This window comes from Lissotriton vulgaris, chromosome 7, assembly GCF_964263255.1.
Source record: "Lissotriton vulgaris chromosome 7, aLisVul1.2, whole genome shotgun sequence".
NCBI classification, from domain to species: domain Eukaryota; kingdom Metazoa; phylum Chordata; class Amphibia; order Caudata; family Salamandridae; genus Lissotriton; species Lissotriton vulgaris.
The window spans coordinates 1392746941-1392891119 of NC_141695.1; the positions used below are offsets into that span (position 1 = coordinate 1392746941).

General features: G+C 45.8%; 1 protein-coding gene across 1 annotated transcript; it reads left to right on the forward strand.

Annotated features, from left to right (window-relative positions):
- The first annotated feature begins 11957 nt into the window (after positions 1 to 11957).
- Positions 11958 to 113006, forward strand: LOC147705699 (uncharacterized). Its single transcript, XM_086928972.1, has 8 exons — positions 11958 to 12030; positions 14133 to 14358; positions 63130 to 63397; positions 63710 to 63856; positions 64943 to 65013; positions 68698 to 68780; positions 111307 to 111871; positions 112658 to 113006. The coding sequence occupies exons 1-8, from the start codon at positions 11958 to 11960 to the stop codon at positions 113004 to 113006; spliced, it is 1782 nt and encodes a 593-aa protein (XP_086785098.1).
- The last annotated feature ends 31173 nt before the right edge of the window (positions 113007 to 144179 follow it).

Genomic DNA, 144179 nt, shown 5'->3' on the forward strand with positions numbered 1-144179 from the left:
GAATCTAAAGTACATCATAGAAAATGGAGAAGTGAGCAATGTGATGAGTCACACCAAGGTTTTCGAAATAAATACTTATTTCTTAATTAAATGTGTTCAGTTTTGTAACATGTTCACAACCAAATACGAGGGGTTGCACAGAAGCCACCAAAGATAATTAGATCTTGATTCTAAATAAACCTTAAGGGTACTTTGTAACGGGCTAAGCACTAAAAGGTTAACAAGAGAGATGAAACATGATTGATTATCGTCTTATCACAAATGGAAATAATCCATAGGTCAAAGAAACCTTTAAATATTGCAGAAACGCTTACTTACAGCGTGTAGAATTAATGCTGATATCTCTTAACTGATGCAGTGTGAAACATTGAAATTAATTATACACTAAACGGTCACAGCAATAGTGATGTTAAAAATAGATATCCACAAACCTGTTTTGTCAATGTCGATAGAGCTTCAAACGGGTCAACTTGATAAAAGATATCCATAAGTATCAATGTATATATTTAAAATTCTGAAAGAATATATAAAGAAGAACTAATTCAAAACCAGTTCAACATAAAAAATAATTAAGAAAATAAAAAGGAGGGCGGGAAGGGGATAAATTAAAAGGAAGGGGCAGGGAGAGGGTAACAGCGCCCAGACGGTACAGTGATTACCTTTAATTATGGAGCCGCCTTTTACTTCCAACGATATGTTTAAGAATATTCAACGCTCCTTCAGTGCCTTGCATCAATCTTTAACAAGCATTTACAATGCAATGGTTTCGCCTTTGGAAAAGTTAGAGCTATTGGCATTGCTCACACACAGAGCCCCACACACAAATACACACACACACACACACACACACACACACACACACAGAGCCAGACACACACACACACAGAGCCAGACACACACACAGAGCCAGACACACACACACACAGAGCCAGACACACACACACACAGAGCCAGACACACACACACAGAGCCAGACACACACACACAGAGCCAGACACACACACACACAGAGCCAGACACACACACACACAGCCAGACACCCCCACACACAGCCAGACACACACACACACACACACACACACACACACACAGCCAGACACACACACACACAGCCAGACACACACACACACACAGCCAGACACACACACACACACACACACACAGAGCCAGACGCAAACACACACACACAGAGCCAGACACACACACAGAGCCAGACACACACACACACAGAGCCAGACACACACACACACACAGAGCCAGAAACACACACAGAGCCAGACACACACAGCCAGACACACACACACACAGAGCCAGACACACACACACACACACACAGAGCCAGACACACACACACACACAGAGCCAGACACACACACAGAGCCAGACACACACACACAGAGCCAGACACACACACAGAGCCAGACACACACACACACACAGAGCCAGACACACACACAGAGCCAGACACACACACAGAGCCAGACACACACACACAGAGCCAGACACACACACACAGAGCCAGACACACACACACAGAGCCAGACACACACACACACAGAGCCAGACACACACACACACAGAACCAAACACACACACACACACAGCCAGACACACACACACACAGAGCCAGACACACACACACACACAGAGCCAGACACACACAGAGAGCCAGCCAGACACACACAGAGCCAGACACACACACACACAGAGCCAGACACACACACACACACACAGAGCCAGACACACACACACACAGAGCCAGACACACACACACACAGAGCCAGACACACACACACACACAGCCAGACACACACACACACACAGCCAGACACACACACAGCCAGACACACACACACAGAGCCAGACACACACACACAGAGCCAGACACACACACACACAGAGCCAGACACACACACACAGAGCCAGACACACACACACACACACACACAGAGCCAGACACACACACACACAGAGCCAGACACACACACAGAGCCAGACACACACAGAGAGCCAGCCAGACACACACAGAGCCAGACACACAGACAGAGCCAGACACACACACACAGAGCCAGACACCCATTCCTAAATATTATATTTCTACCATGAATAGTTTGCAGGTTTTGCTCTGAAGCATCTGCATGCGACATAACATATTTTTCGTGAAATTGTAAAATAAAGGTTGATCGGGTTGTGATGCGAGTTCTTCCCATTAATAGTGCTACCCATTCACAGCAGTCTAGCGGAGGAACAGGCGACCTTTCTGCAGCATCCGTCTGGGATTTAACTCCTGCCGCTCTGAAGCACAGCAAAAAGAAAACAAAGGGAGCGGGTGCGGCGTAACAACCAGAGCTGGCGACTTTATAACGGAGGAACCAGGTTGCAATCTCGGCGTGGGCTCAACATCCTGGGACTCTGGACAAATCACGTAATCTCCCCGTGCTTACAAAAATTAACGAGTCCTTGTGTAAGGTAACTGGTGCTCGTGTAAAGCGCTCCACTACTGTCGGGTCGAGTTCATGCTATTTAAAACAGCAACAACAAAAAACGAAAAAGCTGCCCAAGTATACAAACGAATGAACATTAATTAAAACTAGTGAGCTATTGAGGAGGGTGGGGGCAGTTGTAGCCGACACTGCATCAAACAACGAAGTTCGCCACGGATCTCCTCCACTCTGTGCCCGGCAAAGCGCTTTAATTGCCAAGTCGGGCTGAGCGGATTCTGTGGCCGACTGAAGGATCCGAGTTTTCAAGCAGGGAGGGTTGTCGTGCATAGCGAAAAGGTGTTACCAAGCTTTACTACCCAAAATCAAAGGTCCAGCATCTGAAGCACGTTTCACTAAAAGAAGGAAAACGTGCAGCAGTTAAAGATTCCCACACACACAGAAGTAACACATATAGCACTACTGCATGCTTTATTACACATGCAGAGTGCTGCAACTATGTAGGCGTCCCTAATACAAACACCACTGACACAGGCAGCAATGAATGATTTCGCACACGCATCGAACTGGAACAAGTGTAGACGCAGTGCCAACTTTACTCACACAAAGAATTGTTGTATCACAGACAGGAGCAGCAGCTTCCCAACAGCATTTTAAACAGGTGAAACGGAGCCAAGAGCAGTGCAAACTTGCTTGAAGATGTAGAGAGGGTGAGACGCGCTTTGAGCAATGGAGGGTGGACGCAGACATTTTGGAACCAACAGGGTTTGAGCGAAAGTAAAGTCAATGATAGAGATTATCCTCAAAAGTCATTGGGAAGTCAGTAGACCAACGTAAGACCTTGCACTTGTAGGATGGAGAGTATCATACAGTATATCAAACACCGGGTTTTACAACACGAAGAGAGTACGTGTTTATTGTATGCGTTTGATATTTCAGGCTTTTACTAAATGTGTGATGTTTCGTGGTTGGAACTTTAACATTTATTAGATTGAACATGCTTTGAACAAGTGGTTGAAATTCAATAAAGAATTACAGGGGAAAAAACAGTACACGCTTCTGTCTCACTTAAGGCGTCATCAGTGCAAGCATTACCGACAGAAAATAGGCTAGTATGCTGCAGTGTAATTAATACAGGTAAAAACACGCATCATAAGACAAAACAAACTTCTCTAATGTATCTTAATTACATGTATATAATAAATAGTTTTGCTTTTAATGGGTTCCACAAAACTTTAAAAGGAGGTGAACTCTACCTCTCTCTCTGTAATCTGAATAAAGGTCAAATGCATAAAGAGTGGAGACAGTGGTGTATGTGTTCCAAATGAGCAGGATTTTTTTCAGTTATTTTTGAGTTAAAACTCTTGAAGTAATGATAACTAGACACACAGACATTTGAGGAAAGTTTTCTTTCCCAGGACTGTTTCAGATGGTAGTTAGATCGGAGTGCAATCAATAATGAGAGTACTATATAGGGAAGGGATCTACCTGTAACAAAAAACAAGGGGCAAGCCTATCTCGTAGCAAGAGTATGGATATTACTGGGCAATCTCAAGAAGTGCTATCACAGAGAAATAAATGTAGCACAATCAAAGTTTCAGGGAAAAAATCGCTCAAGTCCCAATTGTTGAGCCAGTTGTTCTCAGCCATCTGTCCCTGAGGGAGAAGGGCTACCATCAGAACCGGTTTTGAGTGACCGCAGAGCAGGGGTTGCTCATTTCCTTGACCACACCTCCGCATAGGAGGACTGCACTGGGGTCAAAAGATTCTGCCATCGGAAGGGGGCCTGTGGGTCTCTAGTCGTGACCGGAAGTGACTATTTTGCGAAATCCTGCACAGTAATATCCTAGTAGTCAAGGGCATTTCTCGCTAAGAAAACTTTCTCGAGATACCTCTTGGTGGGTGTTTCAAAAAGAAACGGTCTCCGAGATATTTAGTGATAAAAGCAGTTTTAAGTGGGAAAATATCAAGCGATGTTTTGGACATTTCGTACATCTAAATATATTAGGGAATCGCGCAAAATGACACCTTATAATTGAAACTACGCAGAGGTCTACTCCTGTTTATAGCTTCGGCTAAGATCAGCATTAATATTGTACCACGGGAGAACGCCCCGAGCTGGGGGAGCTACCACGATATGCCAGGCCCTGAGGCCCTAGAATGTCGCTGGTCAAGGTACAGTCTAAGAACGAAGAGACCCGGTGCACCCCACCCGCATATTGGCGGGGCAGCACATCTGCAGCGTTTACAGGGCACGAAAAGGCGGCATGCAAGGAGGACGGCTGCCGATGGCGTGTACTGCGGGGAGACTCCCTTGGATGGGCCCTCCCCTAACTGCAGCAGCCTAGCTATAAATAGCTCTTAGCTCGTCTTTGCTTGCTACGCTTCCAGTTTACACAAGCGCTGAAGGGAAGGGGCTCTTTAGGGGGGCGCGGGACGGGCGACCACCCGTCCCCTGCGATCAAACGCCCTACATTTGCAGTGGGCAACAGCCCTCCCGCCAGAGAGGTTTGGTTGCACAACACGCATTTCATACATGTATTTGCCGAGCAGAGGTCATGTGGCTGAGATAACAGTCAGTGAACGGGACACAGGGTGACGAGGCACTTCTGCGGTTCAAGCAGCGCGTACAACCTGCATCCAGGAACGACCCTCACTGGCGCGACCACAATGAACGCCCCCGGTTTCCAGCAGATACCGCTGTGAAAAAATGACCCGGCGCCCTATATCGAAGCGAACGTTTGCGGACCGCCCTTGACCCCCACACCTTCTTCTGGCGTTGGACGTCAAGTGCCGACAAATGAATCGATTTAAAAGCGTGAATGAAAGCTGCGACCCCAGCCGGCATCCATTAGTAAGCGGCCTACCTGTTTCTACCAGATTCCAATGTAAGATTCTGAATAAAATAAAATAATTCCAATATTCAGGTGAATAGTCCTATGCAAGGGGCACAAAACAGGTTCCGATAGCCTAAGTCAGCATGCCGTAGATTCTAAACACTGGTCATATCAAGAAACGTTCGGCTATGAAAGCCTCCGCATATGCCAACTCGTACTATTTGCAGTGGGTTCAAAAGACTGCGACACACACGGAGGCGATGGGGTGTACCTAAGAGCTTTGAAAAGCCCCTCTCCCGAGTGTGCGGCGCAGACACCTCACGTCAGCAGACGGCGGCGGACAGCCTCCCTCAGAACCCCCCCTATGCAAATGAGGCTGGCGGTGGCCAATGGCTGCTGCCGAGCGGATCAGCTGTCATGGCTGGATCACCGAAGGGCGGAGCTCCCGCGCAACGAACACACCCAGAGAGCCAAATGAGACCTGCTCGGCACTGAAGAGGCAGACAAAACGCACACCAGGGCGGGGGACGGGGCAGAGACCGTGTGTCACGCATACCTCCAAGAGCCCAAGGGACCTGTGTCACGCTACCGCTAAGGGGGCCTGTTATTCCAGCGACAGGTACAGGCCCCACGTTTGCCATATATACGGGAGGGGGGACGGCGGGAGGAGGGACACGGAGGAAGGCAGGACAGCAGCAAGCACGGCCCGGCCGGACCAGATTCGGGGGCGTTCCCGGCTTTTGGCTGACGTAGCATGACGTAGCCAAAAGCCAAAAATTCTCGGGAACGCCCCCGAATCTGGTCCGGCTATGACGGACGCCTCTCTGTTCCAATGGCTAGCCTCCATTTATGGAGCTAGCCAATGAAACAGAGGGGCGTATTCAAGGCACCCATACTGGAAACTACAGATTTCTCTGGGGGCGGAGCTAAAAGCTCCGTTCCCCAGTCGAAACCTAAAAAGGAGTCTCCTCCAAGCAGGGGAACTGAAAGGAGGAAGCATAGGGAAACGATATAAGTATTGTAGGTATACTTAGATGACGGAAAGTTAAATAGACTAAACTATTAATGGACCGGTAAATATCGTATTAATGGCCGTAATCTAAGAGCCTTGAAGTCAGAGAACATTTCGATCGGCGCTTACCTTTAGAATAAGGAATGAAAGCAGGATGATGCTCTCACAACCCTGACTTGACGACGTGCATCCCCGCCACAAACCAAGGGGCGAAAAAATAATCAAGGTAATGGCAGTAAACCGGCAGTTTAAATACTGTCTCTATTGATGGATAATTATAAACACCCGATGTTCTCGCCAAACTAGAAACGGGACTAAGGGTTACATGTCTCTAAACTGATAGTATAGTCAATGACGGACAAGAATCCCCTGTAACGATAGATATAAAGAAGGGACAAACTAGTAATGCCCTCTAAGATTACAAAGGAAAACTCCAAAAATGAAAGTCCAAAATGAAAGGTTTTATATAACGGAAAACCAAAGGGTGCCTAAAAATGATCAAGTTTACAGGAGTAGACCAGCAGTTAAAATATTGTTTCTATAGATGGATGAATGTAAACGTCTATAGAGTTACACGTCTCTGAACTGGTGATAAAGTCAATGACGGACAAGAAACCCCTGTAGCGGTGGATATAAAGAAGGGACGAACTAGTAATGCCCTCTAGGACTACGAAGGAAAACTACAACTATGAAGGTCCAAAATGAAAAATATAATAACAGAGAACGAAAGAATGCTTGAAATTGTGAAAAAGGCGGGGGGATGAAAAAAAGAAAAGGACTAATATTAAATAGAGGGGAAGGCTGCCGTAATCAAATTTGGGACAAATACGAGAAGGAAAAAAGGAATGGATTAAATTTAACAATTACCAAAGACCCAATCTATAAAAATACAAGGAGCATGGTCTTGATGCAATAATATAGCTATTCGATACCAGATAGAACAATACAAGCCGGAGTCAAATGTCTTAACTATGTCTGTATATTACAAAAGTAGCCTATAGCTAATAGAGCCACATCAGCTAGGTCAAATAAATAGAAAAATATACGGAGGAATAGCAATACCTTCCCATACTGATTCAAGTGATACTTATAACAAGGGGATCCATCTAACCTAGATGGAACCGTGGAGGGCGGGAATGTTTTTTATACATAATGCAGATGTTACCTAAAAGTAAAGAAACAGTCTCAGGTGGATAGAACAGTTCGAGGTTATACAGGAGACTTACAACCAAATAACGGTTTCCAAAAACACAGATGATCGAGATATGATGTCTTGCTAAAAAGACATAGTTACCCGGACCCCAGAGAGAGGGTTATACAGGTGACTTACAACCAAATAGCGGTTTTCAATTACACAGATAATCGAGATATGATGTCTCGATAAAGATACATAGTTACCCAGACCCCAGAGGGAGGGTCGTATCAAGTAGGAAATACATTTTTGTTTTTATCCCAGACTTCCTATACATGATTTGGATGTTACCTATAGCTAATACATCTCTTAACTGACTACATAAGGTTCAGAAGTTACCTATAGCTAAAGAAACCAACTCAACTAGATTGAGAGGTTCAGGATTATATTGAGAGGTACAGGATTATACCAAGGACATTTGCCACTAGCTGAGGAATTCAGAGGATAGCATTCTCCCACGGGATCTCACTATTCAACCCATTTTTGAAAGTGTCCAAGCTGAAGATCCAGAAGACTTAGGGCGAACAAAGCAATACAAAAGTTGGCAGGGTATGCTCAGACGTGAGTCCCTTGCTCACTTGGCCACTGGATTCAAGATAGCCTGGCTGATGAGGATTATGAATCCGAAACCGGTCCCAGGATGCTTGTTTCCGGTCCAGGGAAGACATGGCTTGGCAGTTGGGGCTGGACTGTTCCCATGAGGCACAGGGTCAGACTGATTTGCATATGGCCATGTCTGAACTGGGGTGGCTGAGTGAGCTAAAGAATGGTGATGGATTACACCCAGATCAGTTGACTGGGGATGAGTGTTTGATTTGCTCAAACGCTCCATCCATCATCCCCTTTTGTATTGCCTTGTTCGCCCGAAGTTGGCAGGGTATGCTCAGACGTGAGTCCCTTGCTCACTTGGCCACTGGATTCAAGATAGCCTGGCTGATGAGGATTATGATCCCGAAACCGGTCCCATGATGCTTGTTTCCAGTCCAGGGAAGACATGGCTTGACAGTTCTGGCTGGACTGTTCCCATGAGGCACAGGGTCAGACTGATTTGCATATGGCCATGTCTGAATTGGGGTGGCTGAGTGAGCTAAAGAATGGTGATGGATTAAACCCAGATCAGTTGACTGGGGGTGAGTGTTAGATTTGCTCAAACGCTCCGTCCATCATCGCCTTTTGTATTGCCATGTTTTATTCACATTCAGTGGAGTGTTGAAGTTGGACCAGTACAGGGCCATGCAAACCCCACTTTACATTGTTGGCCTTTGGAGGGCCAGCCAGAGTCCTTTCGGGATTGACGAGTTCATAGGGAGTGGAAGACTACAGTCAGCAGTGTGATTGCTGTGTCATTGGTAACCATACCAGATATGGCAGTCCATGTCGAGGTCCAAGGTGACTATCGCTCAGTGTATAGGGGGACAGTGGAAGGTGTTATTCCAGGGCATGATGCAAGGGCAGAACCAAGTTGAACCTGGCCATATGGAGGAGATGAATGCTACCACTTCAGTCTAGCCACAAAGCCAGATTTGTCATCATCTTCGTCCTCTGATGTGCCAGGTGCCTCATATGCGGTTGGTTGTGTTTTGTCTGCATGACTGTGTGGCAGTGACACATCAAAGTACGGAGGTGGAAAATCTGCTGCACTGTGTGGCACCTGCACTTCAGAGGGAGGAGATGTGGGTGTAGTAGTAGCATCAGCATCCATCCGCGCCAGGCCTTGTGGCAGCAATGCCATGATGAGGATCTGCAAGGGCATGGAAGATCCCAGCTACATCTCGCTGGTGTGCAACCGTGGCAAACATTCTTTGCGCCTGCATCCGCTCCAAGCTCTTCATCATTCTCCTTATGTGTCCCAACTCACAGATGACATCGCTGAGGCCACTCTGACTAGACAGTTATTCTTGGCTCAGAGTCATGACTCCAGCGATGTCAGCCATGGCTTGTTGTAGAGCAAGGAGGGGACAGTGGGTGTCCTTAGGGACTGTGAGTGATCCCTGATGGGTCTTAGAATCCCACGTATGGCATTTAGTTTGGCTGCCATGAAGTCGAACCCCACCAGCAGCTGGTCAGACATCTCCTTGTGGCACCCTAACACACAGTGTTGGAAGGCCATGTGTTGGTCATGGGGGTCCTGGGAGACAGCTGTGGTAGGGGGTGCTTCCTGCTGTATGGTCTGTGCAGGGGGTGTGGTCTCATGGATACAGCTGGGCCGTTGGAGTGCGTCGGTGTAGATGTTAGGGAGGTCCTCTTCATTGTCTGTTCTGAGTTGTTGGGTCTGCTCTGCAGGAGGTGTTGATTCTCCCTCTGCAACGTGAAGGGGAAATGCAGATTGACATCGTGTTCACATGTATGTTCACGCATTGTACAAGTTTACTGTCAGACTGCATGTCAATGTACATTGTGAATGTTTATGAGGAGATGCCTATTTGAAGCAGGACACTTGGCATTTCTACACCATCAGGGATGTGAAGTTGTACTTGTACATTGTCATCTCACAGTTTCCTGCTATGCCAAATGCGAATGGCCATTTTCTACACACAAGCGGCAGCAGTTGTGTCCTCTGTTCTGTGTGAAAGTGTTGCAGTTTGTACCGTATTGTTGTCAATGTTGGGGTGCTCTGCATCTTATGTGTGTGTGCTGCATTGTGGGTGAGTTGCCCCTTCCGCTTTGACTTGGCTGGCCCTTATCCCTTTCAGGCAGTGTGCCTTTCGCTTCAGTGCTTATACAGTGCTGAGATGTTGCAGACTTGCGTAAATTGGGCTCTTGGTCTATGTTATGTTATGTTATGTTATGTTATGTTATGTTATGTTATGTTATGTCAGGCTGACTTATAAAGCATGCAGCTGCCCCAGCAAAGGGGCGTCCCAGCGCTAAAAGCAGTAATAGACTCTTTGGCATGGTTTGTCCGCAGATGTGCTATACTTACTTCTGCATGTGTGCCATTGTGCCCATCTCCCCCCGTCCCTCCAGTCCCTGGTTGTTACTCACCCTATTTCTGTTGGCTCAGATCATGTTGTGCAGTGTCCGGTCCCCCAACTCCTGCCACCGTCTTCCCAATGATGGTCCCAGGCTGGTCCTCCGTGGGGCTTGTGGGGTTCTGGTTGTCCTCTGTACTTGCTCCGGCTACCTTTGCGGTTGTTTGTGTCTTGTTTGTGCTTTTGGTTGCCGCTTTTATAGTGATTTTGGCCGCCAGACTTGTGGGACTTGCAGGCTGGCGCTGCTTCTCGCTGGATTTTTTAATGCAGTTGTGTCTTTTGCAAGTTTTTTCACGTGGGGATTTTGATTTTTATCGCCATCCAGGGTCTTTTATTGCGGACATTTGACGCGGTGTCGGAAAACTATTGTATGTTACCGCTGTGTTGAGAATAGACGTTGACACTGTTATTTTTCCGCAATAGACGGCAATATGAAAGATTGCGTTAACTGATTTTGATTATCGCACGTTCTTGAGAATATCCCCATTGTATTGAAAGAAAAATTAACTGTGTCCACTTTTTACATTGAAAAACAGTGATATTGCAAAATATATTTTACTGCAAGAAAATATATTTGGTTCTTTAAAATAAATATACTAAAATGGAAACTTTTACAAACCATAGGTCTTGGATTTAGTCAATGAGTATGTGTAATCTTTTCTTGCCAGTGTGTACAACAAATGCTTAGCATGTAGTTTGCGTGCATGGAAAGGCACATGGATGCACTCCTGAGTGTGAAAGGCAGGGGAAAGTGCATTTGACAAAAAGTAGAAACCCCCAACACGTACACTTTTAAATGGAGTCTGGGTGAAAGATTCAGCACTGGATTAAAACGGGGTTGCATGTGCAGGCAGACCCACATTCGTGTCTGCAGATTTTTTTAAGGGAAATCCACTTGTACGAGTTTTGCAGATTGGAGAAACCGTGAAACTGTCGCCGTTTTCCAGAAGTACTCCTGTGATGCTTTGTGAATCACAAACACGTAATAAAATGGGCCCAAAGTTCGCCTGGGAGAGTAGAGTTGCCACTTTCAGAGAGCGCTGTGTCCTTTCAAAGCCAGGGCTCAAGGCACAGAGCCAGCAGTGCCTGTTTTTGAGTGAACCCCTAGTCGTCCGGTTGCTCAGGTGTCACATTCCACTTGTCAGCCCCTGAGGGGTGTGTAGTTTATGGCGGCGCCCTCTCCCCTCGCCGCATAGTGCTGTTTATGTTTGATTTAGGCCCCATCATTACCCAATTAACACCTCTGCAGAGGTCCCCCTCCGCCGCGGGCCAGGGTGCCATGGGCCCCCTCAGATCTGCGGGATTTCTCACTGCTTTTCATGCGGGCCCGGCTTTGCTGTGGCAGCTGTCGGACACTTGGTGCCTCTAGGTTCGTGGGGGCGAGGCGAGGCGAGGCGGGCGTCGTGGGCTCTCGGTACCCTCCCGCCCCTTCGCGTGACCCTCTTCTATAAAGCACCCCGCTTCCCCTGCCCCTCGTGACTGCTGACACCGCTGCTCGGCATTATGTACGTCAGTCCGTTTTTGGGGTACCCCGGGCCCCCACACTATAGTCATATGGTGTGTGCACCGCAGACAGGTAAGAGCGGGGGGGGGGGGGGGGGGGGTATTTGTGGCGGTTTGATGGCTAACGCAACCCCTCCGTCTAGACGCTTGCATTTTTGTATGCAAATGGGAAGGCGAAATCTTTTTAACAAAATGTGTGCCTGTTTGCTTCTGTCTATCTTTTGACATTATTTCTCTCTGGTCTGTAAGTCTGTCCGTCTGAGGTATGGTTGAGTTTACACTTTTGTGTGTCTGCTTGTCTGTTTTCTTCCTGTTTATGTTATATCCGTCTGTAAGTCTCTTCTTGTTTCTGACGTGTCTAAGCATGTTATATTACGTTCCACATATGATATATCATGTTTATTTAAAAAGTTTTATATTGCGCTGGCTAGACCCGAAGGTATCAGAGCGCTTTACATGAGAATCAACAATGTTACAGATATAGCACTAATACGTTAGCCAGAAAGCCACTGTGAACGTAAAATGTAGGTTCAGGAGGTAGCTCAGCGTGTTAATGTGCCAACGGCCTTGATACGGGTATTCGTGACTTACTGGTCTCAAGTTGTAATACAATAGTTTAGTGAGACCATTTGCATAGGGCGATGATTTGTGTCTGAGCTCACGTCATAGGTTCCTTTCGCGATAGAACTGTCAGCGCACACGTCCAGTCCCCGTGACCTGCTGTGCTTACTGCAGACATGATGGGCGGGCGTCACCTGTAGGTCACAGGTTCTCGATAGAATTGGTCAGGGGATTATTAACGGGTTTGTTAGAGAGGTCGGGATGTAAACCAAAGGTTAGAAATGTAAACCCACGCAGTCACAACCCAGCCTTTCATCCTTACGAGGTCGATACATTCCGCGCCATAGAACCTGGAGACAGCAACATCAAATCAGAGCGTCATAAAGCCAAAACCAATATCAGGAAACGCTGTATATATGTTATATGTGGGATTGAAGTAATGCAGGGACGTTGAAGCGCATGTGCTCTAAGAGTAAACAGTACCAAGAGCAGCTGAGCCACATGGGCTGTCACCCCTGTATGGACAATCCGATGATGATTATATGTTATTTGTCATATGTTGTAAGTGTAAAAACCAATAACAAATATGTTTTTTTTAAAGTTTGTATGTTATGTCATGGATTATATGTGTGATGCTGGATTATATGTTAGGGCATATGTGTTCTTATGTGGTAGGTTTCTGTTTTTTGTATTTCATGGCATGTAGTATTATATCGGCTTTTAATTGTGCTGCTTTGGAATGTGTTTTGGCTTAGATAATTTCATTTTGTTTCCTTTCAATCATTTTACTGATATAAAAAGCAATATATGTAGACTATAATTACATTAAAAAAAAACACATACATGCCAAATGTGGCCGAAAAGAGACACCCATATTAGTAAACAGACCCTTTCCTTTCGTTGTTTGAATAGTTTATGTGATGTTAGAATGTACGTGTCATGTAACGTCACTCCTTTTTAAGATACGTTTCATGGTATACATTGTTATATTATGTGTTCTGATTGGTTAAGGCCCTGCTGGGTAACCAACAGTCTGTGAGTGGTTTCCGGTTTTCTGGAGGTACAGGTGAGCCTTGAGATCTCTCAGAGGGCAGGTAAGTTGGGTGTGGGGTGCGCTCTTCGGTATGACTGGCCGCCCTTTCCCTGCTTCCCTCTTCCTTTCTATCTGTCTCTCCCCCTCGCCTTCTATCTCTTTCTTTCTCGCTGCCGGGCTCTAACTATATATCTCACTCCGACTGTCTGCCCGGCCCCGCCCCGCCCTTTCTCTCCTTCCACTCTGACTTTCTGCTGTCTCTTTCTCGGTGCCGGGCCCTAACTATGTTTCTCACCCTGCTTTCTCCTCGCCATGTCCTTTGTTTGTCTTTCTCTCGCTGCTTGCAGTTCCTATTTCTCTCCCCATTCGTTCATGTCTTCGATAGCTTCCCTTTCTCATTGTTTGTGCCCCCTAATCTCAGGCGACCCCTCTCTGTTTCTCCCCTCCTCTGCTTCACTCCTCTACATGTCTAATCTTATCTCCCTTTGAAGTTCTCGCCCCTCTCTCTTTCATCTCTTGTTCTCGCGCCCTCTCTCCCTCGTTCCCTACCAGTGACGCTCACACTCTACCCTCTCTTCCAGGTCCTTCCCAGCGCAGGCAGTTCTCGGCTCAGGAGTGTCTTGGCTGCCCCGTGCCCTACCCTACACCGGCCCAGAGCTTCTACCCGCCTCCCGCCTCGACGGCTCTGCGCCCCCTGCGGCCCGTCTCCAAGTCCCAGACTCGGGTCACCGCGACGCTGGAGAACAAGGCCCAGTGGGAGAAGTTCCTCGCCGTGGGCACTGAGATGATTCTAACTAAAGGTGGCAGGTGAGTGGCACTGTACCCAGGTGCAGTGGTACCGGGGCTCATGGGTGAAAGTGGCCCTCGGCCCAAATTCCTTCTGTGAAATAACAATGAACCCATGAAATATTTTTAATTCCATCTTTAGAAAGGCAGGGCTGCCTGACTGTTGAGCGAAGGTAGGTCTTCAGCCTGCTCAGCAGGACGTTGCAAGTGCAACATATGCTTGTGTGAGGTCACACATGTGCAGGTCTAGGATTGTTGAGTTTAGTGGGTGGGAGCATCTGATTTTAGCATGTGTGACCTTCATGTTACGGCTTTGATTCCTAATGCTTCTATTCCTCCTTTCAACTGAAAAAGTGGGTGCCACTCGGGTGGCAATATTTATGCCTGTTAAATAATCTGCCAAGAATGTACGCTATCCAAAATCAAGACCAAATAGCATCCCACTTTGATCAGTTCTCATATGTGATGACTGAGCTACTTTCATTCAGGAAGTCACCAGGCCTAAAGAACTCGGAAAAAAGTTAAGTTATCTTGAAATAACTTTGCAACCAATGGCATGCAGTGATATCAAGGTTTCTTCCAAATTCCTGAACACATAGAATATGTGACTGATGAGCAATGTCCTTCAAAAATGCTACTAGAACAGAAACAGGAATCATGCCTCCTAATAGCACATATTATAAAACAGGCTTTCATTTCTGTGCCGAAGCCCAGCACAAAGTGTCAAAGTCACTAAGTTATCAAAGTTGTTATTAAACCTTGCAGGGGTGATGTGCATTATACAATGCAACAGTTAATCTCTTGATCTCACAGCAGAAATAGGCCAAATTCTCACAAAGAATTTGGGAGGTGGAGAAGTGATTTTTGCACTGCACAGAATGGTGAGATTGGAGATTGCCTGGAATAGAGTCATCGATGGGTTGGAGGCCCGAGAAAAGGAATTTGAAATAAAATAGGTCTAATAGCAGGAAGAGGCAATTTGTAATACCTGAGTAGTTGACACGTGTAGCTATTCAAAGTATGGTGTATGTAGATACAGGTTTCATTTTGCTAAATGCCTAACTTTATATTTTACTTACTAAGGTGGAGGGGTTGTAGCCCTGTTTCTCTTCCCCTGACTTCAGGCAGGTCTGCCTAAACTACTTCCACCCTGTCATACGCACTAAAGTACAAGACTTTGCTGTTGATCAGACCATCCTTGGTGTGAGGTTCATCACTATATGACCCAGGCTGACAGGTTCAAGGGACCAGGTGCAAAGACAGATGGCAAACTAAGGGCCTGGTATAGAGTTGGGCAGAGCTTGAGTGCCACCATAATTCTGCAGTTCTCAGGCTTCATCAAACTCGCTGTTCCGCTGCTCTATTTAGGGTTGGCGGTCGGCCATATATACACTGGTGGAGCTGCTGGTGTAAACCTCTGACCAGGTGGCCCATCTGCCAAGGAGCTGCCAAGTCACAATGATGGTAATGCCACCCTTCTGAGGGCGAGGCTACCCTCACTCATTTCCCCTAGCCTGAGGCATGGTGGATAGAGACAACGAATACGCAGAACGGGCCCGCATGTTGGGGGAAGCACCCTGTGCATTAGGCCTCCTGTGTTTTGTAGTGACAATACAAACTACCAATTTGAGAGTTTATTGTCCTACTACAAAGAAGATTGCCGAGTGGGTCATTTAAAAATAGTGCCTGTCAATAAGCCTGCAGTGTCTGAAGATGCCCTTCTAATTAAAACCTATAAAGAAAAGGTTCACACAAGGTATATACTGATTGTTCATTATTAAATATATGAATTTTTAACATGTTTTATGTTAAAAACTAAAGGACAGATTTACTAACTTTTTATGCAACGCAGTGCAGGGACCAAAGTTGCTGTGCTACGTTATGGGAGAGAGCAGAACTACGCCATGTCTAATAAAATATGGCACTGTTTTTCTCTCACCCTGCACTGGCACACTTTAGGCTGCCTTGCGCAACGCAGACATCCTAGCACCATAATGCCAGGCTGTCAGTGTGTGTGACGGTAAGCACAGGTTTTGGATTGAAAAAGGACCCCTGCCGCACAAAAAGTATACTTTGATACTTTTCCCACTTTGGTCATTTGCTGTACGGTGCACACAGGCAAAGTTGGAGATTTGTGGTGACTTTTTAAAGTTTAGGACAACAACACTTCCCTTGTGTGCCATGTATTAATACTTACGATAAGCAGTACGATAATTATTAATACACGGCACACAAGGGAAAATTTGTTGTCCTAAGTTGTAACTACCCGGTCCCTTCTGGCCTCACTGGGATAACTCTCTGCTTTTTGAGGACTTTTTAAAGTTGCCATACTGTTATGCCTGTCTCGAGGAAGTTTAAGTTTTCGACACAAATCTCTGTCTACCAATGTTACTAGAGATTTGCAACACAACCCATGGGGTGTTGCACGGAAACACCTGTGTAAAACCCATTGTACGCCCTCTAGTGCAAAATGCTACTTTGCATTACTTTAGCCAACTTTCCCACACAAATCAAATTTTGTGTTTGAAAGTAAATTCCACAATACTTTGCGCTGGATTCGAGTAATTGTTTTGACACAAATCAAGTTCAAAGTGCTAGTATATCTGGGCCTAAACCTCTTTCTACATTTTGTGACAACCTTTCTTACTGTGCATACTATATATTTTTTAAATATTGACTTGTGCAGTCAAAGTGCTTTCAGTCACTGGATAAGACCTCGTAGCACTATAAATACACACATCACTATTCTGCAGTGCACCGACCAGAATTCAGTTCTGTGACTGGTCACAAACACAGACATCTGAAGTGATCGCATTATTTATCTGAGCTTTCACACCTTAAGACTGCATTTCCCATTTACTTTAAAATGGTTCCCTTATGTTTTTATGCACTTCAACCTCCGAATGAACTGCAAAATTATTTGTACGAGGCTGTAATTGAAGCCCCATCTCTAGCTTAACCTAGCACACATCAGCTGAAGAATTGTGTGTGTGTACTTGAAGCTGCAGAAGCCCGGGCTAAGACACTCGAGGGGGCTGGGAGGGGATGCTGCAGACGCCCTGTTAGCCCAATGTAAATGTATAGGCATTTATATAGCGCACTACTTACCCGTAGGGTCCCAAGGCGCTTCGACCGCTGCGAAACCCTTCCTGGTTTCCCTGAGAGATGGTGCCTTAATGGGTATCTCCAGGGTGAGACCAGGCATCCCCGGCGGTCTGGTGGGGCCGTTAGTGAAGATGAGGCAAGCTAATGCCCAGAGTTGCCGAGTGTGATTGCTGATCAGAGTGGGCACCGAGGCGAGAGAATTATCGAGTCCGCTGACCCTGGTCCAGAAACCTGCCGCGCCGGGAATCGAAGCCTGGTCCCGGGCCGTCCTCTGCTCTCGGGTCTGCCGCCTCTAACCAGTGAGCCACACTACTTCACTGGCCGTTGTGACCTGCTTCCCACATACCAGGCACATGACCCACAATTACCCGTATGTAGACCATGTGGCTCTGAGAAGTCACTGTACAGTCCAATAGTGTGAACCACCTGGCACTAGGCCGCTACCATATATATTGTGTTGAACCCTCTAATATAAGAACCAACAGTGGGAATTTGTGTGAATCCATATTTTTTAAATGCGCCTGTTAGTCTTGAGAAGGCTTTTGTATGAGATCAAGAGAGTATAGCACCAGTGCCTCAAGATCAGCCAAGTGCGCACTTATTAGCATTGAGAAGGATCTATAGTGTGAAACAGTGATTCCAACAGTTGTTTTACACACAGTTTTTAGTAGGCTGCTATAGTATACAGAATGTGACAGTTGTGACTCCCGGCCAGTTTCAGACAGGCATTGCTGTAATGCAGTACTATCAATTTATAGTATTGACAGTGTGACACCTCTAACGCAAGGATGTCATATACATACTGTATCTTCTCGATCAGAAAATCATCACAGATAGTTGATTGTGCTCCATCCACCAATTCATCACTTCCATGGACAAGCACTCGCTCTTGGTGTCATTATCACTCGGGCTGCTTGAGGGGGGCTGAAACAGTGCCATGGACTATGTGGTCTCCAACCTATTCCCTCTTGCAAACAGAGAGCTTGCCTAACTGATATCATGCACTGCCTGTTTAGACCACTGTATTTTGGACTCCAGCCCCTCTCATGATGGATTGAGGACTTTCTAGGGTCTAGCGTGTTAGACCAATCTCAGCATTGGACACTCATATTCCACTCTCAATTAATTAGGTCCTCTCTCCTCTCTCTGAAATTTCCAATTGGATGCGCTAACAATGTCATTCAATGGTTCTCCTCCTACCTTTGCAACTGACACCGGTTTGTTCACATGGGCACCCCCCAAGTTCCAGAAGATACCTATCACCTGCGAAGTACTGTTCCATGTCATCTTCAACCTCTACATGGAGCCCCTTGAGGCTCTACTCAATGATACCACCATTAAAACTCACCAATATGCTGATGCACACATTTAATTCTCATCTGCTCCAGACCTCCATCACCTCAAACATTGCCTGTACCCCATACAGACCTGGATGTCCACCACCTACCTGAAGCTCAACCCAACCAAGACAGAATTCATGTTATTTGCCAAGAAGAAGCAAGCAATAGTACAAACCTTCCTCAAGGGCAAGAACCTTCATGGCTTTGAGCCCCAATTTTTACCCAGTGACAAGTCACTCGGATTCACCTCAGACACCAACCTCACCACCAAGGAGCACATTGCCAACCAAACAAAGATTGCCTTGTGCCAGCACTCTCTACTGAAAAAAGTGAAAATGTTCCTCCCAGAATACAATGTTAGAATGGCTGCTAAAGAACTCTTGCTCTTGTATTTTTATGGTGGAAACGTCCACTCCATGGCCCCCCAAACTCCACACTGACCCCCCCCCCCACAAGGAGGCCCTACCACAGCATGTCTCATCCAGGGAATCAAGACACATTGTCAGTTTCCTCCATACTCCTGGAAAATAACTGGCACCACCTGCTAGCCTGCACCATCTTCAAATCCAGCAGCATCATTTACAAATCTGTAACACTGCACCACTGCCTATCTAGATGACAAGCTCACCATCTGTGGTTGCTCTCCAGCACCCCCCCAACCAGGGGACTATCAAACTGGAGACAATATTTGTGAAAAACAATGTTAAAGAAAGGCTAAGTGTGATGATAGCCATTGCCCTCAGCTGGGTGTCTTTACCTTATTCTTCACCAGAGATATAAAACATGACGGAAAACAGACGTCCTAGATATTGAGCCTTGTTTCCGGCTATTGCAGCCATGATGCCTTGATCCCAAATGTCCTGTCAGGCATCCTCTAATGGAGGACTAGTCAGAGCCCACCAGTAACAAAGGCAACAAATGGGGTAGTGATCTTACAGTCAATATGAGAAGAAAGAGGCTAAGACGTGGTAATGAACAGAGCTCAATTCTAAAACAAGTAGACCTGAGTCCTAGCTCTCCTTCTCAACTCAGCATTATCTGCCAGAATAATCTCTGTATACCTGGGCCTTCTTCCCTTCCATTATTTCCTCCATCATCCCTCTAGGCCAAGCAATATGGAACGGAAAATGATCAGTCCTCCGCTGCTCTATTTATTCAAGGCCAGGACGCCCTTTTCCTTTCCTTTTCCGAGCTGCTTCTAGACCTCTCTCGTGACCATTGTGCTTTTCCCTTTATGCAGTCTGCTTGCTATTGGGTTCAGGCACTGTCTGCCATCATCTACCTAATTGTGACCTCCATGAAGTGGGCTACCCAAAGGTCAAAAATAGGTAAAAAATATAATCTCATGATCATTCACCTTGGGATGGACCCTCATTGCTAACAACTATCCGTTTGCATGCCTCAAAATATACTTTATCTTTTCCACCACACCCATGGCTGTGTGATTAGAGGTTTTATTATCAGTCAATGACCACATTGCCTCAATGGGATCAAACCCATCTCCTCTTATGTGGCAAATCCTGCTAGTAGCATATGTTTGTCTCAGAGATTAGGCCATGCACATGTAAGTACACACAGTCAGTAGAGTGAACCTGCCAATGGCTTGTTAAACCAGCTATAGTTCACTTAATAGCTCAGTCTGTTACTTGGATAACTGTTGTAATTGTAGAGCTAATACATGCCAACAAGCACTGAACTCCCAGGATGTGTGCATTTTTTTGCCTAAACCATCCCGAGCTCGTCCAGTCACTTTTGTAATGTTATGGTCCTTTTGATGTGTACCATGGTAACTATGGGAGAGGTGTGGCTCGCGGGGCTAACGGTTCGATCCCCAGCGACAGAGGCAGATCAGTTCAGCATCATGTGACTCTGGGCAAAAGTTCACTTAATCTCCCCAATGGCCCCCAGTGCTTTGAGACTCTTAGGGGTGATTCATTTGCTCTTAACAAATAGGTCAACCATGGCCAACAACAATCAAGTTTCAATTTGACATCGGGAGCCTAAGAAATGGCTACCACTGCCAAAGAATGCAGCAAGCGCTCTAATGACCTACTCCTGACTTGGGGAGGTGGTGATGAATACAGGGCTTTTGCAAAGCCCTCTGACAAGAATATGTACACTTTAAATCCTTAAAGGAGGATTCATTGAAGAGCAAGTCTACACAAGCAGCAGTTATAATTTTATTTGCAATAGCTTAGCCATCTCCTCTTATCAATCACCCGTTTTTAGGTCGAGCCTATTGCTTGACTTTTAGTAAGGGGTTTTTCAAAGTGCTACCCCTGGCCTAAAGCTTGCGTGCATGTGCGCGTGAACACGCGCAACAGCCAGCCTTGTTTTACAGTTGACTTCGTCCGCGGCACCTCGGCGATCTGAAGGAAACCCGAGCGGGGAACATAAAAGGGGCTCTCTGGAGATGTTACAAAGCGCCATAAACCGGGCAGAGGACACTCAGGCAGGTCATAAAGCCAAAATATTAATGGAACAAAGGGCGCTTGGGCTGACTTCGAAAAAATAAATGTTTAACAGCCGAGGGCAAATTCTAAACTCAAATACTTGTTACCAGCAAACGCGCGATTGCGCAGCAACCAGGGGCATACATACCCTAAGTCAAAACACAAGGCTTGAACAATTACCACTTACGGTTCTTTGCGTCTATCAATCTAGTGTGATTGTGCGCTCACACTACGAGTGCCTCATCTCAATGCCCAAAAGGAGCCTGGACATGCGGTAAACAAGACGTCCAAGAAGCTTTCCACAGGATCACACTGTGCGTTAATTAAATGAGCTGACAGTGCAGTATCTCACAAGCACTGCTCAAACACACCGCATATACACAACTATGAACACACTCTCACTCGCACATACTCTCTTATACACGCACACCTCTCCATCTCCTGGGCTTAGGTTCTCACACAGACGTAAAACCAATTTCTCGTGCTTATACGCTCACTCACACCTTTCTCTCAGAAACAAAAACCCTCTCTCTTAAACTCGCAGTCTCATACACAGTCTGGCCCCTCTTGCTCTCAGTCTCACACAACCCACTCATACATGCACCCCTCTCTTGCACATACCCAATCTTGCACACACACCCATCCTTTCACTCTTATACACAGACACATACAAAAAATTGTCCAAGTGGACACATAGTCTAGTATAGGACCCCAGGCCCTCTGTGGAAAGCTGCTGAAGGTAACCCGGCCAGAAAACTGAGCCCAGGGTCAGTGTTGTACATGAGGTAACGCCGGGGCCGCACTTTAATCTGCCCACACTTGAGTCTTCCCTGCGGCGTTCTGCAGATGTGGCACCGTATATGCACAGGTGAATGCCAAGGCCATGACCTCAGCCCGAGAAATCGAGTTTCAGGTTCTTGGGAGATGACGTCAAATCGGTCTAAGCCCCTTACACTGGGATCTGCTACTTGGCTGTTCAAACCAAGAGCTGCTCTTTCGCGCCATGTCAGGAGGGCATCCTATGTTTACTGCGCCTTCTAATTTCACGAATCGGACTTGGTCTTTACTTAATCTGAAACAATTGGAAGAATACCCCAGAGATCCGTGTTTTGTAAAAGAGAGGCCCGAACTGGATATAGGATGGCTTCCTAACATGGAGCTGTTACTAGCTCTACTGCACCCCTGTCAAGCTGTGTGTGTGTGTGTGTGTGTGAGAGCGTGCGTGCCTCTGTTTTGCTGTAATCCAATCCATCAGCATGAAGGCCCTGCTCAAACCCCATTTATTTTGCTGATCTCGCTGCAGCGGGGACTTCAAAGCAACTGTTTGAGTGAGACCGTCTCGTCCAGAGTCCTCTGTCTCTTCGTGCTGACTATCGTATTAAACATAGCACTGGCTAATACAAAGACTGCAGCCCGGCAGCTTCACAGACCTTGTAGAGAGTCTGTAGATATGTGTATAGGATAACGTAGTTTGATTCGTTTTATAGCTGCTACGGGGCATTTTCTGTTCGTTTTTCCTAAGCACAAAGTGACGACCTGTTTCTATCGGCCATAACTGTGGAAACATAAAGGAACAACACACATTGTTCCACCAGTGCTCAGTATTGTCACTGCTCTCTTTAGCAAATGATAGATATAATTTAGGTGCGCACACTTTCAAAGGAATTCTCTTATAGACTTTGGCCTTAACTGTGAAAACCTGTACTTTGCGCTTTTGGTAGCAACATTCACTGGATGTACATGTGTGTATGGGACTTATATGACGCGGCTCAAGGTCTGACTCTGAAGCAGCGATCTGCAGCTTAGCACATGGCAAACTGGATCAGTCCCTAACTTTTCTAGAAACCAATGGATCCGGACTCAAAATCTGGCCAGTGCTTTACACAAATACTATCTGTCCTTTCAACACCAAGGACTAGTTATTGGCAATGTGTGCTCTTTGAGAGCATGAAAATATTTTTTAGCCAGTATTATTTTTTTGTATTGATCAGGACAGCTCCTCAACAATAAGGTTTTAGAAAAAATACCTCAAAATAAGCATTCACAAAGCGGAAAGGATGGCAGGCTAATACCAGATCAATTGGCTTTGCTAGTGCTTATAGGATATTGGTAAGTAGCTTGCTTTGGCTGATGTATCTGTTAGGTGATGTTCACTTTGATTGTTTGTGATGGTAACAAACTTCCTTGGCAAGCAGCATTGTCTGTACCAGGGATGAGGGCACAAGACAGACCATATAAAATCTTTTACTTAGTTATAAGATCCTTGTTTTGGGTAAAATCATGAGCAAGATGTTGCGGATTCTATTTTAATTACTGGTTGTTGGAATTTAAGAGTCGGGATCCAGAGCACTTAAAGTTTCCAGAGACCCCCTCATAATAGTAAATCTTCCTTCCTAGTTAGCAAGCTACAATAGGCACTTTAGACAATGAGAACCTCCTTTACATGGTGCTGAAATGTTATAGTGCTGTTGACTTGCATCAAGGCACTTGTCTTTCTGTATGTGCATTACAAAGCTGTGGAATGTGCCCATAAATGTTTCCTGAGGCAAGCATGCATTCCTAAATCAGGCTGCATAACCCGGTCTGTAGTAATTACATAGCTCTTCAATCCCTGGCGGCACAGCACTCAAGATAATGTGCTGCATGGCTAAACATTTATAAAGTCCCAAAGGCAAGACCTATTGGCTATGCCAATGCTTGTTTCACTGGCAACCTTGACCAGAAAAGAAAAGTGGTGACTCAGTGCAAGTACTACACCATGAGAAGCTCTGAAACAGATGCTGTGAGTAGAAAATAGCCATGTTATACCGCTTGTCAACTGTACCTCACAATTAGTCTTAGACGGAGCTCGCAGAGTTTCCAAAGCGGAATTCTGTCGAGTTACTGAAAAACGCAGCGTATATTTATTATCTATCTCATATTGTGGTAAATAAATTCAGAAACTCCTGTTTTAGCTGTAGTTCATAACAATGGACACCAGATGTCTCTGTTACATCAAATACATTTAATTTGAGTTACAGGTTTGAAATTGGTGCCCACGAGAATTGTAATCTCCTACACGCACTTTAATTAATTATAAAAGTATGAAGTATCCTCCTAGATATACTGCAAATAGCACAGAGGTAGAGCCGAAATCGTCAGTCGCCTGTTTGTAAACCACTCCCTTTACTTGTGGTGTGATCAGTCAAAATCAGCAGGTCAAATAAAGGTCCTGTTTGAATTTGGGTACATTCAGTGGCAGCCAGCATGGATCGGAGGTAGGGGGGCAGGGGCGGAGGGTGGGAGGATGCGGGGGAAGCAGGTATTTTTAAAAAAACGTACCTTCTCACCGCTTCCTCGCCGCATCTCTCCTACGTAATCCTCCCTCGCTGGCTTGAACAGAAAGCATACCCCAGAAATTCTGATTTCCTTGGTGTCTGCGATAGTCATTCCTGAGATAGGCCTGACAGAAGTCTACAAAGCCTTAAGTAAAGTAGTAACTGGCAAGGCTGCTGGCCTGGATAAGATACATGGGGATCTGTATTGGGCAGAACCTAACATCTGGAGCTCCTATTTTTTGATGGTCTTCAATGCCATCTTGCACTTGAACTGGGGTGGCAGAGTGGGCTAAAGAACGGTGATGGATTCAACCTAGATCTTTTGACTGGGTGTGAGTGTTTGATTAATTCAGATGCTCCGTCCATCACCACCCCCTTTTGTACCGCTGTTGGCCGCCATAATTGTGGCAGGGTATGCTCAGACGTGAGTCCCTTGCTCACTTTGCCACTGGATTCAAGCAAGCCGGGCTGAAGACGGCTAGAATGCCAAAAACCTGTCCTCGGAAACTTGTTTCCGGTCCAGGGACGACATGGCTTGGTAGTTCGGGCTGGACTGTTCCCATGAGGCACAGGGTCAGACTGATTTGCATATAGCCATGTCTGAACTGGGGTGGCAGAGTGGGCTAAAGAACGGTGATGGATTCAACCTAGATCTTTTGACTGGGTGTGAGTGTTTGATTAATTCAGATGCTCCGTCCATCACCACCCCCTTTTGTACCGCTTTTGGCCGCCATAAGTGTGGCAGGGTATGCTCAGACGTGAGTCCCTTGCTCACTTTGCCACTGGATTCAAGCAAGCCGGGCTGAAGACGGCTCGAATGCCAGGAACCGGTCCTCGGAAGCTTGTTTCCGGTCCATTGAAGACATGGCTTGGTAGTTCGGGCTGGACTGTTCCCATGAGGCACAGGGTCAGACTGATTTGCATATAGCCATGTCTGAACTGGGGTGGCAGAGTGGGCTAAGTAACGGTGATGGATTCAACCTAGATCTTTTGACTGGGTGTGAGTGTTTGATTAATTCAGATGCTCCGTCCATCACCACCCCCTTTTGTACCGCTTTTGGCCGCCATAAGTGTGGCAGGGTATGCTCAGACGTGAGTCCCTTGCTCACTTTGCCACTGGATTCAAGCAAGCCGGGCTGAAGACGGCTGGAATGCCAGAAACCGGTCCTCGGAAGCTTGTTTCCGGTCCAGGGAAGACATGGCTTGGTAGTTCGGGCTGGACTGTTCCCATGAGGCACAGGGTCAGACTGATTTGCATATAGCCATGTCTGAACTGGGGTGGCAGAGTGGGCTAAAGAACGGTGATGGATTCAACCTAGATCTTTTGACTGGGTGTGAGTGTTTGATTAATTCAGATGCTCCGTCCATCACCACCCCCTTTTGTACCGATCTTGCAGGGAATAGCTCTTCCTGCAACTTGGCTTGGTGCTGAGATTTTACCGGAATACAAGAAGGGTTCTCCACTCTCACCGGCAAATTACAGAACGATCAGTTTGATCAATGTGTCACAGAAAGTCTTTGCCAGGATTCTATTAGATCATCTGCAATTCTGGCTGGAGGAATAAAAGATCTTGGCCCCTTTGCAGGCTGGTTTCAGGGAGAAAACATCAACAATAGACCATATTTTCAGGCTCCAGCTTCTCTATTGGAAAACAGTCCATCTAGAAGGGGGTAGCCTGTACCTGGTCTTTGTTGATTTGAAGAGTGCATTTGACCTGGTACCCAGAGATGCTTTATGGAGTGTTCTGAGTGAGCTGGAACTTCCCCCTTACATTTTAGACATACTGAGAAGGCTACATAACAGAAATTACGCCCAAATCAGACATGGGAAAAACGGGGAACTGACACAGCCCATCCCTGTAAATAGGGGAGTAAGACATGGTTGTGTGCTTGTGCCTACTCTATTCTGCATTTACATCAATGGTCTAATATGTGCACTGGGTGGTTGCAAGGACACAGATGCTCCTAAAATCGCGCAAAAGCAAATTCCTGCCATGATGTTTGCAGATGATACCCTACTCCTCTCTAAGTCGCCAAAGGGCATTCAAATAATGTTAGATGGGTTCTATGAGTTCTGTAGGCTCAGGGGATTGGAGATCAATATGTAAAAAACTAAATTTATCGTCTTCAACCCTGGTAAATCTAAATGTCCCAACCCGCGGATGAATGGCATCCACCTGGAGAAGGTTTCTGTATTAGACTACTTGGGTCTGACTCTCACTGAAATTATATGACCTGGGGGGCCCAAATCAACAAGACAAATATGAAACTGACACAAACCATATGTGGTATGGCTAAGTTCTTCAGAAAGTAATTCCACAAACCAGTGTGCCCAATTATGGAGCTTTATAAAACGAAGGTTAGGAGTGCTGCCCTATATGGAGCTGAACTTTGGGGGCCATCTATCCATAGGCCCAAGGTCAATACTGAGAACAAATTTCTCAGACAACTATTCGGATTACCGAGAAGTTCCACTTTGGTTCCACTGTGCATGGACCTAGTGGTGAGATCCATCACTGAAGTAATTGGCTGCAAGCCACTACTCTTTTGGCAGTGCCTCTGGGTAACACTGGAACTGGTGGAGTACAGATCAGAGCTTTTGGAAATCCTGATACTCCTCGGTTCAGGAAAGCTGCCATGGCTCCTATATATCAGGGAAGGCATCTATGCAATAGGACTAAAAGATCTATGGGACAACCCTGACACAGCATGTCTGAGAACCTCAAGCAAACTTCTAAGTTCCAGCTATTGGGGCAGAATAACCACAAAAATCCATGCAGAATCTGCCCAGGGCTCTCTTACGTCACATTTCCTGGACGTGAAGGATACACATAATTTGGAACCTTGCCTTGACGAAATCCGCCCGGCAATCGGCAGGAAACTGTATGTGCAGTTTTGGCATGGCTGTCTCCCCTTGCGTGCATTTACGTGCAAATGGTCTAGTGGCAATTTAAGTGGGTGCCCAGCTTGTAACATGTGCACAGAGAGTGAACTCCACATGTTCTTCTTTTGCCCGGGTTATCATTCAATAAGACTAAGATGGTTGGTACAATTATGTAAAAATCTAGGCACAACCCATTGCATGGAAGCATTTCCATTTTTAAAATATAACACCGATTCCCACATAGTCTATCGAGTCTCACGTTTTTAGGTCTCGTAGAGAGACCTAATGCCGTCCATCCACAAAGCTGACTTTTTACAATCCGGATTTTGATGAGTGCATGTGCTCTCGTGCACGATCTTGCCCGAGCCATCTGCCTGCCTCCTGCCTTGAAGGCAATCTGCTTCTCCGCCCCCCTGGCAGCCAAACGCTCTTCAAAGGGTTTGCTCCACGCCCCCCGCCTGCACCACTCTCCATACTTCTCCTCCCACCTCCCACGGCCGTCCTTTCTGCCCGCCTCGCACACCACATCAAAGCGTCCAGATCACAGCCTGTCCAGCCTGTGCCTTCTCTCCCTACCCATAACTCTGCCCCCACCACCTCTCCATATTGCTGCTTGTTTTTTGTGCGTTCTTTCTATGTTCTGTTTTATCTCTGTCTTTGCCGACCTTTTTTCCTCTCCTCCATCTTTTATTCTTTCTTCTCATCCATCCTCCTCTCTTTTCACTGTTTCCTGCATTGTCCGCCCATATTTGCTCCTATTACCCGTACTCTACTTCTGTTCTTTTTCTTGTTTACCTTTCACTGTCTGTTCACTTCTATGTCTCTGCAGTAAATTTGATCATAATATCAATAATATAATAAAAACGAATAATAGCATTACATTTTTGCTCTAGAACATTCCATGGTTTCTGCATCTTTGCACCTGTGTACATGTGTAACGGTTGTTACTGTTACCTAATTCAAGGGCCCTCTTGTTATATGTATTATTATTGTTATTAATGGTATCTAAGACGCTTCAACAATATGCCACCACAAAGCTCCAATAAACTATCAGCTGGGAAGGATATAGCCTGACGGCTAGGGCGGCCGAGCTCTAACCTGGGGAACCAGGTTCGCGTCTCGGCAATGACGCTCAACATCGTGTGATTCTGGTCAAATCCCCCGTGCCCAACAAAAATGAATGTGTCCTTGTGTAACACAACTGGTGCTCTTGTAAAGCGCTCTGATGCCGTCGGGTCACGTTTGTGCTATGTATAACTCCGGCAGAATATTTTTTAAAGCAACGTGGTTCTTTAGTTTGTTCTTTTATTTGTTTAGCAGCCTCCTAAGAATGAAAGTCAGAGGACAGAGCTATAGAGACCCCAAAGCTCTCCGAGCTCCCTGCATCCGCTGGCCGCTCATGGCAGCCTCCACACTTCCCCAAAGCGAAAGGCACATTTGCACGGTGGCAGGCGTCACAAAGAAAACCCATCAGTGACCCAGGACATGAAAGGCAGAGAAAGGCAGCAAGAATTCACTGGATGCCAGTCCTGCTGTGAGCATTCCAGGGCATTTCTTGGTAGACTGGGCAGTCATTCACCAGTGTATTGGCTGATGGAATATATCCATTTGCCCGGTTGCAAGTGCGATCAGGTGACAGTGGCCGGGATGGCGAGCATTAGTTACCCTTTGGAAACAATCTGACGTGCAGATAGCTGCAGGACCAATCCAACAGGCTATTTACGGGCTGCCGTTAACATACACACAGTTGCATGACCTGCAGCTGTACACATTTCTTATGAGTTCATTACGTATACGGTTAGGAAATTATATGGTTAGTCATAAAATTGCCAACACCTCCCCAGCAGTGGTACAGCAAGGATGCTGTGAAACCAAAAGCAAGAAAGGAAACTGGGTACACTGGTTGGGAAGTAAAAGCCATTATTGGGGTGCAGTGGGGCCCAGGACCCACGAGCTTCCCGTCACACTGGACTTTCTGCACTTATTTTACTAGCCAGCATGACCTGAAGTCTCAAATATAGACCACTAGTTTGGACAATACAGCACCACCACAGCATCACTCAGTGGCACCACAACATCACTGAGCTCCACTACAGCATCAATCTGTGCAACCATTCAACAACAACTGGTTCAAATATGTTATCTCAATGTTACAAGCTTTATTACAAATGTAACAAAAAGATGTTAATATTTGACATATGTTCTTGGATTTTCGTCACAATAAAATACACTGAGCATAATCTTCACAAATGTTTTTTACAAAAGTTTTAAGCCATTGCCATTATAAATTACAATAACTTTTATTTGAGTATTTATTATTAAAAAAATTAAAAAACATTGTTATTTGTAATATCAATACATGTAAGTCACGTAAATACAACACACATTGCATTACAAATGCTATAGGTGTCACATTTGCAAGAGTTATAACTATTGGCATTGTAAATGACAAAGCTATTAATTTCGCAATTTTCAAAAACAAAACCTAAATAAAAAATATGTCATTTACAATACCAATAGCTCTAACTTTCCTAATACGAGACCTATTGCATTGCAAATGCTTGTTTAAATTCCATGTGGTGGGTCAGGACAAACTTTCTCAAAGTATAAAACCAAGGACCAGATTGTGATTGACTTTACCATCACTTTTTATTTTTAATCGAAAGTATCATCCCAGACGAATAGTTTTATCTCTTTTTAACTTTTAACTGTTTTAATTTGTTTGTATATATCTGTGTTTGTTCTTTTATGGTTATCAACCAAAATAACGAAACATTGGTAATGGGAAACGCAACTCAACTCACCCAATTTTTAAATGATAGTGTTGGGTTGGAAATGCCAAGACCCACGGCTCGTAACAGGGCACTGGTCAGATTCTAGCCATATCTATATGTGTAGAAGTCAAGTGTTTCACGGAGCACACTATCTTAACAGGTCGCTGCTCAGAGGTACCTATAGATTCACTACAGATTTGGTAGAAGATGCCGAATACCATCCAGCACTGGCGAAAGAAGGGGGCCTAGAATACGGATTTTTAGCAACCTTGCAGTGGAGAATGAATGGGGCAAGGCAGGTCGCTAGATCCTTTTTGCATTGCATGCTTCAGCGGGTAGTAAAGGAGAAGAAACAATGCTGTGGGATATAGTCCCGTCCAGGCTGCTGTCCTGCAGCGCTACACTCGAGGGGGCTAGCGGAAAGAGCTAATGCTGTGTGGCCTTGGAGTAGAGCTGACACAGCCACTCTGAGGCTGATGGAAACTGCTGTAATGCTCCACAGCTCGTAGTTGCCAACTTCCCGCTCGCCACCAATCATTGCAAGATCCACAATGGGGTATGCATTGCTTTGCTACCGCGGCGCGGACAAACTTCTACGCTGCATTCTTGGACCCAAGCTGTCCACACGGTTGGTAAGCGCTCCTTCAAAACGAGACCTGATGTTTGATGTTTGATGTTTGGGGGTTTTTATATAGCGCACGAACACTCCAGGGAGCATCTTGGCGCTGCGACTTCATTGCTAATAGATTGTCAGATGATTTTAGCTGAGCTTTAGATGTTGTAAGCAGTTTAGACAAGGGTTTTACACTGTGATTCGGCCAATCCATAGATCCAGGTTTTTAAGGATTTTTTAAAGGTTTGTTCTGATGTAGTTGCTCGGAGGTGAGCTGGAAGTGTGTTCCAGGCTTTGGCTCCTAGAACTGCCAGTGATTTTCCGCCCTTGGTGGCCAGTCTGAACTTGGGGACAGACATTAAGTTGGCCGTAGCTGACCTGAGTTCTCTGTTTGGGTGGTATCTGTGAAATTTATTGGACAGATATTTTGGGCCGCGCTTATGGAAGCCTCTAAATGTAATCACGAGGATTTTGAATAATATACGTTTCTGGATGGGAAGCCAGTGCAACGTGTCCAAGGCGGCTGACGCTGATGACCTTCTGGGCCATCTCAAAACCAGCCGGGCCGCCGCATTTTGAACCATCTGTAATTTATGCAGGGTAGATTTTTCAACCCCTGCATACAGACTATTACAGTAGTCAATTCTCGATGTAATTAGAGCAATTGCTACTGTGCGGCGGGCAGGCAAAGGCAGGTAGTCAAAGAATTTGCGTAGGCCTTTGATGATGTTAAAACAAACGGCAGCTACTTCCTTAGTTTGTTGTTTGAAGGATAGCATGTCGTCTAATTTTATGCCCAGGTTTCGAGTTGCACTGATGGTGTTTGGGGGAGCTTCCGCATCCGAAGGCCAACAAGTGTGTGGAGAAAAGAGATTTTTTTTTCCGAATGGAAGGATCTCTGTTTTAGCAGAGTTGCATTTAAGATGGTTATCATGCATCCAGTTGAAAGTCGCATTCAGACACTCTTTCAGGACCTGTCCGGCCCTGTCTGTATCATCATCCAGAACTAGGAGTGTCGTCTGCGTATGCAACTGTGCTCACATTATAGGAGGCAATTAGATTGATCAGGGGTGCCATATACAGATTGAATAAAGTGGGGCTCAAGCTAGAGCCCTGAGGCACCCCTGAACCAATCTCCTTCTCCTCCGAGTGGAGCTGACCTAATCTGATTATCTGTTTTCTGTGTAACAGAAAGTTTTTAAACCAGTTCAACACGGTGCCCCCTATGCCAGCTTCGACCAAGCGATGTAGTAGGATGGCATGGGACACTGTGTCGAATGCTGCAGATAGATGAAGCAGGATTAGAACTGCCTTCCTCCCTTGATCTAGTGCAGCTCTTATGGTTTCTGTTGTTGACAATAGTGCTGATTCTGTAGAGTGGTTAGCTCTGAAACCTGCCTGATTTGGATGTAGGATGTTATTTTCCTCTAAGAATATTGAGAGTTGCTTATTGACCAAAGTTTCAGTACATTTACATAGAGCGGGAAGTTGTGAAATGGGTCTCAGATTAGTTAGGACAGATGGATCATGTAGGATCTTTTTTTGCAATGGTTTTACAATCGCAGTTTTCCATGTACTGGGGACTTCTCCCGACTGGAGTGATGCATTGACAATGGCATTAATCATTGGATTCACCTCATCCTTGATTGCATGGACCAGTGTGGGGGGACAGGGGTCGAGTGGCGAGCCGGATTTAATTTTTGACATAGTTTGCGAGGTGTCGGCCAGATCAATTGTAGTGAAAGTGTTCCATCTAGTTATCTCGGAATTATTCTCTAGAGCTATGTTTTCATTATTTAAAGGGATGACTGGAAAATTTCTCGTAATGTTGACAATTTTTAGTTCAAAATAGTCTGCAATCTCATTGCAGAAAGTCTGTGACGGGGGTATTTCCTGAGATAAAAATTTTGGATCTCGAAAACTCTTAACAACACGAAATATTTCCTTTTGATTGTTTTGAGAGGCTTCAATTTTATTTGTAAAGTAATTTATTTTGCTGCGTTTGATTTGTGCATGGTAGTTCCGTCTTGCTATTTTAAAATTGTCCTGGTCGTCCTTATTGTAGTGCTTACGCCATTTACGTTCCAGTTTGCGTACTGTACGTAATATGTCTTTTAATTCATTGGTGTACCAAGGGGCTGAACTTTTCCCTTGTTTAGATTTAGATTTGTTAGCTCCTCCAGAGGTCATTTTCTCCCCTATGGATCTCATCCATTTTTCATAGCTAAGGTTGTCGCTAGCCGCATTACCAGTTATTAATGGTTTGTTCTCTTTAACCCAGTTTGGTAGGTCCGGGTGCTCAATGATTTTAGTCCAACAAGGAGTTGGTTTCTCATTTCTGATTCTGTTTACTTTTGTATTATTAGTTTCTTCCGTTATGAGATGAAATGCGATAAAATTATGGTCGGTCCAGGTCTGGGGCAGGGGAGTGGATACTTTGATGGTATTAAGATTAGAGCAGACACAGTCTAATATTTGGCCCGCTACGTGTGTGGGGTCATTCGTAAGGATTGTAAACCCTAACACATGCATAATGTCTTTAAAGCATTGTACATTTGGGTCAGTCATGTTGTCAAGATGAAGATTTACATCTCCCAGTAAAGTAAAGTTAGCTGCTTTAAGCGTCAATGTGGTAAGTACTTCCCCCATACTTTCCAGGAAATGGTTCATTTGACCTGGTGGGCGATAAATTAATGCTCCCGAGAACGTGAAGGAGTCATGTGCCTGTAAATTAAAGGCTAGACTTTCAGCTCCTTTAATGTCAGGTAGTTCAGAGATATTACATGTGAGGGTCTCACGGTGTATGACAGCAATCCCCCCTCCTCTTTGTATGGGTCTGTCCAGTCTTTGTATCCTGTAGCCGGGTGGAAGTGCACATGTGATGTCCGGATTGGACCATTCTCTCAGCCACGTTTCCGTGATCAGCCACGACCTGAAAGTGAAACACCCAGACAAGCGACGTTCACACATATCTAAAAAGGAGGATTGAGAAGCAGGATTTAAATAATACTAAACGTGTCAGGATTCAGAACGAGGGTGCGTTTCAAACCTCGTTCTGAATCCTGACACGATTATTATTTAAATCCTACTTCCCAAGCTGCTTTTGATAACTGAGGTCGCTTGTGTGTTCAGGGCCTGGGGTGGCGCAGTGCTAAACTTTGCTATGCGGTGGCTTACAGAGTTTTTGTAGAACTCCGCTCTCCAAGCAGAGTGACAGAACTCTGTGAACTCCGCCAGTGGAGTGGAGTTTACCACTCACCCTTTCCCACACCTCTCCTGTTCTTGCCTGCTCAAGCTTAGGCTCATTTAGTGCCAACATTACCAGTTCACGCAGAGGCATTCACAAGGCGTATGCCACTCCATGCATGCTTCAAAGCCAAACTGAACCCTTGTTTCATGTGGTCCCGCCACATCCTCTACCCATGCATTACTTTATCCACATCAGTCCAGTGCTGCTGATGCATCCACTTTGCTAAGTGATAAAGCTCCTCTTAATAGTGCACTGCTTGTCATCTTGGCAGTTCTCAGAGATCCAGTGAGACATAGTAAAGTCATAGTCACCATTTTCACACAGGAAATGACCACCAAGGAATCAGGGCAGGCGCTATGAAAGACGGGGCCCGCTTCACTGTGAAATGCCAAACTTTCACAGATTGCCCACCTGCTCCTCCAGGGCCCCCTCTTCACACAATCACAATACAGATGCGAGACGTCTCGAGTCGACCTTGCTGATCAGGGCATGTCGGCATTCCTGGGGGTGCAGGGGTGGGGGGAAGGGACAAACAGAGTGGGGAATGCACAGCAGCCAGGCCAGCAATTATGGCTCACAGTGTCAGGGGCGGGGCAACACCTCTGTTAAGTAACAGCCATTCCCTTTCTGCATTTTGTTGCTAGGTGACAGAAGGCCCCTTTATTTCCAGGACCAGCCGGAACACAGGTAAGGTGAGGTGGGTGAGCAGAGTAGGGAGTAGCCAGATCAACTGGCTTTTATTAACTTTTGCATCACCCATTTTTTTAATGGGAATGTGTATTTAAAATGTATGTAGAACTGCTGGTGCTAAGGCAGTGTTTTACGAAATGCTTTGTTACTGTTCCGAAGGCTCAGGGGAGGGGACCCCCTTTCCCTGGGCCTCTAAGCACTATAGCAAGCTGCAATATCCAGGTGTGGGGGCCCCCTTCCCTGGGCCTTGTCGCCAGTACTCCCTCTTTCCTTTCCTTTATTTGTTCCCCTGTGAAATGAATCAAAAAAATAAAAACACTTTTGCTGGAAAGGTCGTCTATTTCTGGAGTTTTTCACTTACAAAGTGCAGCCTTTGGATGGAGAGAAGTAAAAGGTTGAAAATGTAAAAAAGAGCTAAAGCAAGACAGAGTGGGTCGAAAAGGGGCCAGATTGATTTTATTCACACCCAAAACACATTAGTGCCACTTTACAGAGTTTGCCAGTGAAGTGCTACTTTTGCTTTCTTGTCTTTCTCTGAACAGCATTGTTTTTCCCGGGTGGGCAAGTGCACCATTCCTGGATATACTGCAATATCTGCTTGATGGGTGGATTGGAAAACAAAATGCATACTGTGGCTCTGTATTCACGAATGTGGTCTTTTTAAACCTTATTGCTTACGTTTTGTAAGGATATAAGCAATGGACATTGAAACTGGTTGCTTCCGGCCCTGTACTCATGGCCTTAACTTTTCATGCAAAAGCACTCATTGATTTCTGAATATTAAGTGCCAAAGCGTTAAGGTAATCCTGTTATTCCTGCTTACATTTCACATGCTTTTACTTAATCTTACATTCCTTATGTATGTTTGCTTATTCCAGGATGTTGTTACATTTTAGGTCTCGCCTGAGCCAGCGCGCATGCACTGCTCTGCGAAGCTTTTTGAAAGGGCTTCCAACTGGGACCGCAAGCCTGTGGGTGTGTTTTCAGTTTTTGGCTCCCACACTATTGGCCTTTGCATGCTTCTTTCTAAGAAAGACAGCACACACCAGGGCATAGGCGGATGCAGAGGTGCATGTCCCACCTTTGCATCCACCCATGGCCTACGGCTTGCGAGAGTGAGCATCAGCGCCATCTGTTTCCAATTATCGCGCCCGCGTCTCGCGTTCGTGTTAATTGGAAACAGATGGCGCTGCGCTGGGCCTGGCTTTTATTTCTTCCTAGCAGTGACCCACTTGATTGCATCAGAGCCCAGCGCTTGTTTTGGTGGCAGTTCACCAGTAAGCTATCTGAAACAGATGTTTTTTTCAAACCAGTGTTTGACGCTCTACTGAGGCACACGTGCACCATCAAGCAGTGGAACAGCATTGCGAAGAAGCATCGCAGAGCCTTGTCAAGGCTGTGTCAGAGGTTGGCGGAGTGCTGTAATGTTAGGCAGTTTTTGTGCCCTCTCCCCACCTCGAGGTTGTTGATTTAGGGGGTAACGAGGTGACTAGGCCAGCTCGCCAGGACCAGCCACTATTAGGCCGTGCATCCCCTGTATGCCCGCAGCTTGTTTGCAGCCCCCAGGTAATCAGCTGCAGTATTAGCTGTCGGCTTGCTCAGAACCATGTGCACTGCTGTCTGCTTGACAGTGGCCTCGGGTCCGCCCAAATGATAGTTTAAGTGGACATCATCTCCAGAACAGGACAGGGCAACTTGAGCCGCACGAGCTGCCACCAGACAACATTGCCGTGCAGCCCACACCCCCACACCCTACAGCCCATGCACTGCTCAGCTTATCTGCAGCGCCTGAATAGTACAGCGATCTTACTGCAGCACTGTTGTATCACTGTGTCGCACCACACTGGCCCTTAAAATCTGAGTTCAGCCTAGCCCAGCCCAGGCGAGAAAAGGACCACAGGTACTTGGCACGAGGTACAAGAATGTACACATTTCTGTGGAGTCTGACAATTATGATTTCTCACAGGGGCTGCCTGGCTATGTTTAAACTCTATACAGTAACCAAGTCAGAGCGGTTGGATGGCTAAGAAGTAACAGCAAGGTGTATGTGGGAGTACATGTGTGCTGGTTACAAGTGACGTGGTGGTAATCTTTAGAGACTGCTGCTGGAGGGTAGAGCCGCTGGGGAGATGGTCTGGCCATGGTGCGGTGTGAAAGTACCCTGTGAGCTCAAAACCAGAACCAAAGCTGAGGAATGTTTCTATAATTGCCTTTTGTTCTCTGAGAGACTTTAGATGGCAATATGGCATAAGGGGAACTGTAGTCAAAAGTGTATGTCTTAACAAGCCACAGTAGATTTCAGCAGGACTTTTAAATACCATCAGACTTGAGCTTCGTCAAATGTGATGCAAAGTCACCCACACTAGGTGACGTGTCTGTTACCTACTCATTGAATGTATTATAAAAGACGTTATTACGGGGACTTGCTGTAACGCAGCTGTTCCAGGGCAGAAGGGGTATGTAGGCAAACCTACCCTTTCTCATCAAAGGGCTGGGTTTGCAGTCTACTATTGAGGCACTGGGTGGGCGCTGGTGCCATACTTGGCCTGTTTGTACACGCCCTTACGAATCCTCTCGTAAGCACCACTATCACAGGTTGCATAGCACACATTCACTGTCGAATTTGTTCAAGTGTAGTGTTGACAACATAATCTATAGCTCATGAACTTGTTACTGAGGTGGACCCTGTTTGCATGCTTCACAGACCCCTACGCGTAATGAAAATGTTTCAGAAGTGCTGCTTCTCATAATCACCGGGCCCAGATATGTGGTTGGTGGCATGCGGTGAAAACGGAAACCGTGGAAACTGAAGCGGGGGAAGCAGCAATGGCATATTAAATAAAAATGACCTACCTCAGGCTGCAAGAAACATGGTTATTGAAAAGATGAATAGTATGCTAAAAACCTATTAAATATAGAGCCTTTCACATCGAAACAAATATAACAATTGCGCTTTTAATATATCCAAATATAATAATTACACTCCAGTCAATGCAACATAAATACACTCCATATAATACCACTCAGTGCCACATAATTACACACCACATATTAACACTCTACTCAATGCAACAGAAATACACTCAGCATACTACCACTCAGTACTACATAATTACATGTCACATAATTGGACTCTATTCAATGCCACACAAATACACTCCATATAATACCACAATACCACATAATTACACACCATATAATTACACTCTACTCAATGCAACATAAATACACTCCACAAAATACCATTCAGTGCGACATAGTTGCACACCGCATAATTACACTCTACTCAGTGCAACATAAATACACTCCACATAATACCACATAGTGCCACATAATTATATGATACATAATTAAACAGCACTCAAGGTAACATACACTGCAAATATCACTCAGTGCCACATAATTACACACCACATAATTACATTCCACTGAATCAACATACACTCCACACAATACCACTCAGTGCCACATAATTATATGCTAGATAATTACACTACACTCAATGCAACATACACTCCAAATAATACCAATCAGTGCCACATAATTACACACCACATAATCACTCTACTGAATGCAACATACACCCCACACATTACCACTCAGTGCCACATAATTAAATGCTACATAATTACCCTGCACTCAATGCAACATACACTCCAAATATTACCACTCAGTGCCACATAATTACACGCCACATAATTAAACTCTACTGAATACAACATACACTCCCCATAATACCACTCAGTGCCATATAATTACACGCCACATACTTACAATCTACTCAATGCAACATAAATACACTCCACATAATACCACACAGTGCCACATAATTGTATGCTTTATAATTACACTGCACTCAATGCAACATACACTCCAAATACTACTCAGTGCCACATAATTACACACCAAATAATTACACACTACTGAATGCAACATACGCTCCACACAATACCACTCAGTGCCACATAATTAAATGCTACATAATTACACTGCACTCAATGCAACTTACACTCCAAATACTACTCGGTGCAATGCAATTACACACCACATAATTACACTCTACTGAATGCAACATTACCTCCACACAATATCACTCAGTGCCACATAATTATATGTTACATAATTACACTGCTCGCAATGCAACATACAATCCAAATACCACTCGTGCCACATAATTACACACCACATGATTACACTCTACTGAATGCAACATACACTCCACACAATACCACTCAGTGCCACATAATTATATGCTACATAATTACACTTCCTTCAATGAAACATACACTCAAAATAATACCACTCAGTGCCACATAATTACACTCTGCTGAATCCAACATACACTTCCCATAATACCACTCAGTGCCACATAATTACACGCCACATAATTACACTCTACTCAATGCAACATAAATACACTCCACATAATACCACTCAGTGCCATATAATTACACGCCTCATACTTACACTCTGCTCAGTGCAACATAAATACATTCCACATAACACCACACAGTGCCACATAATTATATGCTACATAGTTACACTGCACTCAGTGCAACATACACTGCAAATACCACTCAGCGCCCCATAATTACATGCCACATAATTACACTCGATTGAATGCAACATAAACTCCACACAATACCACTCAGTGCCACATAATTATATGCTACATAATTACACTGCACTCAATGCAGCATACACTCCAAATAATACCAATCAGTGCCACATAATTACACACCACATAATCACTCTACTGAATGCAACATACACCCCACACATTACCACTCAGTGCCACATAATTATATGCTACATAATTACACTGCACTCAATGCAACATACACTCCAAATAATACCACTCAGTGCACATAATTACACGCCACATAATTAAACTCTACTGAATACAACATACACTCCCCATAATACCACTCAGTGCCATATAATTACACGCCACATACTTACAATCTACTCAATGCAACATAAATACACTCCACATAATACCACACAGTGCCACATAATTATATGCTTTATAATTACACTGCACTCAATGCAACATACACTCCAAATACTACTCAGTGCCACATAATTACACACCACAAAATTACACTCTACTGAATGCAACATACGCTCCACACAATACCACTCAGTGCCACATAATTAAATGCTACATAATTACACTGCACTCAATGCAACATACACTCCAAATACTACTCGGTGCAACATAATTACACACCACATAATTACACTCTACTGAATGCAACATTACCTCCACACAATATCACTCAGTGCCACATAATTATATGTTACATAATTACACTGCACGCAATGCAACTTACAATCCAAATACCACTCAGTGCCACATAATTACACACCACATGATTACACTCTACTGAATGCAACATACACTCCCCACAATACCACTCAGTGCCACATAATTATATGCTACATAATTACACTGCCCTCAATGCAACATACACTCAAAATAATACCACTCAGTGCCACATAATTACACTCTGCTGAATACAACATACACTCCCCATAATACCACTCAGTGCCACATAATTACACGCCACATAATTACACTCTACTCAATGCAACATAAATACACTCCACATAATACCACTCAGTGCCATATAATTACACGCCTCATACTTACACTCTGCTCAGTGCAACATAAATACATTCCACATAACACCACACAGTGCCACATAATTATATGCTACATAGTTACACTGCACTCAGTGCAACATACACTCCGAATACCACTAAGTGCCCCATAATTACATGCCACATAATTACACTCGATTGAATGCAACATACACTCCACACAATACCACTCAGTGCCACATAATTATATGCTACATAATTGCACTGCACTCAATGCAACATACACTCGAAATACCATTCAGTGCCACATAATTATATTCCATATAATTACACTCTACTGAATACAACATACACTCCCCATAATGCCACTCAGTGCTACATAATTACACGCCACATAATTACACTCTACTCAATCAATCAATCAAGCTTTATTCGATTAAAAGAATAATCATAAAAGCACATTTAAAAGAACACATTAGAGAGAAGAAATAAATTATGCAGTACAAATTCTTACATGAGAATAGTCTTTCTACAATTAAAATCAGTCTTTAAAAACAATGTAATGGGTAAAGTCACAAGTTCTTCCCCCAGGGATTGCATAACTATACAAGCTGGGCGAAATTGTCTCAAACCAAGTGTTCTGAGGACCGGAAGTAACCATCTTTTCCTCTGGACTGAAGTAAATTTACAGAAGAATAAGACATGTATGGTGGATTGTGTTGGTAAATCGTCACATGGGCAGTTAGGCAGCTGCCTAGTCCCATCATTAATTACTGGGAAGCTAAGTAACCTGTGGACGATGCCCATCCTAAATCGTGTTAATAAAAATGTTTCAAAATCAGAGCTTACATAAGTTAAATACGGCTGTATCTTGAAGGTAGTCAGAATATTTTGGTGGGCAGAAATTGAAGTTTTTTTGATCTCTGTATTTAATCTGATGTTTTCAAGGTATTGTAAGCAGCTGAGTTTAAAAACGTTCCCCTCTATTTTAGGTAAAATGGTGGGGTTATCAAAATATTCTTGATGGCCGAATTTACACAGAAATTCCTTAACGTTCTTAAGCCATCCTATGTGTGAAACCCCATCTAGCCCACAACAGTCGCTAATCAATTGTAGATTTAAGATAGTCTGCTCTGTATGCCAAATGTGGTGGCAAAGAAGGATTGTTGAATGGCAATGACATCCTTTAAGTGCGACAAGCCCAGTTCTGATTGACAATTAAAATTGGAGACGCTGGCCGGGACAGCAAGCAGGTGTCTTAGAAATCTGTTTTCAGCCCTCTGCAAAGATGTCACGTCTTCGTGTCCCCAAATGACCGCCCCATAAATTGCTATTGAAACGTATTTAGCTTTGTAGATGTTAAGTAATTCGGGAGGGGGGAGTCTACCCAATTTCCTACCAAAGTTTGTCAAGGCTGCCAGTGCCTTAGAGAATAACAATCTCCTTTGATTAACAACCTGTTTTCATGATCCATTACGACCAAATAAGACCCCCGAATATGAGAAAGTATTGGCACAAGTTAGACGATTCTTCTCTAAAAAGAACGAGCTGCACTCTACTCAATGCAACATAAGTACACTCCACATAAAACCACTCAGTACCACATAATCACACTTCACAATTACACTCTATTCAATGCAATGTAAATACACTCCATATAATACCACTCAGTGCGACATAGTTACACGCCACATAATTACACTCTACTCAATTTAACAAATACACCCCACATACCACTCAGTACCACATAATTACATGCCACATAATTACTCTCCTCTCAATGCAACATAAATACACTCCACATAATACCACTCAGAGCCACATAATTCTCCCCTAGTCTCTGTCCGCTGCTGGTGTTCTAATTAAATTACTGTTTTCCAACCTCCACTCCCCCGTTACTTATGTCCCGCTCCCCCATAACAAAAAAACAAAAAAAATAATAACAAACAAGTATGAGAACAGGCAGGAAGAAGTTGCCAGCAGTGTAAGTACAAAAAAACTAGAAGACATGTTTTAAAACATGTTTTATGTTAAAATCTTTTTTTTATCAGGTTTTTCAGTTGTATATAATGTCATCTTCGTTTGTATAAAGGTAACAACAATGCTTAATACTTTTTAGGGCTCGCCTGCTGTGCGCATACGCATAGCTGGCAAGCTCTATAGGGGCTTAAATAAGCTTTACCTAGACTGGCGATTGACTGGCGAATTGATGCTGTGCCCGTGGCTTTTAGGTCAATGCGCAAGCGCATTGACCTAAAATGCGCGTGCACATCATCAAATCGCCAGTCAATCGCCAGCAGCACTCCTCCCCTGCTGCTTCACACCCTCATGCCGCTCTCCCCGCTCCGCCCCCTCCCCTGCCCGCCGTGTCGCATTTCTCATCCCCCCTCCCCACAGCAATACCCTCAGCCGGCCGTACTTTCACTTTGACGGCCGCTGGCCGTCTCTCGAGTTTCTCCTTGTTTCGCTCTGTCCAATCAATCTCGCGCACTCTCTCACATTCACTAATTCTCACTCGTTTGCACTCTTGCTCATTCATATTCTGACTCACTCATACTTTCTCACTCACACAAATTCTTACTCATTCTCAATCACAGATAAACTCACTGTCATTTGTTCAGTCTCACTCACACTCCCCAGACTTGTTACTCATTCATTCTCCGACACCCACCTTCCTCACTTGCAGTCACTCTTTCATTCTGATTCACATAGACTCAGTCCCACTCATTTTCACAAACTACTTGCCAATTAATTTCACCCCCCTGCACTCACACGCATGCTCACACATCCACTCACAAGCACGCACATGACATACATTTAAAATTGAGCACTTTTTATTTTTCTTACTCCGCTGCCAGTGACGGTCTCATTCTAGTCCCTGGCGCTCAATTTTCTATTACAGTAACAGTTAATAATCGAACAATATTTAACTTGCTAGTGTAATAATCATTGGGTAGAAAACCAGGTGATAAGAGCCCATAGTTCTGCGTTCCTGGCACCGATTTTGCCACCTCGGAGGCCAGGGGTTGGAAACACAGCCGGTACCAGGAATTGCAAGGGGGAAGCCAGAGGTTGCAGCTGGGATGCGAAGGGTTGCAGCTGCGAGCCCTAAATGATGTCTGTGTTGAAATTATTTTGCCCGCACCTCATTATTGTTCATATTAGGTCTTGCTATACAATAAGGTTGTCCACAGGACCTATTGTTACAATTTCCTAGAAATGTATGTCCAGTGGGTTTTAGCTCTATTCAGCGGTTTATTTCTCTCTCAACTCATACGATTAGATTCTTGAGGTATAATGTCACTGCCTAAGGACTACTCGTATTGCAAAGACAAGTTTAAATATCTAAAGGAGTACACTGAATCATTATATTCTTAATATCATACCTACACAGTATACTCAAAGCAATCCATTTTTGTTTCTTCACAGAGAAAGACTTTTTTAATGTTTAGTCAGGAACTGTGTTCGAGTTATGCCCACATGTACACATTTATGTTTACACGGACAGATGTACAAGCCCGCTACTTGTAACAAACAAACATTAACAAAAACAATGGGTTTCGATTTAGTGTAATAATGCATTAAGACAAAGGCATTTCACAATCAAAACTGCAGTCTGCATAGATTAGTACCTCGATGCCAAACCCATTAGCTTTATCAATGCTTGTTTTTATTTAAGACTACAATTTACTTCCAAAATGTAAAACATGTTAGAATTTAGTCTTCCGTAAAAAAGAAAAATTAAAAAAAAAAGCAAATGACTTTCAGGCAAGAAAGGTTAGGTCTCCATGTCACATGTGAATAGCAGCAGACCTCACATTTATGGGAACGTTTTTGTTGCACTTTGCATTTTGAGACAGCTTTAGCTTGTCCGATTTCCTCAGTGAAGGTTTTAACACTGTTTTTAGTTCTGGTCACCCCTGACCTTGGACATTTAATCCACTTTTGCGCACAATGTTCCCAACCAACCTTCTGTTGGCATGCTTCCAAGTAGAAGTGCTGATGCAGCGACCCAGTTCAGTTTATAACTTTATTCGAATGTTTAAAAAACATCATAAAAGTGTACAATATAAAACATTTCATATACATGTACAAAATGCAGAAACAAGATAACATTGTCGCATGCTGCGGGGATTGCTACACATAAAATTACGGGAAAACCATACTAAGTCTAGCTCTGATAGATTTCAGTATAAAAGTGGCAGTATAAAAACATATATCTGGGCTTGAAAGTGAGAAGAGAAGCCTCAGGGCGCTATCAGTGGTACACATAGAATATTTAAGGAACATAGGCTTGAGGAAATAGGTGCGTTGCGCTTTATACAAAGGACAGAGTAATAAAAAGTGCATTGTGCTTTGTTTGGAAGAACCGTCACATGGACATGGGGTAACTGAGTGGGATTTCATAATCGGGAAAGCAACCAAGTTATGAACTATACCTAATCTTAGCCTTGAAAGAACAAACTGATGGGACTGTCTGTAGATAACCCTAAGGTACATAGGAATACCCCGGCTATCATCTTTCAAGGACAGATGGAGAATATGAGTAGAATATTCTCTAGTAGCATAACTTCGCACATCCGATTTCGCCCTAAGATAGACATTTTTAAGTTCCTGTTTGTCTAGAATGTTCAGACAGGTAGGGTCATACTCGAATACTCGAAACTTTGTCCAAGAGTAAGCAGTCTTTGATAATTTCTTTGGTAAATGCTGTTTCCGTCTTGGCAAAAATGGATTTCCAAACCATCAGTGGTCTCAATCCGGTGAGGTCAGACAAGTAATCCAGGTCTAGTTCCGAATGAGTTAAAACAGTAGATGCCGAGGAGGGGAGACAAAGTAGCCGTTTAATAAACTTGTTTTCTTCGATTTGTAGGGTCTTGGCATTACAATGTCCCCATACCCCCGAACCGTACAGTGCTATCGAAGTACATCTGTGCTTGTATATGGTCAGCATATCAACAATACGGCGGCTTCCAACTTTGGAGGCAAAGCGGAAGACGCCTAAGGATGCTTTCCCCATTCTTGCTTTAACATTTGTTTCCTCCGGGGCCCATGATCCTCTATCATTAAATATAACTCCCAAATAGCAGAAATTAGTGACAATTGAAATATGGTTTTCCTTAAAAGAAAAGGGTTTAAATAGTTTCAGCTTTTTCCCACACACCATGACAAACGTTTTAGAATTGTTAATTTTGAGTTTCCTTTTCAGTATAAATTCATAAAAACCATCCATCAATTTTTGTAGGCCTATAGGGGTCCTGGAAAGAAGAACTGTATCATCGGCATAAAGCAATACCGGTATAGGGGTGCCTCCTACATGGGGGGCATCGGCATGGATTTGCTTTAATTCTTGTTCCACCGAGTTGATAAAGAGTGAGAAAAGCAACGGGGCTAAAACACAGCCCTGTCGAATGCCAGATCTTACTCTGATCTTCCGTGTACACTCACCCTCGGGACGCAGCGACCCATAAAAACGTCTCTTAGCCCCTTTCGAATAACCTTAGTTGCCTGCTGGGGTTTTCCATGCCCTTCTTTGAATCCGGCTGGGAGTCTGTCCGATCTTGGTCTGAGGCTTGCTATTAGCTCAGATGGCTATCAACTTCAAACAAAATATACAATCTAGGAATTCCAGCGTCTGAGCGGGAGAGGGATAGCACTGCATGATATTTTTGCTTATGAGGAAAAAGTAAGCAATTCAGGTGTGGGCCAAACGTGCTCAACAATAATTACAGGAGCCTGCGCGCTGTTTAACTATCGGCATTACACTTACCACAGTGAGAAGAGTCGGTGTCAGACAAGGTAATATTTTCATGTTGGAAATTGGCTTTTGAAATAATCGAAGTTCATATGTCTGTTGTTCTAAACCACAAGTACTAGCTGTCTGACGGGTTGGAACGCCGCATCCACCACCACCACCGCATCCACCATCACCACATCCACCGCATCCACCACCATCGCATCCACCATCACCACCACATCCACCACCACATCCACCACCACATCCACCATCACATCCACCTCCGCATCCACCATGACATCCACAGCCACATCCACCACCACATCCACCACCACCACATCCACCACCACCGCATCCACCACCACCACCACCCCATCCACCACCACCACCGCATCCACCACCACCACATCCACCACCACCGCATCCACCACCACCACCACCGCATCCACCACCACCACCGCATCCACCACCACCACCTCATCCACCACCTCATCCACCACCTCATCCACCACCGCATCCACCACCACATCCACCACAACATCCACCACCTCATCCACCACCTCATCCACCACCTCATCCACCACCTCATCCACCACCTCATCCACCACCTCATCCACCACCTCACCCACCAACGCATCCACCACAACCACCACATCCACAACCACCACATCCACAACCACCACATCCACAACCACCACATCCACCACCACCACATCCACCACAACACCACCACATCCACCATCACCACCACATCCACCATCACATCCACCACCACCACATCCACCACATCCACCATCACATCCATCACCTTCACATCCACCATGACATCCACCACCACATCCACCACCACATACACCACTTCCACCGCATCCACCACCACCGCATCCACCACCACATCCACCACCACCACCACATCCACCACCACCACCACAACCACATCCACCACCACCACCACATCCACCACCACCACATCCACCACCACCACCACCACATCCACCACCACCACATCCACCACCACCACCACCACATCCACCACCAACACCACCACATCCATCACCGCATCCACCACCACCTCATCCACCACCTCATCCACCACCGCATCCACCACCACCACATCCACCACCGCATCCACCACCGCATCCACCACACCCACCACCATCACTTCCACCACCACATCCACCACCACTTTCACCACATCCACAACCACCACCACCACATCCACCACATCAACACCACATCGACCACCTCCACCACCACCACCACATCCACCACCACCACCACCTCCACCACCACCACCACCTCCACCACCACCACCACATCCACCACCACCCCCACATCCACATCCACCCCCACATCCACCCCCACATCCACCACCATCACCACCACATCCACCACCACCACCACATCCACCACCACATCCACCACCACCACCACATCCACCACCACCATATCCCCCAGATCCACCACCACCACATCTACATGTGTGTGGCTCTGTGTGTGTAGGTGCAAATGCAATGTTCTTGGATTGTCGTCACAATAAAATACACTGAACATAATCTTCACAAAAGTTATTTACAAACGGTTAAGCTATTGCCATTATAAATTACATTAACTTTTATTTAAGTATTAATTATTTACAAAATTAAAAGCCATTGTTATTTGTAATATCAATACATCTAAGTCACGTAAATACAACACACATTGCATTACAAATGCTATAGGTGTCCCATTTGCAAAAGTTAAAACTATTGACATTGTAACTGGCAAAGCTATTAATTTTGCTACTTTCAAAACCAACACGTAAATAAAAAAAGTGTCATTTACAATACCAATAGCTCAAACTTTCCTAATGCGAGACCTATTGCATTTCCAATGCTTGTTATTATAACTTTTCAACATAATGCACAGCAGCCACAATGCTCAGCAACATAGCCAAAAGTTCTGGCTAAACACATAAGGTCCCAATGGCGAGACCTATTGGCTATGCCAATGCTTGTTTTTTTTAGGCAGCACATTGCTCTTGTCTAGTGCCTAATTTGAATTGAGTCGCCTGCAGGTGTTTATAGCGGGCGCAATTGGGTTGTAGTTGACGGCAGTGCGAGTTTCTCTCAGTGGGGCAGTATGGTGTTCAGTGGGGGAGAGGATGTGGCACTATGGTCAGAACTGCCAAATTTGGAACAGGGGAACCAGGTTCAGCCTTCATGACCAGACCACTCTCCTGAGAGAGCACATTTCCATGCTAGACCTCAGAAGGCCCCAAAAGACCTTAAAAGAATGGTGTCTGAGCACCAACAGTGGACCATAGCTTTGGCAAGTGTGGGTTAACCTTGAAGGCCTGTCCACTACAACCCCAATTGAAGCTCATCTCGAGTCTTTTGGGCAGGCCTACGAAGCAGCACACCCTGGAGCAACAGTGACTCTGTCATTGAGGTCACAGGACCCTTGAGCAGAAAGGTTCTAGGGTGGTGCAATGGATGAGATCGCACTGAGCGCTGACTTCGGATGGGGCGTCATGTTTGCGAGTATATTATGTTTCTAAAAGCACTTGCTGCCTCTTTCCTGGCCTCCAGCAATTTTTCGGCAACAATACAAATGTAATGATAACTCAGGTGATTAATGTTCTTCCTAGAGAGAGATGGAGTTTTGTTAAGTGGAAGTTTTGACTTGTGGAAAGGTAGGGCAGACAGAGGGTTAATGTGCCTGCTGCAAAGAACATGTACCATGCAGATCACTAAGTCCACATAATGTAAATAGACCAGTGGGTTACTGCTTTTGTCAGAGAGATCCTATTGTTACTTGCAGTTTATAAGTCAAAATCCTAACATAGAACAGTGAGTTGTTAACTGTCATCTAAGAGCTGCGTGCAAACTGCAAGGTATAAATTACAGTGTTATGGTTTTTTTCCCCAGTCTTTGCTTATCCTAATGTTGCAAAAAGGGTTCATTTGGACAGAAATCAATTCTGGTTATTACAGAGTACCCCCAACCATGGTATTACATTCTAAATTCAGAGTTTGTGTTTCTCGATATCAATCACTATTAAACTATACTGCCTACTAGTATGATTGTCATGTGACTCCTAGTCCTTTGTTTTATGTCCAGTAGCCCTATATAAAACTCTCTAAATAAATAAATAAATAACATTACCTATTGTGATTTACACATGTATGATTGATTGTATCTGTGTAATGTGTGATATAAAGTTCTCTGAAACCCTACACTTGTATCAGTGGCACTGTAAATCAAATTAAATGCATCTGAGCGAGAATGTGGTTATGGAGACTTGAGGGGCACTGTTAAAAGGAGGTAGTGAGGGACTCCGTGGCAGAGCGAGTCATTGGGGGGGCACCAACATTGTAGCACAGGGCTCCACCAGCACTAAAGGCGGCCACTTCTACTTCCTACAGTTCTAACACCAAATCAAAGACGTGGATTTGAAAACCTCTTGAATCTGAAGCATACCTTCAAGTTAATGTATGATTTAGCAGTGGTCTCGGTTGTAAGTCTTTTTATATTAATGTACAATCTTTGTTTGCAATTGTGTCTTGTAATTTTGTACTACATGTGTTGTGTTTTCGCACTTAACATAATTCTGGCGAGTAAAGAGCCCACACACAAAAAAGATTGTCCTACGGCATGTGCGTGTGGAATACTGTGAGAGGATTTACGTTAAAGTATTAATGTCATCCTAAGGTAGCACAATAATGTCACAGAACGATAAGGGAACCTTTTGAAATTTGCAATTATAACCATGGTGTGAGAGGTTTTCTCTTGCATCATTTTATATTTAGAATGATCCCGCCCCTCATTACCTCAACAGGATCGCCCCCTTTATGAGGCAGAACTGGAAATTGTATCATGCACTCATCTGGAAACAATAAGTTAATGAGGAGTAAATAATATACATTTTTGTGAGACGGGCACCTAGCTTTTCCATCCAATGTGATAAATGTAATCCATTTAATACAGTTTTAAAATATATGGACTTATTTCATTTGTATATTTATCTTTTTGTCCATGTTACTGATATCCACGTTAGGTCTCTTCAGGGATGCCAAATAAGATTAATAGTCCTGCGATGTCACTTTCTGTGATGTCACTTCTTGTGATGTTACCAAGGCCGGCTCCTCCACTAGGGTGGAGGAGCATCGCCCCACTGCTTTCTCACAGTGCGAGAAGCAGAAATACATAATGCTAAAACTACCATTTTATGTTTCCTTTTCCCGCACTACGAGAAAGCAGAAGTGTTTGGTTGGGGGCGGGCGGGTCTGCTCTAGGGCAGGAGAGGAGTGCCTTGCCTACTGCTAAGGGCACTGACTGTTTGGTCGGCCCTCTGGGGCCGACCAAACCAGTCATGCGCACTCTGGCCTTTCTCCATATTGGCTGCAATGCACCCTACATGGAGAAAATGGCCTCCCCATAGGTGCCTGGCTGGTGGGCGTCCCAACCAATCACAATGCTGCCATTTCAGCAATGTGATTGGCTTAGGGGAGGGAGGCTTCCTGCCTCCTGTTCCTTCCACAGGAAAGCAGGAGAGCAGGTCATGAGCAGAGACGACGCAAGACCTAGGAAGGTAATTTAATTTTATTTTAAAATTACCCCCTCCCTCCCACCCCTGCAAGACTCCCCACCTGCGAGTCTTGCCGGCAGCGACTGGATGTTACATGCAAATTAGAGGGGCCTCACATCTTCCCTTTCACCCGGGCCCCAGAAGTTCTAGGACCAGCCCTTGAATGATCAGGTCATCAGCTGGTGCCACCCTCTGAATGGCATTTTCCAGCTCCTGATCAGCAACATGAGGTTTGTAAATCCGCCCCATAGTCTGTAACATCCAGTATGTTTTTGTCCTGGACCTCTGACATCATCTTCCTCCATTACTGAGACCTGACTGTATGGTGATGATACTGGCACTTGCTCAGCCACTGTTCAAGTAAATATCAGAATTGTGTGCCAAAGTAGAACTGGTGACACAAACAAATGAGATAGATGCGAATTCACTGATATTTTTTGATATCCTTTAATTATTATTTGTATTTTTATAGTGCAGACCTAGCCACATGGGAAACAATTAACTTCACAAGTAACGGAAAAACAAAAAAAGAGTGACAGTTTTAAATTGCTCTGTACAGTCTAATAGGGCCAGTTCTGGGTCTGCTTCAAATAATACCAGATTTGAGTTGAGAATGCGTATATTTGAGTCCAGATTCTTGGTGCCTGGCAGGAGATGTTGGTTTACTTGTTTTTGTCTTTTGGTTATAAGGATCTCCAATAAGAGGTTGGATTTGAATCCAGAGTGATTCTCAATTCCTGAGGTGCTAGTTAGTTTTCAGGGAGTATAATGAGTGAAACGTGTCATTTTAAAATCAATTTAGCTTTGAAAGGGAGCCAGCATAGTTCCCTCAAAATTTGTGAGTTATGGTCTTATGTTTTAGCACCTTCGATGGAGCAAGCTGCTGCATGGAGAAAGACTGTTAGGGGAGCCAGATTTGTTTTACGGAGGACTTAGAGTAAGGGTTGTAGGAGAGTAGGGTCTGCTTTCTATGGTTACCCCCGTTTTTTGCTGTGATTCTCTGGTTTTTCGACTTTAGTGTGACACTGGGCATGCTAATCAGGCCCACAGCCCAGCTGTTCTCTCTCTAAATTGATACCATGTACTTTAGGTACATACCAGATTGGTTACTGGGTCACCCTTGTGAGCACCTGTATAGTATACCATAGGTACCCAGGGCATAGGTGCACCCTAGGCCTACCAGGGGCTGCAGCATGTATTGTGCCACCCCAGGTTAGCCTTCCAAAGTGACACCACAGGTCTGTTCTTACAGCCTGGGTAAGGTGGTGTAATCAACCCCTTACTTAGATATAGTATACCTATATCTATATACCTATATAGACACATATTGACCTATAAGCCACTCCTATGGCAGACCTCGACAATCCTGGAGGTAGAGTGCTTGGTTTTATGTGAGAGGGTGCCCTAGCATGAGGTGAGCCCCTCTACAGCTTTCCGAACCATCTCCTTATAGCTGTTCTATGATATAGCCATACCATATACTCTTAAGTGCATTCTAATCCTCGCGGTTAATGCTAACTTTGGTTTGGCTTTATCAAAACATGTTGTGTAAGGTGTCAAACACTTTGGAATACTACCCCTCGCCAGTTCTGGCTGCGGGGGTAGCATTTCACCCTTCTGGAGGGAGAATACATGTAGTTACTGGTTTACCCGGTTAAAGTTAAATAGAGCCTCAGCATCACAAAATGGATGCTGCTGCCACAGACACGAGTCTGTCCCTCCTGCTGCTGGACAAAACTCCGGCAGGGGAGGCCTGGACAATAGGTTTCCTGTCCAGGGAGGTGCTAGCACCTCACCAGACAGGCTCTTAGTGTATTGGGGCAGGGAGGGCTGCATTCAGTGAATGCTTTCCAGACACTGCCTGGGGCACACAGGGTGCTCCATGCATTTGCCAGTTCAAACCGGTTGGCGCAAAACAGGACAATAGTGAAGGGGTGTCCCCACCCCCTCCCAGGTCCACCTATAAGAGGGACCTTAGAGTTAGTCCAACCCCTAAATTTACTATAAGTATAGAACCCCAGTCCCTAGGACTTTAGATTACCCTGGACGAAACTCTGCAACATATATCCTGGACCTTAGATATTCAATTTCGACTGGAAGATGGAAGAAATCTCCCTTGTAGTCAAGGAGTGACAACCCTGTTCAAACAGGCACCAACAGCATCTTTGCCGGTCTGCATTTTCGAGGCTCCCGCTGGACCCTATAGAATATTCCACACAGGACACGTGCTTCCAGACATCTCTGACCCTGACCTTCGCTCCCAGCAAAGCTGAGACCCGTGGCGGACACGAAAGACGTGGGACCGGAACTCCTGGACATCCTGCATTTTGCTACCTGCATCGACTTCCAGAGGTATCCCAAACTTGTGCATTGGGGTGCTTGAAGCCCCAGCCCGAGCACCTTTTGCACTGAAGTTCAGAGGCCCACACTCCACGAGTGTCCCGTGGGCCTGCTTTGTGCATTTCCGCTCGACGCATCTTTGCGGTTCCTAGTCTGTTGGCTAGTGAGCCCCCAAGAAGACCTGCCTTTGATTTAACTTGCTTTCCTGGTTGCTCCAGGCTTGCTCCAACTTCCCTGCAAAGGAGAAGTTCCACAAACCTTGCTGGTCTGCACCGAAGCCAATCTCGACATCCTGCATGGGTTGCATTTGCCAAGGCTTGTTGGGTCCAATCCGGATACCGACACCGCAGTCAACTAGATCCTTTGTGGGACAGCTCGAACCCAGCTCCTGGTCATCGTCGACACCTCCTGGACCTCGTGGCTGAAGAGACAAACTTCGCCTTTTCACCTGAAATCAGCCGACAATTGGTGGCATCTTTCTATCGCCGCCCTGGTCACTGGCTAGTGGCCCAGACTCTGTCTTCTCTGCTTTCAGGTTCTTCACATCTCCGATCCACCCGGACACTTTTTCTCTGGTCGCCTGCAGCACTGCTTCGCAGCTCTCCATTGGAATCGATGACGAAACCTGACACGGAAATACACCTATGCACCCGGCTTCCCTGGGTGACGTAACACAAGTACTCCGGTGCTCCCGTGGGTATTGACTCTCCAAGTGTCGTAGTCTAAAAGGGTTCCATCATAGTTCACCTCCTTGTACCCTTAATCTTTAAAATTGTAACTTGTTCGTTCCCCATAGAAAGTCAATTGTAACCCGCGGTTGTGTTTTGACACTGCACGCGTCTCCGGTAGGCCTCCTACATCCTAACCTTTGGTTGTTCTGAGTAGCCCCAGGCCTGCTTTCTAACTCTCACGTGGTTCTTATACCTCTATTTTAATATATGGTTTGCGAGGCCCCTAGGGTAAAACGTATACTATGCAACTTATCGTATGCTAATCAAGTTCCTTGTAGTGTACTTTTACCTCTGACCTCATCAAGAGTGCAGAGCGGTTGTGTTTAGAATAAATACATATATATTCGATATATACCTTGTGTGGTGTGCTTTCATTTGGTACTCAAGAGATTATAAATGATAAAACAACTTGCTTAACTCGTCTCCAAGTCTTAGCCTGAAGGCTGCTCTCCACAGCTACCACTAGGATAGCTTTCTATAAGGTTTACTTTATAACCTACAATCAATAAGGGTCGATTAGACTGGTGCAAGGTGCCCACTCGCTATAAGTGTACTGGGGATGCCCAGACGTGGGTCCCAGGCACTCCACACCACTGGAGTCAAGCTAGCCGGGCTGATGAGAGGTGTTACCTCAAAACCGGTCCGGTCCTCGGATGCTTGATTCCGTTCTGGGAAGGACATGGCTTTTGTAGTTCGGACTGGACTGTTCCCATGGGGCACAGGGTCAGAGCTGATTTGCATATCGCCATTGTCTAACCCAGGGTGGTGTGGAGTGCAAAAAAACGATGGATTAGGACCCAGATCTTTTGACTGGGTTGAATGTGTGATATTGATCCTCATTCGGTCCATCACCTGTTGTTTTTGCAAACTCACTAGAATAGTGGACATCATATACCAGGCTAACTTCTCACAGGGGTTGCCCCTGACGCAATGCGAGAGGACAAGAGCCTGCACCACTGGTCTTTAGTTAGCATGTGGAATTGTTATACGCTTCCTACGAATTAAGTAGCACAGTGCATCTGGACAACATAAACTTCAGAATATGGGATATCAGTTCAAATATATCAGAAAATGTTGGCCAGTTCCTAGCTAGCTTGTAGTCCCCCATCTAAACCCCTAACATTACTAGGGTACCAAATGGTATGCAACCTCGAGCATGACCCCTCTTTATTTCCCAAGGAAATCGTGGAAATAGATCTACCCTTTTGTTGTTACCTTTGCATGCCCACGGTAAACACATGAAAGATATGAATATGTTTTTTCAAACATTTATTGAAACAATTGTATTCTTGTATAGAAAGCGTGAGCTGCAATTATTAGGTAGATGAAGCAAAGCATTGTAACCAGTATTACAAGAAGGGTGAAAAAGATAAACAGTTCAATCATATTAACATTATTATATGATCATACTCTTATCTAATACTACCTGTACTATCAAGATCATAGTGGGAGTACCCGCTGCCAAATCCATTAGAATAGCGTAATCCCCCATGCCTGGGTAAGATATGCCAGGAAGCCGATCTGATGTAGAGCAGGCTATCGTCCTTTGCAGGATAAAGGTCAGAGTCAGCAGGTCTGCATCTGAGTCACAGTGCATGGTGTTCCAGGAAAATCCCAGCAGAAGTGCTCCTCTGCTGAATGTAGCACAGAGGCCGTTTATATATTCAAAGCCCTGTTCCAATCACATTGTGTCAGAGGTTTGTCTGGAGCTTTAGAGCTGTCTCCAACTGGACAATCTAATACAAGGGCATAGTGTTCTATGTGCCTAGTCTTGTACAGAGTGCACAAACAACTTGATAATAATACTTACTAAGAAATGAACTGCATGCATAATAACTTCTAAGTACATTATTGTGTAAGTGTAAAACATGTAAAAATGTCACCATTACAAAAAGATGTCAAGCTAAAACATGAAACTTAAATGGAGACTCAGAGTAGGCCCTGATGTACTTTACGACAGAATCATATGTTTGAGATTTTTAACTAGACACAGTTGTAAAGCGTTTTGTTAGTTTGTGTTGAGAGGTAACATTGTGAGACTTTCATTAATGGAATAGTCCTGCAATTTAGTAAATGGATCCAGTTTACGTGTGATGCTAAGGGGCTTGTGTCAGGTATGCAGGAAATAGAGTGCACAATCAATAGACAAAACATACTCACAATGGAAGTCTGCTGTTGGAATTATATCTGCTCACACCAGAAAAAAATGTGGGTAATAGATTCTTAGACCATAGAGTCCTGGACCTGGAGCTTGCAGTGGCCCGAAGGGACATAGTGTTGCACAAGAGGTTGGTGGAAGGCCTGTCACACTGTAGATGGAAGAGAGATGTGAAGAATTGGGCTATAGGGCAAGGGGTTGCCTTGCGGAAAGAGGAGCAGAGGGGGCTCTGCACGAAGGCCATAGCAGACCTTTGGCTGAAAGTGATGTCGACCTTTGTAGATGGGGCCACCAGGTAGGGACGTAGACCCATTATAATTGCACATGAATGGATCGGGAGTGCACTTGGGCCACAGCCCCTGATTGCCCTTTCTAACCTGCGACAACTGTAAGTTACAATGGCAGCAGTATTCTGGAGAATCAGATATTGCCCGTGGGTCTGAGATGGGTAGATGAGAGGTAAGATGGTGGTCAACAAAGGATGCATTGGAGTTGGCTGGAATTGCGGTTTGAAATGTTGTTGATTATTTAGTTTCAACTGGGCAATCAAGAAGCCTCAAATCGGTTGTTGGGGATATATATATATATATATATATATATATATATATATATATATATATATATATATATATATCAAAGCAGATGCAACACACCACCTTTCGTCTCCTCGGTAAGCAGACACGGACCCAATATCAGTGCCAAAACTTTAGTTTATTCCTCGTCGGCCATTACGCGTTTCACCACCTCAGTGGCTTGATATATATATATATTATAAAAAACTTGTGATGTGATCCGAACCTGTAAAGGTTCATATGTATAGAACTGCTAACATGCCCCTCTTTGCAAAAGCTTAATAAAAACAGTTTTAAAAGTAATGCTACGGTGCAATAGGTGGAAAAGTCTGATATCATGGATAATGATTGTTTGAGTACATAAAAGGCAAGGAGATCTAGGCAGTTATGACTCATTGGAAAATATTATGGGGTTGTGTTTAAAAGTCCCACTATCTCTGTTGTGTTCATGGCCATTTGCCCCACCCCAGCTCACCCCAATAACACCCACCAGCTTTTACATCAGAGTGTAATTAGGCAACATAGCACATGCTATCAATATCCAGTTACCTCTATGTCCTAGAGAATGACAACATCTTGGCAGATTACCCATTTGAATGGGCACACACAAGAGATGATAATGAACTTGGAACGTCTTGGGTTCACACTACTTGTTTAACAACCAATTCATGAAACAGACAATAGTATTGATTTGTTCTTTTCACTGAGTACAGATTAGAAAATGTCAGATTACCAATTACCACCCTTTCTCATGGTCAGACTAATCCCCTATCCTATTCAATGCTGTCAAGGAACTATACCAATAGCAAAGCAAAAGAAGCACAGTGGTTGATGCTACCTGGTTCAGTGATCTTAACAATGCCCACACCAACACATTCACATAAATATTAACTCTATTAAGGCCCCCACAAAATTCCATGTGAGTTCAATTTATGGTTAAAAATCCCCTAGCCTAGGTGGCCCAGGGTATGCCCAGATGTGGGTCCCATGCTCACTGTAACATAACATACAAGCTATACTTATGTATTTATTTATTTAAAGAGTTTTATATATCGCTGGCTAGACCCGGAGGTATCAAAGCGCTTTACATGAGAATCAACAATGTAACAGAAAAAGTTCAACAATTATAAAATAAATCCCAAAAAAATAGGCAATACAATTAGGAGAGGAGAGAAAGGAGAGAGAAAAGTAGTGGAGGGGGCAGGGGAGGTGAGAAAAGGAGGATAAGGGAAGAGACAATACGGAGAGACGAAAAGAAGTCTGTCTAAAGACCGACTGAGTAGGTGATGACCAAGGAGGGAATCCACGGCCCATCTCCCCTATAGATAAACCAGGTAGCTCCATCGGGCATCAGACAAAAAAGTTCAGTCTCAATACATTGAGAGAGGGGAGAAGGAGAGACATAAATAGAGGTAGGATGCGGGAGGACACGACAGGAGGGACGAAAGGAAGTGCAACAATGTGGTTTAACAGTATAATGGAAAAAGATCAACAATTACACATTACTTCAAACAATCAGCAATACATTAGGAGAGGAGAGAAAGGAAAGAGAAAAGAAGTGGGGGGTATGGGAGGTGAGAAAGTGAGGATAAGGGAAGAGACAACCGTAGAGACGAGAGGAAGTCTGTCTAAAGACCGACTGGGTAGGTGACGACCAAGGAGGACATCCACGGTCCATCTCCCCTATAGCTAACCCAGGTAGCTCCATCGGGCATCAGACAAAGTAGTTCGGTCTCAAGTGTCGAGGGAAGAGGTTCTCAGAAAAACAGGATGGGAGGGAGATACGGCAGAAAGACGAAGTAAAGTCTGCCCAAAGACCGGCTGGGTAGGTGACGGTCGAGGGGGAAGTCCCAAAACCCATCTCCTCTATAGGTATCAGGTAGCTCCACCGGGCTTTGGCCAAATAGCTAGGTCTCAATGGGAAACATTTAAATAACATAGAGGGCAAAATAAATGGAGCGTAGAGGGGAGGGAACAGGGAAGGTGAGAAAGGGAGGATAGGGGAAGAGACAACAAGGAGAGATGAAATGAAATCTGTCTAAAGGCCGACTGGGTAGGTGACGACCAAGGAGGGAATCCACGGTCCATCTCCCCTATAGCTAAACCAGGTAGCTCCATCGGGCATCAGACAAAATAGTTCAGTCTCAATACATTGAGAGAGGAGAGATATAAATAGAGGGAGGAAGCGGGAAGAGACGACAGGAGAGACGAAAGGAAGTCTGGCTAAAAACCTACTGGGTAGGTGACGTCCAAGGAGAGAATCCCCGACCTGTCTCCCCTATAGCTAAACCAGGTAGCTCCATCGGGCATCAGACAAAATAGCTAGCTCTCAAATGACGCGGGAAATTCAAAGGTACACAGGGTGGGGACTAGGGAAAGGACAGGTGACGGCAAAGGTTAGTAGCAGGAAAGAGGAGAGGAGTAGAGCGGGGAGGGGTAGCAGGTAGGTAGTTCGGTAAAAGTTCCCATGGATCTGCTGCGAGGCATTCAAAAAGCAGGCCCGTTTCTTCACAGGCGCCATCTTGAGGTTAAAATGCCGGGTGAGAATTACGCCAGAAGTTACATAAAAGATACAAACAGGGAAGAAATTTTTTTGCAAAAGTTTACATTGTAAAGTCACACAAGGAAGAGATGTGAACAGAAACAAATTGCAAATGTACAAGTAGTAAAGTCACTCAAGGAGGAGATACAAATGGATAAACTCTAAGCATCACATAGGAATGAAAAAGAGTACAATCATCTACTACATATACTAGTGATTAGAACTATCTCTTTATACATAAATATACAAATATTAGATTGGGAGGGAGTAGGGAGGGATACAAGGGTATGGAGAAAAGGCAAAGCAGAAAAGGGAAGAAACATTTGAGAATCGTCAAGGGGGAAACGAGGGAAAGGGGTAAAGGACGAGGGAACAGACCAGATGGCGGCCAGGGTCAAGAGAAAAAACCGGTCGAGAGCAGCAGCAAAATGGCAGCCAGGCCAAAAGAAGTGAGTATGACCCAAAGTGCCGGGAGAAGTCCGGGGGGTGGGGGTGGGGGGGTTTAGGGTGCAAAGTTAAAAAATCAAAGTCAGGAAGGGAGAGGAGGCATGTGGCTCAGGTCCACTGGAGCAACGCTGAAAGGCCATCCGCCGGTCGTGTCTCCCGCGCCCTTATACCTGGGGAAAGTTCACTCGAGTCCCCAACGTCGATGACGGGGCAAGGCAAAATCCAGGAAGATAGACTGCATTGGGAGGCAGCGGGCGGCGGGCAGCCAGTGGGGGCACATCAGCAAAGACGTCTCGCTGTCCTGGGAGGAGGGGAGAACACGCCACAAGCCGTCCCACATCATCTGGGGCCATATGGAGGAGCCGTAGCAACGCTGAAGCTGGATGGGCACAGGAGGAGGGCACAGGAGGAGGGCAACCTCTTCAGGCGATGCTTTGGCAGCAGCCGATCGCGAGCTCGTAAGTCCGTCCGGGGAGTCATTGGCACCGATGGCCCTAAGGGGCCGCCATTTTGGGGTCAGGCGAGCCGCGGGGCAGAGCAGACTGGAGCGCTTCTCTGAGGAGAGCAGTGAGGGCGCCCCGTTCATCGCGGTGGGGCCCGGCTCACCTCTAGTGCTGGTGTAAAATGAAATATTTACAACAAGGGGTGGTGAGGGACAGAGTCTCTGAATAAAACAGAAAGCTCTCACCCAGTCAAGAGATCAGGGCTAGATCCAACACCGTTTTTTAGCTCACTGCACCATCCCAGTTTCAGAACCTGGCTGTATTCAAATTAGTCTGTTCCCGTCCCAGTGCATGATGGGAACAGGGCAAACCAAACTACAAAAGCCAATTCTTACACTGGGAAGGAAACAAGCTCCCGGGGACCGGTTTCTGGCATTACAGCCGTCTTCGGCCCGGTTTGCTTGAATCCTGATGGTGCAATGAGCAAGGGTCTCACATCTGAGAATACCCTTCCACGCTTAGGGTGGACAAAAATATTTACAACAAGGGGTGGTGAGGGACAGAGTCTCTGAATAAAACAGAAAGCTCTCACCCAGTCAAGAGATCAGGGCTAGATCCAACACCGTTTTTTAGCTCACTGCACCATCCCAGTTTCAGAACCTGGCTGTATGCAAATTAGTCTGTTCCCGTCCCAGTGCATGATGGGAACAGGGCAAACCAAACTACAAAAGCCAATTCTTACACTGGGAAGGAAACAAGCTCCCGGGGACCGGTTTCTGGCATTACAGCCGTCTTCGGCCCGGTTTGCTTGAATCCTGATTCTAAATTCTAAATCGTTTTTGGCCACTTTAGGTGTGGCAGGGTATACTCAGACATGAGTCCCTTTCTCACTGCTCCATCAGGATTCAAGCAAGCCGGGCCGAAGACGGCTGAAATGCCAGAAACCGGTCCCCGGTAGCTTGTCTCCTTTCTGGTGAAGAATTGGCTTGGTAGTTTAGTCTGCCCTGTTCCCATGATGCACTGGGCCAGGGACAGACTGATTTGCATATAGCCAGGTTCTGAGCCGGGGTGGGGCAGTGAGATAAATAACGTAGCCTCAGGGGGAGATCCGCCCCGGGAGCCCCGTTCCTCTGCTCCGCTCAGACAACTGGCCGGAGCGGCCTCTCCCAGCGGGCCTCTTCAATCCACGGGCTGGCGTAGTGAGGCGATGTCGACTCCGCCTCCGCTCTTCACCTCCGCTCTGCTCCGCTCCGTACAACCGCCGTCGGACAACTCCGAGCCGTTCGCGAAGCCGCTGCTGACTCCCACTCCTACAGTTCATGCACCGCTGCGGGCTTCACACACAGACGGCTGGGCGCTCCGTCATGCTCCGAGGGTCGGGAGACTCGCGGCTTCCGGCTCGCACACGGGCCATTCAGCGGGCCTCCACCCGGGCTTCACCGGTCAGGATCTCACCCCCGACGGCGCAAACCGGGCTCAGCAGTCGCTCCACACCTCCACCGCGGGCACCAGGCTCAGTCGCAGCGTGATCCAGGGGGGAATCAGCGGTTACAAGCGGTGCAGGGATTCAGGGGTCCGGGAGCTCTCGGCAAGTGCGACCTCTCAGCCCGCCATCTTGGCCACGCCCCCATACATATACATTTAAAATAAATAAAACACTTAATAATTTAATGTTATTTAATTGATTTAATGTAATATTTTTTTGTTTTTACCCTGTACGCCTGTACCCCAAAAACCCAAAACTGACCCTGAACCCTAAAAATATCCCTGTACCCCAAAAACCCAAAACTGACCCTGAACCCTAAAAATACCCCTTTACCCAAAAACTGAAAACTGACCCTGAACCCTAAAAATACCCCTTTACCCAAAAACTGAAAACTGACCCTGAACCCTAAAAATACCCCTTTACCCAAGAACTGAAAACTGACCTTTATCCCTACAAATACCCCTTTACCCAAAAACTGAAAACTGACCCTGAACCCTAAAAATACCCCTTTACCCAAAAACTGAAAACTGACCCTGAACCCTAAAAATACCCCTTTACCCAAAAACTGAAAACTGACCCAGAACCCTAAAAATACCCCTTTACCCAAGAACTGAAAACTGACCCTGAACCCTAAAAATACCCCTTTACCCAAAAACTGAAAACTGACCCTGAACCCTAAAAATACTCCTTTACGCAAAATTAATTAATATTATTTAATTACCAATTGATTATTAATTAACAATAACAATAAAGTAAATATATTAGCACATTAGCTGTAATTAATTTAATTTAATAATTAATATTATTTTTCCCAATTAATTAATTAAGAATAAAAAAATATATATATTAAAAAATTACTATAATTAATGTAATTAACTAATTAATATTAATTAATTACCAACTAATTAATAATTAAAAATATGTACAAAATTATATTAATTAATTAACTAATTAATATAAACTAATTACCATTTAATTATTAATTTAAATATGTACAAACATATATTAATTAATTAATTATTATTAAATTACTTCCCACCCTATTCCCCTATAAACCCATAACCCGCTACAGAACATATTTATCAAATAATCAATTAATTAAAATTAATTAAAAATTAATTCTCAATTAATTAATTAATAATTCCTACTAATTAATAATTAATTTAACATAATTAAATTACTTCCCACCCTATTCCCCTATAAACCCACAACCCGCTACAGTAGTAAAAGACAATATTTAATTAAATTACATTAAAAATAAATAATAAAACATAATAAATACAATATAATATACACTAAATTTATTTAAAAATTGATATTAGTAACATCGAAGTTATTTATTTCGATATTATTGACATCGATATTTACAACTTCGATATTACTGATATCATACTAATATCGATATTTAGACTGTCGATATTACTTACCTTCGATATTTTGTCCCATCGATATTTAAACTTCGATATTTTTGTATATCGATATTTAAAAATCGATATTTTGTCTGTGTACCATGTTGGCCATGTGTGGGCTTCAAATTACTGCTCTCAGTATGTTTTCTTTTCTAAGGTCTGCACACACAGCCCTTTTTAGGGGTAAAGAAATCCACTTTGGATTTTTCTCTAGGGGCAGTGCTAGGAGTTGATTCCAGAGGATACAAAAATCTAATTAAGGTTCATCCCCTCCACTGAGGCTGCACCATCAGTACCATTAATGGGACCTGCTTTTGTGTTTCAGGAGGATGTTTCCAGAGTTCAGTGTTTCCCTGTGTGGTCTGGACCCCAATGCCACATATGTCCTGTCAGTTGAGGCTGTTCCCACCGATGACCACCGGTATAAATGGCACAGCGGGGGCTGGCAGAGGAATGGAAAGGGCGAGGCCCACCTGCCTGCACGGCTGTATATTCACCCAGAAGCCCCTGCTACGGGCCAGCACTGGATGGCTGGCCCCGTCTCCTTCAGCAAGCTCAAAGTCACAAATAACATGCTGGACCAAGGTGGACACGTAAGACATTTAGGTTGCTGCAGGAAAGAGGGATGTTCAGGGTTTGTTCTGGGACTCTTTTGCCTTTCTCTTTCTGTCCTTCTCTGTCTCTACCACTCTTTGCTGAATGTACAGCACTGGTTCAGAATCTGGTAAAGTTCTACGGTTCTGCTGCTGCGATTTTCTTTTTCTATTTTCCTTGTTCCTGTCAGGCTTTCTGTCCGTCCAATATGTCCTACATTTAACTTGATTTGTAATTAATATGTGTGCAATTGATTCTTATTCATTGTTAAGTTTTTTCTCCACTACCCTTCTCGCCTGCTGCAACTGCAGCTGATCCTGCACTCTATGCATCGATACACCCTGTGTCTCTGCCTGGTATGCACATCTGAGAGTGGAGGTTGCCTGGGAGCTGCTGCGGTCTGCTTTAATTTCCCAGAGACATCGTTTATTGCAGTGACCAGCTACCAGAATGAGAAGGTACCAAAGTTCCGCTTGCTCACTCAGCAATGGGGCGCGACTGGGATTGGGCTACTGTAGTTTACTGGCACCAGAGTTATATGTGGCTGTTTATCAGCAGAAGAGAGACGAGAACAGCTTTTTAAGTGGGATTTAGATACTCCAGTTGAATCACTTACTTATCAAGGTGTCTTTCAGGTGCTCTGCCAATAAGGCCTCAATGACACTAGACGCAGCAAGTCATCCATCCTTGCAGGGTGGTAGGGCGTCACAATATTGAGTAATCAATTTCAACCTGCACAAATATCAACTCCATGGTATCAATTACCAACATTTTCTCAAGGGAAGTAGATGTAGTTCTAAAATAATAAATCTATAATGTCCTATATGTACTTACCTTGATGATATAGTGTAAATTGCCATTATGAACTCCATATCTGTGCAGGTTGATAATTCTGTCGCCGACATCGTGACATAGACCTACAGAGTCACCGCTATAGTTAATTAAAAATTGAACGGTCGTCTTTCATCTCCATTCTGTACTTAGAGCTTCTGAAAGTGATAAAAAATTGATAAAAGTGGAGAGTGACTAACAATGGGTCTCGCACGCAATGGTAGAGGCATAAGCAGGAGGTAAAAAACGGTGTGCTACTGTTTGTCGGTTGTTATTGTCTTGCTTCGGACATTGTTATCCTCACTTGCCGGAACTCCAGGTTCTGCGTTAGCAGCTTTGAATAGTAGTGCTTTCCTGCGGTTGAATGGTTACGAGACTGGAGGGGAAACTCACGTGAGAGACATGGAAGCACATATATACAGAACGAGGGTTGGGCCTAGACTCAGCCTACTCAACAGAGGGGGTTTGAAAGAGACAAACAATTAACATTTATTAGAGAGTCACAGGTGATCCCTACCATTGGCCTCATGCTCTGTGGTAGTAGGTTTCAAACTCCAGCAGTATCTCTAGAGCTGATTCTTGTCAAGGGTTGATAACGGGTGGCACTCTGAGTCGTGGTTGGTTGGTTGTTGACAGAGTAGCACCCACCACATTACTACTCTTGTTTCTGACAACTTGAGAGTGTATAATGTATTTCTCTCCTTGTTCTACAGTTGTCGCAATTAAAAATTGAAGAAAATCCATTTGCGAAGGGAATCAAGGAATTTAAATCCCATCGAGACAGGTGAGCACCCACGTGATTCATCGTATTTCTCACCCCCTGCCACACGACTTTAGGTCCAACAGGAACAAACAACACAATTCTGTCCTGCAGCTTGCCAGTCATCCAAGAACTAGGACCCACACTCACAGCTCTATTAAAGATTTCCAGAGCTGACCCGCATTGCCCATTGCTAATAAAGTCTTGGGATCGGCATAGAGCTCTTCCAATGCACCAATCACTGTCTGACTGAAACTCCTGCTGTACAAGTGCTGGGGACCGTGCACTGAGACTAGTATCATTTATGTGCTGACATGCTTTCCAAATACAAGATCTCACTTGTATCTCTATCACTAGATCACAGTCATGGACAGTGTCCAGTGCTGCTCACTCACATAGCCCAAGCGGACCATACTATGGGGCACGGGGGACAAATCATACAGTAAAAAAGACAAATTATGCAACGTAATGTGGCACATTCGGTGTTATTTTTGCTATTTTAGCACACTTTGATACTGTTTTCGCAAAGGTTCCACAACTTAGGCCCAGGGTAACTCCTGACTACTGCAATCAGCACATGAAAACTGCCCAGTTAACCCATGCAAATGGCCTGCCACTGCCCTGCACGAAGCGGGGTGCTTTGTTTAGCAACTTCTTGTCTATTTGAGCTATAAAGATGGTGGGTGAAGGGGCAAACGTGGTAAATCCATAACTCTGCGTTAAACAACACAGCTTCGAACCACATAGGTCCAGTGGCACTTGTTATGGCACCTCTGAAGCAGAAGTATTCCCGCCAGTATGCCAATTAAGTGCTACTTACTCTTGGTGTTCTCCCCCTGCCCTCTAAACAGATTATTGCCCTGGTTGTGCCTGATCTGGCAGTCATAGCATACCCTCAGACTATGTGCCCTTTACCGGTGGAAAGAAATGCTCCTATCCTGTTGACGTTCTGTGCGGACCTCAGCTATCTTATTAAAAAACACATATTTGAAAGTCATTTTGGGTTAGACAAAGATATTGATGAGCAAATTGTAAACCCCATGAGAATGAGCAGGGGAATTAATGCAAAAAAATATCATGACCATTATGTTAATGTGGTGACATTACAGTGCTCACTTTGTGCCAGCGCTTGCAGGTGGTGGTCACTGGCACTCAATTTTGAGGACCAGGAAATAATTCTTATCATCAGACTTGGAGCCAGAACAAGAGAGTTATGTTATGTTATCCTGTTTTTTAAAGTGCACATCTGCCCCAATGAAGAGGCGTCCCAGTTCTGAAAGCCAAAACATATAAGGCTGCTGTCAGAAGGGGAAACTAAAATGTTGGAAAGAGATATGTTTTGATAGTCTTATGGAATGCCAGGTAGTTATTCATGCTGCGGATGGAAATAGGCAAAGCGTTCCAAAGTTTGGCAGCCAGTAGACGGAAAGAGCGCCCACCAGCCCGAACCTTTCTCACCCGGGGAACAGCCGCCAGATGTTGTCCCAGCGAGCGAAGTTGACGAGAGGGAGAGTAGGGAGGCAGCAAGTTTACCAGAATGCCAAGAGAGGAGAGGTTCAGGATTTTAAACCAGCTACAGAGGGCCTTGAATTCCACGCGGTTGGCCACAGGCAACCAATCTAGCCAATGATTGGTGGTGGAGGTGGGGCAGGATCTAGGAAGGCCAAGAAGAGTTCTGGCAGCAGCCTTTTGAACTCTCTGCTGTCTCAGGACTTCGGTCTTGTTGGCCCCGAAATAGAGTACATTGGCATAATCGAGTCTTGACAGGATGGAGGCCTGAACAATCATCTGCCTGATGGGTGGATCAAAAAAAAACCAGCAGCGGTTTGAGCCCCTGTAGAAAGCCAAAGCAAGTCGCTGCTACTTTCTTGGTTTGATACTGAAAGCCAAGGGCTGAGTCGACCCAAACGCCTACATTTTTCACCACCTGCTTGGGGGCGGGTGCACAGCCCAATATTGCCGGCCACCAGCGTTCGCACCACAGCTCTGAGTCTCTCTCTACCAGCAGAACCTCTGACTTGCTGGAGTTAAGTTAGAGACAGTTGGCAGTCATCAACTCAGCGATGGCTGCAAGATCGTCACTAAACTTGGAAGCTGCCCACACGGCCTTGCCCGAGAGTGCGACTACCAACTGTGTGTTATCTGCAAAAGACACAATAGTAAGCCCTCTGCTCTTGCCCAAGGCTGCTAACGGTTGGACATACAGGTTGAAGAGCGTAGGGCTCAAGGCTGAGCCCTAAGGCACACCTTGGTTGTTAGAATGGATCGTGGAAGTGAATGGAAGACCCACTACCTGGAAGGCTGTATTAGAAAGGAAGGAGGCAAATCAAAGCAGAGCATGGCCCGCAATGCCTGCCTCCTCCAACCTATGCAGCAGAATCTGATGAGAGACCGTATCAAAAGCAGCACTGAGGTCTAAAAGAATCAGAGCAGACATACGACCCTCATCTAGAGCTAGCCTAAGATGCTCGGTGACAGCTAGGAGGGCCGACTCAGTACTGTGGCCTGGACAGAAGCCGTTCTGAGTGATGTCAAGAAGATTATTATCCTCTAGGAATCCTGTGAGAATAGAATTAATTTAGGTCTCAGTGATCTTAGTGTCCCATAACAGGAGTGAGACAGAGGCCGAAAGATTTCCAGTTTAGCTGTGTCAAGGGAAGGCTTTTTTAAGCAGAGTTACTACCCTTGCTTGCTTCCAAGTACCGGGAACAACTGCCCTGGACAGGGATAGATTAATCACCTGGTTCAGAGGCGTAAGGAGCACAGGTAATAGTTTCATACGTTGGTCAGGCGTGAGGGGATCAGCAGGGGAGCCAGATTTGACCTTGTTACATAACAGATGTAGCTCATCCAGGGAAACCGCTAGAAAGGAAGGCAATGTGTGTGTAGGGAGTGGTCGAGGCACAGGGTGAGGACGTAAGACAACATGAAGAAAGGTCTTGTAGATGTTTTCCACCTTTTGAACAAAGAAGGTAGTAAGGGCCTAGTACTGCTCGCCCGATGATATAAGAGGCACTTCAGGGACCCCCGGCTATTTCAGGTCATTCAGTATAGAGAAGATGGTTTTAGAGGGGTTACAGCTAATCCTGATCTCACCGGCAAAGTAAGCTGCCCACTCTGTATGGATGGTCCTGTGATAGTTTTTGATAGCCACCTGATAGCAATGCTTCTGGCTAGAGTCGCACTCCCGTCTCCAAGACCATTCCAGCCTTTAGCATGCTTTACGTAGAATTGCAAACTTGTCGTTGTACCATGGGCTAGATTTAGAATTACGTTTTTTTGACCACTTTGCAGGAATAAGTATGTCCAAAGGACTGCGGTTCCAGTCTGAGAGAGCTTTAGCAGCGTCTGGATTGTAGAAAGATGGTCCTGAAGTTGGTCAAGATTGAGTTTGTGCCAGGGACGCTTGAACACGAGCTTCAGCACGAGGACGTGCTGGGGGTTGGGGTGGGGTGGGATGGTGGAACAAAGAGGCATGAGGTGGAATCAAGACTAGGCAGACTTGGTAATCAATAACCTCAGCGTTTCTGTTGCTCCCAAAAAAAAAACTTTGGGCCCCTGCACTTTTTTTTCCTTTTTTCATAATAAGCATTGTGAAACTGCTGCAAAGCAAGTGCTTCCCCTTGAAAAATATGGGTAAGTGGCTAGGTATACTGTGGAAAGATTTCTCACATCTTTATAGTGACGCTGATAATGTTTCTTTCTAAGTAGAGATGACGTGAAGACTGGGGAGTCTGGCAAGAAACGGCTGGAGGGAAAGCAGGAAGTGTCTGAGGAAATAACGAGTGCAGGTCAGACCCCATGCATGGCTTTGTTACAATTTGTTTCAACCTTGTTACTTTTCTGTGATACAAAATGTGGCCATGTTGAAATACTGGGCCCTAAGCTGTGCATCGAACGAATGAAAACATATACAAAATTATTTTATAGCAGTTGGCAGAAAATGCATTTGAAAACTTTACAGATTTCTTCACGTTTGAAGTTTAAGGTTTTATTTGCATTCAGCACCTCGCCCCCTTGCTTGAAAATTGAACTATAAGAAAGTGGGAGGTAGTTGGAAAATGCAGAGAACGGGTTCAGAAGTTGTTTCAGGGTGAGATGGCATTAAAGACAGTTAAACCAATTTGCTGCTTAGCGGGCAGGGCAATGAACAGAAATGGGAAGGTTTGGATAGGCTGAAACAGTTATGAAGTGGAAATCAGTTCTTTCCTTCATCATCTTCGAGCCTGGCTCGTGAGAAGAGGGGGTGTTATAAGGTCATCCAGGGGCAAAAAACGTATGTGTTGGAATTGCCAAAAAGAGAAGCTCAGAATACTTGGGGGCAGATTTATGAAGGGCTTGCGCCACGTGTACGCCGCCGTTGCGTGACGCAACGGCACAGAAACGTGGCGCATCCCTGCGCCCTATTTACAACGTGACGCATCTAGGAGATGTGTCACGTTGTACAGCACTGCGCCATGAGGAGGCGTTCCTGCGCAGGGGGGGCGTTCCTGCGCAGGAACGCCTCCTGAAAGTGGCTGAGTGAAATCTATGAGATTTCACTCAGTCACTTTCAGGGCAATGCTGCGTCAAAACCCTGCGCCTGCTTGAAGCAGGCGTAAGGCTTGAGGCAGCATTGAAAGAATAGGCCCCCCCAGAGCATTGCTGGAGCTGCGTCGCGCTTGCGACGCAACTCTAGCAATGCGCCACATTTCCGGCACAGATGCGTCACGCATCTGTGCCGTTTTTGCCCCATGGTGCGCCGCATCATAAATGCGGCGCACCATGGGTGGCGTAGCTGTGGCGCACTGTGGCGCATGTTAACTGGCGCATCCCTCGGGATGCGCCAGTTAACATAAATCTGCCCCTTGGGCTTTATATACTAACATTTCAAAAATGGGGTAACTACCAAAGGAACTATTGCATAAAGCAGTAACTGTGCAGAATCAGAATTAATGCAGCCTGGACAGCAGAGTCAAAACAAGCAGTGTCAAGCCAATGGGTGTTTTCTTTTAAATTCTGGAACAGAGCTATTGGCTTTGCATTTGCTTCTTGGTTTTGGTATCGTTAATGGCCAAACCCATTGCAAGATGGCCGCCCGTGCATAAACATTCCGAATGGGCACATGGGTGGACATCTTGGAAAGCCTTTTTAAAGTATAAAGTAAATCATTCCAAGATAGTTTCTGGTCCCGGTCTGTGTATGTACATGTGTGCACATACATGACTATTCTTGGCATGATTATTTCTCACTCTTTATTCTCAATTTACAATTCCAAGATGATGGAGGAAATTGAAAAATCATATATGTTCCGAATGCAGCACAAATTGGGACAAGCGAGAAGCCCTACAAGTGTGTGCAGAGTGAAATAAAAGTTCAGAGAGGGCCGCAGGTGGTTGCATTGTCTATGCTGGAGAAAATGGACAAAAGTGTGGGGGGGGGGGAGGCTGTTGGCTGGGTGCTATTGCTGGGTCTAAAGAAAAAGAAAAGAAATAATGAGTACATGAATAAATAATGAAGCAGGTGGAGAGGTACAGGGAAGAGTGAGGAAAGTGATGTATTCCGACTGTGTGTTGAAAGTCAAATACAATAATTTTCCTTTCAGTCAGCAGTGGAAGGGCACAAGGAATCAGGGTTGAGCTTCGAACTGGCCTTTAGAGTAATCAGACAATGCCAAAAGGGCCATTCTTACAAGTAGATCAGTGAACCAGTTTTATAGCAGTAAGCGGGCCAGTTTTGTCGTGTTTAGGCCAGTTTGATGCTTGTGATTGGGTTGGTGTTGGGCAGTGTTGGCTTCTCAGCTAAGGCGGAGGAGCGTCGCCCCACTGCCAGGAGCAGCAAAGAAAGGGAAAAATAAAATTGTAATAACAGAATGTGATTATCATTTAATTTTTTCCTCCTGCTGCGGCAGTGCATGAGGGGGCAGGGCGGAGCTGGAGGGTAGGAGTGGTAGCAGTGGCGGCTCCTTCGCTAAGGCGGAGTAGCGTCGCTCTGCTGCCAGGAGCAGCAGAGAAAGGAAAAAAGAAAATGATAACGGAATTTTATAATTAGGGCTCCCGGTTTTATGGTATTTATTTTTTGGCCATTTCCGACTGTATTTATCCATATTTATTTTTTGCTAATTGTATCTGTATTTATCCATATTAATTTTGGGTTTTGTGGAAAAATTAAGCTGAAATTAGCATATTTCCACATTTATTTAACTGATAAATAGCCACTCATGCTTGAAGGTCTGCCAGGTTTCAGTGCTGTGAGCACCCACAGAAGATAAATCAGTGCACTTATAGGAAAAAGTGCTAATTTCAGTGTCAACCTTGTGCATATGTACTGCTGTTAAAGCTTCATTAATAAAATTCCTTTCTTTTCTAAACCGGTTATCTACCAATCCACACAACAATTGGCCTGGCAGTCATGGCAGACAGTATTTAGAATTACTCAAAAAGCAACCCAAATTCCATTTTTATCCACATTTAAAAATAAATACAGACAAGAAAATGAATGTTTTCGGTCTGTATTTATCTGTAAAAATCACTGAAAACTGAAAACAGGGAGCCTTAGTTCTTTTTTGCTCAATATGTTTAAGTTAAAAAAAAAGATATCTGCCTCTAGTGTTTAGCGGATGAGACATCTTTGTTAGCTCTTTATCAACCGTTTTCTCTCCTTCACCAATTGCACCACTGCAATAGCTTGGAAATAGCAAGATCACATTATATTCAAATTCAGGAAATTGCTAAAAATCCATTTCTTCAAACAGGCCTCTGACTAGCCCTCCCTGTGGCTTCCTTTATTTTTTACTCGAGCCTATTGTTCAGATGCTTACAACTAGTTTCCACCCCTAAATACTGCACAATCTGCACCAAGGGTTTACTACCTTTCTATCAGCATACATCACCACCCCAAGGGATGCTGGATTATTATTAGGGCTCCCGGTTTTATAGTATTTATTTTTGGGTCATTTCTGTCTGTATTTATCCATATTTATTTTTTTGCCATTTTATCTGTATTTATCCATATTTATTTTGTGTTTTTCGTATATAAGAAGTTGTAGAACTGTACATTTCTGTAGCTATTTAACCCCTTCCACACTCATGACGAGCTGGGCTCGTCATGGTGTAGCCCGCTCGCACACTGATGACGAGCCCAGCTCGTCATGTATAGAGTGATTTTCAAAATCCCAGCATGCGAGCAAAATAACGCTAGCACGCATGAGGTTAACTGATAGACGCGCACTCATGCCATGATGTCTGTCGTTTTTAGCTATTTAAGCTACCAAATATTACATAACAGTAGATACAATGGTAAATACTAGCATTATACCATACATGTATGTGACATGTTCTGTTATTTAAAGACATTTCATCCTATTTTTTAATTTCCCTTGCTGTCCATCTGTTCAGCTGCTAGCCTATAATTCATGAAAGAGAATTACATTAAAGAAGCACAATTTTCTGTATTTATCCATTTTTAAAAATAAATGCAGACAGAAAACACATTGTTTTCTCTCTTTATGTATCTGTAAAAATCCGTAAAAACAGAAAACAGGGAGCTTTAGTTATTATCCAGGACATAACCCCTTTTCTGATACCTTTGTTTCCTAGGATATTGTAGGGTTTCTGATTCCTTTGTTTCCTAGGCTATTGTAGGTTTCTTGCAGTGCTTTACAGTAAAAGACAAATTAAATAGGAAAGTTGTAACTTAAAATAGCAGTGTAGCTCTGCCTCGGCTGTCGTGGAGCAGCTTGTGAATGATAGTGTCAAAATGTGGCTGAGAAGTGTAATCAGCCCAAGGCACAAAAAGGAGTATGTTTGGTTCCAAGTATTGATTAGTTTTGCCCCGATATTTAGCTGTGATAACTCTGGACTCTTGCATGGTAGGAAACCCGACTAAAAGGCACCAAGAAGGAATTTGATTCCAGGCAAAAGGTAAGCTGACAGATTACTAGTGTTTCAATGACCTTTGTAACACAGAATAAGTCTGAGTTAGCTCTGTAGTTTGAAAGAATTTTCAGCTTTCTAGAGGTTTCTTTAAAATGATAATAGCATTTGGAGTTCTTGATCCTATAAGAGGGAGTCTTTCATTAATCTGGTGATGAAAGGTAACAGTGCGATGAGACCCAGTCTAACTACCGACGTATGACCAACATTCCATGTTCGGGTAGATCTGTTAGAAGGACCTCAGTTTTTCTAATCTCATCCTCAGTTCCTGGCGGGAACTCACAAATAGGGGAAGAGCATGCAAGCATTATATGATGAAGAACACAGGTGTAATATATGTTCTATCTTAGAGCACCTGTTTTGTTGGTGAAGAATGTTAAGACACTGAAATAAATACCATAAAACCGGGAGCCCTAATAATAATCCAGCATCCCTTGGGGTGGTGATGTATGCTGCTAGAAAGGCAGTAAAGCCTTGGTGAAGATTGTGCAGTATTTTAGATGTCCTATACTTTGGTGTCTTTCAGTGCTTTGCCTTGACCTTTCTGTTAGTGAAGGTTTCCTGTTGTTTCATTTCGTTGAAAAAACTTTATTCGGTGCGTGTAAGACAACCATAAAAGTATACATTGATAAAAATCTGATTACATTGCACATGAATTATATAAAATTATAAAGAATAATACAAGACAGTGCCTAGTATACAGCATAATACCAAAATTATTCATTTCTAAAAACAATTAAAAATGTTTAAAAGAGGTACAGTCTCCATTTAAATTCCTGTAAGGTCATTACAATGTTGGTACAACAATACTTTTGCGTATATTAATTGCATTTACAATTAAAAGCGCTACATTAAAACAGACCTTGGCATCGTTTAATGCAGACATGTATTTTAAGGCAGCAATATGTGATCCAATACCTTGTGCAAGCAAAAGTGGTTTTAGGTAATAACTTCTAAAACTTGAATGAAAACCACAAATTAGTATAAAGTGCATAGTGCTTTGCTTGCTCTGACCACATGGGCCAGGGGTCGAACCTAAGGGGGAAGTTTTCATATTAGGGAAGTCAAGTAGGTGGTGAGCAAATCCCAATCTAAATCTAACTAGTGCAAAATGGTGCATGAGATTAGGAATGTTGGTTAAATATTAGTAGTATAGGTTGTACACTACTCGTCACCATGCATTTTTTGACAGGTGGCCACGCCCCCTTGGCCCCGCCCCTTTTATATAAAAAAAAGTTTGATATAAAAAAGTTTGATATAAAAAAAAAGTTTGATATAAAAAAAAAGTTTGATATAAAAAAAAGTTTGATATAAAAAAAGTTTGATATAAAAAAAGTTTGATATAAAAAAAGTTTGATATAAAAAAAGTTTGATATTAAAAAAAGTGTGATATTAAAAAAGTTTGATATAAAAAAGTTTGATATAAAAAAGTTTGATATAAAAAAAGTTTGATATAAAAAAAGTTTGATATATAAAAAAAACCTTGTGAGAAAACGGGTTAGGTAAAAAAACAAGACATGCCCGGGCATGTTCGGACATCGTTTTATATGTAGTTCAGACATGTCCGGGCATGTCTTAGAGTTTTTATGGGGCTCCATAAGCCGGATATAGGTAATGTAACAGCAAATTACGCGGATATTTCATATCATCACATTATTAAAAAAAATAATGATAACGCATTTTAGATACAAAATTGCTTTTTATTAAATATAAAATCAAAGCACTGACAAGTTTTATTTCAGGGTAGTATTTGCAATTTAATTGAAATCATGTTTTACATAACAGAAAATCACATTTTATGTCATTACAGTTTTATTATATGGAATTACGTATACATGACAACATTTTAGTGACAATAGAAAAATTGAAAGAAATTCCAGCTTATGATTAATGAGGTAACGGTTGTTATCAAATACATTATGGCCAGTGTTGTATAAATCGCAGTATCAGAAGCAAATATAAAATCAGAGGAAGATACATAAAAAAAGGAATCACATCTTTTTTTGGTACTGAAAATAATCATAATAGCTATAATACAATTATAATGTATAGAAAACACAAATTCTAGATTATCATTATTAGTGAGGTAACGGTGGTTATCAAATACATTATGCTGAGTGGCGTATAAATCACAGTATCAAAAGCAAAACATAAAATGAGGTACATAAAAAAGGAATCACATCTTTTTTTTTTTTTGGTACATGATAATATTCACAATAGCTATAATACAATTATAATTTATAGAAAACACATTTTACAGCTTTTGATTAATGAGGTATCGGTATTCATGAAATACATTAAGCTCTGTGTTATATAAACCGCAGTATAAGCAGCAAACATAAAATGAGGTACATAAAAATCAAGAAACCAAAAAGCATATTATCAACACTCAGTAATATGGGGTATGACCACCAAGCATAAAATCATTCAAAACTACAAGGTTTGATAAAAATGAGGTAGCTACATAAAACAATATTTAGTTTCCACAGTAATAACCACAGATCTCTATGATAAATTCAGGGCGCTATTCAGACAACCAAGTCGGTCTCTTGAGCAGTTTTCTTTTTTTGGGCGGGAGTGCTTGGATGGGGGTGGTTAAGGGGTCATGAGCATTATCAGAGGTAACTCGGTAGGCATGCGAGGGTGCTCTATGACGGTCATGTGAAAACGGTGATGCGGGGGGAGAAGGAATAACAAAAGGTGCAACAGCGTTGTTCTTTAAATCTTCTAAGTAGATACGATGACCACCGTTGCCTAGCACAGATGTCGGTATGTTCAGTTCTGCTAAACTCTGCATGAAGACATCCCAACCGACAGGCACTTTATTATTAGCGAAAGAGTGTGTTTGGGTGGCGCCTCTGACCAAATCATGCAGGTTTGAACCGCGAATAACATTTCCTTTATAAATAAGTTCCCCCTTATCATTCCAGAAAGCAATGTCTTTATTTTGATTAATTTTATTAAGAAGTAATTCGGCTTTCTTTTTGTGCCGGGGGTTAACATTGTTAATAACTTCATTAACTAAATTAAAGGCTGGCGATTCAGGTTCTCTGACGGTAGAAACCGGGGGCTCATGACTTTGGGGCTCATGACTTTCAGGTATGAATAAAGTCAGGCCCTCTTTTTCCATTTTACCATGATGGACAAAGTTCAGGTACTTTTGAAGGATGGCGGTATAAAGCTTGGCCTTTTCGTGCACCGGTAAATCGCTACGCTGAAGAATTTCACGCATCTCGACGTCCAACAGATCGGTGGCTGATTTTCTAATATCAGTATCAGCGCTTGGGGGACTTCGCATTTTGTCTAGCTGATGTTTAGGCACGAGATACATTTTTTCAAAGTGAGCCATCACCGGTGGCGCAGCAGTCCTGAGAGAAGTGGAATAGCAATGCCTAGCAGCGACCCTATGAAGCCCCCAGACTGCTTGACAAGACTTTTTTTAGTTTTAATAGAGATCCTTTTATTGCTCAGTTTCTTAACCAGATTTCTTTTCTTTTTAAGCACTCGGAGCTGCTGAGGACTCAGAGGGACATTGCCCTTCAAGGTATTTAGGGCTATCTCAGAAATCGCTGCTACTAAATCGTCAGACGCCGAGCATAGAAGAGCTTTCCTTTTTTGCGGGGATGATGGGACCAACAGTCTTAAAAGAGCTAGATTGCGCGCTATTCGGCTCGACATGGTCGTGAGATCGTCGGCGCTCTAAACTGGGGCGATGCTTTCTATTTATCTTCTTTTTATAGACGGGTTGGACTTTTTTAGAGTATAAGCCACAGGGAGATCCGGTGGGAAAAGCCCGGTTCTTAATCTGTAATCCTCCGGCGTGCCAGCGTTTAAATCTACAAAAAGATACCCATAGGGGTTCTGAGTGGCATCCTCAAAGGCTTCTAGAAAGAAATTAGAGCGACCCGGGTACATCTGTCTGGCTAGAGTAGTTATTTGAAGCTTGTCTCGGGGGTTTTTGAAAAGCACCATGTACTTGGTGTTCAGAGCGATTGTTCGCGAGCTCTTACCTTGGCAGAACACGTTTTGCACAATGTATAAAATGCTAAGATTCCGATGGTGAACATACTGAGTAAAAGCTTTTTCAATTTCATCGCTGGCGCAAGCAGAGGCCATTAGATCATCTACAATTAACATATTAACACTAGAGGGTGGAAATAAAATGTCATCATTTAAGGTGTCGGGGAGCCCCTCGACAAATTTGAGGTGCGGAAGCTTTTGCGAGAGTTCTTGATAGAGCCGCTGCCAACAGGAATAGGCCCACACCACGTTGGTGGGTGGCTGTGTCATCATTTGATGCGTATTTTCCAAAAGTTTTTTTACAGAATAACTTTTACCAGAATTGGAAGGACCCGCGAGGATGCATGAGAACGGATGCTGTAGTCTAATATCCATACTTTAAGCAGCCTCTAATAAAAACTATATACAACAATGCAGAAAGCCTTTTTTCTCGCTAGACTGTTTTACACAGAGGCAGGATGACTCTTAAAAGCCGTAGGGCAGGGTTTTATAGTCCTCTTTAAGAACGCGTTTATCATATACAACCCTCAACGTTTTACGAAGAGGGCGGGTCTCAATATCCCAACGTTTTTTAATTCTTACAATGCTGGGGTGTTGCACTACTAAGCTCTCAGCTTCTGGAACACATTCACCTCTTTCGGTGTGCTTAGCATATTGAGTGACCAGCTCTTTTAAGTTTTGAAAATTTACTTTTTCACGGTTCTGAACATTGAGGGTGATCCCCTTCACCTTCAAGCAGATTTTACCGCTTGATAAGCGGTACCCATAAGTTTTGGGTCCGGCGCTAACGAACTCAGTGATGTGTTCATCGGAAGGTGTTTCGCTAGTGAGTTCCCCAAGATAGTCACCCAACGGGGGGCTAACATCCCCCTCTTTGCTCACAAAAATCACAGAGTCTGTGTCGTGGTAAAGACAACGGTCTTGAAGCAACTCCAGGAGCTTATACAACTCTAATCTAGCATAAGCGGTGGTGAAACTAGCAATAAAAATGTTGGCATTGCACGAAGGCGGGTAATGTTCTTTGGTATACCGCCAACACACACATGCGGTATCATCATCTATGAACTCGCAAGATGACACTTCGCGGTAGGTAGTAAAAAAGTATTCATCAAATTCATCCGGCTCAGTCACTAGAGTAGTTTCTGAACGGTCTTCTCTCTGACCCAGTTTTCCCCATAGAGAATTGAGAAACAGTTTAGCAATCTGTCTTTTTGTGGGGTTCACTTGGATTTTATTAGCGCGCAAACGAATACCCTCTTTCTCAAAATATTCCCCGCGGTACTTCTGTTTCTCCTCATTATCAGTACACCACTGGGGGTAACCCGAAGCTTCTTGCTTGTCTCTAAGGTGTAAATTGATGTAGTCGGTGAACAGATCGTGAGAAACATTTTCAAAATGCCATATCTCATAAATTCGATCTATCACATAGCCTTTTTTCAGGGCTACATTCACTTTATTATCATTATTTTTTTTAATAATGTGATGATATGAAATATCCGCGTAATTTGCTGTTACATTACCTATATCCGGCTTATGGAGCCCCATAAAAACTCTAAGACATGCCCGGACATGTCTGAACTACATATAAAACGATGTCCGAACATGCCCGGGCATGTCTTGTTTTTTTACCTAACCCGTTTTCTCACAAGGTTTTTTTTATATATCACACTTTTTTTAATATCAAACTTTTTTTTATATCAAACTTTTTTTATATCAAACTTTTTTTTATATCAAACTTTTTTTTATATCAAACTTTTTTTTGATATCAAACTTTTTTTATATCAAACTTTTTTTTATATAAAAGGGGCGGGGCCAAGGGGGCGTGGCCACCTGTCAAAAAATGCATGGTGACGAGTAGTGTACAACCTATACTACTAATATTCTTGACAGCCCGCAGTTAAGGTGAGTGTTAGATAAAACTTAACAGTTGATATCCATCTCTCACAATCCAACCGGACAACCCTTTTATGGGTCATAAAAGTTTCTCTGATAGACAATTTGGTAAGTGATGTTACAAATAAAGGGTTAGTCTGGACAGAAATCTTAAATAATTTACTATACAAAGAATTAATATAACTTAACCAAGGAATTGCCAGTATATTGTCCAGGGACAAACAGCCTAAAATAATTATCTTGCTTAAACTGGTGTCGTCTTTGGACCACATGGAACGCCAAAGCAACAAGAGGTGAAGTGTAACTATATCTGTAAAATACTGTAACCATACTTCTCTGCGAATGATCTTGGAAGAGGCAGAGTCTGGCAGACTGAGTAGGCATTTGAGCAGACCATTTTCCTCTATCTGGAGCACCTTACTATTATGGTGGCCCCACACACCAGCCCCATATGTTGCAATAGATTAAACCCTTGCCCTATAAATTGCTGTCAACTCCTTAATCGGCCTTGAGCCCATCTTGGCTGAAAATCAAAACATTCCATGAATGCATCTTTTCCTTTTGCTCCTGACATTAGTGACTTCACTGGACCAGGAGCCATTACCTGAAAAAGTAATACCCAGATAACAGATGGTACCAACAGTGGCCACCGGCGTCTTATCCATAAAAAAAATTCTACATTGTTTGTCCCTTGACCCACAAATCAATGTATAAGTTTTGCTTTTGTTAATAATCTATTTTCTGGCAGCAATAAAATCCCCAAAGGCGTTCTTAAACTCTGTAGCCCCACCCGAGTCCTGGCCAGCAAGACAGCATCATCTGCATACAAGAGCACTGGTGTGGTGCGCCCAGGAGCTTGGGGGGCGTCGGCATGCACTGTTTATAAGGTCTGGTCCACCCCATTTATAAACAAAGAAAATAGTAAAAGGGAAAGTACACAGCCTTGCCGAATGCCGTGTTTAACTGCAAAGGTAATGGTGCATTGGCCTTGTGGACCATAGCATACTTTACTTGCTAGATTTTCATATACGCTTGCCAAAAAGCAAACAATAGGCATAGGTGTGCCCATAGCAAGCAGAGTAGTCCAAAGGATATTGTGGTCTATCACAAGCGCTGCTCAAATCAGCAAAACAGATATATAGTCTTCCGCCTTTGGCACATGTATATTTGCCTATTAATAGGTCCAGATTCACGCATTGCTCTAGGGTCCCCACACCTTTTCTAAAACTAAACTGTACCGGGGAAAGTATTGCTCAATCACAGGCCCATTCTTCTAATATCTTTAGCTGGATTTTGCTCATCACTTTCGCAGATGAGTCTAACAGTGAAATTGACCGGTAATTCTTAGTATCTGATTTATTACCCTTCTTAAAAATTGGGACTATAATAGACATTCCCCATGTAGGTAGAATCACTGTCATCGCAACCATATTGAAGACTGTAGTTAAAATTGGGGCCCATAAACCAACGTTGATCTTAAAAACACCTACTGGGACCCCATCTGGGCCTGGGACTTTACCCCCTTTATTTTCCTTAAAGGCCCATGACACTTTTTTATAGTAATGTCCAGGGGTACGGGGGACCAGATCAACTGTTCCTTATTATGGGTAGTCACTATTTCTGCTCTGTGGTGGTGTAGACCGCACACCTAATAAACCTAATCTTCTACTATTAATTAATTGCAAACAAAGTTGGCGAGCTGCACGCTGGATGGTACTGCCCGAACCCCTTACAAGTATAATACACTGTTGAGGCCTGGGTTCATCCAGGTCTGCGAAGCGCTCTTCTTGAGTCCCTAAGGTTTCATTTTGTTCAGTTGAATTTTAGTGAGTGTATAAACAGTACCCAATGTGTAATCAAGACTCTAAAACAATATTGTCATAGTACTTCAATCAAAATATATTGTGAAAAAGCTTTCAATACATAATCAGAAAAAGATTAAATATAAATAACTGACAGTTGCAAATTCACTGTAGTTACCTTTCCTTGGTGTTTACACATAATCTATAACATTTCCAACAAAACACAAAGCCCAATGCATTTCGGGTTCTTTAGAAACCCTTCTTCAGGGGTTGATTTTTCAAAGACATGTGTATTTCATATAGTAGCAACATTCAGTTCCTTCCGGTAGGCGCTACAACCTAAACAAAAAAGTGCCAAGTGGTTATCATGGAGGTTACCAATGAGCTGGAGCACTAGATACAATAATTTTTAATAGGATTTGCACATGAAAAACACTTAAAAGTGAATGAGTGAAAGTTGCCAGTGTCAAAAGAGATCCAAAAGAAAAACTGTGTTTGTGCACCCCAACAAGGAAAAAGAGAGTAATCTTCATGCAACGCAACACTGAAAGCTCCTTACGCCCTCAGGCCGTTTGTGTAAATGAGTACTGAACCCGTGCCGATCTTAAAAACGTGCTAGAGAAGCTCATGTGTCCGTTACTTGCAATATTGTGTAGCCCAATTGGTGTGTCTCCACTTATACATAGTGAGACCGATGAGCATACTCACTGGGTTGAACCCGAGCAGATTAATCCTAATAAGCTGATTAAGCAAATGCACACACCAATAGTTACAAACTGTCTTCACGGACCTTTCATAAAATGATCAGCAACTCTCATATGCCACTTACCCTCTTCAGTAGTTGACAACACTTATTGAGTTCATAACACCAAAAGTCATGAGCATACACTCGTAAATCCTGTTATGTTATGTTATGTTATGTTATGTTATGTTATGTTACATACATTTGTAATGCGCACTGCTGCCCCAGCTAAGGGGCGTCTAGGCGCATGGCAGGTAAAAATGCAACACCACAGGAAACACAACAGAAGGGAGGAAAGTGAATTTATTAAAACAAGAAGGTTTTTAAGGCTTTACGAAAGACTAAAAGATCATCGAGCAGTCGCAACTCTACAGGAAGGGAGTTCCAGAGCTCGGCTGCTCTGACCCGGAAGGAACGGCCACCAACCCGACACAACCTGTATCGGGGAATCACAGTAAGTGCATGACCCAAGGATCTCAGGGGCCGAGTAGGCACATACCACGACAAAAGGTCCGCAAGAATAGGGGGACCTACTCCCCTCAAAATCTTGAACGCCATACACAGCACTTTAAACTGAATTCTGGCCCTGATAGGCAACCAGTGCAGTGATCTCAAAGTGCTGGAGGCAGAACAAGTACGGGGTAGGCCAACAATAGCTCTCGCCGCAGCGTTCTGGACGCGTTGGAGGCGGGTAACCTCAGCCACGTTAGACCCTGCCAGAAGAGAGTTGGCATAGTCCAGGCGAGATAACACTGTAGCCTGGACTATCAGCTGCCTGGTGCGATGGTCAAAGAACTTCAAAACCGGGCGAAGCGACCGTATGATACCAAAGCAACAGGCCGCGATTTTCTTCGTGTGGCCAACGTAGCTGAGGGAGGGATCCATCCATACTCCTAAGTTCTTTAATTCCGTGATCGGGAGGGGGGCCGGCCCCAGCTCCGTAGGCCACCATCTGTCCCCCCATAGCTCCGATCTCTTGCCTACGATCATGATCTCTGTTTTCTTAGCGTTGAGCTGGAGACAGTTGTTCTTCATCCAGCTCGCCACCGCCCTAAGTCCACTCTGAAACCTGGGGGCATCCCGGTCCGCATCCCCGCTGATCGTAACCGCTAGCTGAGTGTCGTCAGCATATGAGACCATAGTCATGCCCCATTGCTTGACGACCTCAGCCAGCGGTCTCACGTAGAGATTAAACAACGTGGGACTCAGCGAGGATCCTTGCGGGACCCCCTGTTTCAAAGGATGGAATTGGGACTGGAACGGTGGGACAGCAACGCTAAAGAAACGATTGTCTAGAAAAGACCGGAACCACTGGAGGGCAGGTCCACCCAGACCAATCTCCTCCAGGCGATGCAACAGGATGGGATGCGAAACAGTATCAAACGCGGCGCTCAAGTCCAATAAGACGAGCGCTGCTGTCTGTCCCGCATCCATCACCGTGCGAAGGTGTTCAGCCATGGAGAGGAGGGCGGTCTCCGTGCTGTGTCCAGCACGGAACCCATTCTGGGTGGGATCCAAGATGTTAGCATGGATAAGGTGAGCCGAAAGAACTTTGTTGACATGGGCCTCCAACACTTTGGTCGGCCACGGGAGTAAGGAGATGGGCCGATAGTTTTCAGGCTTATCTGGATCCAGAGACGGCTTCTTCAAAATGGGAGAGACCACTGCCCGCTTCCAGCTAGCGGGTACCGTGCTTGATTCCAATGAGATGTTAATCAAGGAGTGAACCACGGCCCGTCCCACAAACGACTGCTCTCTAAAGAGAGTCGCTGTAAGCGGATCAGCGGGGGACCCTGATTTGACCTGCAGAGCCAGGAGGTCAAACCCCTCTGATGTCAGCGGGGGCAGCACGTGCATGGTGGAATCACCATAGGTGTTGATCGGGGGCTCAACCGGAGGCCCTGTACAAGGGAACGTCCGATAGATGTTTTGGACCTTTTCCAAAAAGAAACAAGCGAGAGCCTCACAGTGAGTGGTGGAACCAGTCGTCGTAGTACAGGCACGCTTTGCCAAAAGATCCTTCATCACTTTAAAGATGGTTTTAGAGGGGTTGGAGCTGTTGCCGAATTCAGTAGCGTAGTAGGCTGCCCGAGCTTGGCAAACAGCCCGATGGTAAACTTTGACGGAGGCGAGATACATAGCTTTTTTCCCGATATCGTACGCCTTCCGCCAAGCCCTCTCTGCTCGCCTACAACTACCCTTGAGTGTACGTAGGGCGCCATCGTACCACGGACTGGAGTCCCTGGAGCTGACTTTACAAGCGGTAAGTGGAATAAGGGCGTCAACCGCCTTGGAGATCCAGGAGCAGAACTTCTCGTAACCTGAGTCAACCAGCAACGGAGGTTCTAAAGGCTCCTCGGCGAGGACACGATGTAAGTCCTCCAGCCGTAATTTACTCCATTGCCGCCTTGTAACCAGCTTTGCCGGGGGAACAGTAATCGTTCCCGGCAAAGGGGTACAGATGGTAACCAAAGAGTGGTCCGTCCAGCCAAGAGGTGTGACGGCGGAGACAGCAGCGTCTGCCAAATTGGTGAAAAAAGGATCTAAGGTATGGCCGCCTGTATGAGTGGGCTGTCGGACCATTTGCACCAGTTGAAGGGCCTCCAGGTCAGCAAGAATACCGCTAACCGAGGGGGAGGTAAGGTTCTCAAAATGTAAGTTGAGGTCTCCCAAAATCGAGAAATTGGAGCAGCCTACCGCCAATGAACTAACCATGTCGGGGAAGGCCGCTCTAAACGCCACAACACTCCCAGGGGGGCGATAGACCACCATCCCCGAGAGTGTGAAATGTGGGGTGACCGAGATCTTAAACACCGCACTTTCACATCCCGCAATGGTCAAACCAGACCAACTACCAATGAGGCCAGGTCGCATGGCCAACGCAATACCCCCTCCCCTGGTAGATCGATTAAGAGTAAAAACCGAAAAATCAGAGGGAAATGCCAAGTTGATAATGGCCACATCGTCATCCTTCAACCACGTCTCGGTGATGGCTACGATGTCCGGGGCCTCTTGCTGTATCAGGTCAAACACGGCCTGATAATGCAGCACCAGAGACCTGGCATTCAGGCTGAAGATGCGAAGGGAATGCTCGGCGCGGTTCCTACTAAGGGCAACTGCAGGAATTTCGTGTGAGCTCAGGGTAGGGGGATCCAAAGACCACCTTCCACACGCACAGTGAAAGGGGCCCACTAGTGGGTGTATAGGGGGAAGGGTACAACTCACAAATGAACGACCTATACCCCGCAGAATGTCGCCAGAGTACACCAGCATGGTAACGAGAGCCGAGACCAACTCTCATGGACCCCAGATGCCCACAGCGCCCTGCGCGTCCTAAGCGCGGACGGGCGCAGACGGGCAGGACTCAGGAACGACTCCGGCTAAGCGACGGCGTCCCACTGCGCGTTCCCGCTGCGCGGGAGAGGACGACTTTAAATAGGCGTTCCTTGGAGCCGAGCGAGCGTCAAAACGCTCCAAAATGGCGCCCGCAAACAAACCACAAAGCCCAAAGCAAGATGGCGCCTAAAGCTGCAACCCAGGGCCACCCACGGAACACGGACCCGCCAAGTGACGGTGCTTTAGTAAATTTTACGTGCGGTAAGAGGGAGGGGGGGATCTATACCCATGTCCTGCCAAAAGTAAGGGAACAGTAAAAGCTCAGCCGACAAAAGAACAAAACTGAAGTTAAAAGTGCAGAGCGAGCAGAGCGCACGTACCAGCGCGCTAAGGGTAGAAGCAGTACCTGACCAGAGTCCAGATACCGAGTCCGCCTTAAATAGGCGGACTCGTGAAGAACATAAAACCTTGAATATGTGTACCGGTCCCAAGATCAACCTCAATGCATTGACAAAACTATTAACAAAAGCTCACCTCGACCTCGTCCTTAAACGCCCCTGCCCTGCAATACATAAAATAATTCTACTTGACTATTTGTTCCAAACATTCAAAAAAAGTTATGTCCAAAACGCCATATCCCCTTGGGGTAAACACACTATTATCTGCACTCACCAAAGAAATTTGAAACACGACCGCCGACTTCAATGTATCGCCACTGAAGCCCAAGACGCCATTAACTGTACTTCGTCACGTGGTCAATTTCAATCTTGCGAAGTGGTCTGCATCATTATGTGACCCAAATCGAAAGTGCTTTATTGCGAAAGAACATCGACATACCCGAATCTAACTACTGATGCTTGTTTACGCGCGCCTGTTTTTTCGCTAACCCTCCTACATTCCTGGTCGCAATTTTGTAACCGCCCTCCATCCCTAAGCCATTACTACTAGGAGATAACAAATTAGATGAAACAACTGCTAAAGGTATGGGATCCCTAGTGTTGTTACCAAATCGCAAGCGGGCAACAGAAATAATATCAGTAATACTCTAGTTGCTCTTAATGACAGGGCTTATACCCTCTTCCCTCCCTTTGTGGGGTGAAAGCCTGTTCACTGTGTAGTGCCCTGTCTATTGTCAATCAATATCCTGGAGGTCACTCAGTATTTGGTATCTATTGGAAACCGCCAAAGGTTAGTATAAGGGTGGTCTGGGACAAGGTAATTGGCTGTTGATCCTATTCTACTCATCTGGGGCACAGGGGACTGAAGGTGCCTAAGGAAAAAACCCAAGGGCTGTAATGATATGTTCTGTTGTAATTGGTTCCTCAAAATTAATTAGGATACAATCCCCTTTACAGTGTTTCCTCAAAGGGCCAATCCAACCCACTCGTCTTGTAAACATGATTTGGTGGGCATCCCCTACTGGGTATTGGCAATTTCTATTAAGCCAATGTACCACTCTGGTCTTTAATGAGTTATAGGATTCTATTTGGCCCGGACACAAGGGAGGTGCATTGACTATGACTGCCATATAAGGGCAGCTTTCTGAAGGTAAGTTAATGGTGACCTGAGCATCTGTTATATTGCCATTACTTTCCGTTACTAGTTTATTAACCTGTGAGGTATCAGTTTGTGTCAGATGTGCATTATTTATGTTAGACTGCTGTGATTGTTGCTGTACTTGGGATGTAGAAGCAAATAGTTGCTCACAATCTCTGGGGATGGATTCAGTCATAACACCTGCAACCTGTAGCTTCTCAATGTTAGCTCTAGATGTTATCATGCTAGCCCTCGGTGAGTCAAAAGTTGTAGTCGGGGCTTGTAACTTATCAGGTACCTCTTTCGATTGCCCCATAGAAGGGATAAAATGATGCGATCTAATCTGTTTAACCTCGGCTATCAAAGACTCCAGCTTCTCCTGGATTGGTGCTAACAGGACTTCTATTGTAGAGGTAATCCTTGCCGGTAATGAGGCCCATTGTAAATCCCCCTAGGTTCTTGTTTGTGTCACAGCCGCTGTACATGGTGGAATTATAGTCAGGGGGATATGTGATCCTCCACTTATAGCGGTGGCTTCTTACATTTCCTTTTTGTTTTGGGAGTGGGGGGATGGTCGGAAGTTGTACAAGTATCTGAACTAGGAGTTAATATTGCCTCATTGTTTGTTTGAATAGCTAAGTTACCAGCAACACTAGGACCATGAGTTTCCCTACTCTGGATGTCTGTTGCTGGTGGCATAGTTATTCTATCTACAGGGAGCCCAATAATCTCACACCCAGTCCCTCCTCCTGTTGAGAGATGTTGTTCTGCTGTATCTATCTTTTAGGGGACCACATTAACTGCCCGTACTAAGAAAGAATCAATGGTTGTCTGGGCATTATCAGATACTGGCAGGATATTTGTTGCCTTACGTTTACCCATAACAGCCTGTATGTCTTCTTGGAAAAAAGTAAAAAAAAGTAGCACAAGGAAATAGGACACTTTATAAGGTTTATCATCAGTCTGTAGGATATATTAAAAAGAGACAACGACCCGTTGGTGCTGTAAATTGTCAATAGAGTCCAAGAGATTGGAACTCAATCAGTGGTTGTATCACTCAGTGTTGCACTGCGATGGAAGCAGCTCAACCAGTGCCCTATTCGGAGTTGGGCACGCTACCCATCCCTACAAACAAGGTAAAAAACCTGGGAGCCACTTTTGACTCCATGCTCTCCTGTGAGGGCCATGTAAACCAGGTCACCTCTGTATCTTTCTATACACTAAAACTACTTGGAAAGATCCTCCCATTTATCCCCCTTAGTTTAAGGAAGTTAGTGGTCTTAGCTCTCATCTTGTCCAGAGCCGACTTCTGCAATGGTCTTTTCATCAGCCTCTGGAAGAAATGTCTAATAAAGTTGCAGATTGTGCAAAATGCGCCAGCGCGCTTTTTGCTGAACATTCCTAAACACAAATCTGCCTCTGTGGTGCTGAAAGAGTTAGGATCGAGTTTGAGGTTCTCTGTATAGCATTCAAAGCTACCCATGACATAGAGCCTGCTTTTTTAAACAGAATTTTCAACCATACACTCCTGCTCGCCATCTACGTTCAGGTCATGCGCACAATCTGGTGATCCCCAGATTCAGCAAAAGCTACTGGGGCATGACCAGACTCTGGAACTTAAGAAGAGACTCAAATGTTGGCCTTCGGGAAAGCATTACAGACGTGGCTCTTCAATCTTTGATACTGTGTAAGACCTTTTATCATTTTGTCACTTGATGAGCTAGCACCTTGGCACCCTCGGGAAATTGTATCGCCCTTTATAAATTTCTTTTGTCATTTCTATTATAAGCTTGAAACAGTCCTTGAAACCAAGCAGTTTAAGACAGTTAGAAAACAGTAGCTTCCAATAAGTTTGGGCCTCAAATGTCAGAGGGGGGCCCAACCCGGCCTTCTTGGGTCAGGGACGGGGAAGGACGGGTCTGCCCTTGGCCCTGGCTTACACGCGTCCTGTGCAGAGGGGTTTTGCAGCTGCCTTTATGCACCTCCAGGCGCGGGATGATGATCTGGGAGGAAGAGGAGGAGCCTTAGAGCTGTGGTCTGTGCCCCGACTAAGTAAAATTGGATCCCTCTTAGCAGGGCCTTGCAGCTGCCTTTATGCGTCTCCAGGCACCAGAGGATGATGCGGGAGGAAGCAGACAAGACTGGGAGCTGTGGTCCATGCCCTGGCTCAGTAAAGTCGGGTCCTGCGCAGTGTTGCTTTGCAGCTGCCTTTATGCCCCTCCAGGTGCCAGAGGATGATGCAGGACAAAGCGGAGGAGCCTGGGAGCTGTGGTCCATGCTCCAGCCCGGTAAAACTAGGTGCTGCGCAGAGGGGCCTTGCAGCTGCCGTTATGCGCCTCCAAGCACCAGAGGAGGATGCAGGAGGAAGTGGAAGAGCCTGGGAGCTGTGGTCCGTGCCCCGGCTTGGTAAAATCGGATTTCTTATCAACCATGTATTGGTCTTCATAGAATTAGGCTTGCAAGATGACCAAGAGACAATTCTTTGTCACACACAAGAGAACATGTTTTCAAGATAAGCTAGGACTTCCTCAGGTGCCCTATGAGTCCAGAAGCAGTTCTATCAAATTGGAAGGTTAGAGGTCAGGTTTTTTTTTAACAGAACTCAGGACTGAAAACCAATTGGGAAGAGTAAAGTAATCACCGAATTAGGTAGTGGCAATGTCCTTATGAGTGAGTTAGGACATTGACAAGGGGGGAGAAGCCAAGGTTGTCATTTATCTGTTTTGGCAGAACAAGATGGAAGGATCATCTCCCCGCATAGTGTGTAATGGGATGACTATACAAGCCTTTGCAGTAATGGCACACGTCATTGGTAGTGAAATGCACATTGACATGGCAAGGTGCCTTGCCAATGGTTTTAGTGAAAGTAAGGGATTCATCTCCAGAAGCCAAGGACTGAAACCTCTCTACACCTCCTACCTGTGTTTTCCCTCTGATGTGCATGTTTGGGCACCCACACATCTTCTCACTTCTTGCCGTGCACAAAGGGGTTTAAAGCGTGCTCACAGATGCTTTCAAAACAAAGGCAAATATTGAATTTTACAGGCTAATGCCTGACTGCATTATTAGATGGACGACACTCTGCTGGTGTATACTATATCTTGATTTAATAAACTATTCACTCCTTCTAATGAGATCAAAACCGCGCTCTAGGCTGATGCCATTTAAACCATGCTGATTGATGCGCCTTATTGTCTGTGATCACATTCATTCATCATTAAACACATTTGGGGCTGATTCTGAAGTGCTAAAGTCCTGTTTACAGGCAGCTTTTCAGCCTTTACTCGCTCATGTCAAGGGAAGCTGCCTGCTGACAAGCACTTCCTCACGCCTCGTGATTACAGTTGGCAGGACTGCGACAGACTTCCTGTCTGGGCGGAGTCTACTGTTGCACTCCAGCTCTTAACAGTGCAGAAGAGGAAACCATTACCTCATTTGAAATTAGAAGTGTTTTCACTGTTTTCATTTTGTAGGGAAAGCACTTCACAATGCTGCCCCATGGGTAGGAGAGCAACTTTGCAAATACACACTGTATACACATTCTTCGCGAAACTATCTGCACACCCACAGTTCCTTGAAAACTCCTTCTCCTAATCTGTGAAACAGTACAGTCGCACTTCAACTGACACGGCCCTAAGAAAGCTGAAACTGTGACGTGTCTGACTATAAAGATGTGCATTGCTTACAGAGATACACTTAGGTGTACTCAGAAGCATGGGTGATTTCTGTCTCGCTGTGTATCTATGCTCGGAGTAGATGTTAAAATCACACTTGCAACAGTCCTTAAAAACCTGCTCTTTAGTACACTCCTCTGTTCTGCAAACGATGTGGAGTGGAACACAATTGTACTGTAGTAATTGCATTTATATAGCACGTACTACCCTTGAGGAGGCGTCAAAGCGCTTTTTCGGCAAGTAGCACGCTACTCCAAAACCCATAAAGAATTAGGGTTGAATTAGTATAGTGGAGTATGAAAGTAATGTGAGTGGTGGATATGTGCTAAGCTTCAAGGGCATTGCTTTATTTCAGAGCATATTGAAAGAGGTGTATTCGTGCAGAACATAGCAGAGAGGTAAAAATTGATCCGGCTGTCTGCCTTGCTTAATATGCCATAAACAGACCGCATTTTAGTACAAAGTGAGTCACGATGACCCATGGTGTATATAATATGGGTAAGATAGGTCAGGTGGTTAATGCAATTGCTGGAAATATCTGTGCGTACGTGTGATCTATGATCACAGGTTTGTATTTGAGGGTTAATATACTGTTTCTACACAAAAAGAATAAATTGGAGGGAACATTGCGTTTGAGGCATATGAGCTGCAGATTACACACTATGCATAGATGGCCACCTAGTGTTGGGCCCGGATGTTTGCAGTTTGTTTTGTTGTCGAAAAGTCTTTGGAAGTCACGGGATAGGGGACTCCTCCTTAGGGTGATACTGCGCATGGGCATCGGCTCCATCCCCTGATTGTTTTTTTTCCGACAACGGGCTCGGATGTGTTTCCAGCGCTCCGTGTTGGAACCGATTACCTTCGGCGCGCATTCCTCACCAAATTACAGAAATTAAGTTTTGAACGCTTTTCCAGTCGACGCTACTCTTCAACACCGAAAGCTTCAATTCCGGTCGTCGTCGACGGTCTTCGGGCCTAACTAGACCTCGACTCCAGCTCATGGAAAGGACACCATTTAAAAAGTGTCCTCAATGTGGGTCGAAGTTTCCCCACACCGACCTTCATGAAGTGTATCACTTTTGCCTCTCTCCGGAGCACGAGGCCAGAGACTGTTCCGCTTGTGCCTCTTTCCGTTCCAAGAACACTATCCGGGACCAAAGAGCAAGGCGAACAATGGCTCGATCTTCAGCTTCCATTCTGGACGACATCTTCGAGGAAGGCGTCAAAGTTCCAGAACAACACGACGTCAACAGCAATTCCGAGGCAGAAGACTCCGAAGTCGAGGACATCACTCCAGCACAGCGGGTCGTAAGTAAGACCGTCGACCCTGACCCTTCCTCGACACACCCAAAGAAGGCCCCGGTCACACCCTCGCCCTCGGGTGCACACCGACAAACTGCTTCTACAGACCCACCTTCGGGCCCGGCTAAGAAGCTAATGAAGCCTTCAGGCGACTCGGGCTCGAGTCCGCCTTCGCACGGTGCCGGCGCACCCTTACTGGCGCCGAAAAAGACAATTTCACCGGCCACGCCGACATCCAAACCATCGGCGCCGAAACATACCACTACTCCTTCGGCACCGAAACCCAGGTCGGAACCAAGCAAACCCGCTTCGGATTCCAAAAAAACACCGGAACCGAAAAAACCATTGGATCTAAAAAACATACCGGAACCGAAAAAACCCTTGGAACCGAAAAAAGTTTCGGAGCCGAAAAAGACTCCTGCTTCTCCGGTTAAAGACATTGCCAAAAAGCCAAAACAACTGCTTCAGTGCCAAAACCTTCCTCCGCACCAAAAGATCGTCCTCCTGCAGAGGACTTACCTTATCCAGACCCTGCTCAAAAGACTCTAGCTAAAGATCCAATCACTGGACAGCTGATTTTGGCTTAAAAAAAGCGACCACTGGTCACACCAGCTCCAGCTCCGCATTCAAAGAAGAAGGACATGGCTACCTCTCCCTTAAGACTGCCTTCCCCTTCTCTTTCACCTCTACCATCACCACATCCTCCCATACCACAACATTCCACAGCATCCTCTATCATACCAGACAATGACAACAGGGATGATAGCACTGATGACATGGGGGTAACATGCCTGATCCAACTACTCCTACAGGATCACCTGACCCGTGGGATGATTATAACACCCCAGATGTCCCAAATGTTCCTTAGGATGACATATACCCCTCAAGGCCCTCCCCACCAGAAGACACTATGGGGTTCAATCAATTACTTCACAGGGCTGCGCAATATCATGGGGTAGACATGCATACAGACCCTGTAGATGAAGACTTCTTAATGGATACCTTTGATAGTGCATAGACCTCATCCATTTTACCAATGCTTAAAGGAGTGATTAAGCATGCTCCTGAAGTCTTCAAAGACCCAGTCAGAACTCGGGTCATTATCCCTTGCATAGAGAAAAGATATGGCTTGGCAGTTCGGGCTGGACTGTTCCCATGAGGCACAGGGTCAGACTGATTTGCATATAGCCATGTCTGAACTGGGGTGGCAGAGTGGGCTAAAGAACGGTGATGGATTAAACTCAGATCTTTTGACTGGGTGTGAGTGTTTGATTGATTCAGATGTTCCGTCCATCACCACCCCCTTTTGTACCGCTTTTGGCCGCCATAAGTGTGGCAAGGTATGCTCAGACGTGAGTCCCTTGCTCACTTTGCCACTGGATTCAAGCAAGCCTGGTTGAAGACGGCTGGAATGCCAGAAACCGGTCCTCGGAAGCTTGTTTCCGGTCCAAGGAAAACATGGCTTGGCAGTTCGGGCTGGACTGTTCCCATGAGGCACAGGGTCAGACTGATTTGCATATAGCCATGTCTGAACTGGGGTGGCAGAGTGGGCTAAAGAACGGTGATGGATTAAACCCAGATCTTTTGACTGGGCGTGAGTGTTTGATTGATTCAGATGTTCCGTCCATCACCACCCCCTTTTGTACCGCTTTTGGCCGCCATAAGTAAGGCAGGGTATGCTCAGACGTGAGTCCCTTGCTCACTTTGCCACTGGATTCAAGCAAGCCGGGCTGAAGACGGCTGGAATCCCAGAAACCGGTCCTCGGAAGCTTGTTTCCGGTCCAGGGAAGACATGGCTTGGCCGTTCGGGCTGGACTGTTCTCATGAGGCACAGGGTCAGACTGATTTGCATATAGCCATGTTTGAACTGGGGTGGCAGAGTGGCAGAGTGGGGTGACCTACTTGTAGGACACCCCCGCACCGCACGGCCACCAGCTGCCGCGTGTGCCCCCGCCTGCCGCTACCCTCAGCCTCGCTGAGCCTTCCGGGCCACGCCCCCGCTCGTTGTTTTGCCGCATTTGTGCCATTGTGTATCTTTGCTCGTTGGTTTACTGTATCGCTGTTACATTTCTTGTTACTGTTTCTGTGCTGTTTAAATTGTCTCCTGTGCTAGTTTCCCCCCTCTGTGCTGCTGTCCCCTGCACCCACCCGCCCCGCTCCCCGCTGCCGCTTCCCGCCGCCGGGAGTGTAGACACGCCCCCTTCCTCCCCGCTCCCGCCTCCCAGCTGCCCCTCCCTCCCTGCACTTCGCCATATATGGCGACCGTCCGCACGCGCAGCTTTGATGCGCAGCGGGCGCGCCGATTGTGCGCCGATGGCGCGCCAAAAGTAAGCCCGTCTGTGCCCGTCCGCACCTGGACCGCGCCCAGTGCCAGGACCCCTGCCCCCCGCAGACACCAGCCCACCCGCCGGACCTACAGCGCCACCGAACTCAACGCACTCAACACCGGCCGATTCCCGGGTTGCTACCGAGCCACCTCGAGACGCACCCACGGACCCTTCTGCTGCAACTCCTGCAAGTTCACCTGCATCCGGACCTGCACCACTCCAGCAGTGCCCAAGACCTCGACGAGCAACAGCAGCAGCCACCTGAAGTGCATCCTGCTCAACACCCGCTCCGTCCACAGACACGCCGTTGAGCTCTGGAACCTGCTCAACACCACAGCCCCAGACGTCGCCTTCTTCACAGAAACCTGGATGAACGCCTCCTCAGCGCCCGACATCGCCATCGCCATCCCGGACGGCTACAAGATCATCCGGAGGGACCGCGTCAACCAGACAGGAGGAGGCATCGCCATCATCAACAGGAACTCCATCCGCATCACGACCAACACTGACGACACCCTCGCACCCGCCGAGCACCTGCACTTCCAGATCCACATCAACCCCAAGACCACCCTCAGAGGCACCCTCATCTACAGACCCCCGGGACCACGCACACAATTCAGCGAGGACATCGCCGACTTCGTCAGCCCGCATGCCCTCCCCTCCGCTGACTACATCCTCCTCGGGGACCTCAACTTCCACCTGGAGAACAACAACGACCGCAACACCACCACCCTGCTGGACAACCTCGCTAACCTCGGACTCAAGCAACTGGTGACCACCCCCACCCACTACTCCGGTCACACACTCGACCCCGTCTTCTCATCCAGCAAGGACATCGCCTTCAGCCACGCCACCGGACTCCACTGGACGGACCACAGCTGCGTCCACTTCAGCTTCAAAAGGACCACGATCCACCACCAACAGCAACAGGTTGCACGCAGAAGCTGGAACAAGATCACAGCCGACCAGCTCGCAACTTCCCTGAGCAAGAACCCACCCTCCAGCACAATGAACCCCAGCCAAGCGGCCACCAACCTCACGAAGTGGATCAGCGACTGCGCAGACGACCTCGCCCCTCTGAGGACCCCGCCTAGCAGACCTGGCAGCAAGAAAGCCCCATGGTTCACCGACGAACTCAAGAGCTCCATGAAGGACTGCAGAGCCCTTGAGAAAGCCTGGCGCAGAGACCCAACACCGGACAACATGACTGCCCTCAAGCTCACCACCCGAAAACACCACCAACTGATCCACACCACCAAGCAAACTGCATTCAAGGAACGACTGGACAACAACGCACACAACAGCAAGGAACTCTTCAACATCGTTAAAGAGCTCTCCAACCCCAACGCCGGAAACAACAACATCACCCCTTCGCAAGACCTCTGCAACTCCCTCGCCTCCTACTTCCACAACAAGATCGCGGACATACACAACAGCTTCAGCACTCAACCGACGCACGCCACGACCGAACCACCGCCCCCCCACCACCACCCTTCGCGCCTGGACCCCGATCAGCACCGAAGACACCATCCGCACGATGAACTCCATCCACTCCGGATCTCCGACCGACCCTTGCCCTCACCACGTCTTCAACAAGGCCGACGCTGTCATCGCACCCCACCTGCGGGACATCATCAACACCTCCTTCAACACCGCTACCTTCCCGGAGAGCTGGAAGCACGCCAAACTCAGCGCCCTACTAAAGAAGCCTTCAGCCGACCCCACCGACCTCAAGAACTACCGACCCATCTCGCTGCTCCCATTTCCCGCAAAAGTCATCGAGAAGACCGTCAACAAGCAGCTGGCCGCCTTCCTCGAGACGAACTGATCCCTCGACCTCTCGCAGTCTGGCTTCCGGACCAACCACAGCACCGAGACCGCCCTGATCCCAGCAACTGCTGACATCCGAGCCCTGCTCGACAACGGAGAAACAGCGGCCCTCATCCTCCTAGACCTCTCCGCGGCCTTCGACACTGTCTGCCACCGTACCCTAGTACAGCGCCTCAGTAACGTCGGAATCCAGGAGAAGGCACTGGAGTGGATCTCCTCCTTCCTCGCCGGAAGGACACAGAGAGTCCGCCTCCCCCCGTTCAGATCAGAAGCCACCAAAGTAATCTGCGGCGTTCCTCAAGGATCCTCGCTCAGCCCAACCCTCTTCAACGTCTACATGAGTCCCTTCACAGCCATCGCACGCCAGCACAACCTCAACATCATCTCCTACGCCGACAACACCCAGCTGATCCTCTCCCTCACCAACGACCCCGCCACCGCCAGAGCCAACCTACACGAAGGGATGAAAGAGGTAGCCAAATGGATGAAGAACAGCCGCCTGAAACTGAACTGGGACAAGACGGAAGTCCTCATCCTGGGATCCTCACCCTCCGCCTGGGACGACTCCTGGTGGCCCCCTGCCCTAGGCAGCGCACCCAAACCAACAGACCACGCACGCAACCTGGGCTTCATCCTGGACTCCTTCCTCTCCATGACCAGACAAGTCAACGCCGTATCCTCGTCGTGCTTCAACGTCCTACGCATGCTACGCAAGATCTTCAGGTGGATCCCCACCGAGACCAGGAAGACGGTCACCCAGGCCCTTGTCACCAGCAGACTGGACTACGGCAACTCCCTCTACGCCGGAACCACCGCCAAACTCCAGAAGAGACTCCAGCGGATCCAGAACGCCTCCGCACGACTCATCCTGGACATCCCCCGTCGCAACCACATCTCCGGACACCTGAGAGACCTGCACTGGCTCCCGGTCAACAACAGAATCACCTTCCGTCTCCTCACCCACGCACACAAAGCCCTGCACAACCAAGGCCCAGGATACCTCAACAGCCGCCTCAACTTCTACGCTCCCAAACGCCAGCTTTGATCGACCGGCCACGCCCTTGCCGCCGTCCCCCGCATCCGAAGAGCCACCACAGGGGGAAGGTCCTTCTCCTACCTCGCCGCCAAGACTTGGAACTCCCTCCCGACCCACCTCCGCCTGACCCAGGACCACCTCGCCTTCAGGAAGCAGCTCAAGACCTGGCTGTTCGAGCAGTAGCGGACCCCCCTCCCCTAGCGCCTTGAGACCCTCCGGGTGAGTAGTGCGCTATACAAATGCTTTGATTGATTGATTGATTGAAAGAACGGTGATGGATTAAACCCAGATCTTTTGACTGGGTGTGAGTGTTTGATTGATTCAGATGTTCCGTCCATCACAACCCCCTTTTGTACCGCTTTTGGCCGCCATAAGTGTGGCAGGGTATGCTCAGACGTGAGTCCCTTGCTCACGTTGCCACTGGATTCAAGCAAGCCGGGCTGAAGACGGCTGGAATGCCAGAAACCGGTCCTCGAAAGCTTGTTTCCGGTCCAGGGAAGACATGGCTTGGCAGTTCGGGCTGGACTGTTCCCATGAGGCACAGGGTCAGACTGATTTGCATATAGCCATGTCTGAATTGGGGTGGCAGATTGGGCTAAAGAACGGTGATGGATTAAACCCAGATCTTTTGACTGGGTGTGAGTGTTTGATTGATTCAGATGTTCCGTCCATCACCACCCCCTTTTGTACCGCTTTTGGTCGCCATAAGTGTGGCAGGGTATGCTCAGACGTGAGTCCCTTGCTCACTTTGCCACTGGATTCAAGCAAGCCGGGCTGAAGACGGCTGGAATGCCAGAAACCGGTCCTCAGAAGCTTGTTTCCGGTCCAGGGAAGACATGGCTTGGCAGTTCGGGCTGGACTGTTCCCATGAGGCACAGGGTCAGACTGATTTGCATATAGCCATGTCTGAACTGGGGTGGCAGAGTGGGCTAAAGAACGGTGATGGATTAAACCCAGATCTTTTGACTGGGTGTGAGTGTTTGATTGATTCAGATGTTCCGTCCATCACCACCCCCTTTTGTACCGCTCCCTCAGACCCAGCATGTATTAAAGGTCCTGTACCTTTAGACTCACTTGTAGTTTCTAATGCACGCCAGAGAGCAAACTCACAAACATCAGGTGAAGCTCCACCACCAGATAAAGAGTCAAAGCTATTTGACGCATCAGGGAAAAGAACAGCGTCTCAAGCAGCAAACATGTGGCGTATCGCCAATACACAGGCAATGGAACCAGGCTCAAGGTCAACTAACAGACCTAGTGTTTGTAGACAGTCGGACTCATCGTTGTTTGCAATGGTGGAACACCAAAAACCTTTCCAAAGGGCGACCGTTTCTAGAGCCAGTTCTGCAAATAGTCATGACAGCGGACGCATCGCTCTCCAGCTGGGGAGCTCACCTACTGCATCACACCATGCAAGGCAGGTGGACAACGCAACAGAAGTTACTCCACATCAATCATTTGGAGTTGCTAGCTGTGTTTCTAGCCCTAAAAGCATTTCAAATGCAAGTGTCAGGCAAAGCTGTCCTAGTCCGCACAGACAATATGACAGCGATGTACTACATAAACAAACAAGGGGGAACACACTCTCTGCAGCTCTCTCAGTTAGCACAGCAGATATGGAGATGGGCTATACCGCTAAAGATCTTTCTCTTAGCCCAACACGTCCCAGGAGTACAAAACACTATGGCAGATCTGCTAAGTCGACAAACACTGCAGATCCACGAGTGGGAACTTCATTGCAAGTTCTTTATCCGTTCTTTCAAATGTGGGGACAACCTCAGATAGACCTCTTTGCCACCCACGAAAAGGCAAAATGCCCAAGCTTTGCTGCCAGATGCCCACACCCACTGTCCAAAGGCAATGCGACATGGATGAACTGGTCAAAACTATTTGCGCACACTTTTCCTCCTCTCCCACTGCTTCCGTTAATGGTACGCAAATTACAACAACATTCCCTGACGCTCATTCTAGTCGCTCCAACTTGGGCCAGACAACCGTGGTACACCACGCTGTTGCAGATGTCTGTAGTACCACACCAAAAACGAAACCTATCTCCACGCCTATTAACACAGAACCATGGAGAGATCAGACACCAGGACCCAGCTCAGCTCAACCTAGCGATCTGGCTCCTAAGGTCATAGAGTTTGGTTACCTCAACCTTCCTCCAAAATGCATGAACATTATTAAAGAAGCTAGACGTCCCACTACTAGAGCAAGTTTTGCTGCTAAGTTGACACATTTGTCATATACTGCCAAAACAACCAGATAAATCCCTTAGACTTATCTATTCAACATATCATAGGATATCTATTACACCTTCAAAAGTGTAATTTAGCCTATACGTCTATCAGACTACACCTTGCTGCCATTGCAGCATACTTCCAAAATAGACTACATCTATCTCTTTTTAGAGTACCAGCTATAAAAGCTTTCATGGAAGGACTCAAAAGAATAATTCCTCCCAGAACACCACCGGCACCAGTGTGGAACTTGAACATTGTTCTTACAAGATTAATGGGTCCTCCCTTTGAACCATTACATAAATGTGAATTTCAATTCCTAACCTGGAATGTAGCTTTCCTAGTAGCAATTACTTCTCTCAGAAGTGTTAGTGAACTACAAGCATTTACCATTCAAGAAACATTTTTTGCAAATGCATCATAACAAAGTGGTTCTTTGTACTAATCCTAAATTCCTTCCTAAATTCATTTCACCATTCCATCTAAATCAATCAGTTGAGCTACCTGTATTTTTCTCGCAGCCTCAAACAGTCGCAGAAAGATCTCTACACACCTTAGATGTCAAAAGAGCATTACTGTATTATATCGAAAAGACACAAACTTTTCGAAAAACAAAACAACTTTTTGTGTCTTTTTCACCGCCACATAAAAGGCAACCCCATATCAAAATCAGGGATCGCCAGATGGATTGTTAAATGCATACAAATATGTTACCAGAAAGCCAAATTCCTCCAAAAGCTCATTCAACAAGAAAGATAATGGCTTCAATTGCATTCTTGGGGAACATTCCCCTAGATAACATATGCAGAGCAGCTACATGGCTTACACCGCACACATTCACACAGCATTACTGTGTAGATGTGCAAACTAAACAACAAGCCACTGTGGGCCAGGCTGTAAAAACACTGTTTCAAACAACTGCAGCAGATACTGGTGGTCGCTGCTAGGTGCGGGTACTGCTATACAATCTATGCATAGTGTGTAAACTGCAGCTGATAAGCCTCGAACGGAAAATGGTACTTACCAGTATGCATCTGTTCTTGGCATGTAGAGCTGCAGAGTTACACACGCCCACCCACCTCCCCGGCTACCTTTATCTGTTCCAGTATTATCTTAATTAGATACAAATCACATGGACATCACTACCTCTTGTACAGCTCCATCACTTCCCTAATGGCGAAAAACAATCTGGGGATGGAGCCGATGCCCATGCGCAGTATCATCCAAAGGAGGAGTCACCTATCCCGTGACTTCCAAATACTTTTCTACAACAAAACAAACTGCAAACATCCGGGCCCAACACTAGGTGGCCATCTATGCATAGTGTGTAACTCTGCAGCTTTACATGCCAAGAACAGATGCATACTGGTAAGTAGCATTTTCCTTTCCTCACCTCTCTTTGCATTTTCTTTAATCCTTCATGTCTCCTTTTTCCTCTGTCCCCTGGTATCTCCACTTCTGTTTTCTTTGCTGTCGCTCTTCCTTCTCCTCTCCTGTCTCTCCCCTCCCTTCTTTTGTACTCACATTTAAGATTTCAAAAGTGCTTTGTCTTGAAACCAGTACAGAACAAAGAAGTTAAAAACAGGTAAAAAGCTCTACTGCTGCTCCTACTTTATGGGTTTCCCTGGGTTGGATGTTCGGCCTTTGATGCAGGCAAGAGTCCTTCCTGCAGGGAGTGAAACTAAGGAGAAGCTACAGTAGGGCTCTCCAAAATGACCCTAGAAGGTGGAGGCACAAGACAATCATATCAATGCTTGCAGTGTGATTCTGTAATGCTGTTGACAGTGTTAATTAGCCCTAAATATTGCTGTCACCTCCTGCTACTGCTTACCTTTTTCTGGGGATAGTGACTGCAGAAAATGCAGCCCACTTCTAGGATCAATACAAGACTAAGGAAGAGATGTGGACCAAGGCAACCACAATTTCTTTCTTCCCATCCACCCTGCACAATATTTTCTGAGGATCAAATCAACTCCGACTATCCCATCTGCTGTCTGGGCCAGGCTGTCTACTTGGCCACTCTTCCACTGACCGCGTCATCCTTTTTAAAATACAACCAAGTTGGATCGCACACCACTAGCCTCTCCTCCGGGTCGCCCCTTGGCACTCTGGTACATGTAGTGCATGTAGATGGACGAGTAAAAAGTAGTTCACCACAGTTGGTGCGAGTAGTTACTCATTATCCCCAAGTTCTCTGGACCCGAGACATGGCCCGGGTTTCGGGACAGTTTCCCTCGTCAGCGGAGCAGTGTTTGGGGTGGATGAGAAGGCCGCCAAGTAACCGTCACAGGGCCTGATGCCTCTCCGGCGCGCAGGTGCGTCTCCAAGAGCTCGTCAGCTCAGGGCTCACAGGAGCCATTTAAGTACAACCAAGTTGGATCGCACACCACTAGCCTCTCCTCCGGGCTCTTGGAAGATGCACCTGCGTGCCGGTTCTGGCATCGAGGCCTTTGACTGTTGTGTGGCGGCCTTCTCTTCCACCCCTAACGATCTTTCTCTACTGATGAGGGAAGTTATCCCGAAACCCGAGACATGTCTCGGGCGATATCCTAAAACCCGGGACATGTATCGGGTCTAGAGATTCATCAGTCCTACAAGTACCGACTTGCACCCACCTGGGTGATCCACTAAAGAACTGCAAGTACCAGAGTCCCGAGGGGCGATCCGGAGGAGGGGCTAGCGGTGTGCTCTCCATTGATGACTAAACACAATATGGCTCCCTTGAGCTTTGGGCCGACGGGCTCTTGGAAGATGCACCTGCGTGCCGGTTCTGGCATCGAGGCCTTTGACTGTTGTGTGGCGGCCATCTCTTCCACCCCTAACGATCTTTCTCTACTGATGAGGGAAGTTATCCCGAAACCCGAGACATGTCTCGGGCGATATCCTAAAACCCGGGACATGTATCGGGTCTAGAGATTCATCAGTCCTACAAGTACCGACTTGCACCCACCTGGGTGATCCACTAAAGAACTGCAAGTACCAGAGTCCCGAGGGGCGATCCGGAGGAGGGGCTAGCGGTGTGCTCTCCATTCATGACTAAACACAATATGGCTCCCTTGAGCTTTGGGCCGACGGGCTCTTGGAAGATGCACCTGCGTGCCGGTTCTGGCATTGAGGCCTTTGACTGTTGTGTGGCGGCCTTCTCTTCCACCCCTAACGATCTTTCTCTACTGATGAGGGAAGTTATCCCGAAATCCGAGACATGTCTCGGGCGATATCCTAAAACCCGGGACATGTATCGGGTCTAGAGATTCATCAGTCCTACAAGTACCGACTTGCACCCACCTGGGTGATCCACTAAAGAACTGCAAGTACCAGAGTCCCGAGGGGCGATCCGGAGGAGGGGCTAGCGGTGTGCTCTCCATTGATGACTAAACACAATATGGCTCCCTTGAGCTTTGGGCCGACAGGCTCTTGGAAGATGCACCTGCGTGCCGGTTCTGGCATCGAGGCCTTTGACTGTTGTGTGGCGGCCTTCTCTTCCACCCCTAACGATCTTTCTCTACTGATGAGGGAAGTTATCCCGAAACCCGAGACATGTCTCGGGCGATATCCTAAAACCCGGGACATGTATCGGGTCTAGAGATTCATCAGTCCTACAAGTACCGACTTGCACCCACCTGGGTGATCCACTAAAGAACTGCAAGTACCAGAGTCCCGAGGGGCGATCCGGAGGAGGGGCTAGCGGTGTGCTCTCCATTGATGACTATCCTTTTTAAAATGTTTACAGAGTTTTATATAGTGCGAACTTGACCCGAATCGGGTATCAGAGCCCTTTAAATAGCACCAGTTGCGTTACATGAGGACACATTCATTTTTGTTAGGCACGAGGAGATTAAGGGATTTGCCCAGAATCACAGGATGTTCAGGGTCATTGCCAAGACTCAATCCCAGTTCCCAAGGTTGGAAGTCGACCACCCTAGCTGTTAGAGGCCAACTCCTTTCCCCGCTTTGCTCATCTGCCTGCTATTTTTCAACCACCATCATGTAGAGACAGCAATGACTTATTCTGATGTGCCCTGAGGCGAACGGCTGGCCCTGGTCCATTATCAGTCAGTTAGTGTAAAAGAAAATCTCTGATACATCAAAAATATCTATTTCTAGGAACACTAAACTTCAGCAGGGTTTACTAAGTGGACAGACCCAGAATCCGGATGCAAGTGGACTGCATCTTGTTCTACAGGCATTCCGTTTTCCTCTTGAGCCTTGAAATTGTGCTAGAGAACTGTGGGGCATATCAGCAAGCGGCAGCGATAATTATCGCTTGCCGCTCTTAGCGTCACTTTGCATATCGCCAGCTATTGCTGGAAATTATCACCATGCTAGCAGTGTATCAACAACGCATAGCGCAATGGCGATAATTATTCCAGTGATAGCGGTGTTTTCCATGGAAAACTGCGATATCCTTGGTGATAGGGCCTTGGTGATAGGGCCTGTGGTCTTAGCCACACAATCCACCCCCCATGTTAGGTGTGCCTTAGTCAGGAATTTAACAGACGATAAATTCCTGCGTTAAGGCATACTTAACGCGATTTCAAATATCGCTAACCCTCATTGTTAATTTTATGAAGCTGGGTTAGAGATATTTACCCATGGTGTTTTGTCAGGCACGCCTCCTTTGCATCTCATTGGCGATGGGAGGCGTGCTGACAAGGGGCGCTAATGCAAGGAAACGCACTAGCGTGTCCTTGTTGATAATGCGATAATATTATCGCTGCTTTTCGCCCGAAAATGGGCTCTAAAGCGGTGATAATATTATCGCTGACGCTTGTTGATACGCCCCTGTATGTGCACTTTTCAAATCTCCGGAATTTGTGGACATTTTCTCTCTGCTCAAACCCTTTTCCATTGATTCAGTGTGCCTCTCTCAAGATCACCATTATAAGTGATTTTCTCTGGGTTAGGAAGGCTCCTGAACCCTAATGAGCTTCTCGCTTCAACACTCTCTTGCTTAGACACTTCAGTCCTACCTTACTCCTCATTGGACATTTATGTTTCTTGAGTAATGTTTCTGAAGCATGGGTGCACACTCTTCCCTTGTTTCAATATCTAGCAGGACCTAGGCCACCCAGTCAATGCCAGCATGTAACACCACCCTACCCCTTAACAGGTCCTCTGCTCCTGCGCCTTGTTGTCACCTCCGCTATCATTACAGATGTCCAGTTTCACCTTAAAATGACAGCTCTGGTCTGGTGTATTTCACCACAAACAGGGCTCTTTAGCATGAACTCGGTAGAACTGTTCCTTAAGCCACCCTCAGCCTTGGGAACTCTGGGTAGCATCTGTAGGAAGGTGAATATCTGACTATATGGTTACCCCAACTTTTTGCCTAGTGTTTAGCTGGTTTTCGACTTATTTGGCCTGGGATCCTGCTATTTGCTCTCACTGTAAAATGGACTCCATGTACTTTAGGTACATCTCCAATTGGGTATTGGGTCACCTTTGTGAGCCCCTGTATAGTGTACCATAGGTACCCAGGGCATAGGTGCATCCAAGGCCTACCAGGGGCTGCAGCATGTATTATGCCACCCCTGGCTGGCCATCCAAACTGACACAACTGGCTGATCACTCAGCTGGGGCAAGTTCTTGTAATCACCCCTCGCTTAGGTATAGTATTCCTATACCTACCATTATATATAGACACATATATACCTATAAGTCACTCCTATGGCAGGCCTTGACAATCCTGAAGGCAGAGTGCTTGGTTTTATGTGAGATGGTGCTCTAGCCTGAGCTGAGCCTGTCTGCAGCTTTCGGAACCATGTCCTATAGCTGTTCTATGATATAGCCATACCATATACTCTTAAGTGCATTATAAACCTCGTGGTTAATGCTAACTTTGGTTTGGCTTTATCGAAACATGTCGTGTAAGGTGTCACACGCTTTGAAATACTACCCCCTTGCCAGTTCTGGCGACGGGGGTAGCATTCCACCCTTCTAGAGGGAGAAGACATGTAGTTGTAGCTTTTCCCGGTTAAAGTTAAACAGAGCTCAGCATCACAAAATGGATGCTGCTGCCCCAGACACAAGTCTGACCTCCTGCAGTTGGGAGCCCTTCCAGTGAGGGAGGCCTGGACAATATATTTCCTGCCTTGGGAGGTGCTAGCACCTCCCCAGACAGGCTATAGTATTGGGGCAGGATGGGTTGAAAGAAATGAGACACTGCCTGGGGCACACAAGGTGCTCCATGCATAGCCCGGTTCAAACCAGTTGCTGGGGCACTCCAGCCCCAGCTCTGGCACGAAACTGGACAAAGGGAAAGGGAAAGGGGTGTAACCACCCCCTTCCCTGGTCCCACCCATAGGAGGGACCTAGCAGGTAATCCAGCCCCTTTAATTCGCATAAAGTTAGGAGCTGAGTCTAGAGACTTTAGATCAGTGGTCCCCAAACTTTTTTAGGCGGGGGCCACATCAACTTTTCTTTCTGTGACGAGGGGCCGGGGTCAGTCTTATAACAGGAAATGATATGGGCCGCCGCCAAAGTGACAACCAATTTCATTGACATTTTTTGCAGCTGCCCTTCGCTTGGCCTTGGCGCCACCTGTTGCAAAAAGTAAAAGTAATAGAACGGGCACTGTAATAGAAAGTCTTCTCGTGTTTATTTTAACTACCACAGATACTCCTTGATATAGACCGGATTCGGATGTGTTTGGTACTCTTTTGTAACATGCACACGTCACTTTTGTCTTGTAACACACTGACCATTTGCTACCTCTTGTTCGCTTACGATACTTGCACAAATGCCACCACTGCCCAAGTAACGTTTGTTCTTGTGTCCTCCATTTACTGCAGTATTATAACTAGTCTAGTCCACTTGTACTTTATACCCAGCATTGCGGGATACTTGCACAAATGCCACCACTGCCCAAGTAACGTTTGATCTTATGTCCTCCATTTATTGCAGTATTATAACTAGTCTAGTCCACTTGTACTTTGTACCCAGCAATGCGCACTACATGAAAAACGCACATTAATTACACAAGTCTCCATGGACCCCCAGCTAATCACACCTTTGCCTCGGAGAAAGTCTGCGCTACATGAAAAACGCACATTTAATTACACAAGTCTCCATGGACCCTCCCCCCCCTCCCAGCCAGCTAATCACACCTTTGCTTCTTATAAACCCCCCCAGCATCCATGGACCTCTTTCGTTCACTGCTGCCTCACACTGGTCACACTCACCGGCTCACAGTGCTCACAATTTCACAAGGCTTCCGCGCCGCTCCCGGTCTCCGCGCCTGACACCGGCACATTAATTACACAAGTCTCCATGGACCCTCCCCTCCCCCTCCCTCCCTCCCTCCCAGCCAGCTAATCATACCTTTGCTTCAGTAAAAGTCCGCGCTATATAAACAAGTCTCCCCTGACCCTCAAATTTGCATTAAGGTTACTAATGTGCAGTGCCTGGACGAGGAAGGAAAGCAATTTAAAATAGTTGTACACTCACAATGTAAAGTTCAATTATTACACAAAAGATTGCAGCTCCTACCACCATTCACTCAGCCTTTCTCTCTGGGATGAGCACAAACATTCTGGGGTGGGTGGGGGTCGGGGGCATTGTGATGGTATTACAAATTGTACCAGTGCTATGTTTGCATCAAATGTTTTTTTTAAATCTGAAAACAAGAGAAGAGCTTCCTGCATGAACTCACAGTGCTCGCAATTTCACAAGGCTTTCCGCCGCTCCCGGTCTCCGCGCCTGACACCGGCACATTAATTACACATTAATTACACATTAATTACACTCCATGGACCCTCCCCTCCCCCCCTCCCAGCCAGCTAATCACACCTTTGCTTCTGTAAAAGTCAGCGCTACATAAACAAGTCTCCATGAACCCTCCCCCCCTCCCTCCCTCCCTCCCAGTCGGCTAATCACACCTTTGCTTCTGTTAATGTCCGCGCTATATAAACCCCCCCAGCCTCCATGGACCTCTCATTGGTTCACTTCTGCCCGCTCCACCCTTGGTCACACTCACCGGCTCACAGTGCTCACAATTTCTAAAGGCTTCCGCGCCGCTCCCGGTCTCCGCGCCTGACACCAGACTCTTCGCGCCCAACCACCACGCACAGATACGCGTGACGCAAGACGCGCGCGTACGCCGTCCAGTCAAGTACTCGCAGGCAGGCAGGCAGCTTCAGCTTCGATCTGCGCATGTGTCCGAGTACAGAATGTAAAAATAACACTGAATAACACTGTGGATCTGGAGGCACCAGGAGGGCCACTTGAATTCATTAGACGGGCCGGATTTGGCCCGCGGGCCGTAGTTTGGGGACCCCTGCTTTAGATTATCCTGAACTGAAACTCTGACACAAACTCTGGACCTTCGACATTCTACTGCAACTAGAAGACTGAAGAATCTCCCTTGTGGTCAAGGTGTGACCACCCTGTGCAAACAGGCACCACCTAGCGAATTGTCGGTTTGCTTGGTCAACACTCCCGAAAGATCCTGACGACTCTGCTTCACAGGACTGGACTTCCAAACTTCTCGGACCCGACCCACACCTCCAGCAAAGCTGAGACCCGTGGCAGACACGAGAGACGTGGGACCGGACACCTGGCCATTTTGCTCTTTGCTAAACTGTGCAGCTTCTGAGGCGTCCTCGAAGTTGTGCATTGGGACCTGAGAAGCCCCCACACCGAGTCGTAAGTGCACCGAAGCTCAGCCCTCCACACTCCACGAGTGCCGCGTGGGGCCTGCTCTTGCATTTCCTCTCGACGCGTCTTCCCGGTTGCTAGCCCGCTGGCTAGTGGCCATCTTGAAGATTCCATTTTAAAACAACGCTGCTTGCCTGGTTGCTCTGGGCTTGCTCTTGCTTTCCTGTAAAGGGGAAGCGCCACAAACCTTGCTGGTCTGTACAAGAAGCCGATCTTCACTTCCTGCGTAGGTTGCCTTTGCCAAGGCTTGTTGACTCCAATCCGGAAGCCGACATGACCAACAGCGAGAACCTTCATAGGACAGTCTGTATTCAGCGCCTGGTCATCGTCGATGCCTCCTGGTCCACGTGGTTGCAGAGACAAGCTTCACTTCTTCACCTGTTTGCAGCTCGACATCGCCTGGTTCCTTCCTGGTTCCTTCCTGGTCACTGGCTAGTGACCCAGACTCTGTCCCCTCTGCTTTCAGGTTCTTCACTTTTCCGATCCACCCTTGGATCCATACGGACATCTTCTTCCTGGGCGCCTGCAGTATCTTCTTGCAGCTCTCTATAGGAATCGACAACGAAACCCGACACGACTTCACACCTATGAACCCGGCTTCCCTGGGTGAGGTAACTCGAGTACTCCGGTGCTCCCGTGGGTAATAACTATCCAAGTGTCCTGTTCTAACTGGGTTTCCCCGCAAGTCCACCCGGACTGTCCGAAATCAACTAGTTTCTAACTTCTACGTTCCCATTGAAAGTCTATGAGAACTTGCGTGTGTGTTTAGACACTGCACACACATCCTGTGAGACTCCTACTTCCTAACCTGTGGTTGTTCAGTGTAGTCCCAGCGATTCCCTAGGCCCTAGGCCTATTCATCCGTTCTGTAGTGGTGCTTATACCACTTACTTAGTATATGGTTCTTGAGGCCCCTAGGGTAGAATTGTATTTGTGCAACTTATAGTATGCTTATTGAGTCACTTGTGCTGTATCTCGAACTCTGACCTCATAAAGAGTGCAGAGGGGTTGTGTTAGTAATACATACATATATATTTTATATATACCTTGTGTGGTGTCCTTTCATTTGGTATTCAAGGGGTTATTATTGGTAAAACAATTGGCTTCACATGCTCTCTGAAGTATTAGCCTAAGACTGCTTTGTCCATGCTACCACTAGGATAGCTGGTCTATAAGGTTGACTTTACAACCATCACCATAAGGGTTGTTTGGACTGATACAGGGTGCCCACTAGAATAGGGAACATCACATATCAGGCCAACTTCTCACAGCATCCTTGGACGCTGCCATCCTGTGGGCTAAAACAGTGATCATCTCAGTCGGCACAATTGGACCACAGATGAGCTCTTGGCACCTCTGGGTAATCAACCGAAGGCAGTGACGTCCACTGGTTAAGGCCCACCCTTTAAACACGTAGGGCCTTATTTATGAGGGCTTACCCCCACCATTGCGTCACTTTTTTGTGATGCTGCAGCAGTGTAAACAGTGCGCCATACTGCGCCATATTTACAAAGTGACTCATCTAGGCAGATACATTACTTTGTAAACTGCTGTGCTACATTATACCTGCGTCAGGTATAATGTATGCAGGATGGGCGTTCCCCAATAAAAAAGGCTCATAGAAGTGGTGCAGTGAAATCTTTGAGATTTCACGGTGCCACTTCTACGAGTTCACTGCATCCAACCCTTACGCAGGCAATAAGGACTGATGCAGGCCCTTTTACATGGGACTCGCCAAGTGTAATAACTCATTACTGGAGTTGAATTTGTTTTCTGCCATCCTCCAGCAATGCATCAATACTGTGCCACCAGATACGTCAGGATTCCTGACGTATCTGGTCAGTCCTTGTGACATGGAACACCGTGCTGCAAAAACAGTGTTTTTATAGTGTTGCAAAGAGGGCGCAATGAAAAGTGTTGCATCACTATTTTCAACCAGCGATGCAACACTTTTCATAAATGAGGCCCTTACTCAGGTCCTAGGCATCTTGGACCAGCTTACAAAATTGAGCCAAGCCAGAGCCCCAGAGAAGCAAGGCCATCATGGAGCTTGGCTGGCTATGCCAAGGGATTATTTGAAATTTATTTAGAATTATGTAAAAAAAACAGGTGCAAATACTGACATTTATGCTGATTGAAGTATTTTCAAATTGTGCCAATAATTCTAAAATAAGGTGTGCTGAACTTAAAGGTGGGTAAGAATGACCTATAAAAAGTGTAAAAAAATATATGCACAATTTATGTATTAATTCTTGCAAAATGTGTTAGGAATTTCTAATGTCTGTTCAAATTTTTCGAATACAGTAAATAGCTTTTTAAAAGTCTCTCGGATTCATCTGGAAAGTACAACAAATTGAAATCTGAAGTATACATGTGCTGAATATCAAGAAGCCAACATTTCTTTTAACACATTGAATTCCTGTAAGAGGTTTCTGGAACTGTTTCAAAAATGGTGCCCAATACCTTATAAAAGGCAAAGAATATATCGAAAATCACTGTAAATTATTCAAGGCCATACATCTATTTATTCCCCTGTACCAATCATCCAAGGGTGGAAGTCTAACACCAAGCAATCAAAATTAAATTTTTCTCAACAAATATGCATGCAATGCATGTCAAAATGCGTGCGATTTGTGTAGAGTGGGCAGACTGAGTATAAGTGTGCTATTCGTAGAAATAGAGGGCCAGCTTGATCAAGTTTTGCGTCGGCCTTCCGCCACGCATGGAGTGCATGGGGGAGGCAAAACCTAAGTGAGATTTATCAAGCCACGCAAGGCCACAGCCCTGCATGGCATGATAAACCTAGAGTAATGCAAGGCAGCGCAATTCGCTGCCTTACATTATTCTGCCCCAGGGAGGCATTCCATGGGTTGAGGTGGGTGTTCTAACGCATCCCCCAATGGATTTGGACTCATTCCCAGATTTACCAATAGTGGTAGACCTGGGAATCTTTCAAAATGCTACACCTCTCCAGGTGAGGCGTAGCAAGGAGAAATATCTTTACGTCTCCTTGTTTTTTCCTCTTTCTACATGTGCTACGTTCTGCAGCAAACATAGAAAGAGGAAAATGCCTCTCAGGATTGGTTTTGTGCAGGAAAATGACCCTTTGTGCGCAAAAACAATCCTGCCTTTAACTTCTTAAGAGCGTCGAACGTTCAGCGCCCTGTGCTGAACGTTCGAATAACGGGTGCTGGCCTGTCGGCCATCGGTCGTGCGCAGCACTGGCAAGGTAGTGCTCGCGACGACCGTTGCAGTGGCAGCACTTAAGGGTTAACAGAGGCACCCTTGTACCATGACGCAAGGGTGCTTGCATTGGCACTAGGAGGTCAAAAGTGCTTCAGCGCTAGGAAAGGACAGGAATGTGCTGTATAATGGTAAATAGTGCGTATTCCTGTTGTTTCCCTTTCATGCAGCGCAGCAAGGTGGCTTGCTGCATTGCGACGCATGAAAGAATGATAAATCTGGCCCAGAGTCCATACCTCTTAAAAAGTGAGCTCCATCACCACCCTTCCCATTTGCGAGTGCATTACCACCCTCTTGAAGAGGGTGGTAAATTGTGAGTGTTTTGCAACCGCAATTGCGAGTCGCAAATAAATTGCGACTCGCTAAATAGGGTTTGTACATGGCCCTATTCGTTTTTGCATTGACAAAGGGCTCGCTAACCCGTTTGCGCATGCCAAAATGGGGCGTACATCTGGCCCCCAGTGTAGACTTCTTAGTTGGATCTCTTAGGGTTAGTAAAGTGAGCTGCTCCTAGGTGTTGGTTGGATGTCTCAGGCTTAGTGGTTGGATCTGCTGCTTCTGGTATGTGCTTAGGTAACTGGGTGTTCATGAAGAGAATGCTCAAGTAGCTCATGGTAGAGCTCTGGGCTATGTCACTAAGAGTTTGTTTGGACTGAGAGAGAACTCAACTAGGACCCTGGAGATTATTAAGAGGAGCTTCTCATTAACCTCAAGACTATCTAGCAGAGCCAAAGTAACTATTGTGTTTTCTTAAATCTCTCCTATTAGGAAGTAAAAGACAAAAATCAAGGTCTCCAAGCCCGGTCTACCAGCTGAGAGCACCAGAAAATGAGCAGAGATCCCCGTTGATCAAGTTGAGGAGGATGAGTGATGGGCTGAGTCTACCAGGTAACATGCCGGTACCAACGAGTGAAGATGCACTGACACAGCTGGAGGATGACCAGCTATTGTTTGAGGAGGGTCTAAGAACACACATTGATGAGTTGAGCTCAACAGAGGTTGAGCTGCATCTACCAGAGGATGAGATGACCTTACCAAGGAATATGCTGATACCACCGGAGGTTGCAGCAACAGAGCGCAGAGGACAAGGGGACACATCAGACAAGGTGATCCCAGAGATGGCAGATGCAAGAGTGGAGAGAAGGCATTTGGTCACTGGCAAAAGCAGAGGGGATAAGACATGCATCCCTCAGGCTCCTCCTCATAAGCCACAGCTCTGTAGTCCTTCCACAGAGAAGAATCTCAGCTCTCCCGTGCCATCGCCTGGGTTGTCTTCTCCATATTATCTCAAAGTGCACCAATCGCAGCATCAGAAATGTATGGACTCATGCTGGTGAGTAGAAAGGAAGGTCCAGGGAGGTACACGGGAAGGAGAAAAGAACATAAGAAGCCTCACAGGGTTGTATGCTGCGAGTTAGTACTTTATGGTGGTTGTTAGTAACCCACCCTACACTGAAGAAATCACCCCTTGGCAGGACTCTCAAGGGCTGAAACACGAAAAGCAATGGGGTAATGATGCCATATAAAGCAGGACCTGATAGCAACAGGGAAAACAGGTGTCACACAGAGATGGACAAGGGCCTAGCAAAGAAATGATCAAGGGCTTACATGCCAAAATCCAATGGGGTGTTTCCTTTCCCATCCATCTCCGTGCACGGCAATCACTGCAGACAAACGTTAATACATCCCTTCATCTCCTGCCCTTAAACAATTCATTTCTGTCCAAAGACAACAGCTGAAAACGACAGGGTAGGGATGGTTGGGGGAAGAACGAAAGGAGGTTGTGAGACACACTGTCATTTCCTAAGCTCTCAGGGGTTCTGGGCTCATGAAGGCTTTGGACCTGCCAGATCACAGGATGCACCACAATAACCAGGTGCAAACCCCATTACACTAGTAGCCCAGAACTGCAGGCGTAGCTCAGGCTGCCAGCGTCCATGTTCAGGAAGATAGGAGGCCTTGCCGTTTTGTATATGAGGTTGATACTGATGGCCTGGAGTTAGCGTGGCGTTAAGAGGCCTTTCTGGGAAAGTAAAGCATGACAGATACTTTGCAGGAGTATAGGGTGCAGATGAAATGAGTGATTGTACCTAATGGTGTGCATTTCTGTTTTCTCTAGTTACTCTTTTGCAGTACACCAGCAAAGATCTGCTCTCAATGGTGACCTCATGGCCTTCACACCTTTCATTGGACACCCGGGGTCCCCTTCCTGTCAGATGGCCTATCCCTATGTGAGCCACCCCCATGCACTCTGGAGCTGCTCCCCATTCCAGGTCCTGGACAACAGTATTCCATCACATCAGATGTACCCCTCTCTCTTCCCTGGTGGACTGACAATGGCCATGCAGCCCTCCAGTGGCCACAGGGAGGTGCAGGAACTTTTCCAAAAATACAGCCAGCAGCTCTTCTATACACCTGTATCATCCTACGCCATGCAAGAGTTGGGGGCCAGCACTGAGATGAGATAGTGCTTAGAAGTACGGTCCAGAGGACTAGAGGGTGATGGAGGAACAGTGTGTGGTGTAACACAAGAGGACACTGAAACTAATGCAGTTCTCTTTGAAGACAGGAAGTTGGAGACAGTACTTATGTTTTTCCAGTGGCTACAGGTGGTGGGCAGTTGCGCTCATTTTTGGGGACCCGGACCAATTTTAACTTTGAGCCAGAGCAGGAGAGACAAAGGCCGAACAAGTAGAAAAAAGGCGTCAGAAAAACCTAGGAAGACCTTAACTGAGGAAGAAGACAGTGATGAAAATAAAGCTGCTTGAGCTAAACTACCTGGAACTCTGCACTGTTGAAAGAAGAGGCCTGAGATGGAATCAAGACAAGCCAGCCCTGGTATTCGGAACCCTGCCTTTTGGCAGCACTGGCGGTGAGCTCCTATGAAGCATTCTGGGAACCGGCAAAGTTTTTTAGGCAAATTAACCTCATCCCAAAAAATGAGCAAATGAATATATAACCCTACAAGCTGACTCATGGGTAGTCAACATATAACTGTCGGAGACAGAATCATTAGATCACGAGCTGCTGAAATATTGGACTTGTGAAGAACAGAAACTTCTGCTAATTGAGAAACAACTGCTGCAGAGAAGAGGAGAAGCAGGAACTCAAGTCACATAAAAAGCAGGGCGAGTAAGGACAGCTGCAAGATGAGAGGCAACAAAATCAAATCAGAAATTGCTGCGAGAATGACAGAGGAAAAGCAGGAAGACCAGCAGTGATGAGAGACAGAAGCAGAGACAATAAATTCTACAGACATAGGAGAATCCGGAAGAGTAGGAATTGCTGACACTAAGAGTTTTAGCAACTGCTGGTCAGGAGAAGCAGAGAGAGCAGCCATTCAAGAGACAAGGAGAATTCAGAAATGAGATGTGAAAAACAGGAACTTCAAAGAGGTGAGATAAGAAACAGGGAGAGGAGGATTTGTAGGGAGCCTAGGCTGAACACTAAAAGAGGCTGCAGTTCCCCTTCCTATCTAAGAAAAAACAGACTACTGTTTTTATCTGATAGAGGTTTTTGAGTCATGTCTGTTACAATCAAAATAGTAATACTTAATTCAATATCAAAATAATTCACAGATTAGGATTGTTATTTTATTTCCATAGCAAAAATAGCAACCTTTCAAATGAAATCACCCAGCAGTTTCTGATGCAGCGGATGACACAACTGCATCAGAAAGGCCAAACATTGGTTTGAGAAACGTTCATTGTCTGGGAACATCTAGTCTTTTCATATCAGGTGCTGCGCAATATTTCTTAACTACCGTCTTTCCTGCATCAGTTGTGGCGATTGCATGGTCAGCCATTGCGTAGCCATTATAAACTCCTAGAAGAGCATCAGATCCGCAATCCCATTTCAGATCATGCCAGACCATGAACACACTGCCTGAGGAAACAGCTTGAAAACCACTTAAATGCTTCTACAACACGCTCAACCACTGCTACTTGAACCAACTAACCATTAATGGAAAACAGAGTTCCAGGATCATTGGAAAAAATGTGAGGACCAAAGGGATGGCATCTGCAGATGGATCTTTAAATTGAGGCATCAGGACAAATGAGACATTGATCTTGTGCCCATCGTTAAGGACTAGCCTCTTAAATGTTTAGGCATCAGAAAGGGCTACTCCTTCTAGTGTGGGCCTCTCCTCTAATCTTAAACACACTAAGGTAGATGGGCCTAGCACTGCCTTATATATATTTTTGGGGGGGGGAGTTTCATATAGCGCGAACTAGACCCAAAGGTATCAGAGCACTTTACCTGAGCACTAGTTGCATTACAGAAGGACACATTATTTTTTTTGTTAGGCATGGGGAGATTAAGTATTTTGCCCAAAATCACAGGATGTTGAGCGTCCCTACTAAGACTCGAACCCCGTTCCCCAGCTCCAAGGTCGACCGCTCTAGCTGTCAGGCCACATCCTCTCCCTTAACCTCTCCATATCCTCTGTGGCCACCTTAAAACACTACCCTAAATTGGGTCCAATGGTATCTGTTCTGTCCTTGTCTTTGGGGCACATTTTGAAGCCTGATGAAGGCAATTGAACATTTTGGCTAAGACCTCAAATGAAATCTAAGCACAAGAGGGCGCCTGAAGACTCATACTAGGAGAAGACAATAGCAGGGGAAAACAAAAAAAATCATCAAAAGGAACCAGACTTCTCCATTTCTTCTCCATTTCTTTTAAAAGGTACAACTTAATGAATAATCAGTATCATGAAGCAGACCTGTTCAAAAATATTTTATTATTTAGTACACATTAATTTTTGTAGTACAGTGCTTTAGTTTTTATATATCTCGGACTCCCTACCATCATGGTTTCCACCATGGCTTCTTTTCACCCGAACGCGCATCAGCGCCATTCAATTTTCTCTATATGACAGTATATAATCTAATGCTGACAACATTGATACATATATAGTAAATTATATTAATGTAGATTACCTTTGTGGTATATGTTAACAGATGTATAGGTCAATGTAATGATGTCAGTGTGGATTCTGAACAATGTTTTTAATGTATGGATTGGATGCTTTTTTGAATGATTGTGTGTGACTGGACCATGATGGTAGGCAGTACGAGATATATAAAAACAAAAGTATTGTAGTATAAAAATAAATATGTACCAAATAATAAAATATGTTTTGAACAGGTCTGCTTCATGATATTGATTATTCATTGTGTTATACCTTTGAAAAGAAATGGAGAAGTCTGGTTCCTTTTGATGTATTTTTTAATACCTCAAATTATACATTGTGACCAAATCTCCACACAAAACTATGATCAGATACCAATGTTAGCTGAGCCCTAACTGATCTATCCTTTAGTATTTAAAACATCCAATTTGTATATGTAACGCATTAGGGTGCAGTGCCTCTGATTGTGATTTTGCTACAACAGTCATAGTAAAAAAAACTCAAGACTGTTAACTAAACACTGAAAGAACAAGCTAATGTATGTGTTTTACCAAAGTAAATAAAGTATCCTATCAAAACTCTTAACCACCCCAGCCCCATGTAGACACCCATATCAAAAACAACAAACCCAAGGACTTCTCACCTCATGCTGGCCCTGTACAGAGGTGCTCCCATCTAACCGAAGAGTTACAGCACCAAAATAAATTATTAAAATGTGGTTCACTATGGCTGGTTGAGTGGATACATGCCAAAGGCAGGTGTGACAAGTCACGGTGAAGGTGAAGAAACCGGGCCACAGAGTAGACAGCTTTGCTCCAAGTGCTAAAAAAGGTCTGATGGTTAAGTGACCAAAGAAGGCAGATTGTTAGTAGCTGCAATACCACCAGTGCAAAAGGCGCAGGTCACGGTTGGAGCCAGAGTCTTATAACCCCCCTGCCGCCATGCCTGCACAGAGTTGCCCAAGAACTGACATCACTTCCTACTGCCCAGCCGTGATCGAAAACAAATTCATGTCATGTGGAAATCAGAGAGGCACAAACTGCCTAATGTTCTCAGGACAGTAGCAGGGCTGATGGCAGGCCAAGCCTCCTACCATGTTTGCTAACTGAGGGGGAGGAGGGCGAGGGGGTCAGAATGTTAAGAACAAAAATATGGCCCTTAAAAACGATTGACCCTGGAATATTGACTACCACAATATGGTGAGCTACGTATATTTAGGTATGTTTCATTGAGTTTCACTGTTCTAAATGTAAATATGTATATAGGTATATATTTACTATCCTCAGCTCCACATCTACATTCCTTTAAGATAAATGGCTCATCAATGTAGGACTAAGAGGAGTGAATCTTTACTTGCCTATATATGCCTTCACAGTACTCAAGCAGTCAATATTCTGGACACAATATTTTTGTTGAAAAATATTTAAAACGTGATAGTCTGGTAGTACACCCTGAAGGAGTGTGCTTTCAGAAGAAACAAAAACTGCAAGAGGTAATTTAGTAAGGAAAATAGGAACTTCTGAGAGTTGGAAATTAAGAAAGCAACAGCAACTGAATACATTCAAAATGGAAAGAGAGTTAGGATGAAGAAGGGGAAACTCGGAAAGCAGACACTGCTAAGAGAAGAAGAACAGAAAATTGGTATAAATATAGAGCAGACCCTCAGGTAAGGTGAAGTTGTGAGAGCAAGGACTTTTTACAAAAGGTTAAGAAGAAGCAGCAGTTAATGAGAGAGTGAAAATGAGAATGCAGGAGTACAGTTACTGTGGTAGTTAGTGAGTAGAAAGAAAAATTGCAGAAAATGGTTTCAGTATAGATACTAAGGATCACAGTGAGGATAAATTACCTAGAGCAAGTAGCAGTGAGAGCAGAAACTGATGGAAAGACAGAGTAGAGATGGAGGTAGAGCAGAGAGACACAGAATTGATGAGCAGAAGCAGGAACAGTGTTTTGGACTGACACAGGTGTAGATTTGGTTGCACAATTTCTGAAAAGGGCTTTTTTAAAGAGAAGCATTTGTTGATATTCAAGTTAGTTTTAGTAATATGTCTTACATTTTTTCTGTGAATCATTTTCTAATATTCGTTTTTGTTTTGTAATATTCAACTGCAAACGTTCAATAAAGCAAATGTTGAATGAACTTGGAAATAAGATTTGTTTGAAATGATATAATGTCTCGTCATCACCTCTAGGGCATGTGGCCACCAGCCAATGGGCCACATATCTCGAAACTAGACTGATCGTGAGGAAAATGTTTATCAGGAAACATATATATTAATTTTTGAAGATGGTGGTTATCAGGAAAGAAATACTTTGCTTCTAAATATGACATTCATCAGGAAGGATGGACTAGTCTTCTGGAAGTTGTCATTGGTTAGTACGGATCGGCCAGCCTTCTGGAAGATGCCATTTTTCAAAAAGGATAGCATGGTTGCGATGAGGTGAAATACATGGGCTGTCCTACTGCCGTGGTTCTCTTTATGCACGCTAAAGTGGATTAGATATGAGGAGCGAATAGTTGTACAGGCTCTAGTACCTAACTCTGGATGTATGGCAACATCTGCCCCGCTGTTTATTCCACCTACAACATCTGGGTTTCTTGTTGTATTGTAGTATTGATTTGTGTTTGAGGGAGGGGGAGGCTGTGGGACCGACTATGCCATGTTGGGGAAAGCATAGGGTGGTTAGGGGGAGGTTTGGGTCGAGGATCATGTATACATTGAGGGCAGGTAATGGCCCACTCATATTAGACACGCACTCTGGCATGGAGTATGACACTAGAAATAACTGTGTAATGCACATTGTTTTCAAATTCTATACATGACATCCAAGACAATTAGTCTCTGGACATGGAACATCCGAGGTTTGAAAGATTATCGTAAGCTCCGTAAAGTTGTGGCTTTGTTGAAGAGACACCAAGTAGATACAGCTATGATATAAGAAACCCACCTAGCCCGCATAATTTGATGCTCTCCAGGCGGCGATTGCAGGGACACTTCTGCGCTGCTGGTTTTACCTCTCACGTTAGGCGTGTTCTCATTTAGACACACAAGGAGATGGTGGTATTGTTATAGGAAGCTGGCGCCTACAGGGTATGTATACTACATATCTTTAGCCCTATCTATCTTAGTACGGTGCTAAAGGGTAGAGAGAACCACCCACCTCCCCAAATCCTGCGGCTCAAGCTAAAGCTCTAGTACGTTAAACTCTCTAGCACACGTGAACTTTAATTTCCATAGAAAATGACAGCAGTAGCAATAGTATGTCAGCACACATATATAAACAGATCATAGTAGTGTCTCCATTCTTATATTCTTGTCACTGCATATGCAGTTTCGTGAGACAGATCGACAGCCAAAACGTGTTTCGTCGCTTCATATATATATACACATGCAACTTTTTCAAGGCTGAATAAAAATGTAAAGTACAGTCACTGATCTAGTATCACCATTATTCAAAATCTTCTTTAGTAAAAAACTAAAACTACGCAAGTCTCAACCGTGCTGTGACACTACCTGGGTAAATCCCTCTCATGCTACCAATGTATCATGCCATGTAAACATGATCCTAATAGAACCTCACCATGACATGTGAGATGGCACTGTAAGTAATATGGTGATAATACAATATTTAACATATCATCTCACCCCATGATTGTGTAAAGTGCCAAATATCGTCCAATTTGTGACTATCACACCATTAGTCCAACACAAATGAATTAACATGACAACCCCAACTCATGGCCAAAAAATGTATCAGTGAGTGCCTAAAACACCCACAAGTGCCTCTGCAAAAGGAAAACATACCTTCACTGTCTTCAATTAGACTTAGTATACATCATTAGCATTGATCTACCACCGTAATCTACCCCGTTGGAACTGGTCCTAGGTAATGTTCCATCAAGGTACCAAAGAGGACTTTTTTCAACTTAAAACAAGGTCACACACTGGCTGCACAGCAATACCAGGGAGAGGCATCTGGTCATGCAAGATATCATTATGGTTCACCGGGTGTCTTGGATAGGTAGGTCCTGTAAATCTAGAAACGGTGAATGTGTAGTGGTAAATTTCAATAAACCAACCACACCAGAAAGGTTCTTTAGAGATGTGTTGAGAGGGGGTGCGACCAGGGGGCAGGGCATAGAGACACTGCCCCTAGGTTTCTTCTATAGGGCAACCATACATCCTCAACTCAATAATGGAAACGAAGGCCTTCGCGTTAGGATTCCCCACTTCAGGGGTCAACAGAGAATGATGCAACCCATGTTAACACCGATGGGGGTGCATTTTCGGGGAGGTTTGGAGTTTCCATCGCCATATGTGGCTCCAAATCGATTTACAGCCCTTTTAGGTCTTAATGAATGCGATTGACTGTGCGGCGACCATGTAACTTATTCTTCCCATATTAAACATCCCGCTTTGAACAATAACTGCCTATTAATTAACTTAGTCTCTGAGTTTGTACCCCTAGCGGATACCTCTTATGATCCTGCTCATATTCCACCTGTGGGGGTCCAAGATAAGATTTGTCCTGTTTTACCTGTGCTTGTCCATCCAGGAGAAATCTCGCAGGGCCCTGCTGAGACCTATCAGGAGCATAATGTTCTCAGCTGGAATATAGCGGGGCTAGCAGGGAAAGTTAAAGATCCCTCATGGGTTGGGTTTGTGGGTAAATTTGCGTTAATTTGCCTACAAGAAACGTGGATGGTTGACTGTGATGTATCGTTGGTAGGGTACAGAGCTTTCTTTGTTCCAGCGACCAGGGCAACTAGTGGTAGAGCTAAGGGAGGACTTGCAATTTTTGCATCACTGGCCTTACGCTGCAGCATTGAGATCGTTCACACGGCAAACAGAAATATTCAGGCTATCTCCCTGGGTCAAAAGGATAGATCACTTTTGGTGATACATTTTTATAATGCTATCAATAAGGCAGAGGGTTGTGGGCTGGCAAAACTGAATAGCTTTGTCAAACTAGAATTCAGCTTTCATAGGAAGAATTTGCTCATTGCAGGAGATTTTAGCATCCATCTGTGTGGCGACCCAAAGCTGATTGCCCAGGGGAAACAGGGCTGTTCATTTATATCGAGTCTCCATTTTGAGCACACCAAACAGGGCAGTGTATTGAATACCATGCTGGATGAGTATGACTTAATTTCGGCAATGAGCTTGGTAGTGCCATATAGCAAATTTAGGGAACCAACATTCAAGGGACAGGGCTGTGGGACCTACATAGTCCACATATTAGCCTCTAGATCTATTTTTTCCCTACTGCAGGGTTTCTCTATTATCCCAAGCTTACACAGTGACCATAATCCTGTCTGGAGGGTGTTTGATGAAGGTCAAAGAGAAAACAAACACCAGTAACAACCTAAAACCTACGGAGGGAGGGCGTCACATCAAATGGTGCCAGATAATACCGTCCACCTTCCATGATTCCCTGACGGTCGCCTGTGAGGCAGAATTTAATTGCTGCCTCAATCATGAGACCTCATCAATTGGTATCTTAAAATCATTTGATGGTATAGCGTTTAAAGTAAACAAAATGTTACTGGCTCATGGTAAGATCAGTGCGCCCCTCAGACCAAAATGGTTCTGTTGCTTATGTTCTAAAGCAGTGAGTGATCTTAAGGCCGGGTTGAAAAAAGTCCCCAGAGATAGAGTTCTGATCTGTACCCTTAGAAAAAATTACAAAATGGCCTTGGCAACCCGCAAAGCAGTGGTTAAAGAAGATTTATGGAGGGAGCTCCTAGACCCAGTGGCCCTATCCAGCAGCTCCAGATTTTGGAGCACCATTAATCGATCACCTTTTTTTAGCGGAAGGGATCAGAGAGGTGGGCTCCAACATAACAGAGAACGAATGGGTGTTCCATTTTGTAGGAATTTTTAAAAATACATGGAGCCAGCGAGTTCCTTCTGATAGCTAGGCCCACTAATAAGGAAAACCTGACGTTCTCGGTGAACAAAATGGAGGAGGGCATGGCTAACCTGTCTAACAATAAGGCACCAGGACCAGACAGCCTTCCGCCGGACCTTTATAAATCAAAACCCTCGTTCTGGGATGGGATCCTGACTGCCGTGGGCAATGCCACAGCCATAGGGGGATGCCCTGCTTCTTGGGGTGTCTCGACGATTGTCCCTGTTCACAAAAAAGGGGATCGTAACAGCACTTTGAACTACAGGCCAATCTCTTTGATTGACTCTGTTATTAAGGTTATTGGGGGGCAATCTTAAAAAGACTGTGCACCTGGGCGGAGGATAACAGTATTATCTCAGATATCCAGTACGGGTTCCGCCCTGGACACTCCACCATGGCTCAGTGCTTAAACCTCTATTCCATCATAGGGAAGTACACCATGGCTTGCTCGGGTTCCATCTACCTGGCCTTTATGGACCTCTCAACCGCCTTCGATTGTGTCAATCGGGGAAGGCTGTGGTGGACCATGGAGGCCATGGGGGTGGAGCCCGCCCTGGTCGACTCCTTGAGCGACCTTCAGAGAGACACCAAGGCCAACATCAGATATTCAAACGATCTAAAGGTGTCCAGGAACTTTGATATCGAAAGAGGGGTCAGGCAGGGGTGCATACTTGCCCCCTTCCTTTTTAATCTATATATTAACGATCTGGAAGGTCATTTGCTAGAAACTGGGGCTGACTTCCCGTATGTAGGGAAGCGAGGACTGCCCGTCTTGCTTTATGCGGATGACGCAGTCCTCCTGGCACGAACACCCATAGGGCTTCAAACTTTACTTGACGCCTTCTATGGGTTTATGGAGAACCGCGATCTGTCTATAAACAACTCCAAATCATACGTGATGAGGGCAGGTCCACGCCTTAAAAAAGAGCATTCCTTTGTGGTGAATGGAGTGAGGGTTCCGAACTGCACAACATTCTCCTACCTGGGCGTTTTGTTTGACTATTGGCTCAATTGGGCTGCACTCCTAAATAAAAAAAAGGGTCAGGTAATAAGGGCAAATGCAGCACTTTTTGGCTTTGCTGCCAAAATGGGTAATCGACCAGTGGCAGCAATGCTAAAAAGTTAACAGGCTAAGTGCATATCCATAACAAGCTATGGTAGTGATCTATGGGGATATTGCAACCTTGAGGGTCTTCAAGTGACAGAAAACAACTTCCTTAAACAACTATTGAGTGTCCCCAAGGGGACTGCGAACTTGTTTGTCCATGAGGAAACGGGCATGCCCTACTTAAGCGACACCTTGGCATTACGCCCGCTTACCTTCTGGTTGCAATGTTGGCTTAACAAGCATTTACATCTTACCCATAATATCCTTAAAGAGGCCCTGAGTCTAGACCACATGAAAAGACTTTTCCCAGATGGTGTTGTCGCTCGCACTACTTTGTGGAGCGTTTACAAATAGCTGGTCATGTGACCGTTGACGTGAGGTCAAAAGTGCCGGTTTCATTGCACTCGTCCTCGTACTCGAGGAGAGGGTGTGAGGGTTCTGGACAAAGCTTAAGAGATTTAAGGTGAGCAGATACTGGGCGAAGGGATTTGTTTTCCCGGTAGGGCCACATTGGTTGCGTACCGTTAACTGACGGGATATCACTAAGTTGGATTCTAAAGTGAATAACTTTAGAATCCAATGAGGGTATTTCGTGAAGAGGCACATTATATCAGACTTTTCAACTGCACATGAAAGTATTGGACTACGATTGATACCAGGTTAACACCTGCAACTTTGCGACTTTATTAATCTAGAGGAGGGAAGAGGTCGAATATGAAGATTAGGACATGTGTTGGGTCAAGATAGTTTATAGACCTTTTTTTGCTCAGGATTATAGGGCACCAGTAGTAACATAGCCGTTTAGAAATAAGCGTGCAGCCCTCAGGCGCGAAGGATTGAACCTTATATCTCTGCATTTTTAGGAAGCAAACATAATAGAAGTAGACAAGTACTTAGACAGGTGGTGTCTGCTTTTCTTTCTTATAGTGATTGTACGCTTATACTGAAGAGGGAGCGTTGTGTAATTGGATCCTGCATTTTAATTTTCCCCACGCCGGTGGTCCATGTGGGTTGGAAGTATCACCACGTGATACATATGTACTTATGTGGTTTCTTAATTTTATGTAACATTTACCTGGCATTATTGATTGATTTCGAAAATGGAAACTTAGACATATTCCTTATGATTTTGTTTTTATCTGATGATGCATAGTAAGTGTAATTGAAGACAGTGAAGGTATGTTTTCCTTTTGCAGATGCACTTGTGGGTGTTTTAGGCACTCACTGATAAATCTTTTGGCCATGAGTTGGGGTTGTCATGTTGATTCATTGGTGTTGGACTAATGGTGTGATAGTAACAAATTGGACGATATTTGGCACTTTACACAGTCATGGAGTGAGATGATATGTTCAATATTGTATAATCACCATATTACTTACAGTGCTATCTCACATGTCACGGCAAGGTTCTATTAGGATCATCTTTACATGGCATGATACGTTTGTAGCATGAGAGGGATTTACCCAGGTAGTGTCACAGCACTGTTGAGACTTGCGTAGTTTTTGTTTTTTACTAAAGAAGATTTTCAAAAATGGTGATACTAGATTAGTGACTGTACTTTACATTTTTATTCAGCCTTGAAAAAGTTGCATGTGTATGTATATATATATTCACTGAAAAAACCATAGGTTAGAGACCATATATAGTTAGCTGGACATTTTATTGACATAAAACCAATGAAATTCCATATATAGTTAGTTGCACTAACTATATATCGCGCACCCGCAATCCACTGCTGATGATGTCACATATTACATCATTCATGACATGGTCAGTGACATCACTGATGACATCACTGATGACATCTCAAATGACATCACTGATGACATCACTGATGACATCTCAAACGACATCACTGATGACATCATCTAGTGTCTGTGTGTTTTTGTAAAGTTTAAATATGTTTTACATATTGAAGAATGAGTGGATGTATGGAAGACTGAGTGTGTGTGTGGCTGGCTGGGAGGTGTGTGACTCTGTGCATATCAATGTGTACTTGTATCAGTGATTGTATAAGAGAGTAAGTATGTGTTAGTATATGTGTGAAAAGTATGGTGTTCTGTGTTTAACTGTATAGATGAGGAAATCGAAGTGTGATTGATTCTTCACAGGACTGACTAGGTGTATGAGTGCATATGATAGTGTTGTAATAATGAGTGACTGTATGTATGAGTGATTGTATGGGTGAATGAGTGAATGTGTGTGTAGACGTAGGAATCAGTGAGTGCGTATGTAGTAACTGGTATTGGTGTGTCATGATGTCATCAGTGATGTCATTTGAGATGTCATCAGTGATGTCATTTGAGATGTCATCAGTGATGTCATCAGTGATGTCACTGAAGTATGGTGTTCTGTGTTTAACTGTATAGATGAGGAAATGGAAGTGTGATTGATTCTTTACAGGACTGACTAGGTGTGTGAGTAACTCCATGGATGAGTGGCAGTGTGTGAGTGTCTGCATAGGTGTATGAGTGCATATGATAGTGTTGTAATAATGAGTGACTGTATGTATGAGTGATTGTATGGGTGAATGAGTGAATGTTGGTGTAGACGTAGGAATCAGTGAGTGCGTATGTAGTAACTGGTATTGGTGTGTCATGATGTCATCACTGATGTCATTTGAGATGTCATCAGTGATGTCATCAGTGATGTCATTTGAGATGTCATCAGTGATGTCATCAGTGATGTCACTGACCATGTCATGAATGATGTAATATGTGACATCATCAGCAGTGGATTGCGGGTGCGCGATATATAGTTAGTGCAACTAACTATATATGGAATTTCATTGGTTTTATGTCAATAAAATGTCCAGCTAACTATATATGGTCTCTAACCTATGGTTTTTTCAGTGAATTTTCAAGGTTTTGTAAATGCAAATTCCTAACTATATATGGTCTATAACCTATGGTTTTTTCAGTGAATTTCATTGGTTTTTTAAAAGCTAATATCTATAGCTGTAAAATATATTCTTTATTACGTGACGTATCACGTAGCCACGTGAGACGCCTCATGACGCGTCGCATAACCGTGACGTATCGGTTCTGCAGCGCAAACAAAACCCGTAACGTAAGCGTGCCGGAGCACGCTTACAGATATATATATTTTTTTTAACCTTAATTAGACAAAATCCACACGTGCACATATCTTGAGGCCTTGCAAAGGCACATCAAACAAACAGTCCCTTCAATTTTGCCAAGTTTGCTGGAAATCTATTCCCTTCATTTTTTTTTTACTGTTTCTCTTGGTTTTCCCCTTGTTACGCTTACCGGGACGCTACCCGGTACGCGAACCGGACGCTCCAAAAACACAAGATGGCGGACTCCCGTTATGCTGCCGGTTAGCTGCCCGGTTCGCGTACCGGGAAGCGCCTCTACCGCGAAAAATCGCGGGGGACTTTAATATCCCCCTCATCAATCCTAGGGGGTCAGGAGGGGTTTACCTTCCCCCCTTTCCTTCATTTCCCCCTTCTTTTTTCACCACATCTTGTCTCTCGAACCTACCGAGAGACAAGATGGCGGCCGCTCCGGACTGTTTACAATGTTGACAGCTACGCTGCCGGTTAGCTGTCCGGTTAGCTGCCCGGTGAGCTGCCCGGTTCGCGTACCGGGACGCGCCTCTACGGCGTAAAATCGCTAAATTTTTTGCCCCGCGGGGCACTTTAATATCCCCCTCATCAATCCTAGGGGGTCAGGAGTGGTTTACCTTGCCCCCTTTCCTTCATTTCCCCCTTCGTTTTTCACCACATCTTGTCTCTCGATCGTACCGAGAGACAAGATGGCGGCCGCTCCGGTTTGTTTAGAATGTTGACAGACACCAGAGACCCAATCAGATTCGCTTTGCGAAGTTCCGTTACGCGTCAGGTACGCGAACCGGGGCGCTAACCGGAGCGCTGTCACAGATATATATATTTTTTTAAACGTTAATTTCTCAAAATCCACTGGAGCACATATATTGAGACAGCAAAGGCACGTCGGGCAAACCATATCTACAATTTTGCCAAGTTTCATGTAAATCTATTCAGCCGTTCGAGCTAAAAGTGAGTCCAACCGCCCTATGGAAAAATGAATGGGAAAAACACGTTTTGGGACCCCCCTTTGTTCTCAGCCCCCCCTTGACGAAACCCCACCAAATTTTCAGGGGCTGCTCAGAAAAAAATGTGCCATTTTCCTGAAAATTTCAGCCAATTCCGTCCACAAACGCCAAAGTTATTAGACATAGAATTTTCAGAAATCCCATAGAGAAAAAATCCTAACTATATATACCCACTGGCTATCGCCAGTAGGTAATATACATATATAAACATATGTAATTTGCATATCTATATAAATATAAATGCATGCATACATATACATATATGCATACATATGCATGTTATTTACATGAAAGTTTTAAAAACACTAATAAAAGCAAAGCTAAAAAGCCACCTCATTACAAACAGAATGGCTTTAACTTAAACGAGGGCGAGATCTATTGCATTTTCAATGCTTGTTTACTTTGGTTCTATCAAGAAGGCATTCAGATGTGTCACACATTTGCCATAAATTCTGAATGTTAGCACTCTAGTTGCTCATTAGATCACTGTAGTAAAGCTAGTGCTCACCAGGGAAGTCTGCTGCTAATCATGGTTTGCAGCCATTTCCCGCATTTTTTATCCCGCAGACTTTCAGTCCGCATACCATTATCCCGCAAGGTCATTGAGCTCGCATACCATTATCCCGCATTTTTTCAAAACGCATGTGCATTTATCGCGCATGCCTTTACAAAGAATTACGTTTTAAAGGCATGTATGGTAAATGCATTTGCGTTGTGAAAACCACGATGACGAGAGAGGTAAGTGGGTTTGTGTTAATTTTTTCGTGGGTTAGTGATTGTGTAGTGTAGTGTAGTGTTGTGTAGTGTAGTGTTGTGTTAGTGTAGTGTAGAGTTGTGGTGGTTGTTTAGTGTAGGGTCATGCTGGGGGTAGTGTTTTAGGGTTTACGGTTGTGTTGTAGTGTTTGCTTAGTGTAGGGTCATGCTGGGGGTAGTGTTTTAGGGTTCAGGGTAGTGTTGTAGTGTTTGCGTAGTGTAGGGTCATGCTGGGGGTAGTGTTTTAGGGTTTAGGGTTGTGTTGTAGTGTTTGCGTAGTGTAGGGTCATGCTGGGGCTAGTGTTTTAGGATTTAGGGTAGTGTTGTAGTGTTTGCGTAGTTTAGGGTCATGCTGGGCGTAGTGTTTTAGGGTTTAGGATAGTGTTGTAGTGTTTGCGTAGTGTAGGGTCATGCTGGGGGTAGTGTTTTAGGGTTTTGGGTAGTGTTGTAGTGTTTGCGTAGTGTAGGGTCATGCTGGGGGTAGTGTTTTAGGGTTTTGGGTAGTGTTGTAGTGTTTGCGTAGTGTAGGGTCATGCTGGGGGTAGTGTTTTAGGGTTTTGGGTAGTGTTGTAGTGTTTGCGTAGTGTAGGGTCATGCTGGGGGTAGTGTTTTAGGGTTTTGGGTAGTGTTGTAGTGTTTGCGTAGTGTAGGGTCATGCTGGGGTATAGTGTTTTCGGGTTTTGGGTAGTGTTGTAGTGTTTGCGTAGTGTAGGGTCATGCTGGGGTGTAGTGTTTTAGGGTTTTGGGTAGTGTTGTAGTGTTGGCGTAGTGTAGGGTCATGCTGGGGGTAGTGTTTTAGGGTTTTGGGTAGTGTTGTAGTGTTTGCGTAGTGTAGGGTCATGCTGGGGGGTAGTGTTTTAGGGTTTTGGGTAGTGTTGTAGTGTTTGCGTAGTGTAGGGTCATGCTGAGGGTAGTGTTTTAGGGTTTACGGTAGTGTTGTAGTGTTTGTGTAGTGTAGGGTCATGCTGGGGGTAGTGTTTTAGGGTTTAGGGTAGTGTTGTAGTGTTTGCGTAGTGTAGGGTCATGCTGGGGGTAGTGTTTTAGGGTTTAGGGTAGTGTTGTAGTGTTTGCGTAGTGTAGGGTCATGCTGGGGGTAGTGTTTTAGGGTTTAGGGTAGTGTTGTAGTGTTTGCCTAGTGTAGGGCCATGCTGGGGTGTAGTGTTTTAGGGTTTTGGGTAGTGTTGTAGTGTTTGCGTAGTGTAGGGTCATGCTGGGGGTAGTGTTTTAGGGTTTAGGGTAGTGTTGTAGTGTTTGCGTAGTGTAGGGTCATGCTGGGGTGTAGTGTTTTAGGGTTTTGGGTAGTGTTGTAGTGTTTGCGTAGTGTAGGGTCATGCTGGGGGTAGTGTTTTAGGGTTTTGGGTAGTGTTGTAGTGTTTGCGTAGTGTAGGGTCATGCTGGGGGGTAGCGTTTTAGGGTTTTGGGTAGTGGTGTAGTGTTTGCGTAGTGTAGGGTCATGCTGGGGGTAGTGTTTTAGGGTTTTGGGTAGTGTTGTAGTGTTTGCGTAGTGTAGGGTCATGCTGAGGGTAGTGTTTTAGGGTTTAGGGTAGTGTTGTAGTGTTTGCGTAGTGTAGGGTCATGCTGGGGGTAGTGTTTTAGGGTTTAGGGTAGTGTTGTAGTGTTTGCGTAGTGTAGGGTCATGCTGGGGGTAGTGTTTTAGGGTTTAGGGTAGTGTTGTAGTGTTTGCGTATTGTAGGGTCATGCTGTGGGTAGTGTTTTAGGGTTTAGGGTAGTGTTGTAGTGTTTGCGTAGTGTAGGGTCATGCTGGGGTGTAGTGTTTTAGGGTTTTGGGTAGTGTTGTAGTGTTTGCGTAGTGTAGGGTCATGCTGGGGGTAGTGTTTTAGGGTTTAGGGTAGTGTTGTAGTGTTTGCGTAGTGTAGGGTCATGCTGGGGTGTAGTGTTTTAGGGTTTTGGGTAGTGTTGTAGTGTTTGCGTAGTGTAGGGTCATGCTGGGGGTAGTGTTTTAGGATTTAGGTTAGGGTTGTAGTGTTTGCGTAGTGTAGGGTCATGCTGGGGGTAGTGTTTTAGGGTTTAGGGTTGTGTTGTAGTGTTTGCGTAGTGTAGGGTCATGCTGGGGGTAGTGTTTTAGGGTTTAGGGTTGTGTTGTAGTGTTTGCGTAGTGTAGGGTCATGCTGGGGTATAGTGTTTTAGGGTTTTGGGTAGTGTTGTAGTGTTTGCGTAGTGTAGGGTCATGCTGGGGGTAGTGTTTTAGGGTTTAGGGTAGTGTTGTAGTGTTTGTGTAGTGTAGGGTCATGCTGGGGGTAGTGTTTTAGGGTTTAGGGTAGTGTTGTAGTGTTTGTGTAGTGTAGGGTCATGCTGGGGGTAGTGTTTTAGGGTTTAGGGTAGTGTTGTAGTGTTTGTGTAGTGTAGGGTCATGCTGGGGGTAGTGTTTTAGGGTTTAGGGTAGTGTTGTACTGTTTGTGTAGTGTAGGGTCATGCTGGGGGTAGTGTTTTAGGGTTTAGGGTAGTTTAGTTGTTTAGTGTATGCTAAAGGCATATTCGTTCTAAAAGTTTTCGTTATTTTAATTTGCGGCCTAATAGTATATGCAGGATTTTTTTTGCGGACTGATGGTATGCGGGATTTCGTCATATATTCGCTAATCATACTTTCTATGGCAAAATGAACCCCCTCATTTTGTTCCTTTTTAAATTAAATGTTTTAAGAGTTACCACTTTATTCCAATCAAGATGGCTTCAGGTGTGCCATACCTTTGTAATAAGTAGGACTGTTAGCACTCTAGTTGTTCTTTAGAACACTCTGGGACAATCTGTCATTGGGCTATAGTTGGGCTACATCTGGTGATATTTGGGCTACATTTGGTTTTTTTTATCTCTGGCGGCCATCTTTGGGCTACATTGGGCTACATTGGGCTACATTGGGCTACATTTGGGCTCCAACATATATATAGCCCAATGTAGCCCAATATATATTTTTCAAAGTTAATTTTCGTAAAAACCACTGGAGCCTATATCTTGAGACATAGCAAAGGCACATCGGGCTACCAGTCCCTACAATTTTGCCAAGTTTGGTGTAAATCCATTCAGCCGTTCAGGCTAAAAGTGAGGCCAACCGCCCTATGGAAAATTGCATAGGAAAAACACGTTTTGGGACCCCCCTTTTTTCTCGGCCCCCCCTTGACGAAACCCCTCCAAATTTTCAGGGGCTGCTCAGAAACAAAATGTTCCATTTTCCTGAAAATTTCAGCCAATTCTGTCCTCATAAGCCAAAGTTATTCGACATAGAATTTTCAAAAATCCCATAGGAAAAAAATCCTAACTATATATACCTACTGGCTATCGCCAGTAGGTAATATATATATATTTGAAGTGATGAAACACATGTTGGCTGTCGATTTGTCTCACGAAACTGCATATGAAGATTCCACTGATAAGAATAAAAGAATGAAGACACTTCTATGATCTGTTTATATATGTGTGCTGACATACTATTGCTACTGCTGTCATTGTCTATGGAAATTACATTTCACGTGTGCTACGGAGTTGAACGTGTTCTCATTTAGGTTAATCCCAGATCGGGCTTTGCTTTGCATGTGGAGGAGGTTGATCCCAATAGCAGATTTGTTGTGGTCCGGTGTCAACCTGAGGGATTTGGTGCTCATCTAGTGAATATATACAGACCCAATTTTGATGACCATCAGTTCTTTCAGGCTATTGTGATGCGCTTGCTCAAAACTGATGAACTGCCACAGGTGTGGGCTGGGGATTTTAATTGTATACTTGACCCCAACAGAGATGGGTCACTGGCTCACATAGGAGACCTGCCGCAGGTGGCAGTGCTATTACAGTGTCGATGGACCAGCTTGAATTAGTGGATGTATGGAGGCAACGGCCCAATGCAACCCCCGGGTTCACTCACTACTCTGCCCAACACAACACTCACACTAGGATCGATTAGTGGCTGGTTTCTAGTGGTTTGCTCCCAAAGGTCTTGAGCTGTGAGCTGCTCCCTGGAAAATATTCAGACCACTCCCCCGGGACAGCTGAAGCTGACAGTTCCCACAATGAGATATGCCCCTTTATACGTGGAGGTTCCCCTCATATTCCTTGCTTGATCAGGTATTTTGCTCAGATATGGCTACGGCTATTGAAACTTTCTTTTGGGAGAATATAGGCTCAGTCCCTGCCTTTTCAACCATCTGGGAGACTTTTAAAGTGTTCATAAGGGGAAGACAATAGCTGAGCATGCAGGAGTACTTAGATGTATTCAGAACAGGCTCACTAGACTAGAGGCGGGCATAGTAGAACTGGAAAGGGACGATCAGATTACTGGTAATGTAGAGAAGCCAAAAAGTATTAAAGAGTTACTGGAGGAACATCAGTATACGGCGGAAAGTGGAGTCAAGCCCTTAGGCAAGTAAGCCACAGCATGTGTATATGGGGAAAGCAAATGTTCTGGTGCCCTTTTGCTAAGCTGCAGCTACCCTCTTAGGGAAGCTAACTCTATAGTCTAGATCATGGGCGAAGATCGTAGCATGATATACGGACTCAAAAGGCATTGCGGATCGACTTAGAAGATTTTATGCAGATATCTACAGATTACACACTCTTCCTGATGGTCCTGCAATAGAGGACTATTTGACGCATATTCGCTTGACTTGGCTCACTGACTCCCATAGGGAGCATCTTATGGCTCCCTTAGACCCCAGAGAAGTTAGGGTTACCTTATCGTCAATGAAAAGTGGCACCGCCCGGAGCTTGGATGGGTTAACAGTTGCCTTTTATAAAGTCTTTCAAGATCTTCTAATACCGAACGTCGTTACACTATTCGAAGAGATTATTGTGTGAGGCAATGATTGTTACTCTCCTCAAACTGGGTAAGTCCCCTCGTACGTGCTTGTCATATAGGCCCTTGTCTCTGCTAAATATAGACACAAAACTATTCGCCAAAAGTTTGGCTAATCGTATTTCTCCCCTACATCTGGTGCTAGTGGGAATTGAACAAGCAGGATTTGTTCCTGGGAACAACCTGACATCCAACCTAAGAACAATTTTTGCAGCAAATCAACACACTGAGTTAATGCTGATGCGGTTTTCTTCGATGCCGAAAAGACTTTCGACTCTGTCGAATGGCCTTTAATGGAGATGGTACTTAGAAGGGTGGGTCTGGAGAGATCTTTCTCCAACTTGTTAAGGTCCTATATGAAGCTCAGAGGGCTAGAGTTAGACTTGGAAATACAGGACTTCTCCGATACCAATATCTAGGGGCACTCGTCAGGGATGCCCCTTGTCCCCCCTATTGTATACCTTGGTTTCCGAACCGCTGCTTTATGCGCGTAGGGAATATCACAGCCACAGAGGGGTGCGCTTTCTGGTATACCAGCTAATAGTCTCTGCCTATGCAGATGATCTGCTCTTATATGTCTGAGACCCAGCTACCCACCTCACCCTGGTCATGAATGAGGTGGTCGATTTTGGACAGCTGTCTGGACTATACATTAACTGGAACAAGTCCCTGATCTTTCCACTAACTTCATCCACCCTCCCTCCACCCATGCAGTACCCTTTGGCCTTGACCACAAAGCCATTCGCTATTAGGGGATACAGATACATACCGACTCAGATGTAGTACTCACGGAAACTATGGAAAAGTATTAGACAGGCTTGAGGATGACATTACTAGATGGATACGATTACCACTCTCACTGCTGGGACTTCTTGCATTGATGAAGATGGTCGTTCTTCCTAGGCTACTATTTCTGTTCCAGAATATTCCCATGGTGCTCCCACAACCCATATTCACTAAGATAAGGTCCTTCATGATAAAATTAACCTGGGCAGTCAAAGAGCGTTGAGTGAAATGGGAAATTCTCACCCTGTCACACTCTATTGGCGGTCTTAATGCCCCAGATCTAGATTTATATTATAGAGCAGCACAGTGTTCTCACATCTCTGCCTGGCTACAGTGCCTTGTGCCTCCCCCTTATATACATTTATATAGAGAGAAAATAGCCGCAGACTCAGATACGCTCCTGCAAGCACTTTTCAGAAATCCAACAAGAAGACATTATATAGTAGATTCTCCTAATGCCACTACTCATGCCTGGCATAATCTGCTGAACAGGCAAGCAGACAATTTGTATTCTCCGTGGACCCCCTTGAGTGGTGCACTTGGCTCTCTTCCAGTATAGACAGTGGGGTAACCAAAGCCCTGTGCAAAATGAATGTAGCTGTTATTGGAGACCTCTTCGAGGGGGGAGAATTTCAGGGCTGGGAGTAACTGACTGCTGATGGTTCTACCTCTACTTGATTGGTTCAATTCCAGTACTTTAGATTACAGCATGCCCTGAAGACACTACTGGGGAATTCCCTCTAGGAACTGCCCTAGGTACTGGCCCTCTCATATATCATTAAAACCCCAGCACCTTCAAAATTTATCTCTAGAATTTATAACCTTATGCAAGCAAATATGAATCTGCTATTTTCAAAACCTAGGCAAGACTGGCAAGGAGAGCTAGGGCAGGTTATTGGGGACAAATAATGGCAATATTGTTGTGAAATGACGAAAAAGTTATCAATGAATGGTAGGCACCACCTCATACACTTCAAATTAATTAACAGAACATACTACACTCCAGTGCGTTTGCACAGATATGGTTTGCCAGAGACAGCAGCATGCTCTCATTGCACGGAGCCTGCATCCGACTTTATACACATAGCCTGGAGCTGCCCTACCATATTAGAGTATTGGGGAAATATTCTAGACGATAAATGATATCACCAGCCTTACACATATCTCCCCACCTCCCCTAATCCTACCATCCCCCGACATGCCTGTCACAACCCACACCCCAAGCCGAATACCCCCAACCCCAACACCTCCCCTCCCCCAACCACCAACCTTCCTATCCCAACCGGAACCCTCAGCTGAACCTCTCTACCCCTAGCCCTATCAACCCCCAATCCTCCTGCCCCAGCCTACACCGCAGTCTGCTTGCCCCCACCCTCCCCTTTCCCACCAGCCCTAACCAAGAGTCCATGTCAGAATTAACAGACCGCCTTGCACGCATTGAAACACAACTCAACACCCTCCTACCAATGACCCCTAAACACCTCATAACTATAACCGAAAACCTATCCCTTCTCCACTCCCAAATCAACACAATCTCACAAAGCGTAAACACTATCCTTCTCAACACCAAAGCACCCCCCTCCCCACCCAACACCCTATACTCCCCTCCCTCATAAACATCAACGAGCCACCTCAGCTACCCAAGCACCAGACGACCACCTGTCACTCCACCCCTAGAAGCACCACCCAATCTATTAGACCAAAAAGAGCGGTCCCTGAGATGTATTTGAATGAGGCAGCGACACTAGCTAATACCTACGTCCCTACACTACCCAAACCCCCCCCTCCAACATACAGGAAGTCACCGGAATAGGCAGAGCAAACCAACAACTTAGACCCACATGACCGCCCTGCCAACGCTCAACCATTCCCCAAGCTCCCCCCTCCTAAAACCTTTCCAACTGCGGCAAGACAAACTGCATGCTTCTAAACTGCAGATCCTCAGTCAGGCATGCGATAGAGCTGGCTGATGCCATACTAAATCATGACATTGATATCGCGTTCCTCACCAAAACCTGTCTAAATGAAACATCCTATCCGCTCCTTGACCTTCTAGTCCCCCCTGGTTTCTCCATCATCAAAAAGACAGAATTGACCAACGAGGTGGTGGCATTGCCATCACCCACAAGAACCAATCAATCAATCAATCAGTGACATTTGTAAAGCGCGCTACATACCCGTAGGGTCTCAAGGCGCTGGGGGGGGGGGGTGCCGCTACTGCTCGAACAGCCAGGTCTTCAGCTTCTTCCTGAAGGAGAGGTGGTCTTGGGTCAGGCGCAGGTCGGACGGGAGGGAGTTCCAGGTCTTGGCGGCCAGGTAGGAGAAGGACCGTCCTCCTGTAGTCGCTCTTCGGATGCGGGGGACGGTGGCGAGGGCGTGGTTGGCTGATCGGAGGTGGCGTTTGGGAGCGTAGAAGTTGACTCGGCTGTTGAGGTAGCTCGGGCCTTGGTCGTGTAGGGCTTTGTGTGCGTGGGTGAGGAGGCGGAAGGTGATTCTCTTGTTGATGGGGAGCCAGTGAAGGTCTCTCAGATGTCCGGAGATGTGGCTGGATCGTGGGATGTCGAGGATGAGTCTGGCTGAGGCGTTTTGGATCCGCTGGAGTCTCTTCTGGAGCTTGGCGGTGGTCCCGGCGTAGAGGGCGTTGCCGTAGTCCAGTCGGCTGGTGACGAGGGCCTGGGTGACGGTCTTCCTGGTCTCTGTGGGGATCCACCAGAAGATCTTCCGTAGCATGCGTAGGATGTTGAAGCACGCCGAGGAGACGCTGCTGACTTGCCTGGTCATGGAGAGGGAGGAGTCCAGGATGAAGCCCAGGTTTCGTGCATGGTTTGTCGGTTTGGGTGCGGTGCCCAGGGCGGGAGGCCACCAGGAGTCGTCCCAGGCGGAGGGAGAGGAGCCCAGGATGAGGACCTCCGTCTTGTCCGAGTTCAGTTTCAGGCGGCTGGTCGTCATCCACTCGGCTACCTCTTTCATCCCTTCGTGTAGGTTGGCTCTGGCGGCGGCGGGGTTGTTGGTCAGGGAGAGGATCAGCTGGGTGTCGTCGGCGTAGGAGATGATGCTGAGGTGGTGTTTGCGTACGATGGCCGCGAGGGGGCTCATGTAGACGTTGAAGAGGGTGGGGCTCAGGGATGATCCTTGGGGGACGCCGCAGATGACTTCGGAGGCCTCTGACTTGTACGGTGGTAGGCGGACTCGCTGTGTTCTTCCGTCGAGGAAGGAGATGATCCATTCCAGCGCCTTGTCCTGGATTCCGATGTTGCTGAGGCGCCGTATTAGGGTGCGGTGGCAGACCGTGTCGAATGCCGCGGAGAGGTCTAGGAGGATGAGGGCCGCTGTTTCTCCATTGTCCATCAGGGCTCGGATGTCATCGGTGGCGGCGATGAGGGCGGTCTCGGTGCTGTGTTTGGCTCGGAAGCCGGACTGTGAGGGGTCGAGGGATCCGTTCGTCTCGAGGAAGGCGGTCATCTGCTTGTTGACGGTCTTCTCGATGACTTTGGCTGGAAACGGGAGAAGCGAGATGGGGCGGTAATTCTTGAGGTCGGTGGGGTCCGCTGTTGGTTTCTTGAGTAGAGCGCTGAGTTCGGCGTGTTTCCAGCTCTCGGGGAAGATGGCGGTGTCGAAGGATGTGTTGATGATGTCTCGCAGGTGGGGTGCGATGACAGCGTCGGCTTTGTTGAAGATGTGGTGGGGGCAGGGGTCGGTTGGTGATCCGGAGTGGATTGAGTTCATCGTGCGGATGGTGTCTTCTGTGCTGATCGGGGTCCAGGCGTGGAGGGTGGTGGTGGGCGGGGGTGGCTGGTCGGTCGTGGTGTGCGTTGGTTGGTTGTTGAAGCCGCTGTGTATGTCTGTGATCTTGTTGTGGAAGTAGGAGGCGAGGGAGTTGCAGAGGTCTTGCGATGGGGTGATGTCGTTGTTTTCTGCGTTGGGGTTAGAAAGCTCTTTCACGATGTTGAAGAGTTCCTTGCTGTTGTGTGCGTTGTTGTCCAACCGGTCCTTGAATGCTGTTCTCTTGGCGGCGCGGATCAGCTGGTGGTGTTTCCGGGTGGCAAGTTTGTAGGAGGTCCTGTTGTCCGGTGTCGGATCCCTTTTCCAGACTTTCTCGAGGGCTCGGCAGTTCTTCTTGGAGCTCTTGAGTTCGTCGGTGAACCATGGGGCCTTCTTGCTGCCGGGTCTGCTAGGTGGGGTCCTCAGCGGGGCGAGTTCGTCCGCGCAGTTGCTGATCCACTTCGTGAGGTTGTCGGCGGCCTGGCTGGGGTTCGCTGAGCTGGCAGGAGGGTGTTGGCTCAGGGAGGTGGCGAGCTGGTCTGCTGTGATCTTGTTCCAGCTTCTGCGGGCGGTGTGCTGCTGGTGGTGGTGGGTCGTTGTTCTCTTGAAGGTGAAGTGGACGCAGCTGTGGTCCGTCCATTGAAGCTCTGTGGCGTGGCTGAAGTCGATGTCTGTGCTGGATGAGAAGACGGCGTCGAGTGTGTGTCCGGCGAGGTGGGTGGGGGTGGACACCAGTTGCTTGAGTCCCAGGTTGGCGAGGTTGTCGAGCAGGGTGCTGGTGTTGCGGTCGTTGTTGTTCTCCAGGTGGAAGTTGAGGTCCCCCAGGAGGATGTAGTCAGCGGAGGGGAGGGCGTGCGGGCTGACGAAGTCGGTGATGTCCTCGCTGAATTGCGTGCGTGGTCCAGGGGGTCGGTAGATCAGGGTGCCTCTGAGGGTGGTGTTCGGGTTGGTGTGGATCTGGAAATGCAGGTGTTCGGCGCTGGTCAGGGTGTTGTCGGTGCTGGTCGTGAGACGGATGGTGTTCCTGTGGATGATGGCGATGCCTCCTCCCATCTGGTTGGCGTTTCGGTCCCTCCGGACGATCTTGTAGCCCTCTGGGATAGCGATGGCGATGTCGGGAGCTGAAGAGGCGTTCATCCAGGTTTCCGTGAGGAAGGCAACGTCAGGGGCTGTGGTGTCTAGAAGGTTCCAGAGTTCGATGGCGTGTCTGTGGACGGAGCGGGTGTTGAGCAGGATGCACTTGAGGTGGGTGCTGCTGGTGTTCGGCTTGGCGGGTGCTGGTGCGGGGCTGGTCCGGATGCAGGAGAACTTGCAGGCGTGGCAGCTGAACGGTCCGTGGGTGCGTCTTGGAGTGGCTTGGTGGCAATCTGGGAGTCGCCACATCACAGAACCACATCAATCTAGTTGAAATCAAAACCCACTCCTTCTCTACCTTTGAATACCTCGAGACACACATTACAACCCGTCATAACAACACAGTAACAAAATGCCATCTCATCTACCACCCCCCAGGAAAATCTCCTGCATTTAGAGAATAAATACCAGACCTACTTACACACTGCTCCCTAGCCAACCCCGACAACATCATCCTAGGTGACTTCAACCTCCCCTGGAATAACGAAAAGGACACTGTCATTCAGTCCCTAAATGAACTCCTCTCAATTGAGCTCACCCAGCACTGCAATGGTCAAACCCACAACAAGGTCTCCACCATTGTTGCAATCATAGTCAAAAACAAAACTATAACCATCAACAACATCCTTTTCACATCAATCAAACAGCTAATCCACCAGCCAGACCTCAATCTACCTATCAAAAGAGCAAAAACCTCAATGATATCCCCCTCCCTATCCGTAAAGAAACCATAACCTCACTTCTCCCTCCCTCCACAGACAACTTCAACACGGTTGAGCTCATAACACTACAACAGGACAATGACACTGGCTTTTGACCAACTAGCCCCCTTAAAACTAAAAAGGTTCAGAGACACCCCCTCTAGATCCTGGTTCAACAAAGACCTCAACTCCGAACGAAGAAAGGTTAGAGCCGCTGAGAGACTTTGGAGAGGAGACCCATCCACAACCAACCTCTCCCAGCTCAGAAAAGAATGCATCAATTACAAAAAACACATAATCAAGGAAAAGGCCTCCTTCTTCCGAAGTGCTCTAGACAAAGCCAAGAACCGCTAGAAAGAACTTTTCAACATCATCCAGAAACAGACCTTCTAGCCCACCAAAGAAATCCCCCCCTGCTTCCAAACCTCAGTGGAACAACCTGGCCAGATTCTTCGATGACAAAATCACCAATATCGAGCTCTCCCTTGTCCGGCACCCTCAACCCCAACCCCCAATTCCTTACCCACTAACAAACTCACCTCTACCCCAGTTTATGACATTCTCCCAGAAGTCGAGACCCCTCCTCTGTCAACCAACATAACTAACCTCCACCCTAAGCCCCCATCTTCCCCCAAGTGTTGGAAAGACTTCTAACCTCTCTCAAAAGAGGATATCTCCAATGTGATTACCAACTCCAAACCCTCCAACCACTTTGCTGACCCTCTACCCGCCTCCCTAGCTAAGAACGTTAACCTCACCCTTACCCCACTATGGACTAAGATCATCAACAGCTCCCTAAACAATGGACTAATGCCCGACTGCCTCAAACAAGGCCAGATCACTCCCCTTCTAAAAAAAACAGATGCCGACCCAAATGACCCCAAAAACTTCAGGCCCATCACCAACCTTCCATTCCTATCCAAAATCCTGGAGAAATGTGTTCTCGCCCAACTGAACTAACACCTGGAATCCAACAACCTACTTGACTCACATCAATCCGGATTCAGAAAGGGATGCAGCACAGAAACTGCCATACTGAACATAACCGATGACATTCATAACTCCCTTGACTCAAACAAATGTTGCCTACTTCTCCTCCTCGACTTATCAACTGCCTTTGACACGGCAGACCACAAACTACTCTTAGACGCCGTACTGAAACGCATCGGAGCAGATGGTAATGTCCTAAAATGGTTTCCTCTTTTCTACATAACCGCTTCCAATCCATCAAAATCAAGAACACGATGTCTGACTCCTCCCCCTCAACTAGAGGCGTCCTACAAGGCTCAGTCCTCTCCCCACACTCTTCAACATTTACATGGAACCACTCACTAACATTCTAAAACAAGCAAACATCGACTATCACCTCTATGCAGACGACACTCAACTATACCTCGAGATCTCCTCCGTCAATGACATCCTCCGACTCACCTCCACGCTGACAAAAGTAGAAAATTGGCTAACACTCAACCACCTCAAACTCAACCAAGAAAACAAGCATTGGAAATGCAATAGGTCTCGCATTAGGAAAGTTTGAGCTATTGGTATTCTAAACGACACTTTTTTATTTATGTGTTGGTTTTGAAAGTAGCAAAATTAATAGCTTTGTCAGTTACAATGTCAATAGTTTTAACTTTTGCAAATGTGACACCTATAGCATTTGTAATGCAATGTGTGTTGTATTTACGTGACTTAGATGTATTGATATTACAAATAACAATGGCTTTTAATTTTGTAAATAATTAATACTTAAATAAAAGTTATTGTAATTTATAATGGCAATAGCTTAAACGTTTGTAAATAACTTTTGTGAAGATTATGTTCAGTGTATTTTATTGTGACGAAAATCCAAGAACATTGCATTTGCACCTAAACACACACAGAGCCACACACATATAGATGTGGTGGTGGTGGATCTGGGGGATATGGGGGTGGTGGATGTGGTAGTGATTGTGGTGGTGGTGGTGATGGTGGATGTGGGGGTGGATGTGGTGGTGGATGTGGTGGTGGATGTGGTGGTGGATGTGGTGGTGGATGTGGTGGATGTGATGGTGGTGGATGTGGCGGTGGATGTCATGGTGGATGTGGAGGTGAAGGTGGATGTGGAGGTGATGTGGATGTGGTGGTGGATGTGGTGGTGGTGGTGGATGAGATGGTGGATGTGGTGGTGATGGTGGATGTGGTGGTGATGGTGGATGTGGTGGTGGATGCAGTGGATGTGGTGGTGGATGCGGTGGTGGTGGTTGTAGTGGATGTGGTGGTGGTTGTAGTGGATGTGGTGGTGGATGTAGTGGTGGTGGGTGTGGTGGTGGTGGTGGATGCGGTGGTGGTGGATGTGGTGGATGTCATGGTGGATGTGGAGGTGATGGTGGATGTGGTGGTGGTGGATGTGATGGTGGATGTGGTGGTGGATGCGGTGGTGGTGGATGCGGTAGATGTGGTGATGGTGGATGCGGTGGTGGTGGTGGATGCGGTGGTGGTGGATGGGGTAGTGGTTGAGGTCGATGTGGTGGTGGATGTAGTGGTGGTGGGTGTAGTGGTGGTGGTGGATGCGGTGGTGGTGGATGCGGATGTGGTGGATGTGGTGGTGGTGGATGTGGAGGTGATGGTGGATGTGGTGGTGGTTGTGGAGGTGATGGTGGATTTGGTGGTGGTGGTGGATGTGATGGTGGATGTGGTGGTGATGGTGGATGTGGTGGTGGATGTGGTGGTGGTGGATGCGGTGGATGTGGTGGTGGATGCGGTGGTGGTGGATGGGTTGTTGTTTGTGGTGGATGTGGTGGTGGATGTAGTGGTGGATGGGGTGGTGGTTGTGGTGGATGTGGTGGTGGTGGATGTGATGGTGATGGTGGATGTGATGGTGGATGCGGTGGTGGTGGATGCGGTGGATGTGGTGATGGTGGATGCGGTGGTGGTGGTGGATGCGGTGGTGGTGGATGTGGTGGATGTCATGGTGGATGTGGAGGTGATGGTGGATGTGGTGGTGGTGGATGTGGTGGTGGTGGATGTGATGGTGGATGTGGTGGTGGTGGATGTGATGGTGGATGTGGTGGTGATGGTGGATGTGGTGCTGGATGCGGTGGATGTGGTGATGGTGGATGCGGTGGTGGTGGTGGATGCGGTGGTGGTGGTGGATGGGGTGGTGGTTGAGGTGGATGTGGTGGTGGATGTAGTGGTGGTGGGTGTGGTGGTGGTGGTGGATGCGGTGGTGGTGGATGCGGATGTGGTGGTGGTGGATGCCATGGTGGATGTGGAGGTGATGGTGGATGTGGTGGTGGTTGTGGAGGTGATGGTGGATTTGGTGGTGGTGGTGGATGTGATGGTGGATGTGGTGGTGATGGTGGATGTGGTGGTGGATGCGGTGGTGGTGGATGCGGTGGTGGTGGTGGATGCGGTGGTGGTGGTGGATGGGGTGGTGGTTGTGGTGGATGGGGTGGTGGATGTAGTGGATGTGGTGGTGGATGTAATGGTGGTGGGTGTGGTGGTGGTGGATGCGGTGGTGGTGGATGCGGATGTGGTGGTGGATGCGGATGTGGTGGTGGTAGATGTCATGGTGGATGTGGAGGTGATGGTGGATGTGGAGGTGATGGTGGATGTGGTGGTGGTGGTGGTTGTGGAGGTGATGGTGGATGTGGTGGTGGTGGATGTGATGGTGGATGTGGTGGTGATGGTGGATGTGGTGGTGATGGTGGATGTGGTGGTGGATGCGGTGGATCTGGTGGTGGATGCGGTGGTGATGGTGGATGTGGTGGTGGATGCGGTGGTGGTGGATGCGGTGGATGTGGCGGTGGTGGATGTGATGGTGGTGGATGTGGTGGTGGATGTGGCGGTGGATGTGGCGGTGGATGTCATGGTGGATGTGGAGGTGATGGTGGATGTGGTGGTGGTGGTGGATGGGGTGGTGGATGTGGTGGTGGATGTAGTGGTGGTGGGTGTGGTGGGTGTGGTGGTGGTGGTGGTGGTGGGTGTGGTGGTGGTGGTGGATGCGGTGGTGGTGGATGTGGCGGTGGATGTCATGGGGATGTGGAGGTGATGGTGGATGTGGTGGTGGTGGTGGTGGATGTGGTGGTGATGGTGGATGCGGTGGTGGTGGATGCGGTGGTGGTGGTGGATGGGGTGGTGGTGGTGGATGTGGTGGTGGATGTAGTGGTGGTGGTGGTGGTGGATGTAGTGGTGGTGGATGTGGTGGTGGTGGATGCAGTGGTGATGGTGGAAGTGGTGGTGGTGGATGCGGTGGTGGTGGAAGCGGTGGTGGATGTGGTGGTGGATGTGGCGGTGGTGGATGTGATGGTGGTGGATGTGGTGGTGGATGTGGCGGTGGATGTCATGGTGGATGTGGAGGTGATGGTGGATGTGGTGGTGGATGTGGATGTGGTGGTGGATGTGGTGGTGGTGGATGTGGTGGTGGTTGATGTGGTGGTGGTTGATGTGGTGGTGATGGTGGATGTGGTGGTGTATGCGGTGGATGTGGTGGTGGATGCGGTGGATGTGGTGGATGCGGTGGTGGTGGTAGTGGTGGATGGGGTGGTGGTGGTAGTGGATGTGGTGGTGGATGTACTGGTGGTGGGTGTGGTGGTGGTGGTGGTGGTGGATGCGGTGGTGGTGGATGCGGTGGTGGATGTGGTGGTGGTGGATGTCATGGTGGATGTGGAGGTGATGGTGGATGTGGTGATGGATGTGATGGTGGAGGATGCGGTGGATGTGGTGATGGTGAATGGGGTGGTTGTGTATATTGCCTAGAAGCCTTGTATCAGCAGAGCTGGGCATTAGAATCACTCACTCGTGGGTACAGAAGAGAAGGAGGGCACAGTCAATCTTAACGCAGGCAGACACAATGCAGCAGTGGTCAGTGGTCACACAGGGGGCTGCGTGGCGGTGAGGGGAGCGACCGGCCTGGTAAACAGGATAAGGGTAAAGGATAAGTGTAGGCTAAGGTCTAGGGCTAGACTTGGAGTTCCCCATTTGTAAATCAATTGAAAGACATGTAACAGTACATATTAGAGGTTAGATTTTACAATTTAACGGAAAAACGATAGGGATGCTTACAGGATTAACAAATTGCCAACAAATGTTTTATCACTCATCATAATTCTCATTTAAAGTAGAGAATGAAAGCGGAAAAATTAAAATAGAATGGAGAGATGAAAAAAGAAGTAGGAGGCAAATTATGGAAGATAAAAGTGGAACAGAAAAAATAGCAAGAGATCAAAGTAGCAAGATAGAAAACTAAGAAAAAATAGAGGAAAAAGACAAAATAATGAGGGAGACAAAGAACAACTAAGAAATAAAGTAAAATAGAGATAGTATGAGACGCAAAGAAAAGAAGATTTGCTACATACTCATAGTACGCAGAGGCAGCTTAGCGGAGAGAGAAAAAGAGAAGAAAAGACAAAGGAAGAAACAAACAAAGATAACGTATAAGTGAGAAAAGAAAGCAAGACAGAAAATGTTGGAGAAACAAAGGCGGACAGAGGGAAAGAGGCTGAAAAAGCTAGAAAGAGAAATAAAAAAACACAAAGGTAAAGAGGTGAAGAGTTGCTAGAGAGGCTGCAGACCGAGACAGCATGGTGGTTTTGCTAGAATCCCTGCAAACGCGGACAGACTTGGAGAACAAGCGCAGTTCGTAGGTAGAGGCCTAGAAAAAATGCAGATAAGGTACAGAGGAAGAGAGG

What these genes read in the sequence shown, in the direction of transcription:
- LOC147705699 (XM_086928972.1), top strand. Translation starts at nt 11,958, where the DNA reads ATGTACGTCAGTCCGTTTTTGGGGTACCCCGGGCCCCCACACTATAGT. An exon ending in ATTCTAACTAAAGGTGGCAG is followed by an intron (nt 14,359 to 63,129) that starts GTGAGTGGCACT and finishes TTTGTGTTTCAG; the next exon opens with GAGGATGTTTCCAGAGTTCA. An exon ending in AAATGTATGGACTCATGCTG is followed by an intron (nt 111,872 to 112,657) that starts GTGAGTAGAAAG and finishes TGTTTTCTCTAG; the next exon opens with TTACTCTTTTGCAGTACACC.